Below are 116,341 nucleotides of genomic sequence, written 5' to 3' on the forward strand. Positions count from 1 at the left end.
AATCACAACATCGTGGTACTGGCACATGAATAGACAAATAGCCCGGTGGAATAGAATAGAATAGAAAATGCAGAAATTCACTCAATTATACACGGACATTTTAGTACATGATAAAAGGGCGTGTAAAATCACTAGGGCAAATATGGACATTTAATAAATGATGCTGGAACAACTGAGACATTTGGGGAAAAAATCAATGCAGAGCTACATCACACACCATACACAAAAATAAATTGTAACCGGGCTAGGAATCTAAACATAAAAAATGAAACCATAACAGTCTTGAAGGAAATATGGCAGAACTCTTGTTTAACCTCAGTGTAGGGAAAGCCTTTCTAACTGTGACTCCAGTTCCAGGCTCAATGAAAGAAAACAATGATCAATATGACTACACAAAACATTTTTATATGTATGGCAAACACATCATAAATAAATCAAAAGGAAATTGACAAACTGGGATAAAGGATTTGCAGCCTCCACCACAGGCAAATGAATAATAGCCCAAAGATATATAGAACTCTTACATACCGAAGGACAAAGAGGTCAAATTTCTGCAGGAAAATGTGGAAAAGATGGGACAGATAATTCACAAAAAACATAAAAAACAGTCCTCAAAATATAACAAGTCAAACTTACTCACAGTTGGACAAATGCCTATTAAAACAACGTCAAGATACCACCTCTCAGCTACCACCCTGACAAAGCTCACAAAAGTAGGGCAAAATGTTCTGTTAGTGAAGCTGTGGGGAAACAGTCACTCTTATACATTGCTGGTGGGAACAAAGACCAGTAAGTACAACTGTTCTGGAGAGAAATTTGGAAATACCTAACAGAACTACATACGCACTTAACTTTTGGCCCAACAATCATACTGCTGAAAATATACCTTGAAGATACATTTCCACCAATACAAAAATACATACACCCAAGGTTATTCACTCCAGCATTGTTTGTAATTCCAAAATGTTGAAAACAACTTAAATGCCCCTACATAGGTGAGTGGTTGGATGCGAGTGATACACCCATTTAATGGAGCCCAATGAAGCTGCAAAAAAAGAATGATGATTGGAAAAAGGAATTATTTTATGGAATGCTGTTAAGTGAAAAAGGAAAAGTGCAAAGGAGCATTTTAAAATGCCATCTTTCATTTAACATGCAAGGCAATATAAGAAAACATATACATATCTGTTCACTTGTGCAAAGTAAATAAAGGAAAGATTAAACCAGAAACAGAAGAGGTTGCTCATCTAACTGGGAGTGTGGGAGAGAAGCGGTGAATGGAAACGGAGTAGAAGGGATGTGGAGTGACACTTACCCTGAGTAGATGTTTTTGGTGTAGCCCTGACTCTTTGAGTAACAGTATTAATTCACAAATCCCAAAATTAAATAAACAATTAAAATCAACTAGGATGTGGGGAGGGGGCAAACTCAAATGTACACATGAACAAATTAACCTAATTATATGACAAATGAGTATCTTAACCACACTGAAGAGGTGAGGAAAAAAATAGCTAAGCTAAGAAATCTGGGAAAACAGTACTTAGATTGCATCCTCTGAGGCTTAAGACATAAAGAATTGTACACAAACACAAGGTATTACATCTGCTTCTGACAGGGGTATTGGTTAGCATTTCTGCAACTACTTCATGTATACGTCTGGACTCAACAAACAAGTAAATATTGTAGATAATGAGAGCCATGTCAGAAAAAGAAGTTACAAATAAAGCTAGAATGGATTAAAAGATGAAGTATCATCAGTGAGAGCTCCTGGATTTTAGTATCTATACGTATGGGTAGGTGGAGAAATACGGAAGTGTCTGTAAGCATGAGTATATACATACAATATATTTCCCTCCTTTGTTGATGGAGAGGGAGGACCTAGCAGCAAGGAAGACACACTGACATACAAGTTTCTAAACGTTCTCCTAGAAAAGGAACCAGGGCTCCTTGCAGAAGTGGTTTGATTTCAGGGCCGAGATGGGGAAAAAAACAACATAAGATGAACGTGAACATCTTATGGTGCCAGTAAGGAAACGTACAAAAAAGGAGCAGGTCATGTGGAAAGAGGACAGAACCAACCAAACGGAAACTCGCAAGATCAAAGCTGGAACAATTCAAGAAACTAAATAATGATATAATTTGATTATAAGTCATAGTATAAAATAGTTATTCAGGAGTCGATACTGACTTAAAAATTTGAATAAATTATTTGCTTCAATAATTTGAAATAAATTTTATACAATAATTTTTATAAATATTTTGAAATTTTATGAACAAATAAATGGAGGAGAAAAGGCAGCTCTCAGAATTCCAATGAACACATGTAGCAGGAATGAGGAAACAGAAAGTCATCATTAGGTAATAACTGCTGTAGGCAAATTTCCCTGATGGAGCCTAAAGGTAGTGAATAAAAGCCCGAGAAGAAACAGCATATTTTCAGTCTTAAAGTATTTCGTACATGATATTTATTACTTACAAATGAGAAAACAGTCCATTACAATGGAGCAACAGAGTTGTCACTCCCTTAATCAAGTGATGCAGATGAATATCATTATTACAACATACGGAGACCAGGTATCCCCTGACATGATGCTCGGGAAGGGAACAGAATCACTTTTGCAGTATTGTGGTACAAGACTCAGAATTAAAGCACCATAACATGTATGCCTTGACTTCCTGGGGAAAACCCAGAGGGCCTTGAATGGACGAACCACAGGTTGCCGCCCCTCTTGTGCTCTCAGGGATAAGGTCCCTGGGCAAAAAACCTGCCTTACCATGGACACTGGCCACAGTGCCTGCTGACCCCTGACTGTCAGGGGTCAGGTCCTCACCAGCCCACAGAATTAACAAACCAGCCAGTCACATCCTCCCAAGTGAACCAAGAGTCACTTTGTCCTCTTGTTACTACAGACTGCCCCCCACAGCCCCTGCCTGTCCACTCTCCTCCAGAGCATGACTCCTGTGAGGCTCCACCTGGTGAGTAGTGTCCCCCTCCCCCAGGCTGTGAGGAAATGTTACTGATAAACCGCTGTGGAGAGCATCAGTCCAGTGCCGTGCGTTCAGTCACCCCCATTAGCACTAGGGTGGAAATCCCTCCAGCACCAATGGGGCGAAGGAGGAGGAAAAAACGGGAATTTTTGCCCAAAATGTGTAACATCTATCTAATCATAAGAAAACATCAGACAAACTCAAATTGACAAGACATTCTATAAAATACCTGATTAGTGTGTTCACAAGTGTCCAGGCTGGGAAAGACCTAGAAAGACTGCGCAACTGTCAGCCTGGAGAAGACTGAGGAGAAATGCTGGCCAAACGCAGTGTGGAATCCGGAATGGGATCTGGGAATAGAAAAAGGACATTACTGCGGCAAATGGTGAAATTCAAATAAACTATGTACATTAGTTAATAGTACTGTATCAATGTTAATTTCCCAGTTTTGGTAATTTTCCTATGATTATAAATGTTAACATTAGGGAAATCTGGGTGAGGAGTTTCTGTACTAATTTTTGCAACCTTTCCGTAAGTCTAAATTCCAAAATGAAAAATTAACCCTCCCCAAATCGGTGGTTAAAGGAATGGTTATTCCATAAATGACACTGTTTAATAATAGTTTAACCAAGTGAAATACAGTTAGGAGGATGGATAGTCAAACGGATAAATGCTCACGTCACATCATCCACTAAAAGAACTATTTCAAACAGCTTGAGAGAGCCCATTATAAGAAGTCTAAGTACAGTCATCTCCAAGATGCAGATGAATATTTATTTGTTCTTCAGATGAGAAAAGCATTTTTAAATATAAAAGAAATGAAACACAATAGAAATACACACACACACACACACACACACACACACACACACACACACACACACACACACACATACAATAAAATATTTACAATTGTAAGTCTGAGAGAGCAAAACTAACCGCAAATAAAACTAAGATCCCAAGGAGGAATATAATTTTTTTAATAAGAGAAAGGTTGACGAAGGGATTTTCAAGAAAGAGCACAAAATGATTAACCCTACGAGTAAAGCGAGTCACACGTGAGGACAGACGGATGCACAGCGGTCAAGAGGAGGGTGGAACATCGAGCAATGCAGCTCGATTGCCTTTCGTATTAATGCCTAGATCTTGACCCCAGCTAACTTAATTTAAGCCAACATCCTCGTAACTGATAGAAAGAATACTGTTGTAATTTACCTGATTGGAAGAAGATCGGGAAACACTTGAGGAGTCCAAGACCCGGCAGTCTACCTTCCTCTCCCGAGCTTGCCGCGAACTAGACTTGGCGTCTTACCGGTTCCCTCTAAAAGTTAAACTCGTTGGGGGAGGACCTGGATTGGCGCAGCTCAGGTCAGGTGACCCCACATCAGTCAATCATCTCTGCTCTGGGAGGCGGGGCCTGATTCCTGACCCGCCCAGAGGCCCCGAGTTGAGAGAGGGTTATGCGTGAGAGGGTTCCGCTCAGGCGCCAGCCCCGCCCTCCTACCTTCCCTTGCGGGGAAAGCGAGGCACAGTGCCTCTCCCTATGGCCTGGGACTGCCTGGCCAGCCTTTCTGCCAGAAAGCACAGAGAACTAATGCCCAAATTGCTGGGCTGCGCCTCAGAGGGTGAGAACTTAAAGAACGAGTAGTCACTGGATGACAAAAAGCCCTCAGACATTAGTCCGCCCTGGGGCTATGCTATGTTAAACAAGGGGTCGAGTCTCCACCGAGACAGGAAAAATGGATTCTGGCCTCTGTCCAGTAAAGCCAGCATAAAATTTACATTGGCATTTAGCAAAAGGATCCTAAAGGAGAAGATTTTCACCCTCTAAAAAAAAAAAAACCTGTCCTACCCATCGCAAGCATAAAGGTAATAGAATTTGTTTACAACCCTCTCCCGGACTCCCGACTCCACCCCTTCCCTAATGTTTCCTTTTGTCTTCTGCATTGTTTACCACCTTTTGGAATACAATGTGTTTTATTCATATGTTGTTTTTTAAATTGTCCATCTCCCACGGTGGAAAAATATATATTCCAGGATGGCAAAAATCTTTGTTTATTTGTTCATTAATGTATCCTAAGTGCCTATAGTAATGCCTGGTTCACTGGATACTTGAATATTTGTTAAATGAATTTTTCTCCAGCCACGCAAGCCTCTTTTTCGTTCCTCTAACACTAAGTCATCCAGCATGTTCCCATATCATGTTTTCATGTAAAAGCCTGCTCCTAGATAGCCCTATAACCACCTTAATTCACATCTCTGGTCACCTTATCAGACTAGTCTTTTTTTCATCACACTTAGCATTTGATCACAGCTTTTATTTGTTTCACTTTTCTTTAGTTTTGTTTTTTTCTATTTTCTTCCTTAAACATTTCTTTCTAATACTCTTAATTGCAGGTAAAGAAGTAGTCCCACCAGGACTCTTAATTTTTGCAGTACAACGTCATCTTTCAGTAGATGGGATAATGGCATCAAATATCTTAAGATTAGATCCCTGGCTTTAGGGCTTCACTACTTAGCATCTACATGACCTTGGCCAGGCACATTAACTTTTTCAAGATTTCATCATCCATCTTCAAAATGACAATGACAATTGATGTGACCTCTCAAGTCTCTTGATGGGGCTTCATTCAGAGAATGCATAGAGAGGACTTAGTAGAACACTTGATAGTGTTGACAAATGGATGATTATGATAATTATCATTGACTGTAAGTTATCAGATTGAATGTCTAGAGATCTAGGGTTCTTCCTAATCTCTATTTCTTAAAAATATTTTGTGATTTCCAAGAAGACACCTTAAACCACACTGTGCTTTAAATTGTGCTTCAGTCAAAAGGAATACTGAGCCCTGTCAATACTATTTACCATAAGCAGTTTAAGGACAATATAAGTCTTTAACTCACCATGAACCCAGTATCACTTTTTCAATGGGTAAAGGCCAATTAAAGTGCTTAGGGTGTCCAGAAAAACAATTCTAAAGAACCCCAGGCAAGGAAAGTGCAAATCTTGTTCTCCCTTCCTCAAAGGACAAGACATTAGCCCAACCTAGTGTCAGGTTCTGCCTAGACAATTCCAAATAGAAAATAATTGAGAGGTTGGATCGGAGTGCCATTTGTACAGACAGAAACTGGGCAGGGTGCAATGATACTGCGCTCAGCATCCTTCTCTAGGTGGACTATTGCTTGCTGAAAATCAGAACAGCAGAAACTTTTCAAATGGATAATTTTAAGCTCATTTTTTCCTCTCATATTCCCTAAAAGAATTTTGAAAACAGCCTTCTCATATTTTTAATTTACAAAGGATGTGATTTCTGGTATATCATAGATATACCAGATAGATGTGTTTTATATATTCTTCTAAATTTTGGCATTGCAAGTATAGTTCAATCAATCTATGGAAAATGCTCAGCATATGACTCAGTTGGAAAACTATAGTTCTCACTGAAAAAAATTTTTCATATATGAACAGAATTTCCATTTATAAGTAAAAGTCTGACTTCATTTTTCAATTTCAGTAAATGTATAAATGATACTCTATGACATCTTCTTTCTGAATCCTGAAACTAATATTGGTAGGTGGATAGTAAGACAGTAAGTAAAGTAGAAGAAGCCCATTTTGCTGCCTCAACACTATCATTTCCCAGGATCTATGCAGTTTCAGTCAGAGATACACTATTTTTGAGTTCTATAATTTCCACTTCTTTCTTTCTTATAACTTCCACTTCTTTGTTGAGATTTTCAATTTTTTCATTTAAGAGAATTTGTAGCTGCTTGTTAATTACTTTTAAGATGGTCACTTCAAAATTCTTGTCAGTTAATTCCAACATCATTCACTTCGGTGTTGGCATCTGTACATTGTCTTGTATTATTCGAGGTGTGATTTTCTTGATTCTTGGTATTGTGATCTCTCATATCCTGAGCATTTTGGATACCACATCGTAAGACTCCAGATCCCATTTAATCTTCATTTTTCCATAATTTTTGGGTATAACACAGAGTGGTGTGGATTGTATGTTCAGATTTCTGCTCTGATACCACACTAGCGGAAGTGGATTATTGATCACACTGTGTCCGTGGTAGCTGAACTCCCCCTCCAGCCCTGTGATACCTTTCAAACGAAAGAGAGGCACCAATTCACAACACTTTGTTGCCTCAGAATGAGAGTGTAAGCTCAGTTCCCCCGGGGCCCTTTTGACACCAGGGAAGGATGAAGGGAAGGGCAGACTCCACAACTGGTGGCTGGCTACAGGGCTGGGGCAAGAAGCTTGGCTAGCTTCCCACTGGTCTCTGAGACATCAAGGGAAGGAAGGGAAAAGCTGAGTGCCAAGCAACCCTGCCTCCCACTCCTTGGTTCTGTCTTGATGTTGGGTGGAGGTGGAGGCTCACTTCTCAGTAGGGCCCAGCACACAAAGAGGGTTGAGGGAGAAAGTGGAGTGTTGACTAGTCCCACCTCACACCACCTCATTAGTGCTGGATGGATGTGGAGGTTCAGCTTACCTCTGGGCATCACTGACACCAGAGATGGGGATAAATGGAATGCTTACTAATCCCAATCTTGAACGCCTTGTTCAGAGTCATTGCCGTTGAGTGGAGGTGGAGGCTCAGCTTGCTGCTGGACCCCTCTGACACTACCCTGACAGGTGAATTGGGTGGGTGTCATCTTCTTCAGAGAGGCAGGGTGGAAGATTAGCTCCTCTCCTGGCCTCTAAATCCTCAGGGGTTAGGATGAGGTTTTTCCATTGCAGTTTGGAGACGGGGTGCATTATTACCAAACAGGTTTTCTATATTTAGACTACTCTTTTCATGGTCCTTTGGCCAGAGGAACAGACTTTTCTTAGAGCTTTGTGTCTGTCAGTATTGTTGGTTCTGAGCCGGAGGCTTCTGCAGTGCCCATCTGGGACATTTGGGAGGAATTAAGAAAATTGAGGGGACTCATTCTTGTGTCCTGGTTCCAGTCCCAAGGGCACTAACCAGTTCATCGTCCCCTTTCACCTTTTTGAGTTTCCTTTGCTTGTTTGCTATGCTATATCCAGGGTGTTCTGATGTAGAGATCACTTGGGAGGATTGGGACTACTCAAGCTGGCTGGGAATGGAAGTTTCGAGGACATTGGTCAATTATATTTTTATGACTCTAGTGAGCCTGCCAAGATCTGCTCATCTTTTGATCATCCACTGGTTGGAGAGCCATTGCTTGATAAGAAAATGTAACATCAAGCTTGCTTTTGCAGGGCTTTGCTTCTCCTTGAACTTCCTGATGCCTGAGGTGCTATGACCCATGATGGGCTCTTTCTGAAACGTGACAGGTCAGATTTATTTTCTGTGTATTCGGGTTTCCAAGTATGATATTTATTTAACTAAGTTATATTTATTTTTTAAAAATATGTTTCTCTAAGTAGTTACAGAATACTAGTGGGAACCACTCCGTTTTGCTTATCCAAGTTTTCTCAACAAATGGAAGTCTAAAAGATCTGCTCGGGTTTGCTGATGGAATTCATGAATGAAAACTTCAGCTGCAGGGGAGAGACTGGTAAACTTTTCTTTCAGTTTAGAGACTGGTATCCTAGTTTTGATAACAAGTTTCAAAACTGAAAGCCTGTGAAATCTTCGAAATATGAAAAAGAGTATTAAGCTTCTTTTGTTTAATAAATTCCATGGGTTGGGGAGGTGGGTCATGAAATTCTTGAGTAAAGGGAACAGAATGAAGAGATTATTATTTGAAAACACAGAAAGCTCCTATACAAATAATTTAAAAGACCAAGTATCCATTCTTGGTCATCTCTTTGCAATGATTTTTTTTCCTGTAGAGTTTGTTTGCAAATGCATTTGTGTCTGATTTTGCATTAGACTCCTTCGTCAGGTTGTGAAGCTTAAGCTGTGAGCTCTCTGTGTGTCTTCAGGTCTGTAAATGAAAAGCCTTTCCTCCTAAGTTTGTAAGAGTGTAATATTTCTTTATACTTAGAAGAGTTTAGTAAATTTGATTATTTTCCTAAATTAATCATATCCTAGTCTGTTTGGCTTATTGCATCTCAAAAATGCTTAGATAGCTAGATATTTTTAATAAAAAGAAATACAATAATCCTCAGAGTAGAAGTTGATCTTCTATTACTTTAAATGAGTCGGCATTTCAATATGAGATCAGTATACAAAAATCACTTGTCTTCTACACACTTGCAATGAGCAATCTAAAATGAAATTTAAAAATCATTTCTATTTACAGTTATATCAAAAAAATATACGTATGAGTTAATTTAACAAAAAAAATCACAAAGTCTTCGTCTGAAAACTACAATCTACTGTTGAAAATAATTAAAGATATAAATAAATAGGAAAATACCCCATGATCATGGATCAGAACATTAAATATTAATATGGCAATACTCCCCAAATTGATCTACAGATATAATGCAGTGTCTGTAGGAAACACAGCAGATTGCTTTGTAGAAATTAACAAGCTAATTTAAAAATGCATATGGAATTTCAAGGAAACCAGATTAGTCAAAACAAATTTGAAAACGGACAAAGCAAGAGAACTTACAGTTCTCTATTTCGAAACTTACCACAAAGCAATGGTAATCAAGAGACTGTGATACTGGCACAGGGATATACATAGAGCTCAACAGAACAGAATGGAAAGTCCAGGAACAAAACCATGCATCTTTGGTCAACCAATTTTTAACAATGGTTTCAAGGCCATCCAATGGGAAAAAAGAATAGCTTTCTCTGCTAATGCTGCTGGGACAACTAGAGAGCTACATACAAAAGATTGGAGTTGGAACTTTACCTCACACTATATACAAAAATTAACATGAAATGGATGAAAAAACTAAATGTGAGATCTAAAACCATAAAATTCATAGAAAAAAAAATATAGGGATAAATCTTCATGACCTTGGATTTTGCAAAGGAGTCTTAGATATGACAACAAAAGCATAAGCAAGAACATATACACAGTAGGGACATTATCAAAAGTGAAAACTTTTGTGCTTCAAAGGACACCATCAAGAAAGTGAAAATAAAAAAGAAAGAAAGAAAGGAAAAGAAATATTGACAAAAAAAAAAAAAAGAAAAGAAAGAAAGTGAAAATAGCACCCACAGAATAGTGGGAATTATTGGCAAATCATATATTTGATAGGAGACTTATATCCATAATATGTAGGAACACTTACAACTCAGTAATAAAAAGACAAATAACCCAATTTTTTAAATGGGCAAATGATCTGAATAGACATTTCTCCAAGGAGGGTATTAAAATGAACAATGCGATGCTCAACATCATTAGTCACTGGGGAAATCAAAACCACAAGGAGATTCTACTTCAAACCCAATAAAATAGCTGGAATCAAAAAGTCAGGATGTGGAGAAATCAGGACCCTCATACACTCCTGGTGGGAATGTAAAATGGAGCACCCACTTTGTAAACAGTCTTCAAGTTCCTGAAACAAATAAACAGAGTTACCATACAACCCCATAATTCCACTCTAGGTATATATACAAGAGAAATGAAAATATATGTTCACATGAAAAATTATAGGTGAATATTTATAGCAGCATTATTCAAAATAGCCAAAAGTGGAAACAATCCAATTGTCCATCAACTGACAGAGAGATAAACAAATTGAAGTATATCTACACTATAAAATATTAATCAGAAATAAAAAGGAGTGACTTACCATTTTATCTTACAACAGAGATCAACATTGAAAACAGTATGCCAAGTAAAAGAAGCCAGTCACAAAAAACTATGTATTACATAACTTCATTAACATAAACTGTCTAAAATAGAGAAATCTTATGAAGACAAAGTAGATCATTAGGTGCTTAAAGCTTAAGGGATGGGAGTATAAGGGGTGACAGCTCAAAGGTTAGGTGTTTCTTCTTGAAGTGATGAAAAAATTCTAAAATTGACTATGGTGGTGGTTGCATATTTCTGTGAATAGACTAAAAACAATTGTATAGCTTGGGTAAATTGTGTGATATGTGAATTATACATCAATAAGGCAGTTAAATGCACAAAAGAAATAAAAACAAAAAACACAGATCTATATATTTCACAATTTAAAATATATTTTAAATAGACAATCGAAGTCTATATCTATTAAAAGAAATTGAATCAATAATTAATGAATTTCCAAAACAGAAAGTGTCAAGCGCAGATGGCTTAATAGGTGAATTATACCCACACATTTATGGAAGAAATTGTACTAATTTTCTATAATCTCTTCCAGAAGATAGATGCAGAGAGAGTACTTCTTAACTCATTCTATGAGGCCAACATTACTGCAATACCAAAACCAGAAAATGATGTTACAAAAAAGGAAATCTACAGACCAGTATTTCTCATGAAGATATATGCAAAAATCCTCAAGAAACTATTAGCAAATAGAATCTAACAATGTATAAAAAAAATTATACAGCATGACCACATGGGATTTATTCCCGGTATGCAAGGCAGATTCAACATTTGAAAATCAATTAATGTAATTCCTCACATCAACAGCCTAAGGAAGAAAACTCATGGTTACATTAATGGATGCAGAAGAAGTTTTTGACGAAATCCAACACCTATAAATGATAAAAGCTCTCAGCAAACTGGGAATAGGGAGTAATTTCTTCAATCTAAAGGGCTTGAGGGCAGCTGGGGAGGTCACCAGTGTTAATAAGAGTAATGAACATAGGCACTTACCAGGCATAACAACTTGGGGAAACAATCCCGGATGGCATTGTCCAACACCAAAAAAAAGAAAGAAGTGATTGACCGGTCAGGGTGGTGAAGCCTCTCTCTCTCTCTCTGTCCCTCTGTCTCCTTCCCTCCTGGGTACCTCCCACCTAGACTGCCTTGACTCTCTTCTCCAGGTGCCACAAGAAGCAACAAGGAAGCAAGCTTCCTTCGCCTCCCTTCCTTCCTGCAGGTCCGCACTGAAGGCTCTGGAGAAAAGAGGGAATGGGGTGGGAGCCCAGGGCTTTGCTACCTCCCTGGGGGTCCAGCATTCTGCCAAGACCAGGACACCCCCCAGGGATGGCCCAGGATGCTGAGGCAGGGAGGCCAGTGAGGCAGGGAGGGAAACGGAGGGGGATGAAGACAGAACAGGAGTTAAGGAAGGAGAAGAAAAGATAGAGACATAGGGGCATAGAGACAAGGGAGAGAGAGAAAGCAAAGTGAAGGGAAGGGAAAGAACCTCTCCCGTAAGGGGGTAGGGGTTAGGGAAGAAGAGAGAAGAAAGGGGAGCTGGCTCCCCTGCTGCAGCCCTTTCCTTTACCTGCCCCCGCATGTCCCAGGGGCCCGAGGTAGGGATGGAAACCATGCACATGTTGGGCTGGGGGCCTGCTGGATGCTGGTTGAGTCTGTCACCTGTGTGAGCTCAGTCTGAGCTGAACGTGGGAAACAGAGCAGCCACGGGGGGCAGACCTTCCCCAGAAGGAGTAAAGAGTCAGCTCCCAGCTCAGTGTGGGGCTGAGTGAGGGTCTGTGACCCATTCTTATGATAACCGCCTTCTCTCCTGACGGTCTCTGCACCTGTCTTAGTTGGTTCTTTACCTGAAGAATCATATTTGTCTCAGGCTACCCAAGGCTCCTCTGAAGGACCAGGCAGGATGATGTAACGTGTGTTGGGACAGAGGGGCAAGTGCCCCTGAGAGCCCTGTGCTTCTGTCTCCTCCACCACCTCTGCCCTCTGACTTCCACTCCTACCTAAGGAAGACCTCTGCTCACTGGTGGTGGCCAACTTCTGGCTCTTTGACTCAGGGAACCCTGATTTCTCCCAGGGAGGGCCCAGTTCCTGGCATTTGGCTAGAGAAGTGGATGTCATGATGGCAGCTAAATAGGACCTCAGCCCTTAGCATGGAGAAGGGCTGCCCCCACGTGAGCCTGGGATTGGAGGGGGGGTGCTTTAGGAGCAAGGCAAGGAGCACTACTCTTGGAGGAAAGCTCCATCTCAGCATAGATTAGGAAGGCCTGCCTCAACATTAAACTCCAGCAAAGACTCCAGAACCTCTAGCCCCCATACTGTCAACCTGAGGTACTGATGATGAGTTACTCCATCTTCTTGGCAGGAGTTTCCACCTCTGCATTTAGACAACTCCCCTGGTCCTTCTGCAGTCAGCTTATTTTGTGTTGTCACTTTTCTGAACCTGCCCTTAGATGATTGAAAATATTAACTCCTAGTAATAAAAAGGATAACTTTTATAACCCCCAGCAAAATACCTAGCGTTTCTCCATGAGACTAATACAACTCCTTCTGACCTGCCTCACCTGTATATTCTCTGTACTTTGCCAAGGTACTCACTATGATCTCAAACCACCTCCCTGAGGTTCCATCTTCCCAGCTGTACATCTCTTTGGGGGAATTATTCGTCTCTACATATTAGCATAGATATGGTCTTGATAATGCCATTGGTTCATCGGTAGAATTTCCCTGAGGTAAACCCATAGGCGCAGAGCAGGTATTATGGTAGAGGGTGGAACAGATGGGATAGGGAGCAGATTTATCTCCCCTGCCCTAGATAGTAACCATCACTCTAGCTCTTCTTCCCTAAAAGCTGTCACTCTTGAACTTGGGCAACAACAAACTGTACTGGCTGGGTGGCCTGTCTGACATTGGAAGGCTCCCACAGTCAAGATTCTGAACCTCTCCATAAACGAGGTGATAAGGAGCCAGATCAAAGTTGGGTTGAGAGTGGGCGTAGTGCTCATCAGAGTGATGACAGGATACAGGTGACAGTACCTGTGGGGGAGGGTGGGGACCCAGGGAATTGGAGAGGAGGAAGGAGTCCATGAATGTTAAGAAAGTCTTCTACACACATTTGCTCTTTTGATGCCACCACCATAATAAAGCATTTAATCCAGTTCTAGTATTCCTCAGACTGCCAAGTTGGAGAAAGGAGAAGAATGAAAGAGTTAAATAAGTGGCCATCTATTCTGCTTGTTGATACATTGCAGCCTACTGACTACATAGAAGCCCATGTGGACATCACTCATTGCTGTGTCTCCATCTTGCTCCTGGTAGGATGAAGGATGTATACTAAAACTGTCATGTTCAGACCATGCCATACTTCCCTGGGAAAGCATCCTGGGATTTACTCTTCTTTGAGATCTGATCTGGGAACCATACATCAATTTTCCAAATGCCAGAACAAAGTCCTAGGAAAATATCATGACTAATGAAGCAAAATCACTGATTTTTATGATCTAAAAAAGAGTATTAGACAGTTCTGAAAATGCTGGAAGAGCTCACTGTGGTTTCATTTCCTGGGATATGAGAGATTGGGAGGATCCACAGCCCAGGAGAAAGCAAACACAGTGGGAAGAACTTGGGCTGAGGGTCTAGTCTATGATGTTAGTTTGTACTCTGCCTTTTTCATGTTGGGTCACCTGGAAACATTTGCTTAACATCTCTAACCCTTATCTCCCTTCAATAGTCTAGGTGCATAATAAAATATGCCCTGAATGTTTGGTGCTGTGGTTCAAAGGTCAAAGGTAAATTCCCTGCTTGAAAGAAGAATTAGAAAAATAAAACATAGGTCTGAAGAAAATACAGAGAATGAAACCTGGAAAGACAGAATGATGGACAGCACCAAAAGAGAGTGGGTGAGAGTTAAAGGGGATATGGTGAATAAATCTAATACATGTTTAATTAGAGTCCAAGAAAGAAAGAGAAGAGTGGAGAAGTACTGGAAGAGATCATGTTTGAGAAATATCCAAAAGTAACAAAAGACATCGAATTGTTATAAACACACTAATAAGGGAAAAATACTTAAAGAAAAATATTACTATTAAAAAGATAGGGGGGAGGGTATAGCTCAAGTGGTAGAGCACATGCTTAGCATGCATGAGGTCCTGGGTTCAATCCCCAGTGCCTCCTCCAAGAATAAGTAAATAATAAATAAACCTAATTATCTCCTCCCACCAAAAAATTTTTTTAAAAAGAAAAGGTGAATATATCATAAAGATAAAAGTTTGATTCAATAAGAATATATTAATAAAGCAATTCTAAATTGGTGCACCTTTTATCATAGAAGCCAAAATACACGCAGCAAAAACTGGCAGAAGTAAATGAAGGAATGAACAAATTGACAGTCACAGTGAGGCATTTTAACACAGCTCACTGCACTACAAGTAAAACAGACAGGCAAAAAAAATCAGTTAGATGGGGAAGTTTTAAACAACATGAGTAATAAAATTAATTCAATCAGAATAGAACACTGCACATAACAACTATGGATAAAACATTCCAGAATATGCTTGGCCATAAAGCAAGCCTCAAGAAACTTCAATGGGAGTACTACAATGTACCCTGAAATGTTGCTGTGAGGATTCAGAGGTAATGGTGGGGTCTCTGCCCCTCCCCGACCCAAATACAAATCCCAAGCATTCCAACACTTTCCACCCCAGTGACCCTCCCCACTCTCCAAATCTTTCTCCTGAGACATATCAAAGATAAACAAGGCCAAACACTAGTAAAAGTGATAAGGACAGTGGACAGTAACTATGGAGGGAAGAGAGTCCAGTGTGAACTGAACTCAGATCCGTGAAAAGATGCCTGGAGACTTTTTACAGGTGGGGCTGTACTAAGGGAAAGTCACTGAGCAGCAGTGGCGCGGGGCAGAGGGGCTAGTCCCTGTGATGAGGCCACTTGGATTTGTTAATTGGCACTTACCTGGAAGAGAAACAATCTTCTCATTTTTACGACAGGAGGCAGTGGTGTAAGTTGAAGCAAGGCGCTGACACTTTAGTTAGGCTCTTATGTACCACAGGGACTGGGAACAAAAGTTACCTCCCTGAATGTTTGCACTTCAAAGAGATGGCTCTCACATCCTTGAGGAAACATTTATATCTCAGAGGGAAGATAAAGGATTAGCAAATGCAAGATTTCTAACTGCTCTAAGAGTGGGTATTGACTGGGGCCTATCTGCCTACTACCAAGGTTTAGATGGAGCAAACAGTAAATTCTATTGTTCGCACTCAGCTTTTTCAGGCCTGCATTTAAAGGTGTATGTGGGGGTGGGAGGGAGCTGGGGTTGTCCTAGGGACAGAGCCTTAAGCTGCTAGAAGTCATGGTAGAGTTTGGTCGTCTCTTAGTGCAGAGATTTTGAAGGCTTGGTTATGAGCCTAGAGTTCTGCAGCTCGTAAGTAATCACATGACTTGGGCCTTTCCGCTCTAGCAGAAAGAGGATTTTACAACAGCCATGACCACAGCCACAAAAGGGGAAATTTGTCACATGTCAGCATGACAGGGCTCACTCAGCCTACATCCTCAGAAGAGTGGAAAACAGTCAACCTGAGCCCTTGCACCACCACCATCCATCTAAAGGGGAGTCCTCTGGGTTGAGGTGCTGAGGATCCTACCATCTCACCTGCCCTAGAGGGTCCTAAGGCCGAGACCTCATGGTGACCAGCTCACTCATAGTGTGGTGTGTAGACAGTGACCACGTCTTCACAGGGTGTCTGTGAGAATCTGTGGGATGGAGCCATGAGTTGTTAGAAAATCGAGAGCCAAGATGTCAAAGAAGCCAAGAATAGACCCCAAACTACCTTGTCAGGCCCACATAAGCAAGATGGATCCTCAGAAGTTCCTTCCCCAAGGGCCTAGAGAGGAGATTCCTGGGGGCCAGAGGAGACAGCTCCCAGTGTTTACTGCCCTCTGAGTTTGCCACAAAGACAGAGTCCTTACAAACCCAGCCACACATGCAGAGGCAGTTAGCGAGAGTCAGGAGAGCTGGGTCCCAGGTCCTTGTGGCTATAAATGCAGGGAACTCTGAGGGTCTGCTGTGTGCCAGGCCCTGTGCCTCCTGCTTTATATTCTCTTCCTTCACGTATTCTGATCAGGACTCTGATACGCGAATCACTAGGCCCTTTCCCTCTCTGAAGTTGCTGAGGCTTAGTGAAGTGTAGGAGTTTATAAGGTGTCATTCAGATGCTACATGGAGATGCAGACACTGGGGCTGATCTCTATTGAATGAGCACAACACCAGCATGGATAATTTTAATAAACTCTTACTGCAATATATGGGATTTTTTCTTAAGAAAGTGCATAGTTACAGAAAGATCTGAAAATAGCTGCATGACAGGAAATAAGTTCAGCCCATCCCGGAGAGGGCATACTAGGAACAGATATGGAAAGAATAAAAGAAATAGAAAACAGAGTTTAGTGGTCACTGAAATAAGAGTAGGGGGAAAAAAGTCATGCTTTTTCCTTTAAAAAAATGTGGTCAATGTAGATAGATGCTCCCTGTTGGTCAGAGCCGGAATTGGAACTCTGGAAGTCTCAAAGCAGCTGAATTTGCAAGGGGGAGGGAGTGAGGAAGGGGCTTCGGGCAGAACTGTCCATTTCCTAACAGTAATCTCTTCCTGAGTCTCTTTACCCTAAGAGAAGAAGTCCATTCCCCAGAATGAGCTGAAGAGACATCTGCATGAGAGTTGTAAACATTTTGGGTGATGGAAACGTAAGACAAAAATACACACACACACACACACACACACACAGAGAGATAAACTGTCAAGAGCTGTCAGCTTTTAAAAAAAAAGCATACTGTGAATATTTTTCCAAACCCAAAAATATATGAGAATTTTATTGTTACATTATGTTCGATTGTTTCAACAAATTTGGCTAATTACAAAACACTAAACACTACAAAGGTATATTCAAAAAATGAAATCATTCTGCATTTTCCATCTATATGATTCCATCACCATGATTCACCAATATCCAATGTTAAACAGATTGGTGTCAAATTTCCAGATGCATTTTTCCTTAGGTAATGTGGTTACCTACCTTAAACTACTTTAAAGCACTTAATGTTGGGCCAACTGACGTCCTTCAAAGTCCAATGACCCCCATTCCTAGGCTCTCAGATGCCTGACATTCTTCACTGGGTGTGTTTCCCCTAGCAAACTAATAGCCCCAGGTAATTCCTAACTTTATCAGAGTCAAACCCCACCTCCCTTCACGGACCCTAAACCTCTTACCTCACCTACAACCAATCAGAGACGTGCACAAGCCGATCAGGCATCTTGTGACCCAACCTTATAAAACACCCAACAACCAGCCGTCAGTGCTCACACAGGCACCTCTTGCCTGCGTGGCCCGCTGGTGCCTATGGCAGCACACACCCTAATAAACTCCTTTTTATTCTCATAGTTTACGTTTGGTAAATTCTTTTACCAACCCATGTGTCACCATGTCACTGACTGGTTGCCACATTTAATATGCTTGTATATTATTTTAAAAGTTATAATCACAGAATTTTTCTCAATATTGACTTTTTCACTTATGACATCTCCCAATTTTCTTTTCTTTTAGCTAATGTGGTTTGACACCTTTCCAGAAGTTTACTGGAGAATCATTTTGCATTTTAAGTGAATTATTTGTTGATACTTTCCTCCCCTTCTCTACTGATTAGCAAAAGTCTTCTTTGGTCAAGCATATTAGCATAGTCTGTAATACTGTTTATAAATATTTACTTTTCACACTTTTAACATTTCTTTTGGCAGTACAGAAATTGTTTAAATTTATTCACTGATTTTTTTTAATGTAAAAATTATGCAACTCATGAAAGAAAAAAAAATGAGCAACAGACAGTGTGGCATCAGCTACCAGGACTACTAGGGATTTCTGCATTCAAAGCATTAAGACCTTCAGGAAACAATGGAAAAAACTTAGACCTAATTACACACTTGTGAATAATGGAGATAATAACTGAATGCTTGTTTGGCTTAAAGAAAACACCATAGAAAGTGTCTCTGACTAAAAATAATTCTATGAATGTTAACTTCTTTCTCTCCTTGGAGGTCACACCTTTTCCTGTGCTTCTGCCTGGGCCCCACACCCCATCATACCTTCTGGCTCTATACCCAAGCCTCTAGGTCTGCAACAGGATTTCATCTCCATCATCATCTTCACCACCAAGTGGATGGGTTGTTTATGTACATTGTGGGCATGATATAGATACCAATGGAATTAAAAACTAGCTGTGTGACCCCCTCCCCCCGAAAAGCTTTTAACTCTGTTACAAATTTATTTAGAAAAATTAGGGGTGGGTATAGCTCAGTGGTAGAGTGCATACTTACCATGCATGAGGTCCTGGGTTCAGTCCCCAGTACCTCCATTAAAAAAAGTGTAACTAGATTGCTAGAATGGGAGGCCACCGGGTCTGACTAAACTGACCACAGCTGACATTCAGAGCCTGATAGAAATTTTGGGGGGAGGCCTTCTTCCCTAAGCTAAGAGAGGAAAAGTAAAACATTCCAACATAGGTGAATGAATGTGTCAGTCCTTTGAAGAATGAGGTGGCCACCAAATTATTTGAAGAAACAAACAAAAACTCCTTGTTTTACAAATCTTGTCTTTACAAGATCAGAGGTGTGGCTCCAGAAATAATCCAAAACCCACCAATCTTTTTACCACTCCCCAAACCTCCCTATTTATCCTAAGAGGCTTGTAAGTATTGAGAAAAAAATTTTTTTCTGACCTTAACGGAACAAAGTCATCCTAGGATGAACTTGACTTTCTCCTCTTATGCCTTTAAAAAAAATATTTGTATGTATTCTTTTTCATTATAGGTTATTACAAGATACTGAATATTGTTCTCTGGGCTATACAGTAGAAATTTGTTTGTCTATTTTGTATATAGCAGTTTGTATCTGCTAATCCCTAACTCCTAATTTATCCCTCTCCCACTCCTTTCCCCTTTGGTAATCATAGGTTTGTTGTCTTTGTCTGTAAGTAGGTTTCTCTTTTATGAATAAATTCATTTGTGTCATTTTTTAAGACCCCTTATAATTGATATTATGATATTCATCTCTTTAAAAATTTTTTTCATTGATTTAAAATCATTTTACAATGTTGTGTCAAATTCCAGTGTAGAGCACAATTTTTCAGTCATACATGAACATATATATATTCATTGTCACATTTTTTTCTCTGTGAGCTACCATAAAATCTTGTGTCATCTTTCTCTTTCTGGTTTACTTCACTTAGTATGATAATCTCTAGGTCCATCCATGTTGCTGCAAATGGCATTATTTTATTCTTTTTTATGGGTGAGTAGTATTTCATTATATATATGTATATATTGTATATTTTGTGTGTGTGTATATATATATATACACACACACACACACATATCACATCTTCTTTATCCAGTCATCTGTTGATGGACATTTAGGTTGCTTCCATGTCTTGGCTATTATAAATAGTGCTGCTGTGAACACTGGGGTGCATGTGTCTTTTCAAATTAGAGTATTCTCTGGATATATGCCCAGTAGTGAGATTGCTGGATCATATGGTAACTCTATTTTTAGTTTTTAAAGGAATCTTCGTACTATTTTCTTTAGTGGCTGCATCAATTTACATTCCCACCAACAGTGTAGGAGGATTCACTTTTGTCCACACCCTCCCCAGCATTTATCACTTGTGGACTTTTAAATGTGGACATTCTGACTGGTGTGAGGTAGTGATACCCCCTTATAGTTTTGATTTGCATAGAGAAATGCTCTAATAATTAGTGGTATTGAGCATCTTTTCATATGCTTATTGGCCATCTGTATGTCTGGAGACATACAAATTGGAGAAATGTCTATTTAGGTCTTCTGCCCATTTTTTGATTGGATTGTTTGTATTGTTGTTTTTGCTATTGAGTTGTATGAGCTGTTTGTACATTCTGGAAGTTAAGTCCTTGTCGTCTGCATTGTTTGCAAATATTTTCTCCTAGTCCGTAGATCATACACTACAATCAAGTTGTATTTATCCCAGAGTCACAAAGATGTTTCAACACATGCAAACACCACCACATCAACAAAAGGAAGGACAAAAACTACATGAACATCTCAATAGATGCAGAAAAAATATTTGATGAAATTTAACATCCACTTGTGATAAAGACTCTTACCAAAGTGGGTATAGGAAAACATACATATTTATGACAAACCCGCAGCCAATATAATACTCAACAGTGAAAAGTTGAAAGCCTCCCTGCTAAAATCTGGACTAAGACAAGGATGCCCACTCTCACCACTTCTGTTCAACATAGTATTGAAAGTCCTAGCCGTAACAATCAGACAAGAAAAAGAAATAAAAGAGATCCTTTTGGAAGGGAAGAGGTAAAACTGTCACTATGTGCAGATGCCATACTATATATAGAAAACACTAAAGACTTCACACAAAAACTATTAGAGCTGATAAATGAATTCAGCAAGATAGCAGGTTACAAGATTAACATGCAGAAATCTGTTGCATTTCTTTATACTAACATTAAAATATCAGAAAGGGAAAGTTTAAAAAATCCCTTTTAAAATCACATCAAAAAATAAAATAAAATACTTAGGAATAAACTTGACTGAGGACCGAAAGACTTATACACTGATTACTATAGAACATTGATAAAGGAAATTAAAGATGGTTTTAAAAAGTGGAAAGATAGCTCATGCTCTTGGATCGGAAGAATTAGTATTGTTAAAATGGCTATACTATCCAAAGCAATCTACAGATGTAATGAGACCCCTATCAAATTACCCAGGACATTTTTCACAGAACTAGAACAAATAATCCTAAAATTTTTATGGAATCACAAAAGACCCAGAGCTGCCAAAACAATACTGAGGAAAAACAACAAAGCTGGAGGAATAATGCTCTCAGATTTCAGACAATACTACAGAGCTACAGTAATTAAAACAGCATAGTATTAGCACAAAGACAGACATATGGATCAATGGTATAGAATAGAGAGCCTAGAAATAAACCCACACATCTACGGCCAGTTGATCTTTGACAAGGAGGCAAGAATATACAATGAAGAAAAGACAGCCTCTTCAGCAAGTAGTGCTGGGAAAACTGGACAGCTGCATGTAAATCAGTGAAGCTAGGACGCTCCCTCACCCCAGACACGTGAATAAACTCAAAATAGCTTAAAGACTTAAACATAAGTTAGGACACCATAAATCTCCTAGAAAAGAAAACAGACTAAACATTCTCTGACATAAATCATAGCAATGTTTTCCTAGGTTTCCTAGGCAATAGAAATAAAAGCAAAAATAAACAAATGGGACCTTATTAAATGTGTAAGCTTCTGCACAGCAAAGGAAACCATAAATAAAATGAAAAGATCTCCTATGCCTTTGAGATGCAAATGTGCTACTTGGTCTTCTCCAGGAACTCTTATCTCCATCATGTTTTTAAAAAGCAAATTTCAGGAAAGGGGGTAGGTAATTTGGTACTTGACTTGCGAAGGATAAATAGAAATCTTAAGTGTCTTCTCCGTAAACATTAATGAAAAGGATTTAGCCATCTAGACAGGCGACCTTGATTTGTTTCATCTGCCAGAAACTCAATTTGAATCCAACCTCTTGTAACTAAGGGGTTTTACATTTTTGTATCTGATTCAGGACTGAAATTTTGAATGGGAACTATGAGGTCTCCATGTTTGTTTATGTGTTTGTATGTATCTATATGTGTGTTGTAGATGTGTGGTATTGCCAGAATTTATTTTTAAAAGAGCTCTATTTAATTGGCTTAAAGGAAATTAAGTACTTATATAAATACTTGGAAATATAAAAGAATCTAGCCAGAATGAGTATCAGGTTTATGTGATCTGGGAAATAATCAGTATTGAATTAATATGTGGTATTAAAGTTAGCTTAAGCTCGTGGGTTTGATTAATACTGACATGTCCTTAGAGTCATCAACAATAATACTTTTATTGTAACTAGGTTTACTAGAAATCAAATAAGACCTTATTATTCCTCCTACAAAGTGTGTCAGCAAGAAAAAGAATGGCAAAACTTTTAACTAAATATAATAGAGGTAAATGAGAAGAGCTTTTAGGTACTCTAAGAATATTTCTGTTTTAGGAATGTCTGCTGTAAGGATAGTATCTCCAGATTTTGACAACGTGAAACTAAACTAAGTTAAAATAAAAATTCATTCACTATCCAGGTCATTTCAAATAGGATAAAATACTGGGACATTAATTACTGGGCAGGTCTAAGTTTACCTACCTTTGTCTTCTTAGGAGAGGAAGACTGAAATGTAAGTGTGTCAATCAGGAAATACTGATACGACAAACAGTTTACAATTACTTCTTGGTGTTCACTAGAGATTAAAGCTTCGAGGTTAAAAATGATAAGGGAACATTTCAGTATGCAAGGGAAAGTAAGATGTGTGTTTTCAGCAAAGAAGTTATGGGGAATGAAAATGTATTTTGTTAAAGGAAAAAAGGTGGTTTTGTCCTAGTAATGGTTGTTTCTGAATGGATCAGAAAGTTATGGGAGATATGTGGAGAAGGAACACTGAGAGAGTTTTGTGCATGGTCACGGTTGGCTAAGATAAGATTGAACTTAATTAAGAAGATGAATTTCAAAGGTAAACTGGTACAAAACCTGAATTTGGTTCTCTCCCTAAAGGGACAAAGTTTTCTTAAAATATTGAACTGCTTTTGGTAATAGATTGTGAATTTCTTTGTTTAAATGATCTGTATTTGCTAGTGAGATCTTTTATTGCCACCTTGGCTAAGTGAATGGGTATTGTTTCACAGTGATCTATGATTCTATTTGATCGAGTGTTTTAAAACTTTGATATTTTTGTGGAGAGAAGGGGACTCTTCTACACTGTTGGTGAGAATGTAGTTTGGTGCAGCCATTATGGAAAACAGTATGGAGATTCCTTAAAAAACTAAAACTAGACTTACCATATAACCCAGCAATCCCACTCCTGGGTGTATATCCAGAGGGAACTCTAATTCTAAAAGATACTTGCATCCCAATGTTCATAGTAGCACTATTTACAATAGCCAAGACATGGATATGATCTAAATATCCATCAATAGATGACAGGATAAGAAAGTTGTTGTATATGTATATACATATACATAATGGAATACTACTCAGCCATAAAAAATAATAAAATAATGTCATTTGCAGCAACATGGATGGACCTGGAGATTGTCATACTAAGTGAAGAATGCCAGAAAGATAAAGAAAAATATCGTATCACATCTATGTGGAATATAAAAAAAATGACACAAATGAATGTATTTACAAAACAGAAACAGACTCACAGGCATAGAAAACAAACTTATGGTTACAGGTGGGGAAAGGAGATGGGAAGAAATAATTTGGGAGTTCAAGACTTGTAGATATTAACTACTATATATTAAATAGATAAGTAGGTTCATACTTTGTAGTGCAGGGAACTATATTCTATATCTTGTAGTAACCTACAATGAAAAAGAATATTAAAAGGAATATGTGTATGTACATGTATGACTGAAACATTATGCTGTACATCAGAAATTGACACAACATTGTAAACTGACTATACTATATTTTTTTTAGAAACTGGTATTTTGGACAAACTTTCCAAAGATCAAATTCTAAATGAAGTTCATGTGACCTCTAGTTAAATTTGAGGTTTTTCAAAAGGTCCCTGGAACATCTCAAAATATTTGTTTTCTCTCCATCTCAGAGAGAGTAATATTAAACTAATTAGGTATATTTGGTATGTTAAATTAAAAGTAAAGCATTGTTAAATAAGTGGTGATAAAACTTCTTAGATTGTGTCGTATGGGTAAATGTTATTAATATATGCATTCTAGAAATTATATGGAACTTTTAAAATTCTGGTATGTTTTAGAAAGTGACATCAGTCATAATGTTAGTGTATGTCACAGCTGTAACCACGTTTCTTTTCAATTGTGATGTGATAAAGAAGTCTTTAACCTTGACTTTTTAAATTTTTGTCATTTGTAGACAATTATTATTGTACTCTGATGTTTTTGCACAAATACTTTTCTTCAAGATTCATAGAAAGGATTTTTTGACAAATACAAATTCCTGATAACTTTCAGGTCATACTGCTGAACTGGGTAAGAAATTAAAGAGCTTTAGTGGAAAATCTGATGGCTTCATAAAACTGTTAACAGATTAAGACCACAGATTAGTCACATAGGACTAAGTGAACTTAATGAGTGTAGTTATAATTTTTGGTCTTTGTCTGAAATATTACTGGTTTTTAATCTGTGTTGTACAGATATAAGGAAACCTTCAAATTACACCTCTGTAAATAGAATTGACACATCTTTTCTTTCTACCTGATCCCTCCAGATTTTGGAAACTCTTGGGTTCCCAGCAGCTTTCTTAGGTATATAAAGAAGGCCACCTCCTAACAGGTGCAGGAATCTCAAGGTATTTTGGGGACCTGGAGAAGAGAAGAATTCACCCAAGTCCATCACCCAAATCTATAGATATCACAGTCAGAATGTATGACATGCCCTTCCTGGCCTTTTAAAGTTCAGTCTGAGATTCTTTATATAAACTTCCAGCACAGCCAGTTTAAAGGAATCTATATCACACCGCCCCCCCCACCAACTCTCCAAAATAAGAGACTATATGGCCAATTAATCAGGTATTTGGTAGAAATGAGGATAGTTTTAGGAACAACATTATGTTGTTTCAGTAAATATTAAATTCTAGTTTTGTTAATTGAGGTCTGTATTTACTGGCTAAGACTTCCCAGATAGTTCCTTGAAAAGTTTATTTATTAAAAGGACACTCTACCTTTGTTTCTGAAGTTTAGCACAGTAATCCAACTTTGGATGAAGATCTGATTCTCCATGACCTGCAACTAGATTATTCATATAGGAAAAGACATGAGATGAAAGACTCGTTGCAGCCACATTGGAAGGGACCATGTCAGGCATCTCCTGAATGAACTGCTACTCCTGTTTCTGACATCTGACTTTGACTAAGACCAGCGCTACCAGACCAGGATGAGAAGAAGACATCTGAAGTAGACAGCTGACCCAAGATGCCAGACCAGCCTGCATACTGATTATTTTGCTCATACTTTTGCTTGTGAGCCAAATGTATTTCTTGGGCTCAATCATATGCAAGTTTCAAAAATAAACCCAGTTGCTGGATTTATGACCAATTACCTATGTCCAGTACACCCAGGTTGCCCTGGTGGATTTCACCTCTCCAAGGCTCTGATTGGGTGCTTTAGAAATTTTATTTTAAAAGAAAGAAAGTCCAGCACCATGCAAGCTAACATTACTGCCAATATCACTAAGTCAGATCCTTTTTACACAGCCAATTAATGATGACTGTTTTGGCCATAAATAATCCTTTATATTAGATGTTGAATATTGGGTAGCTCCTAACAGGACCCAGTGGATTTATGGAACAAGTTTATGACCTTGCCTTTCCCCAGGTTGGCTAGGGAGATGCACAGTTGGTTTCCCTTGGGTTCAAGGTCACTTCCAGGCAGCCTTGGAAACAGCCCTTGCCAATCTGTCGATCTGCCTTTAGGGTGGGCATGCTGGTTTCTATCAGTTTTCCAATGGTATGACCATTTGGCCACGATATTTGTTAAATCATTTTATGACCCACGAAGAGTGAAATTTCTTCTCTGAACAACCCTCCTCCCAGTTTACGGGGAATACTAGGAAACTGGTTTGGTTCAGGAGGATTTTGGCTTAAATTTTTGCTGATGACATTGTTGTTCCTGCTACCAATTTAAATTTGTTTGTGGAACTGATACGGTGACAGTTTCTTGCCTTTCATACTGTGTGGCATCTGCTCGTATGAGATTAATGATGTCTAAATGATTTGAAACTATAGATCACCTCTATAGCTCTCTATAAAATAATGGGCATACACAATGCACTTGTGAGGAAAATTGGCTTAAGTTCCTTAGTGGACAACCTAGAATTGGCTGCCAATCCTTGCCTAACATTCTGCTAGTATAGCCCCCAAAAAGAGAGAACCAGACTATTAGGACAAGGCATCGAGGGACATGATGGACACTGAGGCAGACGCAGCCATCCTGGCTTCTAGGGACCAAATATTTGATCACCTAATGCTTTCTATCAAAAGATTAATGGTCCACAGGGGGAAATTATGAAATAAAATTCATATTTTATGGCAAGCCAAGAAAAATTTAAACATGAGAAATTCTTCTCTGCCCTTAGGCTCCCTCTCTCCCCCAGCTGTGCATTGTGTAACTGCATTATGCAGCGACCAGACCTCCCCCGTTGGCAGGGATACCTGCTCAACCATAAAGATGCCACATTCTCCCGGCATCACCAAGACAACTCCTTAAATGATAACATTACTTCTTGATCTTGTAAGGGGTCACATGACCCACCAGGATTGACGCTTAGATCTGGATCATGTAAACTGTCAATAATACGTCATTTGATGTACAGCCCTCTATCTCAAAAAACTTATAAAATTGTGCCTTGATTTCTAACCAGCAGAATAGTTTTCAGAGCTTTCTGAGATGCCCTTCCTGGGTTATAATCCTAAAATTTGGCTCAAATAAAATTTTCCATTTCTATCTTATATTGACTGATTCATTTTTCATCGACAATACATACTGACATCCTCTCTCTCTCTCTTTCTCTCATGCACATATACATACATAGCTTTCTTTACATTAGTGGTCAGTGACCTCCAATTTCTAAATTTTCTTCAATGAAAAATATTATTTAAGAAAATGAAACAAAATTTGCTAAATGCTTTGTTAGAAATTGCTGAAGGAGTAAGTAAAATGAAATTATGATGAAATCTCCTGCTCAGCAATCTCATCTTCTCTATCAAGTCACAGATGAATATCATAAAAAAAAAAAGGTATCACACTGCTGAGAAGGCCAGTGGCTATTATAAGCTTAGGTTCAAAGCAAAGATGATTTTTATTAAGATAATAAAATATTTTATGTAGTCTAGAAATATATAAAACATAAATAAGAAAATAGAAATCATGATCAATCCCTTACTCAACAGTAATTATTATGTGGCTAGTTCCCGAGAAGCCATGGTGTGTAGGGACAAGCCCAGGTACGAACATGGGGAAGGAAACCTGAGGGACAGATATGAAGTCACCAATCTGCTTCTCTGTGGAGAGAACTTGTCAGTTGATCTGCTTCAATCCTTATCAGATCTTTCACAATAGGTACTATTACCATTGTCCTATCTACAAAGAAGATGAAAGATAGAGCCAGTCAGTCACCTGCCACAGGGTATAGTACTAGGAAAATGCAAAGCAAGGACTCAAAATCTGCACTTACCCTAAAGCCCAAGGCACACCTCATGGCTCCTGGCGCCTCCGCTGCGTGAGGATGCTCTGTGACACTGATCAATTCAAAGGTCGGAGTTCTGTGACCTCTAGGTGTTCTTCATTAACTTTTAAACATTGAACCATGTTATTTTCTTAATCACAAACATCTATTAAATTTAAAATGAAACACTTTGCTTCCAAAAAATTAAAAGGAATATAAAAATGTGGGAAGAAAAATTGGCATATATATTACCTGCAAAAGGTTTAATATCCTGGTATAGAAATAACTTTGTAGAAAAATGAAATGATATCAACCTAAAATTCTCATTAAGAGCAACAAAAAGGCCAAATATAGCCATGAAAATCTTCTTAACTACAATCACTATGGAAATCCTAATGCAAAACTTGATATAATATATTAATTAAGTTTTCAAAAGTGGACAGGCTGGGGCAGAAACTATACTAAATTTTAGGTGGAAGGAGTGTTGGGAAATAGGCCCTTCTCGTATACTGTGGGTTTTCACTTGAAATTTTTATAACTTTAAGTTTTACTTGGCAGAATCCATTAAAATTTTAAAGGTTTATATTGTTTGTTTAAAATGTAAAATGTGCGCGTCCAGGAAGCTGATGAGGCCCGGCCCAGTATGAGCCCCTTTGCTATTTCTCCTTATGACCAGTATCCCTGCCCCCATTGTCTCTGCCGCCAAAGCCTGAAGGTTAATATTTTTCCCAATGTGCTGATGAGAAATTCTATGTGAAGGGCCCTGTAAAGAGGCTGACACTCCAACACGTACATACGTCTCTAAACTTGTGTGTCCCTTTTCCCTACAGCCTCTACCTTCACACACCTCCTCCCAGAGCCTCTTCTGAGCTTGGGGCTCACTTCATACCGAGGGTCCTAGTGGGCCTGTAGTCAGTAAATACCACGGCTTTATGGCCTTCTGTGCAGGCTGACTGCTCTGTGCACTCACTGAAACTAAAGCTCCTGTCAGCACCACACTAAGATATTCAGTTCTTGCTTCCCCTATAGACACACAAGCACAGCTGGAGAGACAGGAAACAAGGGACTTCACACTTGGTGATGGTGAAGGTGCATTAATAGTGGTCTGTTGGAGGCCCTTGGTTGTCACACGTTTCAGAGATCACAGCATGCATGGGGTGGTGGGTACTAACGCTCACCTTGTTCCACATGAAGCTATAACTGAGAGTTTGAGGCTCAGGAGAGACGAGTAAGCTAGACAGTTAGACTAGTGACGTAAGGGCCTAGCATTTTAGATAATGATGAGGTTTTAGATGAAGTTTGTTAAAGCTGTTAACATTTCTGTGTGCTCTGCCTTGAATTAGGGGAAGAGTGAGCCATTGGCTTTTCTGCCTGAAGATGCAGTTCCAGTTAATTGTGAGATTGAAGATGACTGCTGCTGGAGACATGTCTTGACAGCAGTATAGTTAAACCTTTTCAGGCAAATCTCTGTCTGAACATTTAGGAAAATATTTAGGAACATGAAACAAATATTAATATTAATTAACAAAACACTGCTCAGACTTTGATTTTGAAATATGTGACCTCTAGACCTGAAATACTGAAACTGACTGCCCTCCTAACATACAGTGCACTACATCTCTGACTCTAGGATATCTCTGGAAGGATATACAAAAATCTGATAATGATTTCCTCTGGGTAGAGGACATGAGACCAGGGTGGGAGAGAAATTGACTTTTCACCATGTCTTTTTTAACCATGTACACATACTACCAATTTACACACACACACACACGTATATATTCCCTAAATGGTAAGCAGAATTGAATGAAGTCATCTTTCCTTGTTTAAGATTAGGATTTCTATCTCTTCCATATGGAGATAGAGAACCAACTCAGAATGTCTAAGAAATAAATTATACCAAATTTTAATTATAAAGTATAAGGCAAAGTTTCATTTCAGTCTAATGTCACTCTATTCATCTAGCTGTGTCAATCACCTGGGATCCACCCTCTAGAAAAATTACCTTCAGTGTAATGGAACTCAAATCCCATCTGTTATCATTCTTGGATTATATAAATCATACTCAGCTCTTTCCATCCCGTGAAATGGTGAAGACATTTTTTCCATCCAGTTGTAATATCCCACAAGTGAATTTCTATTTTCTCCCGTCGATCTCAAACAAGTCCAAATCAAAACTGACTTTCTTCCCTAAGTTCCTAGATTGTTGGTCTGTTGCAGTTGGCCTGAAAATGATAGGATGAATATCTACAATTTCAGAAAACAAGCCCAGATCCTTGTGGACCTAGAACATCTGTCATTTTTGATGCCAACTGAGCTGAAAATCATAACCTGGGAGTTAGAGTCTCAGTCTGCAAGTGGAAAGAAGCATGATGGTTACCCTACCCTTGAATACCCACATCACTTCTGTCAAAAAGAAAGGGGTATTCTAAACCTAAAAATGTGAAAACAGGAGGTTGATTCAGCTATGGAATGGGAACAGAGATGAACTTGATACAAATGTCAGTGACCTAAGGGCTTGGATTTGCTGTCAGTCTCAGATATTCCAAACCTGACCCCCAGGGGAGAGAGAGGGGGCAGTGGGGGGGAATCCTGCTGAGGCTGAGAACTGTCCTCAGCTGAATGCCTGTTAGCAGACAATACAGACTTTCATCCAGTCCCCGGTTTTCATACTGCTTCGTGCCCCACACTAGAACAGGAGGTGGGGACTCTTACTGTTACTGCATCTTTTTAAATTATATGGAAAATTTGGTACTGGAAATGGGGTTCTCTGGCCTCTCTTGATCTCAGTGTATTTCTGACTTCCAGAAGCCCTTACACTTCCAGAACTCATACTCTGGAAAATTCCCCCAAAAGTTTTCATAGCCCTCAAGGAAATGATTTTCCATTGGAGAAAGTAACGCTAGCACCTGATGCTCTGATGCTCAAGCAGAATACTGACGAATGATCAGCCAGTGAAGGGAAAACTGAGGGCTCACTGGCTTCTTACATGGTAGGGTTTAAGCGTTTAACGGAATCTGGATTCAGTTGCAACACAGAAGGAATCGAGGTTTTCTTGCAGCTCAGTTTATTATGAAGGAGGCTGAGCCAGTTGGTGTTTACATGCTTGAACCCTGCAGCCGTGTCTGGGCTTTATTGAGGAAGAGGCTGATCTGCTGGCCACAGGTGATGTCATCCCAGGAACATGCTGAGCCCTCTCCTGGGTCCCTGTTGCCATAGTCGGGGTCCAGCACTATCAGATAGACTCCACTTCTTTCTCTTGCGCTTGAGCTGGAGGGATGATATCTTTCAGGATTTCTTCGTAGTAGGGGCTAAACACCTGCTGATTGTGATGCATCAGATTGACAAACTTCCAACCCAGTTCTGCCAACTCTTCCTTGATGAGAATAAGGCCTCCAGGGAAGTCCAGCAGAGACTCCTGCATACCATGAACCAAACAGCATTTGAGAAAAAAGCGGCTCCGCTGATCTGTGAGCAAGAAAGAGTGAAGCGAGAAAGATCAAAGAGGTTTCAGAAGAAACACACAATGTTCTTGCACTCTCTGTTCACCAAAGTTTAAATTAACTGAGATATTCACTGATCTACCCACTCATTTGGGTAAACCCCATAAATGAGATTTGTTTGTTTGTTTTATTTTGGAGGAGGGAATGCTATCAAGCTCCCAAAGACAATGCATGATCAAAAGATGTAAAGCTAGTAAATTTCTGGCTGTTCATAGTGTTATGTGGCTCTAAGTGAGCTCCTGGCATGCATTTGACTTAAAAAGAGGATCCTAGACATTGTACCTGAAATTCTAAGGACACACATAGCAGCCAGTGCACCAAGTTCAGGATCACAGATCCAAATCAGACTATGCTAAGATGCAAAAGTTAGAAGCAAGGTGGCCAAGTTCACTGCTTCCATTCTAGCACGGAATATGTCCTACAGACTAAGTTAGCATCTATTCCTTGGAGGTGTGTGAGGGTCTATATGGTAACTTAAAACATGGGATAGAGAAGGGGTTTCACACCGTAGGTCTAGGACTATATAGTTAGACAATGACCAGTGATGACTTAGTAGGGTTGGTGGGACAGTATCTCACACCGGTAAGTTATATGTCATAGCTGCAGATCCACCTTAAAACCATACGTTCATTCTTCAAACTGAAAGAGATTCTACTTCAATTCTGCACATTATACATAAGGAAACTAAAACCAAAAGACTTTCCCAGTGATCATGCTTTTCCATTTTTAAATGGCTTCATAACTGACTTCCAGCCAGGGTTAACTCCACTTTCTCATCTTCTACATCCTTGCCACCCCTCCCCACCACCACCACCACCACCACCACCACCACCATGGGACTCTTACCAATAATGCTACGAACACAGTTCTCTTTCTCGGCAATGTTCTGAAGTTGGCCTATAAGAGATGCTGTCTTTTCACTACTCAGGGCAGTGAGGCCCATGTTTTTGAGGCCTTGATGGATTTCATAAGACACTTGTTCACTCACACTCACCATAGCCTCTTCAGGCCTAGAAATGAAGGACAGAAAGCAGAATGGCCCTGGCATAGGGTCAAAGCACAGACAGCCCCATACCAGAGGCCAAGTCCACTCAAAAAAGAGTTCCAGCTCTCCACCACTAGCAGACAGCAGGACTCAGTGTGCAGGTGAAATATCTTCATTGTTACCCTCAAGGTGCCAACTAATTCATACATACAGTACTATACTCCACTTCAAAGAAAACAAGATAAATTGGACGAGGGTTCAGTTCCATCCTTGGATCCACTCAGTACTGTTTAGTCCCATAAACTTTATTCAAATACTTTTTAAAGATTTTCTTAGGCATTTTCCATGGCTGTTTTCCCTACTTCACCAATTAAATTATAGATATATTGAGACCTGAATTTCTAATTCCTCTTTTTACTTTGGTTGTGGTGCCCTGCATGCAGCAAATGATCAATCAGTATTATTGACCAACTGATCAACTTCTGGATATACATACACAAATCCAGTGTCATTCATTTAAGTATATCATAACTCATTTTTAGCAAACATGATAAGAATCATTTGTAGTAAACTAGTTCCACACTCTCCTCCTTGGAAAGAATTTTTGTCTCTATCCCAAGCCATAATACAGTTTATCAAAAGACACCAATGACCTTTGCAGATGGTTTCCAAGGTTCTTTGTGTCATTTGTGTTGAAGAATAAGCAATAATACATTAGCTGCTTATGTCCCCAAAAACCACATACTATTTTCAACTCTCAGAAAGATCTATGGAGCTTACCTGGGGTTAAATTCTTCCATCAGGGCCATGGTTATATATTTTAGTTTATCCAAAAACTTAGGTGTGCTGAATAAAATGTTACCAGAGAAACTTCTGGCCACTAACAAGACTGAGGCCAGTATCGTTAATTGGTTCAACTGGGATTCTATCTCCCGCAGCCGCATTCTGTCCATCAGCAGAGTCTGGTGAGGCAGGGAAGAGCAAATTGTCAGGAGAAGAGGGTTCTAGTGAAGTATTTAATACAAAACAAAAAGGCAACATTCTAACACACATTCCTACCTCGGGAAACTCTTCAATGTCAGAATCCCAGAGAAGAAGGTTCACGTAACCCTCATACAGCACCATGGTGGAACTGGGAAGCTCTGAGTTGTTAGCTGCCCAATTTGGAGATGAACAGGCCATCCTGGAGGATCTGGGAGAGTCAGGAGAACTTGGAGATGGTGTAGTGAGATCTATAGCCGTTTTGATTAGCCATTTTGTGGTGCAATCGAGGAGACCTATGACATACATAGAAGGGAATATTTGAATATCTTCAAACTCCAAGGCTTGAAGACTAAGGCTTGAAGATATATTCTTGGTCAATAAAGAAGTGATTTTGTAGGTCTTTCTGTCTTAGAGAAATGTTTCTTCTTCCTACCCCTTACCCAAGGAAGACAGTTTCTACTCAAAAAATAGAAAATACTCTATCACTGTAAGAAGGCAGACCCAAGGTCAAATTTCCCCTCTTCTGCCCTTAAATTTTAAACATACTGGGCTGCTTGTTGAGGAGTTGCTGGAATTTAGTTCTTTCATACTGGACAGAATGTTCCTGCAGGTAGGGTCGAAGGTTCTGGATAGTATAGTTCACCATGTCCATTTTCATCAGGCCCAGAACATGAAAGATACCCCTGTTACAGGAAGAAATAAAATGTTTACACTCTGAAAGGAAATCTAGTGTGGAGAGGTGGAACCCAAGTAAGGAGTCCTAAAATCACAGTATTTTTGAGTTAAAAGGGGCCTTAAAAACCATAGTTCTACTTCAATTTACAAATAAAGACACTCTACCCAGGGACCCAAGGCCACAGAGTGAGTTGTTGGCAGAGCTAGGAACAGATACATCTTCTGACCTTTTAGTTATCAGTCTAAAGCTCTATCCAGTCTAGTCGCTCTGTCTTCTCAGAAAAATGACCAAAATCTCAACAACTCTCTGTGGGTAGTTAGAATGATGGTGATTGAATTTCTAACTCACTGGGCATACCATTTTATCTCTTTGGGTCTTGGTTCTTCCAGCTGTGAAGCAAGGATAATCCTCATTCTTGTCCCCTCACAGGGTTTGAGTTAGGACACATAGGAGGATGTCTGGGAAAGGGCTGTTTGAAATCTCTAGAAGAAAGAATTACTGTATGCTAATGTCTTAACAGTATCATTTCTTTAGAAGGGTCTAAACTATGTAAAGATCATCAAAAGGGCCCTGAGAGTCTGATCTTGGAATATAACAGCCAATAGTCCAGAGAGGGAAAATGGAGGTATTAGTCAGTTCTTCAGTATAGAAGAGCTAGACAAGTCAGGGGCTTAAACACAGAATCTAGCCCAGAGTTTTCTGGCATTGTGTCTAAGACAGATTTCAGGGACAGTACATTCAGTTTCTCACTTCAGTAACTGCACAGGATCTGTTATGCTCTCTAGTTTTTGCACTGCTTCATCTCGGACTGGTGCACATAGCCGGATCATCAAATTGAGAATGTAGTTAGAGAGATGAGGAACATCCAGGGCCTCATGCTCTGCTTCTTGCTTGAGGAGATCCATGTCCAGGGCTTCTTCAATCTCATTTCTCAGGTAGTTCTGGCGTGGTAATAGCAGCGATAGCAAGATCTGCCCGGAAAAGAAAATCAGTGGAGCCAAATTGTTTAGAATCCCAAACATTCTGTAATGAACAACCCCCTTAAGACAAAGCCATCTCAGTCTTTGTCTTCAGGAGATCCAGAAACTAGGTCTCCAAATTTTTTATAGGGAATATTATTTTCCTCTGTTTAGGGGCCAATTATAATTTAAGGCTTCACTGGGATCAGTAGGAACAGTAGCACCATATTACTTTCTGGACAGAATGAGATAAAGATATGACTGAAAACAAGAGTGTGATAAAAAGAAGTGCACCACCACAAGGTGGCTGAGGCATTCTTTTTTTCAAATTGAAGTATAGTCAGTTTGCAACGTTGTGTTAATTTCTGGTGTACAGCATAGTGATTCAATTTTATACATATATATATGTATAGTATTCTTTTTCATTATAGGCTATTGCAAGATATTGAATATAATTCACTGTGCTATACAGTAGGACCTTGCTGTTTATGTATTTTAGACATAGTAGTTAGTATCTGCTAATCCTGAACTCCCAATTTACTCCCCGCTCTTTCCCGCCTGGTAACCATAAGTTTGTTTTCTGTGTCTGTGGGTCTGAATGAGACATTCTAAATAAAGGATAAAGACATTACTAAATTGTCTTACTTCAGAAGGCAAAGAAACTATTAAGGATCACTTAAAATAACCTTTTGACTCAAAAATATAAGTTCCTTGTTGGCAAGGGCTCTCTTATTCATCTACGTGCTTCTGAAACACATAAAACATAATGGGGGTTCAGTGAAAACCTGTTTCATTAAATGATATACTGTGTTGTTATAGCAAGATCACAACTTTCAAGTTTTATCTCATACAAATACAATGGAAGCTTTTCCATACGATCTACTTAAATAGTGGACATGTTTAGAATATTGGTAGCCATCAGCAATCAAAAGGTATAGGATGCTCAGGAACTTGCTATCCACAAATGGGAGGTTGGTTACTCACCTCCTTAACTTCTTTTAGAAGTTCAAGAGCACAAGTGAAGTCGGGGGGAATACTTGATAGCTGGTCTTCCAGATGGTCCCAAAAAGCATTGTACATCATCTCCATAATCCTGCCTTCAAGACTATAAGAAGATTAAATGAGCAAATTGCTCTTTACCCATAGAACTGATATAGGATCATGATCTCCTAAATCCAAAACAGCATTTAAGATAATGAAGGACCATTACATTGACAGGACAGGAGCTATGTTTAGACTTCAGCAGAGTTGAATAAACTGAGTTTAGTCTCAGATGTAAAGGCATTGGCCAAATTTCCTCAGAAGGATACCTCATGGTTCCAGAGAGGCTCTCTTCCTGCAGTAAGAAGAACCATGAACTAAAGGTTGAGCCCCTGAGTTCTAGCCGAGGTTCTTCATCCATCTAAATGTGTGTGCCTTGGTTTCTGTATCCATAGACTTACATCTTTGAACTAAATGATCTTTTCCTTCAGTCTTAAAAGCCAGTGAAGGATTTTCCTTCTTGATAACACTTGAAAATCTTACATGCACCTCAAACTCAGCAAGCCTAAAATTGAACTCATTATCTTCCCCTCGCAAATCTGTTCCTTATTCATGCAAGCCATAAAGCTTATCCTTTTCCCCACTAAAAAATACAATAGTAATGCATGCTTCTGTTAAAATTTTTACAAGCAATACAAAGATAAATGAAAAAAGTCAAAGTTCCTCCCCCAACACACCAATCCCATTTGTGAGATGTCACCAAATATTATTCATCTAGTGTGTAATAATTACTTCCCCTCATCCTTTTTATGCACTTGGTCACCAAATCCCAGAGATTTTGCTTCCTAAATATCTCTGGAATCCATCCCCATCTGGTCTATTGCAATAGTCTAGTAATTGGCCTTCTTGCCCCAACAAAGTATTACTCCCACAACGCCACATATTCTTGCTAAAACCGATGATTTTTCTAAGATAAAAATCTGACCATAACGACATGCTCATTTAAAGTCCTTTAGAAGCTTCCCATCACCAGCAGGATACCTGGCCTCTAAGACCCTTCATGATCCCATTCTGCTACTTCTCCTACCTTATCGTCAACCTCCTTCTAACACTCTGTTCTTCAACAATAACAAACTACTTATAATGCATATATAATCATCTTCCACCATTCTATGCTTCTGACATGTCACTTCCACTTCAAGGAGAATCCTTTTCCCCCTAGACCATCTGAAAAGCACCTATTCATACAGTGTTACCTTACCAGGAAAGGCTCCCCTGATCCTCCTCAGGCAGCTAAACATGAACATAGAACTCCATATACTAGGTGTGAGAGAATTTATCACTGCACAGGAGCTATCTATTATTTGACTGTTTCTCCTACAGAAGCTTCTTGATGGCAAAACCAGCATGTTACTCATCTATATGTCCCCAGCATTTAACATTTTGCCATCCACCTAGTAAGTAAGTACTCAATAAAGTCTGTTGAATGAGTACCTGACAAGGAGATTTCCCTTGTCAGGAATCCATAACTGTAATTAGTACGATTTTATAAGCCCAAAGGTGAAACCAATCATTGATTATCTATAGATAACAGATAACCCCAAATTCTAATTCAATCTCTTTTCCGGTATACTTTTTTGCATTACTACACTAGAATAAGGCTGTTAATAACAAAACAATGAAAACCAAGCTCTAAATAGTATTACCTCTGCTTCATTTACCCACCCCTCACTTTAATAGACCTTCACTCCCCTCCCTAGTTTTACTTTCTCTGCACCCCAGCCAGTAGAAAAAATAAATCTAACTAAGGCTCCAGAGACACCGAGGAAGATACGAGCAGGTCTGTGTTTTGGTGAAAACCCCCCTCAGTGAAGTTGTGCCCGGCATGGGTACATGTTGGCAAACTAAGAAGTGTGAAGACCGGGAGAAAAACTGATAGAGCAAGGTGCTTATGTAATAGAATCCCTGAAGTGGCAAAATAGAAGCCACTTTTTAAGGTGGCAAATTAGAAATGCTATATACAATATTGTTTCTGACGAAATTTACCCATCTAACTATTAACAAATCATTAGAAGTATTCAATTCATACTTACTGAATGACTCCTATTTATGTATTGTAATATCAATATAATTAATAAGAAGCAGAATAAAGTCTAACGTTAGAGGGACATTATTTATTAGTGGGCTCACAGAATTTTGGGTTCACAGAATTTTTATTAAGCTGATTATGAAGCAAAAATGTTCCCTGACATCACTTATCCCATGAAGAGTTGGCAATACCACTATTAGAAAGGCAATCTTTTCACCCTTACTTGGTCAATCTGTAGATAATTAAAAGAATAATGAACTTCTAGGAGCTACTTCCTTCAAAGCTGTCTGAGAAGATGTGAAATTCACTGTGTTTCATTGCTAACTGGGATACCAAAATTAACATTCTGACAGTAATTGCATTGATTTATTCCCTGTTTAAATATAATTATTCTGCTTTCACTCTATTAAACTAATAATTACACTGATTACTCCTCTGTTTTATTTGTTGGTACCATTTAAGACATACTCAAACATTAACTGTATTAATAAAAATGCTTCAAACCTGATCAAAAGTCATTTGTGCTATGTACCTATGCCAGGAGGAGTAAAATGGAAAAAATAGAAGAGTCTGTACCTGTTGGGAGGTAATACACTCTCTTCCACATAAAAATCTTGATTTACCACGATTTCATGAGCAATGCTAAGCTTAGAAACTTCGTTAACTGTCTCTATCAGATCTGTGACAGAAAGAACTTCATGTTGACTCTCTGGAAAAAGGCATAGCAGTCATCAACAGGGAACTCACACAAAAAGAATTTTTATTTTATTTAGAGATTCACTAAGCCCTGTAAAACCCTCAAATTTAGATTTATCAAACAGATCTTACACAAACTCAATCATTTCAGTATTTAAGGTTTTTCCGAACTCTTTGCTCTTCAACATCTCTGGAAACTCAGAGAGGTCAGACATAAGGAAGTTAGTTTACGAAAAACATTAGCGAAGATGATTTCAAAAACTTTTGCCTGAAGTGTAAAAACAATCAGTAAAATACAGCAAAGGAACGGTGCATAAGTTATGGTTTATAAAATAAACCTTTATCTAAAACTTACTGTTTCTACTATCCTCTTCCTACCTCTGATGAGACAGGGAGAGACATAAAATGAGTCTTCTTACAGATAACACCACAAATCTTACTAGATGGCTCTAAAGCTGAACCGTTCTTAAAACATTGTTCTAAAATCTGGAGATTCCACAGACCAATACAATTTCACACACACAAAAATGAGTGACTGACAGTGATTTGCCAATTTTAATTTTTCCACATATAGGCATTGCGGCAAAAAAGAAAAAAAAACTCACCTTACCATCATCCAAATAATCATTTCATTTAAAAAGTGTATTTTAACATTTCAAAGGGCAAAAAAGAAACGAGTCAAAATACAGCAACCGTTTAAATTGCATCAATTTAACTTTATTTTAAAAGTTCATTTGCAATATCTTTGTTTTATTTCATTCAAGATTAGTAAGAACTTTGTCACACACTAGCACCAGAATTTCTGAACCACTGTTCTGAGTTCATTATGTAATCACCAACCCCCACCAACCCGTCCAACCCCCCCTCCACCACATCCGCAGGTTCCCACATCCATGGGATCAAAGATATTAAAATAAAGAATGCCAGAAAATTCCAAAAGGCAAAACTTGAATTTTTCCCCAATGATATTTACATATCATTTACACTGAATTTTGCATTATAAGTAATCTAGAGATGATTTAAAGTATCCAGGAGGCTGTAAGTAGGTTATATGCAAATACTACGCCATTTTACCTAAGGGACTTCAGCACCAGGACTTTGGTATCCTGAGGGGTGGAGGGTCCCGGAACCAATCTCTCATGGATACAAAGGGATAGCTGTAAAGATTGCTTAATTACAGCTGAGATACACAGTCAGCACACATAGTAGCTATAATTATTAATTGATATACAAAATAAAGCATGCAATAAAACTATTTTCTCACTCACTTTCAATATTGTTCCATAATTTGTTCAGAGAGAACTATTTATAACCAAAATATAAGACTCACATAAAAGAATTCTAAAACTTTCAGCAAGGAGATGATCTACTTATGCATATTTACTTCTCATTTAAAAAGTCTTTCAACAAAAGTTGGTACCACCAATCTACATTTCCTTCCTACCCTAACTAAAAAGCTACATATTTGTTAAAATGTATCTTTTAATCAATTCAGTAAGCCATTTATTTAAGAGACACTATAAACTAATAATTATGCCATTCTGTTTACTGACAGTGACCCTAAATGGCCACTAGACAGACAGACATGATTCAACTTAACAGTATCTTGGCTTCCGACTATTCTTCCCATTTCTGTCTTCAAAAGTTTAGATCAAAGTCACCACATTTGAACAGATCTTCAGATTGATGTTTGGTTAAATTCATTGTAGATTATAGTAAGAGAATTGCAATTTGAGTTCCTATGAGGTTGGACCAATCAAACCAAAACCTCAAATAAATGCCTATCATAAGGCTTGGAAGATACCTCATGCCTCGGTGTATACAGAAAAGCACTATTACAGATCTAAAAAATTTTACCCTATAGCAGTGATAATTCTTATGCCAACAAATGTTGCTGGAAAAGGACAGAACACAATTCCAGCACTAGATAATTAGAATTCTTTCAAATTCATCCTGGATCTACCATTTACAATCTACAAAATCAAAATATAAGAATGCAATCTATTTCCCATGTTTTGAACTAACTTAGACACTCTCAAGTCTTGTCATTATGTCAAACACAAGTCTTTATGTTTCTTGGCCTCTATTTCTACAGCCAAAATATCTTTTAATTTCACTTGCCAATCCGGAGGCCTAGGTCCAATATGTAAAGATTAGAGGGAACAAAAGACAAGGAAAAGAATAATCTAAAAGAGGAGTACCAGAGGGATGAGGCGGGGGAAATGCAAGGTTGCAAAGAGCATTCTATGCTCCTTAAAGGCACTTAAGTCACAAGCTACCTATTCCTTTAACCTAACTGCTTTCAAGCACTACCCAAAGAAGTGATGATAGAATTCTACACGTACCAGGAGAGTGGTCATCTAAACAGAAGCTCTTGTTTTCCTGACTCTGCCCTGGTGTTTTAGGCTTACGGGCTCCACTCTCTGCTTCATTGGGATCATTTTGGAGCACGGTTTTTTCAATCTTGGGCATCTTGATGGTATCTGGAACTGGGGAGAAAAGAAAGAGGCAAGCTGATGGTGGTGTAAAATTTGGCTCTGACCCAGGGATGCGGGGGAGGAGGGCTCTTCAACTGCCACCCTGTGCCATAATGCCTGAACCTGCTGCTCCCAGTTGAGGAAGTTAGGGAGGAGGGCTTCAAGGGGTTCTCTTTGGAACAGCCAGGTTCCACAAACAGCCTTGGGATAAGGAGAATTTGGGACCAGCCAGGCTGCCTTTCCCGAAATCAAAGAAGTTTAGCGTTGGGCAAGCCGAAGAGAAAATCAACGCCCAGAGGTGGACAATGACTTGTCAGAGGGCATACTACACAGTACTGGCTGAGCTGGGAGAGGAAACTTCAACTCCAGCTGTCTTTAATTAGTCTAGAAATAATCCTCTTCCTCCTCAATGTCCACCCCAGACTCGCCTTTGGTTATGAAGAGGGCTGGCAGCTGGATTCAGGCAGCAAGAGACCTCCACGGCCCGCCAAACCCTGGCCCTCACCTCCTTCCAGTTCTCGGCCAGCGGTTGTGTCTGTTAGTGAAGCCCCTCTGCCTCTCCAATCTGGTTCTGGGACATACCATTGGGGACGGGGCAGGAGGGGAGATCAGTCGGAAGGGGTTGGACACAACCATGGAGATGATGAAACCAACCCAAAGTGCACCCCTGCCAATGAGGCCAGGTAGAAGAGTCCAAAACCTGAAAAGAAAGGGTAGCCGGTCTCCCGGGTAGCAGGACGGGTCATGTGCTCAGGATACCATGGGAACCAAAAGAGCAGGAAAGGCAAGCAGCTACGTACCGTTTGGTGACAGAGGCGGGAGGCCGGGATTCTCCATGAGGAGGCTCGGGGCTCATACCGTTCTTTGAAGGCTCGAAGCCCCTTAGGAGGTTGCAATTAATATTCTCAAGTCCTGTTCCTCCCTCACAGGCAAGGAACGGTCCAAAGCTACTAGCTTCTCTCCGCTAGGGAAAAAGAAAACATTTAAATAACTATTTAGGAAGGAAAAGGAGCATTATTTCTTGTTTGTTTCACCTCATGTAGCCTTTGAAATGAAGAACCAACCGGGTTAGGGAAATCCAGAATTCTATTTCGAGGGGTTTTTTTTCTTTAAAGTGAATCCGCCACACAATGTGAAGGAGATAAAGACGCTGTTAAACTTTCATTTTACGTGTGGAAACCAAGCGTCATTTTAAAGGTCTGGCCATGGAAGCTTTGTGGTGAAGGGGCAAGATCATAAGTCTCAGAGGGAGCCTGGGTTTTAGTTTGGTTCTTCCAACTGTTTTCCTGGCATGCTCTTCATTACAATGTAATTGTGAGCCTTGGAGATCATCTAGAACACGAGGGTACTGGAAGAGATGACTCTAAGGGCCCTTGTGTTGCTCATTCTTTACTCCTAGTTTACTTTTTACTCTACTGGCCGGTTACCACAGTGATTTGAGGAGTCCTGGATTGGCTCATTTCCAAATTTTGCAAAAAATATATTTAAAAGACAATCTCTACACTACACTATTCCATCCTGCCTGCTCTTTCATCCTGACTTAATTTTTTAACCCATTAACTTTTTTTTGGCGTGGGTTGGGGGGAGGTAATTAGATTTATTTTTAGAGGAGGTACTGGGGATTGAGCCCAGGACCTTGTGCATGCTAAGCATGCACTCTACTACTTGAGCTATACCCTCCCCTCAACCCACTTTTTTTTTTTGTAAAACAAAACTATAATTTGACCAAATTCTCATCCCAATCCTTGCCTTGTTCGTGTCAATAGTGAAGTGTGGGTATCTTGCACAAGAGTTATAGAGGAAAGGCCCAAGAACATTCCAGTCTAAGCAAACTCCACCCACCCTCTGAATCCAGTAAAGCGGCTGCATAGCTGGAGAGTGTATACTACTAATAAATGCTAAATCTCAATATCTTCCTCATCCTCCCCTTATATTTGCCTTAGTAATATCAACTTTGAAACAAAATGCTGTCACACAACACTCAGAAGAAATGATTAAATATATTTTTCTTGATTTGAACAACAAATTTTACATTCATAAAGCATAAGTTTCACTATACCAGAAACTGATTTCTCTTTTTAAAAATCAGGTTTCTACTTTGTTTCTAAGAAAAACTATTCAGAATTACACCATTTTTTTTCCTCACAAAAATTAGATTGTTTAAAAGACTCTACTCAGTGATGCCTGAAATTCTATTAATACTAAATTTATATAAGTTAAACTGTCTTTTTAAAAACAGAGTATATTTTATAGAGCAGTTTTAGGTTTGCAGCAAAATCCAGCAGAAGGTACAAAAATTTCCCGTATGCCCCTAGCCCCTATTCATGAATAGCTTCCCTCATTATCAACATCACCCACCAGAATGGTACATTTGTTGCAACTTATGAGCCTACATGGACACATCATTATCACCGAGAGTCCATAGTCTACACTAAGGTTCCCTCTTGATGTTGAACATTCTATGGTTTTGGACAAATGTATAATGGCATGTACCCACTATTATAATATCATGTAGAGAAATTTCACAACCCTAAACATCCTCTGTGCTCTGCCTATACATCCCTCCCTTCCACCTAACCTAAAATTTGTCTTTTATTGCCTCCACAGTTTTGTCTTTTCCAAAATGTCATATAATTGGAATTACCAGTAAGTAGTCTTTTCAGATTGGCTTTCACTTAGTAATGTGGATTTAAGTTCCCTCCATTTCTTTCCATGGCTTGATAGCTCATTAAATTTTAGCTCTGAATAATATTCCATTGTCCAGATAGATCACAGTTTATCCCTTCACCTACTGAAAAGCATCATGATTGCTTCCAAGTTTTGGCAATTATGAATAAATCTGCTATAAACATCCATGTGCAGACTTTTGTGTGGGTATTAGTTTTCAACTCCTTTGAGTAAATACCAACGAGTATGATTGAGTATGGTATGAGTATGTTTAGTTTTCAAAGAAACCACCAAACTGTCTTTTAAAGTGGCTGTGCTATTTTACATTCCCACCAGCAATAAATGAGAGTTCCTTTTGCTCCACATCCTCATCAGCATGTGATGTTGTCATTGCTCTGAACTGGCCATTCTAATAGGTGTGTGGTGACATCTCATTGTTTTAGTTTACAGGTATCTCATGACATATGAAGTGGAACATCTTCTGATATGCTTATATGTCATTTGTATATCTTCTTTGGCAAGGAGTCTGTTAAGGTCTTTGGCCAATTTTAAAATCAGATTGTTTGTGATTTCTTTTTGAGTGTTAAAAGACCTTTGTATATTTTAGATAACAGTCTTTTATCTGATATCCATTGCAGGTATTTTCTCTCAGTCTATGGCTTGTCATTTCATTCCCATGACAGTGTCTTTCACAGAGTGGAAATTTTTAATTTTAATGAAGTCCGGCTTATCAGTTCTTTCTTTCATCGATTGTGCCTTTGGTTTTACAACTAAAAAGTCATTGCCAAACTCAAGATTATCTAGATTTTGTCCTATGTTATTTGACAGGAATTTTATAGTTTGCACATTACATTTAGGTCTGTGAGCCATTTGACCTAATTTTTATGAATTGTATAAGGTCGATGTCTGTATTCATTTTTTTTTGCATATGGATGTCCAGTTATTCCAGTACCATTTATTGTGGAGGCTATCTTTTCTCCATTCTATTGCCTTTGCTCCTTTTTCAAAGATCAGTTGACTATATTTATGTAGGTCTATTTCTGGGTTCTCTGTTCCATTCCATTTGTCCAATATTTTGTCAATGTCACACTGTCTAGGTTACTGTAGCTTTATAGTATGTCTTGAAGTTGGGTAGTGTCAATCCTCTCATTTTGTTCTCCTTCAACATTGTGTTGGCTGTTCTGGGCCTTTTGCCTCTCCATATAAACATTAGAATCATTTTGTCAATATACACAAACCAACTTGCTGGTATTTTGATTTGGATTACATTGACTCTATACATTCATTTGGGAAGAACTGACATCCTGATGTACTGAGACTTCCTATCTATAAATATAGACTATCTCTTCCTTAACTTAGTTTTTCATTGATCTCATTCATCAGAGTTTTGTAGTTTTGCTCATATAGATATTGCAATAATTTGCTAGATTTATACCTAATTATTTCATATTTGGGGTACTAATGTAGATGGTATTTTTTTCATTTCAGATTTGACTTGTTCATTGGGGTATATAGGAAATCAGTTGACTCATATGTATTTGTATCCTGCAATCTTGCTATAGTCACTTGTTAATTCCAGGCATTTGTTGATTCCTTCAGATCTTGTACATAGACTATCATGTCATCTGTGAACAAAAAGTTTTATGTCTTCCTCCCAGTCTGTATACTTCAATTTTTCTTGTTTTGTGCGTTAATCAAAGCTTCCAGTACAATGATGAGTGTGCAGCCTTGTCTTGTTCCTTATCTTAGAGGAAAAACTTTCAGCTTTTCACTTTTGAGTATGATGTTAGCTGTGGTCTTATCAAATATGGACTTTATTATGTTGAGGTACATTCTTTCCCTACCTAATTTGTTGAGAGTTTTTATCTTGAAAAGATTTGAACTTTTCAAATGCTTTTTTGGTATCTATTGAGATGGTCATGTGATTTTTATCCTTCATTCTGTTAATGCGGTGTATCATATACTGATTTTTGTATGATGACCCATAGTTTACTCCCCACCCAAGCAGGGCTGTAAGATGGGCTCCATTGCTGGCTGAATTCTCTAGCCAAGCATCCTGGTCAGGTGGGACTAGCAGCCATACTCAGCTGTTGGGTGGGGCTCTGAATTTGCTTCTCTGCCCATAGAAGGGACTCCACAGCCCATGTGGCTCATTGGCTGAGGATCCAAATCAGGCAGAACTGCCAACCAACCTCCCTGGCCAGATGTGGCCACCAGCTCACCTCAGCAGATGGGCAAAACCACTGACTAGGATGTCTGCTTAGGCACCATTGCAAGCAGGAATGCAGTCTGCCTTGATCTGAGTGCTGGTTGTTGAAAGTCCTGCTTCCCTTCTCCATCTCTATCTGTCCCCCAGTGGTTGAGCCCTGAAGATTTTCCCAGTGATCCCTGTGAGGTGAGACCCATGTGAGCTTCCTGGGAAACGTCCAGCAACACTGGAGAAGCTGAATGTCCAACTTTTGATCTTTGTCACAGTGGAGAAACTGTTTCAGTGGATAAACATCCTGGTGTAGTGCTTTACCAGCCTGAGGGATGGGCGGCGTGATCAGAGTGTAACTGCTCCTTATATCCTTCTAATATGCAGTCCTTCTTGGTCTCTGTGGTGCAAGTGAGGTTTCAGCCTCACCCCTGGGTTCTGGAATTTTTACAGTGGTGTCTTGTCTATGGATAATTGCTAGTGGGTCTTCTTATGAGCGGGAATGAAGTCAGGAGTGACATATGTTGCAATCTCGATGACATTATCCCTCCAGAGTCGCAATTAATAAATTGACTCAGGACTTAAATCTCAATGCTTATAGTGGAGTTATTGGGAAAAAAATTCTCCCCCTTGGACAGGCAAGTGATTCTAGTGACTAGAAGAAGATCCTCATATTATATATCTAAGAAAGGCAGGATCAAACTACTCCAGGTGGGCAACCAGTTTTCTCATCTTATGAGTATTCACTTAACAGCTTTCATCCCCTGCCATGTACCTCTCATCTGCTCCCACTCAGTTTAGCACTTAAACTGCCGAGGGTAGAATCAGTACATTAATGAAAAGAATGGTTACTAGATGCAACTGAACAATGGCAGTTATTGTCCACACTGGCTCATCTAAAGATGTTCATGCTTCCCTTTAGGCCCTTTGCAATGGGCCTAATCTTGTGCTGGATTAGTGCACAAATGCAGGGGTTGTTGAATTTATCGTGGATGTACAGAATCTTTCTCAAATTTCCAAATGGCAATACTGGAAGGAGAGCGAATGTGTTGTAGGAAAGAATCAGGATCCAAAGAGATCTGATAATGAGAAAATTTGAGCACATCAGCACCAGGATGGTTCTCCATGCATGTAACTTGGGTCCAAAGGATCTGAGAAGTGTCATAAGAAGTCGTGGAGGTACGGGAGCAGGTACACAGCAGCTGTCTTCAAATACTGGAGCAGGGATCACCCATGCTGTGTGTGTCTCCAGCATACAGTCCTAGGACTATGGGATAGAAGTTACAGGGAGTAAGGCTTGGGCACAGTATACACAGCAGGTCTCTGCAAGGGACTGAATAACTCAACTGGACAATTGTTTCAAGCAAGAGTTAGGTCTTGGTGGCCAACATGGTTACTTTTAAGTCTCTAATCCTCTGGTTACACTGACCTGTGATTTTTTTGTCACCTCACACCTACTGTTTTGCTTGTGGAAGTTTATGCTGTAGCAAAGAAAACAGCCTCCACCTCCTGTGGAGGGTAAGAAAGGGATGGTAACATGATACTCGACATTTCAAATAGGTCCGAACAGCATAATTCCCTTTTTGTGGGAAAAGATATGTACAGACATACCTCATTTTATTGTACTTTGCTTTATTGCACTTTGCAGACAGTGTGCTTTGGGGTTTTTGTTTGTTTGTTTTTCACAAATTGAAAGTTTGTGGCAACCCTGTGTTGAGCAAGTTTATCAGCTCCATTTTTCCAACAGCATATGATCATTTTGTGTCTCTGTGTCACATTTTGGTAATTCTTATAATATTTCAAACCCTCTGCCAGCAAAAAGATTAACTCACTGAAGGCTCAGATAATGGGTAGCATTTTTTTAGCAATGAGGTGGGGTTTTTTTTTTGAGCAAAGGTAGATTTATTCAAAGGGATACATTGAAAGGCAAGAGAAAGGCCACAAGCTGTGGGGGTTGGGTGCTCAGATTAAAAGTAGGTACACACTCCACAGACAGAATGTGGGCCCTCTCTGAAGAGGGAGAGAGAGGGGCCAATAAGATGTTTTTAAATTAGGGTATGTACATTTTTTAGACATAATGCTACTGCACACTTAACAGACTACAGTACAGATGACCTTGAACAATGCAGGAGTTAGGGATGCTGACCCCCTGCACAGTCTGAAATCCACGTATAACTATTGACTCCCCTAAAACTTAACTCCCAGTAGCCTACTGTTTACTGGAAACCTTGCCAATCACATAAACAGTTGATTAACACATTTTCTACGCTACACCTACATATTTTATACATTCATAGCAAATCTTTTTCTTAATTTATTGATATTTCTAAGCTACTTGGTTTATCTGTGTTTTTTCAAGTTATGGCAAATCTCAAAAAATTTTTCCAATATATTTATTGAAAAAATCTGCACAAAATTGGACCCATGCAGTTAAAATCTGTGTCATTCAAGGGTCAACTGTGTAGTGTAAATGTAACTTTTACATGCATTGGGAAACCAAAAAATTTGTGACCCACTTTATTTCACTATTCGCTTTATTGCAGTGGTCTGGAACCAAACCCACAATATCTCTGAGGTATACTTGGATATTAATAGACCACAGTCTAGAAGGTTATACACCCAAATGCCAACACTTCTAATTGGTGGGATTATAAGTGATTGGTTTTTTTATAAATCGAAAGTAATAAAATATTGTATAGAGGCAGGGATTGGGACACTCCCATTTATACGTATGCCTTGTGCTTACCACAAACATCAAAAATGCTTGGTTCATAAGACAGTGGATTCTGTTCAGAAGAACCAGACAAAAGGTTCAGTGCTGCAGGTCATTAGCTGGCATTAGGTATCTGAGTTTATGCTCGATAGATGACGTAATGTGCTTAGCACAATGGGTGTTAGCAAGTGCTTCCTGCCCCCTTCCCGATTCAACCCCAACAGTGGGTGTCTGTCTCCTCTCGTTAAGTTGAAAAACACTTTTCAGAAAACAAGGGAACCCAGTTTAAATCCCAATCCTTACTCACCTTAAAAGATCACTTCAGACCACATTGTTTTCATTTCCTCAACTCCAAGATAAGGGGACTAGTCCACATTACCTCCCCTCCCAAGGTTCTCAAATTCTATGATTCCAACTATGGAAAAAAAGCAAGTCAGGACCCACTGGACCTGGACAGAGAGGAGCCTTTTCCATGTGACTAATCTGATAAAGTGGCTTTCCTTCAACCATTTTGTTTGGCTGAAAAGAGTAGCCTTGTGTACTTTCAGTCCCTAGAAGACCACCAAGAATGGACCACTGCAGGAGTCCAAAATGATTATGTTTATTATTTTATTGCTACATTAGAAATGAAAATAAACTGTGAGAAGCTGCAAATGCATGTCACTTCATGAAGGTTATGGAACAGTAGAGACATCCGGTGTAGAAAGTTACAAGTGACTTATCCTTTAGGGATGCAAGGACTACACACACAAAGGTCATCAGTGGTGAGATTACTGACAGCATCAGCCAGCTGGAATGTTCAAAAATGGAAAGTTTAAAAATGAAAGTAAGGGAACATTGGTTATCTCTGACCTCTTAGCCAGGGATTATGGATGAGAAAACATCAGAAGATGCCTAAAATCTCTACAAACACATAGGTTTACAAAAAACAAGCCTAAAACCAAGACATTCAGGCAATGTTGAAATTTGTTCTTGGGAGGAGATCCCCATTTTATGATGTCTGAACACACTCTTTCTCCTGCTGGATAGCTGGGGAAAAAAACCAAACATAAACAATCATTAAAATGGTATTTTCATAAGATTAAGTTCAGTTTCTTCCAAAAGAGCTCTTTGCCACTCTTTGCCAAGTCATTGAAGGCTACCATACCTGCTTTAAATTTAGAATGCCAAGGCTCTAACCATAAATCCTCGTGTGTGTGTGTGTGTTAACCACCAGAACATTCACTAGAATCTACATCAACTGTGTCTTGTTTTCCTTTTCAGACTTAGAGTTAGGTTGTTGCCATTTTTTCCATAGAATATTCTGAGACTGAAGAGCAAGTGAAGCATTTTCCTCAGATTTATCTATCACTATATAATTAGGAAGTTATACCCTTTCAGACAATTGTGACTAAATTAGGAACTCTCAAATAACACCAACATGATAAAAAAAAAAAAGTGCCCCTCGGTTTTGTGAATATGCTTGGGAGTTTCCCCATCAGGCTGTAACTCTCAAAGACGAAACTGATCCCTTGAGTCTGGGAGCCCCAAGTGCAGAAAGCCAAATCTGCAGATTTTGTGTGGTTCTTCAGGAATGAGATCATGGGCCCAAATTGCTAGATGCAGAAAATTCCAAGTAACCATAAAATGGACAAAACTAAGGTTTTTCTAATGCTAAGTCTAATATTCCAAAATTGGTCGTAATGTGATTTTTTAGTGATTTTTCCATCAAGCAAATAGTTTTTCATCCCCTCATCACTGCTTGTGTCTATCGTGTAAGAACCACTTACATAACCCAAGTAAGATGATGACTATTTGAAATAAATTAAATTAAATTAAATTAAATTAAAAAACAAAAAAAAAAAGAAAAAAAGAAGATGATTGATATTTTTAACTGTTCATTAAATTCAGTGGCTACATAATTATCGCTTACTTTGTGGCAAAATTTACTAGAAGAGTTTATTTACTGAACATATGAATGTTCACCTTTCCTTTTCTCCACTAGAAACCCCCACTCCATGACTTACTTTCCTTTGAGGGGAGGGTATTTTTTTCTTCAGTATTAGTTTTCTTCAGTTTTGACCTGTCAAACTTCTCCACTTCAGACAAGTCTGGCTTATCACTCATCTTGACTAAAAGAAACACTGAAAAAAATTTTAAACCTAACTGACAGAACTATTATCATACTAATGGATCACAGCCAAAAATTCTCACATTTAATATCAACGTGTATTTTATCTGCTGATTTTCAACAAGAAAACAGCACACATTTTAAAAAGTCACGATTTTATCAAAATGCTTTGAATTCCACATAAGTACCCCATTTCCGATAGCCACTGAATCAGGATGCACTAGAAACCAAGATGCTCTAAAACCCAGAGTCAATATGTCTGACTCTTAAAAATCACACTGAAGGTCAAATGTAGGTGACAGAAGCACAAGAGCATATAGAAGTAAAAGGAGACGTAAAGACTGGATTTAACCAGCTAATGAATTTGTAACAGGAAAAAGCACTATTTGAGCACCTTCACTCTGTATTCATTTCATCTGCCCAAAGACAGTAGATTAAGGAGCTGCAATAAGAGAAGGAGGGGATTTAATCTCGTCATAACTAATTACACTTCTCAGTAGCTCCCTGTAGCACTGGTTTGTAAACATTGTAAGAAGGGCCAGCTAATTATGATCAGACTCAGCACTTCAGCAGAAGGGGATAAACCAAATAGAGATAATTTTTATTTCACAACGCTTTATCCTCAAAGGGCGAGGCTGGGAGATGAGGTGCCCAGTGATCATTCCCGATTTGTCCAGAAGAGACAACAGGAGACCCCTGAGACCGGAAAGCGGACCTGGCCCCACCCACCCTGGTGGGGTAAGACATCTAGTGCCCAGACTAGAATAAAGAGGCCCCCAAGCAGCCAGACGTCGCGAATATGCCTCCTTCCCGTCGAGGTTACCCTAAGACCCTCCTGTGATGAGCGATCAGCCGCCAATCTCCAGAGGCGGGGAAACAGCGACTTCAAATAAATAATAAAAGAGATGGGCGCATCAGCCACTTCGTTAGCAGCAATTTGCTTACATTTTTAAATAACTATCATCATTGTCGGGCGCCCAGCCTAACAGCTACAGTGGGGGGAGGGGGAGGAGGGCCAGCCCCAGAGGGCCCGTTTCGGGCGGCCCCAAACTCCTCGTCTTCGCAGCCTCGGACCTGCAGCCACAACGGACCCGTCGCTCTGGGGGCTCCCAACTCGGACCTTCCAGGCACCCACCCGGGAGGACTGCGCATCGCGCGCAGAAGGCGGCGCTGCGAAGACAAAGACGCGGACTCGCCAGGAGTGCAGATTCCAATCGCCAGTCCCAACCCCCCCCCCAATTCCAGAAGGCCCGACACCCCAGCCCCGCGGCCTCTGGGCCCGCCTGTCCCCATAGTCCTCTGGCTCCGGCGGGGCCGCGCGTCCTCACCCGAAGGCTTGAAGACCAGGGACAGGCCGACGGCTGCGCTGAGACTGCTCCGCACGCAGGACGAGGTTAGCCTTCCCGCGCGGAACCCTGAAGTTAAGTTGCGTGGAAGACCCCGCCCGAGTCGTCTCCCATTGGCCAAGGGATCCCAGACCCGCCTCCTCGCCCCTCCCACCGCTTTAGCCTTGCTAGCCTGAGTCCACCTTCTCCGGGATACTCAGGACCTCACCCTTGTAACAGGGTGTTGATAACATCATTCGAGATCCGCCTCCCCAGACCCCACCCAAGCCCTCTCGGATTTGCCCGGGGACCAGTCACTGACCTACCTCCCCTGCCTCTCCCACTACTTTCGCCCTGAGGGCCCACTTCTCTTCCTCCCAAGTATATCACTCCTCCACGATAATAGGGGACTCTGAAATAAACAGGCATATCCTGCCCAGTTACCTTTGAACGTCTGAAGCTCCGAGATCCAAGCTGAAGGCGCGGTAATCAGATACTCTCGGCTTTTTATAGCCAAAGGAACCTAAGTACGCGGTGACCACCAGTGATTTGGTGCTCAGTGTTGTCTGTTCTAATCCTCGGCCAGGTCGTGGAGGAGGGGTGCTCATAGAGAGGATGGGTGGTTCGGGGTCATTCACCCCCACAGCTGGGCATTTCTGTGACAGTGGTGCGCTCCTATGTAAATGTCACATTTTCTAGTTTTACAGCCACTGAACATGATAACAGTCAGTTTGAGGTAATCAGAGGATAATCTACAGAGGCTATTCATCTTTATATCTCCAAACCTGAGCCCTTTGCTTGGCCTACAGTTGACACTTAGATAAATGCCCATCTTTAGATTGAAGTAGTAAATTCATGATACAGTGGAATTTTTGGACAGCAGCACCACCCAGTGTCTATGTTGGGAGAGAAAAGTGAGGATCCAGTGAGACTCCACCTGAAAGAACAAATCTTCAAGGTCATCTTCTGGATATTCACCCAGAACCATGGAGCGTTGAGGTAAAATGGAGATAGGGCTATGTCTTTAGCCTGCACCCCATATTCTCCATATGGCTCACATATGGTGCTAGAAATCCATATAGATCAGCAATCACTCTCTCAAGGATTTCTCAGGCCTTCCCACCTCTCCCCAATCCCTTTTCTATACTCTTGTAGCATGTTGTGCTAACTTCAGAGTTGTATTTGTTTTCTGGAGGAACTTTTAAAACAGAAAGGCATACTTGTTCAACAAAGAATATTCATTGAGTACCTACAACATTCCAGGCATTAAATATAACAAACACCAGTGTTTCCACCACTGAGATTTAGATGTTGTTAATATTTAGGTATATTTACTTTGCTCTTTTATTTTTTTAGGAATAAAAACGTTGCAGAAAAGTTGAGATTTCCTTGACCTTCACTCCATTTCCATTCCCCTCCCACTTCCCCAGAGTTATTCCTGTCCTGAATGTGATATGTAGTTTTCAGCCCATTTTTCTATCATTACAGATTGGTGTGATCTGTTTCCAGGAGCAATATGGAGCATTTTGTGGACCAGTGCTCCAGGTCTGAGACTGAATTTCCACATCACTTGGGGTCGACAGGAAGTCCTCCACACCCACCTCCCCCTCCCTAGCCCAAACTTCAAAGTCTATCTTCAGTCTATCTGCCTCAAATCCCTCAGAACTTATCTAATAATTATGTTTATCCCCATTTGTGCCAGTCACCACAAGAACCCTAAGATCCCCATGACACCCCTAACTCCTACATTCTAATTTTCATAAGGCTATGACCACATTCTCTCTTTAGTTTACTTCTCACACCCCTTCCCTACTCCTAAAATGCAATTTGACCTTAATAATTCTTCTGTATCCTCACTCTCTTCTCTGAATGTGCCCTTCATTGTCTTGTCCTAACAGAAGCCAGGCTCTTCCCTGAGGACTCTATGTCTCCTGAAGTCCAGTCAAGAGGAAGAGATGATTTTTCTCTCCCAGAACCATTGTACCACAGAGCCTGAAGTTCCAGTAAATGTTTTCCATGCTTCTCATTGCTGCCTATAGAACATCCTTCTCCCACATCCCTGAAAACCTCCAGCTTCTGACAGCTATGTCACCAACTAGCCTTCATTGTGATCATCTACCAACTTCACTGTTCCCCTCCTTTATTTCTCAAAGATTTTAGCTCCTGAAACTAGGTCACTCCAAATGGTAGTAGTCCTGTCTTAATTCCTGGTGAGTTCAAGAATGATCATTCTGATACACTGGCTCCTTCAGTTCCTTGAACATTTCTCCTCCATGACATTGACCTTGACCCCGACCCCAACTCAGCTACTCACTCTCATGGCCATATCATAGCCCTTGTCATAGCAATTATGGCAACCCCTCTATAATCTCAATTTCAAACATCCCTTTCTATGACTATCTTCTCCTCTTTTTCCAGATCACTCCCTTTGGTACCCAGTCCCCACTCTCTTTGAGCCTCACCAGAATCTCCAGACCATTGGTCTTACCAGATTTCACCATCTCTCTTTCCTTTATTGTCTTCTCTTTCCTCCTTCCCTAGCTCAAATGTCATGCTCAGTCTTTACAATCACTCATTGTCATATACCCTCCACTCTCCTGCCCCTCTCTCACTTTGTATTGCTTCCCTGGCAAAATCATAACTCTAGCTAAGTCCAAATACACTTCAAAGAACCTGAACCCACACAGGTAAACCTGACTGGAGGAATACACAACCACAAACTTTTGAATTTTGATCTCTCTGCGGACTAGCGGTATGTGGTATGACACTCTCTCGTGATGCTGGACAGCAGCAGAGAGCCGCAGCTCCCAGTCAGCCACCTGATCACGGGGTGAACGACTGATACCAACACACTTCCAATCATTCTGTACCTATTTGAACATTCTGTTTCTCACTTTCAGTACAGTATTCAATAAATGACATGAGATATTAAACACTGTGTTATAAAACAAGTTTTGTGTTAGATGATTTTGCTTAACTGTAGGCTAATTAATGTAAGTGTTTGAGCACGTTTAAGGCAGGCTAGGCTAAACTATGATGTTTGATAGGTTAGGTGTATTTAATGCATTTTTGACTTACAATATTTTCAACTTACAATGGGTTTATCCAGATGTAATCCTATCGTAAATTGAGGAAGATCTATAGATCATTTTCTCTCACAATCTCTCTCTACCATCTCTTGCCCGCTTATCTCCAACATCATCGATGTTGTGCTCTCTACCACGTTGTTTCTGTCAGGATACCTTCATGCTGTTGTTTCTTATCTTCATATAAATACATTCTCATCATTATATATGGATTATTCTATATATATATTCTCTTAATTCCACTTTCCACACTTGCTATCATCCCATTTCTTTACTCCCCTTTGAGGCAAATCTCTTTTACAGATATATGTAATCTACATCACCATGTGTAATATTTGAACATGAATATTTGAAGACATTGTTTGAATCAAGGTTCCTGGTCTAAGACCACATTCCCTTAGGCCTTCTACCTACATCAATCTGGTGTCCAGAGGGAGCCTCACAAAACCTTCTTTTCCTAGCCCCTACCCTCTCTGTGTGCTCTCCACCTCACTCACTCTGCTCCAACTATGGCCTCTTTCCTGTTCCTCAGACAAGTCACACTCACTGCTTCCAAGGGCCTTTTTAATATCTGTTCCACTTTCATGAACATTCATCCCTCAGACATCCACTTGGACTACTTCACCCTTTTGTAATATTTGTCTTATTCACTGTTTCCAAATTTTCTCCTCCTATTCTCATTTGAATACATTCCCATCAGCGCCCCACCTCCACTGCTCCACTGAAATTGCTCTTGTCAAGGTCATGAATAAATTCCACATTGCTCAATCCAGTGGTCAGTTCTTAGTACTTGTCTTACTTGACCTATCAGCAGCACTGGCACAGCCAATGAGCCCCTCCTGCTCAGTTCATTTTCTTCACTTGGCTTCCAGGATCCCACACTCTCCTGGTTTCCTCTGACCTCACTCACTGCTCCTTCTCAGTCCCTATTACTGGCTCCTCCTCTCCTCCCAGACCTCTTAAAATGGGAGTGCCCCTGGGCTCAGTCCTTGTTCTCATTTCTACACTCCCTTGGTTATCTCTTCCAGTCCAATGCTGTAAAACCATTTCTATACTGACAACTCCTAAATTCATGTCTGCAGATCAGATCTGTATCCCAAACTGCAGTCTAATATATCCAATTGCCTACTCAGCACCTCTTCTCAGATGTCTAATGGACATCTCAAACTCAAAATGTCCCAGATTGACTTCCTAATTTTTTCCCCCAAACCTGCTTCTCTTATGGCCATTCCCACCTCAATTGATGGCAGTTCTATCAGTTCATATGCTCAGGGCCAAAATCCTGACATTATCTTGAGTTCTTCCCTTTCTCTCCCACTGCACATTCAATCTATCAAGAAATCATTTTGATTCAACCTCAGAATGTATTCAAAATCCAACCACTTCTCACCATACCCATTGCTACATATAAGATCTAATCCACCATTATCTCTCATCTGATAACTGAAATAGCTTTCTAACAGATCTCTCTATTTTTATCCCTGATCCTCTATGGTACACTCTCTACACAAAAAAATTAAGTGATCATTTAAAAATATAAATCAAATTCTTGTACTTCTCTGCTTAAAATCCTGAAAAGATACCCAGTTCCACTTAGAGTGAGAGCCAAAGTCCCTACAAAAGCCCTACATTTTCCATCTTTCCACTATACCTCTCACCTCCCTACCTGCTCTCTTCCTCACTCACTCTGTCCAGTCTGTATTCTCCTTACTGTTCATCAGACAAGCTAGGCTCACTGTTGCCATAGGGCCTTTGTAATGTCCCTGTGCAAGGAGAGCTCTTTTCCAAGTTATCCATTTATTTAAACTCTTTCACCTCCTTCAAGGCTCATTTCATTGAGGCCCACCTAAACTATGCTATTTAATACTGCAACCTGCCCATCCCTGTCCTACCTGCCTTACCTTGCTCTGCTTTCATCACTAACACACTATACAACTTATTTACTTGCTATGCTTATTGCTTTATTTCAGTCTTCCCCCATGGAATGTAAAGTCCATGAAGGCAAAGCTCTCTGTTTTGTTCACTGATTCCAAGTACCTAGAATTGTGCACAAAATGAAGATCTGTTAAATGAATGATTTTCTCGTGATTTTTGCATCACAATAAATTATATCACATTGTGTGTAATTATCTACAACTTGATTTTTTTCACCCAACATTATGGTTTTTTAGATTTATCCATGTTCATACTGCAACATATGTACATCCATTTTAATTGATATATAGTAGTCCATTATATGAATAGTTTACTTATGCATTTCCATTCTTGTGGACATTTAAGTTGCTTTTTTTCTATTATAAACAATGCTGCAATTAATAGTCTTTTTATAGCTTCCTATTATTCTATAAACATGTTCCCTAGAAGTGAAATTGCTAAATGACAGATTATGTGCATCTTCAACCTCTCCAGACATTGCAAAATAGCTTGCCACAGTAACTGCACAAATTTACACATGTATCAACTGTAGAAAAGTCCCCACTTCCCTCACATTCTTACAAATAAGTATTTTTAGATTTCTTTTTACCAGTCTAATGGGTGAAAATGAGTATCTCTCTAGTATTTGAATCTTCTTTTCCCAGAGTATTTCATGAGATGAGCATCTTTTTATGTTTTCTGGCCATACATATTTCCTCTTCTATGAATTACCTTTTGATATCCTTTACCTGTTTTTCTTTTGTTTGTCCTTTTACTATTGCTTCTGATGGGTGCTTTACATATTCTATATTCTAATTATTGGTCTGTAATATATTTTGCAAAAGTTTTTCTGCATTCCTATTTTGGTGGCTTACAACAAGTAGAACTGGAATAAATCTGAAGGAAAAAATGACTTTTGGTACACATGTAACTCTACTGGTAAAAGCCACGTATAAGAAAGTATCCTTAGTAGGCAGGTTTTCAAAAGGTTTTGTTTAAGTATCATATACATACAGAAAAATAGACGTATCTTAAGTGTACATCTTGATGAATGTGAACAAAATGAAGACACCCACATAATCAGCCTCCAGATCAAGACTGGAAACACCACCAGTCCCCCTAGAAGCCTCTCTTGTGTACCCTTTCAGTGACTGTGACCAAGAATGGTAACCCCTGTTCTGAAAATTAGTTTTGTCTCTTTTGTATTTTAAGTAAATGGAATCATTGAGTACATACTCTTCTGTGTCTGGCTTTTTTTGCTCAACATTAGGTTTATAAGATTCATCCATATTGCTATGTGTGTTGTCATGTGTTCTCCTTTATGTACCGGGTTCCAATGTATGAATATACTACAATTTATTCATTCTGCTGTTGATGGACATTTGGGTTTTCCCATTTGGGGGTATTACAAATAGTGCTGTTATGAGCACACTTATGCCTTTTAATGAATATACATATGCACTTTTCTTGGGCATATACCAAGAGGAGCTGCTGGTCATAGGACATGCATATGCTCCGTTTTAGGAGCCAATTACTGCTTGCCTTTTGACCTTAACTTTGCTTCTTATGTCTTTTACTATATAGTTTTCATGGAATCAAATGTATCAGTCCTCCTTCAAAACTTGTGTTGTTATGTTTTGTTCGGGAAATTCTTCTCTACTCTGAGGACATTATGATTTTTGTCTACACTTTTAACTGGTTTAAATTTGGTTGTGTACTTTAGGTCTCTCTTATATCTGGAATTTATTTTGTATAAGGCGTGGATCTAGATATTTTTAAGGAAGGCCAGTTGTCAATCATATTTATTACATTGTCCATCTTTTCTCCACTCTTTTGCTGTGTCACACTTTTCATAAACCAATTTGCCATATGTGCCTTTTCCAATTTTTGTAATCGATTTGTGAAATTCCACAAAAAAAATGGGCCTGTTAATATTTTGATTGGAATGATTTACGGATTAATTTGAGATGAATTGCTAACTTACTGACATGAAGTCTTCCCATACATAAATACAGTATTGTTGGGAGAGACAGTCCACCATTGGCCCTGAGCATCTCTCCATGTTCTTGCTGAGTGTGCCAACATGCCAGTCCTTGACGACTGTTTACCTGAATCATTTCTTAGGGTCATGTTTGCAGTGGGGAACCGTGAGGGATGAGGAAGTATCTCCCCATAGACAAAGAGCAGGCTTACTTCTACTTTCCATAAAATCAATGGAACCTCCAAACTCATTGTTCCTCTCCTGTAATACAATCCACTGTGTGTGCAGCCATCCATAAGGGTCCTTTACATCATCCCTGTGGGACTTGGGGGGACATTAGGAACAGACAAACCAACATGAAGCTCTGGCTACTGCTTTTGTTGTCAACAATAAAGCCCTTTGTCTCTCACCCAAGATTCTCATATCTTATGCTAAAATCCATTAAAACACTGCAGGCTAATGTCTTAGCTTGTATATAGGTAAAATCCCCAACCCTGTGCAGGTCTTGACAAGTATATTTCTTTACTTTCAGGTATTTTTAAAAATTTCCTTTAGTACAATTTTACACTTTTATGCATAATGGTTTGTTCATCTTTGTTAGCTATCTTCTTAACTGCCTTATAGATTTTGGGGCTACTGTGAATGAGTTATTTTTTCTACTGAATTTTCTAATTGGTTGTTGAATTCTATATCCTTTTTACATGTCACTCGTTTAGCTACTCATATGGAATAATGTAGTGTATCATAAATTAGATAATTCTTGTGACGCTTTCATATAGTACCAGGCACAGAGCATGCATTCAATATATAGTAATTCTTATGAGTGGTAACTCTGTTTCATCCATCCCTCTGGTATTAATTCTCAAGTCAATCAAAACACACTCACTGTATATCCACAATGTGTAATGGATTGTATTAGGTATCATGGAGAACACAAAGATGAATAAGATCCTACCTCTACCCACAGTGACCTGCAGGTAACGGATATAAAATATGTACACAAATAATCATAAGGGAAGGCAGATTCTCTCTGGCCCTCCATAGCATGAGGATGTTGGACCATGGTCACCAAGATTATTTCCAAGTCTAACATTATGATTCTATGACTTCTATGATTGTAAGTGCTACATCAAGGGTACTAAATACCAGGGGAGAGTGGAAAAGAAGTTAAATCTAATTCTACGTGGGATAGTTGGGGATGCCTGCATAGAGGAAATGATATTTGAATTGTGTTATAAGAGATAGGTATCATTTGGTGAGGGAAGAAATGGAATTGCATGCAGAGAGAAAAATAAGAAGAAAAGGAAATGTAGGGCACACTCGGGGAATACCCAGTCGTCCTCTATGGTTGGAACAGCAGGATGCATATTAACTCTGGGATTCCTATAAGATATTTTAGTGGAAATGTCAAGGAAGCAGTTAGATATAGACATTTTGAGCTTTTTTGTGCTCCATCCCACAATTCCTCTCCATTAACATAGTATTTTGTTTAAGGTGAACTGTTCATTTTTTGAAAGCCTGATGAATTGTTGGCATCTTTATCTATAATAGTATATTAATCAATATATAATATATTACATTGACTATGTCAATATGAGGGAGAAACACATATAAATAGACTTCTTAAAACAGATATATATTCTCTCTTAAAACAAAACAGAAGAGCATTACCTATAAGAAACCTATTATGATCCCATTCCTGAGAATTCTCTTTACTGTTAGCAACTTTTAAAAATTCAGCAACTAACAAAAATCCAACAAAAGATATGTTAGACTCTATGTAAAATATTATGAAACTTTGAGAAACATTAAAATTAGAGTCTCAACCATTATTTTTGCTTACATTAAAGTTCAACAGTTACTTTTGCTAAAATTAAAATCTCAACATTAATTTTTGTAGAAAATAAAATCTCAGCATGTATTTTTGTAGATATTGATAAGAACAGTTAAGAAACTCTTGATGAGAACAGAATGAGGTGGGAAGACTTTCCCTATCAGATATCAAGGCTCATTACAAAGCTATAGTAATTAAGGCAATATCATATTGGAAAAAGATTAGACAAACAGACCCGTAGAACAGAACGGAGAAGCCACAAATAGTCCTAAGAACACATGAACACTTGATATTTGACAGAATTGGCAGTGTGAATGAGTGGGGCAAAGAGAGCTTTTTCAACAAATGACATGGGGCAACTGGGTATTTGTAAGGAGAAAAATGAAATTGGACATCTATTCTATCACTCTACACAAAAATTAACTCCAAATATATTAAAGACTTAAGTGTAAAAGGCAAAACTATAGAAAATTTAAATGTTAATATAGGTGAATATTTTCATGATGTTGGGTAGGGAAGGATTTCTTTGAAAAGATACAAAAAAGCACTATGCCTAAAGAAGAAAAGATTGGTAACTTTAGACTATATTATAATTAAGAACTTCTGTTTATTGAAAGAAATCATCAAGAAATGATCAAAAATAAGAGACAAACTGGAGAAAGATATATGCAACATATATAAAGAACAAAGGACTAACGTTAAACTATATAAATAACACCTACAAATTATTTTTTTAAAGGCACACTACCCAACAGAAAAAAAAACTTGCCAAATGTCTTGAATAAATACTTCACAAAATAATAAATCTTAATGTCCAGTAGGCATATGAAAAGATGCTCAACATCATTAGTAATCAGGAAAATCAAATTATGAGAGGCCATTTTACACCCACCAGATTGGCAAAAATTTTGAAGTTTGATAATACCAAATATTGCCAGCAGGTGGAGCAATGGAAACTGTCAGACTCCTAGTAAGAGCGTAAATTGGTAAACAACATTAGGAAAAGTTAGTAATTAGAAAAATTTAGGGGGAGGGTATAGCTCAAGTGGTAGAGCACATGCTTAGCATGCATGAGGTCCTGGGTTCAATCCCTGGTACCTCCTCTAAAAATAAATAAATAGACCTAATTACCAACCCCCCCCCAAAAGAAATTTAAAGAAAAAAATTAAGCATCATCTAGTAACGTTGAAGATGCCCATACCCTATAAACGAGCCATTCCACTCTTAGATAAATATCCTAGAGGTATCTGTATTTATACACTCTACCAAGAATATTCATGGTAGCCCTGTTTTATAACTCATGGTAGCCCTGTTTTGTAACAGTCAAAAATGGGAAAAAATCAGAATGCCCCTCAAAGTTCTCATGGATAATTTGTGGTATATTCATACAACAGTGCATACAAAAATAAAAGGGAAATAACCAAACAGCAGTGAGATACCTCTAATACAGCTATTAGAATGCCCAAAATTTGGAACACTAACATCAAATGCTGACAAGGATGTCGAGCAGCAGGAACTCTCATTCATCGCTGGCGGGAATGCAAAATGGTACAGCCACTTTGGAAGGCAGTTTCGCAGTTTCTTACAAAACTAAACCGTATGCTTTCTATATGGTCCAGCAATTGTGTTCCTTGGTATTTACCCAAAGGAGTTAAAAACATGTCTGCACAAAAACCTACACACAGAGGTTTATAACAGCTTTATTCATAACTACCAAAACTTGGAAGCAACCCAGATGTCCTTCAGTAGGTGAAGGTATAAATAAACTGTGATAAATCCTGATGATGGAATATTATTCAGCACTAAAAAGAAATGAGCTTTCAAGCCACAGAAAGACATGGAACAACCTTATATGCACCTTACTAAGTGAAAAAAGCTGATCTGGAAAGGCTACATACTGTATGACATTCTGGAAAAGGCAAAACTATGAAGATGGTAAAATATAAATGGTTGCCAGAGGTGGGGCAGGGGGATGACTAGGCAGAGCACAGAGGATTTGAAGGGCAGTGAAATTACTCTGTATAATACTATAATGGTGGAAACATGTCCTTATACATTTGTCCAAACCCACAGAATATACAACACTAAGAGTGAACCCTAAGGTAAACTACAGACTTTGGGTGACAATGATGTAGCAATATAATCTCAGCAATCGTAGCAAATGTACCACTCTGGTGGGGGATGTTGATAATGGGGGAGGCTATGTACGTGTGGGAACAGGGGATATATGGGAACTCTCCATAACTTCCTCTCAAATTTGCTGTGAACCTGAAACTTCTCCAGAAAACACTTTTTTGAAGTAAATTTATCACAATTTAGAAAAACAAAATAACTACAACTACCTGCAAAAACATGGATGAATCTCACAAATAATGTGAAGGGAAAGAAGACAGTCACAATTGCAAATACATAAAGTGTATAAAGTTCAAATATCTGTAAAACAAAACTGTGTTGTTTAGGGATGCCTGTATGGAAGATAAACCTATAACGAATGGTAAAGAAATGATATCATAATAGTCAGGATTGGGGTTACCTCTGGGATGGGTGGATGGGTGGAGGAATGTCATCAGTGGGGGCCTTGGGGTGCAGGAGGAGTAGGGTGTGAGGGGCATCAAGGTGTCCCATTTCTGGTCTTGGGTGGTCATTATATGGGCGATAGCTTTATAAATATTCTTTTAACTGGCAGTTCTCTTCTGAATACTTCTCTGTTCCTAGAGAAATAGAAGGTAAGGTCTCCAACTGCGATTGAGGATGGGGGTGGAGTGTTGAAGATTTGAGGAAAAGGAAGATAGTATGAAAGAAACAGAGAGAACACTGGAGAGTGAACAGAATAGAGAAATACAGTATTTTTTACATTATTCTTTTAGGAAAATTTCACCTTTTAAATCAAGCTTTTTGTCTCCTGTATAACATTATTTTATTAACTTCAATATACTATACTATATGCAGTTATTGGAAACATGTAGTTACATTATAATGCTATCTAATGTTTAAAAATAAATGTTGAAAGCAAAATTAAGTCTTAATAAACCATATAATTACAGTAATAGTCATAATACATTACTTATTTATTATTTCACCTTGAGCTTTAGAAAGCTGATGTAGTTTATATTTAGACAAAATTACACGGGGCTTATACAGGGATTTTTATTCTTTTTCTTCAACTTTTATAACAACTAATTTTAGTGTTAAATTTTACATTTTATAAATTTTAAACAGACAGAGGTATTTATTACCTCATTTTATTGATTTCAAGTTTATCCCCTTCTTTCCAGCTTAAAAACCAAAGCCATTAGCTGAGTAATGATTTTTTGTAAACATTTCCTTCATTCTGAGAGCTGGCCTTGAAATATAACTAGCTGTTCTTTGATTTTTTTCTTCCCTTATGCGGATTTATTGCTCCCCATCCTTGAATCCCCAAGCAGAGAGTATTGTCTGTCCCAACCTGTCCAGGTCTGCACGTGGGTACTCATCTGCAGCTGTTCTGGACCAGTCATTTTCTCTTGATCTTGCTGGCAAAGGCTTTCTGATCGCAAATCACCTGGAGCTATGTCTTCAATTGCTGTGCTATTCAGTGAGGAATTCTCACTGCTAAGATATATAAATGACAATTTTGGTTTGGTAAAGAGGTACAAGTGGAGGTCATTGCATGATATAATCCATAAAAGCAAAACTGCAACATATGCCACCTTGGAAATCCTCAAAATTCCAGAGTTGAAACAAATCAGAGAGTTGGGCAATGTGTCTCTGTGAAATTTCAGTTCCAGTTCCAGTGTTGCTAACAGTAAACATCAATAACACAAACTCATCAGATGTGTCAGTTGAAAATCATTGTTTAATTATTGTTGTTATTATCATCAGCATCATTATCATTAGCACACAAAAGTAAACTCACTGATAAAACAAAAAGGACACCCCAAAGGCAGGTGTTTTGATGACAGTGAATCAATAACATTATCTTCATGTACAAGGGACAGCACCCTGAGGATAAAGACCATATCACAGCTTGATAATCAATTCAGTAATTCAGCCAACATTATTGAGCACCTAGGCACCATGGGAGATTTAAAACTGCGTAGAAGAATCCCTGCTTTCAAGGAGTTTTACAGTCTAGTAGGAGGTATTGAAGAACATCAAGAACACAGGATCACATGAGATCAGTGACATAATGGAATCAGTGCTATGTATGAGGGGCTAATGGCGATGGGCATCACAAGACACTAACATCACATTCAGTTGGGGGCCATCAGGAGACGCTCCTTAGAGAAGGTGGCATCTGAGCTGGACTTTGAGGAACTGGAAGGATTTTGCAGACTGGCATGTGGAGAATGGGTACTGCAGGTGGAGAAAATAGTGTGGGTCAAAAAAGCATGGCCATGAAAAAGTTAGTGGCATGCTTGGGGAGAGAACTAATAGTCCAGTTTGGCTGCTGTATGGGATCCATGTAAGTGGGAGTGGTATGGTAAAATGCTACAAGTTTGATGGGGACCATATTTTAAATGGCTCTGAATGACAGGCTAAGATTTCAGATCTTACATTTATGTCCTAGTAACCATATTTATCCCCAACAAGAAAATATGAAATTATTTATGAAGAGATACACTCATTCAAGTTTCGTATTTCTGAGGGAAACTCAAATGTTTCTAGGCAATATTATTATTGCCTTGCTATCAAAAACATCCCAGCATTTAACACCAAGCAATCTACAGAATGTTCTATGCTGCATGCAACTAAACCTCTTCTTTCAAAGTCTATTCTTTCTATCCATCCAGGGACCACACTTCTTCCCACTCCCACCTCCAGCCCCACAAGTTCTTGTGGCACCTGATCAGTTGAGGCAAGTCTAATTTAGGATTTCCAGCCACAACTGCTATCCTGAAACTTCTCAACCCACAGCCTTGAGAAGTGGGAGTGGTGGTGGTAGGAGCAGGGAACAATGTCGTGAAAATGCAGCCATCTGAGAAAGTCTATGAAATCCCCGTCCTACGAGTCAAGCTTAGTTCTCTGAAATTGGAATTCCTGGTCCTCCGTCCAGTTTGGTCCGGCGGCCAACTGGAGGGGCCCCAGAACTCACAGTGCCTAATTAAAGGCATCTTTTAGAATTTCCTCTTATTGTCAAGGAATTCCTTAAAGGAATGACATTCCATCTGGGTTCTGAGTTACTTAAAGGTTTCCTGGGTCTGAGGCCATCGCAGCTGTGGATAGACTGGGGTAAATTTCTCTTTCTAACCAAGGAACCCTGTTGGGCTTTGTCTTTGTCCAACAGGTTGGTAGTTGGGAACTTCTCCAGTGCACTGACAGTTCAAAGATGTTAAGGAATAGCTGTATTAGGTGACCAAGTCAAAGAAGTAAGCTATTTAAACCAACCCAAGAAGGCTTAGAATAACAAAATTGCCAAGGCCACACTTCCTACAGCTAGTCAGTCTTGCAGCTCTTTCCTGGAATGAAACCTCCTCAGCAGGAAGTCATGGATAGCAGTGGTGAGGCCCCATGTCACGCTGGACCTTAGGATGACCAGGGAACCCCCACGGTAGATCAGGAACAGCTTTCGGCCCCGAGTGTCCCACACGTCCTGGACAGAGGCCCACAGACTTGGCATGCTCTGCCAGCCAATATGGGACTGCATATTGGCAACTAGCACGATTAGAGGATACAGAACCAGGCAGGTGATTGTTCCATTGATACTCCCAGACACCAAGGCAGGCACCCAATGGGGCAGGCCTTGCTTTGCCAAGCCCTCCTGGATGGGGTCCTTAAAGGAGAAATACAGAGCACTCCCCAGGCTGTTCCTGAGAAGGACAGGCCAGAAACCTCGATAGTAACCCAGCGACAGCCGCCCCCAGAGCCCGTAAGAGTGGAATTCCTTGAGAATGCTGAAGGTGCTGGGAAAGCGAGCTTGCTTGCGACCATCCTGAAGCACATTTTGCACCCTCTCAAAGGGGCTGAGGGCCACAGCCTCCACCACCCCAGACATGAGCCCTGCAGCCCAGCGGTGTCCCAGGGAGTGTGGCCCAACAGGGGAGAGAGAGCAGAGCAGGCTATCGTAAGTCCCAAACAGCAGAGTCCCTTGCAACGTCTTGGAGAGAAGAGGCGGGTAGATTCCCCGGTAGAAGTATTGAGGGCCTTCATGCCAAAGCTGTCGCACAGCCTCCGACACCGCCACGGCATGGATCTGTTGCCGGAACACAACCTTATAGATAGGAAAGGTCAGAAAAGTAGACATAAAGTTGGAAACGGCCCCGAGGGCATAAGCCTGGGAGGGCCAGCTTTTCTTTCCTGGAGCCTCTGCTCGTGTCCAGTGCTGAAGTTCCTTCCCGGGAGAGTGGTTCTGTTCCCCCATGCTGAAGACACCTGGGTGCTGGGGGAAGAAACTGGCAAGAGTGGAAAAAAGAGGTTAGACTGACCAATCAAATCTGTTGGTGAGCATTTTCATTGCTCAGTTTAGAAACAGAGTCCCAGGAAACTCAGTTCTAAGGAAACAAGCAACTCTTTGGGCCAGTTTCTGAGAAACAGGCACGCTCTTAAGAAAGAATTCATCAAACTTAAATTAACAAAGGCAGTGAGCTCACCGACACAGAAAACAAACTTATGGTTACCAAAGGGGAAAGGGATAAATTAGGAATTTGAGATTACGAGATAGACACTACTATATATAAAACAGATAAACAGCAGGGACCTCTTGTACAGCACAGGGAACTATATGTCCAATATCTTGTAATAACCTATAGTGGAAAAGAATCTGAAAAAGAATATACATGCACACACGAACACACATATATATGTATATATAGCTGAGTCATTTTGCTGTGTACCTGAAACACTGTAAATCAACTATACTTCAATTTAAAAAGTAAAAACAAGGAGGGAGGGTATAGCTCAGTGGTAGAGCACGTGCTTAGCATGCACGAGGTCCTGGGTTCAATCCCCAGTACCTCCATAAAAATAAATAAATAAACCAATAAACCAAATTACCCCCCACCAAGGAAAAAAAAACAGAAAAATAAAAAATAAAAACAAAGGCAGTTAGTTTTTCTGCACAGAGCCACCTCTTCAGTGTTTTTCTGACCCCCCAAATATTCTAATATTCAAAGAAGGTTGAGGATTGAAAAAAATCAAATTTGGGAAGGAGGGCTCCAAAACCTTACTGTATTCAGTCTTCACTACATGAAATTTTGCATTTGATAAACTGCTGAAATAATAAGCTGCTATTCCCTTTCTGAAATGTGGCACTCTCCTGTAGACACAGTACAGCATTCAACAGTTATAGTCCAGTACTTTTCTCTAAAAGTTGGTAGTAAATTTAGGGAGTGGGGAATCTCTTTGCCTCTCTTTTTGTAGATTCCTGACGATGTTGTAGCTGTTTCATGGCAACACCCCGCCCCCCTCTCCTAATTGAGGAACAGAAAGAGTAGCTGTTCCTGGAAGTTTAGCACCAAAAGGCTCTGTACCTGGCAGTTTCCAAGCTTAACCTTGTAGACCTGTAGCTATATAACAGAGCTGGGGTTCTCAATCTACATACTATTGAAATTCTGGGCCAGATAATTCTTTGCCAGAGGTTCCTGCCCTGTGCATCATACAATGTTTAGCAGAACCCTAGCCTCTACTCGCTCAAAACCAGCAGCACAAACTGTGACCTACCCAGCTATGACAAACAAAAATAGCTATAGACATTGCCATATGTCTCCTGGGAGGAGGGTATAATCGTCCCTGGTTCACAACCACTATACTAGAGGGAAGAGACAGTGCAAGGACTCCAAACTCTCCCACCCCAGAATGGTCTGGGAGCAGACAGAGTAGTATGAGAGATGATTGGGGAGCCAGGGAACAGGAAGGAAATTTGGGGTCAAGAAGAAATGAATGCTCATTGCAGATCTGAGAACCTGAGGGAGTTTGTCAGGAAGGGAATAGGGGTGAGAGGACAGGGTGTGCTGCATGGGAGATGGTGTGTGGAGGAGAGAAAGCACAGAGCTTTCTCTGTGTGTGGGTGGCGGGGGAGGGCACGACGACCGGGCAGGGGACTCAGCTAGATTTGCAGGAAGCCTGGTAGGATTCACAGACCCAGAGGTTTCACACAGAACCCTGCGCTGTGTGGTCCCGAGGGGAGAGGGCGGTTGGGGCTCTAATTATGGGAGCAGTTGATGGCCTGTTCAGTAGCGACAACAGGGACACCGGGGTCCCCCGCCCTCCAGGCTGAGGCACTGAGGGAGGGGTAGAAGCCAGGCACTGCAAGAAGCCCACTGCAGCCTTCCCTGGGCTGCCACACCCAGAACCTGCCTTGACTTGCTTCTCCTTCCAGAATCACCCCCATCAGCTCCTCCCTGGCCTCCTGCTCCTGCTCCATCCGTGACTTCACAGTCTGACCTTACAACCCATGCACGCCCTCCAGCCACAGTGTCTGCAGGTGGAGGGGGTGGAGGCTCAGCCTCCTGTGCTCTGCCGTCACTCCTCCTCGACCCCCAGCAGTCCACGGGTGCTTTTAATCTCACCTCCTTAACCCTCAGGGCCAGAAGGCGGCTGGGAGGGCTCCTCTGCCTTGGACCCTTCAGCTGAGAGCTGGCCAGGAGCAAAGGCTCGTGAGGCCCACTCCTGGCATCCCTCTGGGGCACTTTCTGGCCCCTGGCAGCCACCTCTATCTCTCCAGAGTCACAGGAGTCACAGACCCCCAGGGAGGAGGTAGCTCCACTCAGGCCCCCAATGCCACAGGGGATCCCAACATTACCCAGCTCTCCTACCAAAGATTTCTTCCCCAAGTTTTACTTGCACCTGCATAAGGATGAGTGGTGAGGGAAACATTTGTCACCTCTTCTAGTTCAGAGTATAGTAACGTTCCACTTCCTCCCCACATTTTCCTGAGTAACCTATAAACATGTGTTGACTGACTGCATAAGGTAGGCTGACTTAGCAGAAAGAAAACTAGGCTAGAATTTGGCAGATCAGAATTCTAGGTGTCCATTCTATTATCAGTTTCTTGTGTGACCATTAGAAAGACATTGACACCTTGGAGCTTCATGCATCTCAGTTATAAAATGAGCAGACCGGGATGAATGCTCTCTAAGCATCCTCACGCTGTGCATGTGACAGGGGGCTGACCAGGGGGAATTCGGGGCAGTATCTGATAGAGGAATTGTCCATTTCCATCCCTGATTCCTTCTGCCGTTTTTGCCCATGATTTCCCGGGATTAAAAGTGAACAATAATTTAGAAATATTTTACCTTAAATATGGAATTCATCATTTTATAAATCTAATTCTTCCAGTTTTCTGGGGGAGGGGAGTCTACTTTTCTCCCATGTATTTTTCTGTTAAGATGCCAGGCTTTGGGGACAGACAGACCTGAGCCTGGGTCCTGCCTCCACCACTTGCTTGGTTTTGTGACCTTAGGCAAGATGTTTCACTTGGTCTTGGTTTCTTCAGCTACAAAATAGGGACAACAGACCTCCCTCAGAAGGTTGTTGCAAAGATCACAAAATAAAATGAGATAAAGTGGTTGACCATCCACGGCATGGTGGCCTCAATAAACAGTATTTTTTTTTAACAGAGACTTATTTATTTATTTATTTTTAGAGGGGATCCTGGGGACTGAACCCAGAACCTTGTGTATGCTAAGCATGCACTCTACCACTTGAGCTATACCCTCCTCCCCAACCAGTATTTTTTTTTAAAGACACTTCCTGACCTCACCATCTGTCTCCACAGAGCATACGCTCCTGCAGGACTCTCTCAGCGCCAGAGGGAAGTGGTTTGGTGGGACAAATCCTATGTTCACGTGGGAGGCAAGGAAGACCTTTCTCCTGTGAATGCAAAGGTGTTATATACACAATCCTGGACAGACTGGCCTCTTAAAGGTGAATTCCAAAGTAGAGACCACAGAATGAGCCTGGAGTTGGCCTTGAGCACTTATCGCCTGGACCCTATGATAGGTCTCCTATGTTTACAGCCTAGTAAAGTGAGCCCAGGGGATTCCAGACTCCCCTGATCAGTCTAGTCTAGATGGACAACCTGTGTGACCACATCAGTATCTAGCCCCCCATTTATCCATTCATTCTAGGCATCCCTCAGCCAGTCCTTTGATCAGCTCACAAACACGTATTGATCTACGAAATCACTGTGTGTAAGTCACTGCGGAGCTAGAGATGAACAGACTTGGTACCTGCCCACAAGGGTCCGGGAATCTAGTGGAGGAGACAGGTCAATCATGAGCTAAACTCTACTGGAAGGTAGGATAAAGGGTACTCTAATCCAGGTCAGAGCAGAAAGACAAGAGCAATTCATTCCACCTGGGATAGGGAGTGGCCAAAAATTTTTTTTGAGGAGGGACATCTGACTATCCTTTACCAATGAGCAGGCTTCTGTTAGGTGGAGGTGTCAGGGCAAGAGTTCTGGACTGAGGAAGATGCCTAAGGCACAGATGCCTAAAAGCCTGAGTGGTACCCGGCTCTGGACACAGGCCGTGGGAAGGAGACAGAGCTGTTGGCTGACAGAGACTAGCCGAATCAGAAAGAGGGCCCTGTTTATTTTTCCCAGTACAGCGCATTATAGCATAAAGATACAGGCTCTGGAATCAGACAGCCCTGGGTTTGGAGTTCACCATGCCACTTCCTAGCTTTATGATCTTGGCCAAGTCTCCTCAACATTCTGAGCCTCAGTATCCTTACCTGCAAAATGATTGTCATGAAAGTTGCATGAGATGAAGTACATAAAATGCTTAGTGTGGTACCTGGTATACGAGTTGCTCCGTAAGTTATATTAATTGTCTCATTAAAAAAAAGAGAGATCTCTGGAATATAGATAAGATTACCACCACATTCTTCTAAAAGTTGAAATCAGTCTAATGTACTGGGTCAACTGAAGAGTGCATTTTAAATTGCTTATCTGGAAGACAACAGAGAAGATGGGCCTTGGAGTCTGCCAGCCTTGGGCTGGAGTCCCAGTGCCTCCACTTAGAAGGAGTTTGGCCTTATACAAGTTACGTAACCTCCCTGAAACTCAGTTGTCCTAACTGCAAAATGGGATAACAATGTCTGTATCAGTGGCATTGCTGAGAACCTTAAATGAGGTAATCAACAGCAAGTTCCTGGCACAGAGGAGGCAGGCAGTGAAGGGCAGCTATTATTGTTTCAACTAAAAGCTTTATCTCCCTAATCTTCAGGCTTTTAAGATTTTTTTGTTGAAATTGGAAAATGTGCTCACATTACAGCCACGAATTGGAACACACTCCCATACATGAGGCCAGAGATCACAGATGCTCTGTATCTAACTGAAGTCAGCTTAGCATACCCTCCTCCCAGCCTTGCAAAAGAGATCCTGACTTTGTTCTAAGGGCCCAATCCAGGCTCATGTACCCAATCTGTTTCTTTTCACATTTTTTTGTCAGAGCTCTAAGATCTATTCTTTGTCCTGGGTGATCCCAACCCCACCAGGTCCAACTGCAGATCACCTACTTTGGCAATGCAGCCCATTTAAACACAGAACGAGAGTCTGCAAGAGACCCAGGGTCAGATGTCACGATGCTGGGGAGCAGGAGCAAGAGTCTGAAGGAAACCCAAGCGCTACTGCCAGCATCACCCCTGACTGTGTGAGGTGAGCCTTCTTCTCTATTTCCTCCACCCTCCAATCCCCCCGTGGTTCCATCCACAAAAAAGCCCTCAGGCCTCAGATGGAAGGTGCTTCATCTCCAAATTTGAATTGTTTACTCCAGGGAACTCTAGGTATTGAGGTAAGTCAAGAAGAAGGCAGAAAGGAGCAGGTGAAGTACCTTGGCAGGTTGAAGACCTCCCAACAGCTGTCAAAGGGCACAGTGTTCATTTGCTGCCAAGCATCAGGAGTGAAGAACCAGCCCTGCAGGGGGCCTCCCAACCACAATCTATGTAAGGGAAGTAAGATCTGCTCTTCAAGAACCAGAAATCATGGAAAATGGTGCAGATTTCTCTTTCACTGGCTTCACGGTCCATTCACTCTGGACAGCCCTACATGCCGTTTCCATGGAGTTGCTCCTTCTCTGAGGCCAGTGATGCCAAATTCAGCATTTAAGAGGTCCCCTCAAGAGCTCACAGAAGGGCAACCTAGCAACGTGTCCTCAAGCCAGGAAATGAAAGAGCTATCTATATCAGCGGCTGAGGGCTGTCGTTCGGGGGTTAGATCAAATTGTGTTTCGTTTCTCACACTTCTTCCTCAAGCACAAGTTGAAAGAGAAAAACGTTAGGAAGAAAGATTGTAGGGAGGTGGTCCTTAACTATTTCTGGACTCATCTGAAAATTTACAAAGCTATGAACTCCAAAAAATAAAGAGTTCAAATTCTAATCTTTACAAACAATTTCAGGAAAGACCCTAGGTAGGAACCTCCGCTCTTGGAGTTAAATCTCATGACAGATACCTTGTGGACAGTTACATTGGCCACAGACCAATTGACTACTGCCCTCAGCATGATGTGGTGTTTTCAGAAGTGGTTCACAAACTTCTCTACACCTCAAAATTAACTACAGCACTGGTGAAAACTATCAATCACACTCTCCACGCCCAGTCCTAGTAAATCCAAACCCCCCAGAGGTGGGGTTCAGGAATTTGCATCTCTAACAAGTTCTTGAAAATGATTCTGAGGCAGCCAGCCTTGTACCCATACTTTGGTTAATAGCATAGATTCTGGTGTCAGAGAGACTTGGTCCAAATTTTGGCTTCACCTTGTAATTTTAGGCAACTCATTTTATCTCTCTGAGCCTTGTCTCCTTTGGGGTCATAAGCTGTAAAAATGTTTTTTTAAAAAAAGGCAGACAGCTTGTTGTAAAAAAAAAAAAAAGATAAAAGTATCTCAGTTTCCTCTTCTGTACAATGGGTACCATAAAAGTTGCCTACCTCTTCCCCCTCCCCTCTCCCCACTGTCTCCCCACCTCTCCCTCAGCACTACCAAGACACCAAGAAGCTGTTGAAATGGTTCGGGACCGCCCATGTGAAAAATACCCTCTAGGCAACTCAGGAGGATAAATAGTTGGCCTTTGGAGAACAACTGACTTAGGTGTAAAACCGGATACTGATACTTATTTGCTGTATGATATCGCGCAAGACGCCTAACCTCTCTGTGTCTGTTCACTCATTTGTAAAATGGAGATAATATTCCTTGCTCACTAATTCTATGTAGTTCCAAATGGACCTTCCCATCTCCCCTTTGGCTTTGGCTTTTCTCCACTAACCCTCAGTCTGAGAGGAGAGAATAGTGTTTACAAGGGGCAGCCCTTGAAATCAGACATATCGACTTGGGTGTGAGCTCTTAGCTCTGCACTTCCTAACCAGAGTGACTGAGTGCTTAAGTCCCCTCTCTGTTAAAAGGGCATACTGCTCCCTCCTGCACAAGGCTTCTGAGAATAAATGAGATGTCCGCGCAAGTGCATTTGCACGGAGAAAGCGCTCAGTAAATCTTTTTCCCCCTTCCCCCTATACAAAGGTAAGGAACTCTTATTGTTCACTTGATTTCTGTCCCACCTCGTGTTTAAGGCATCCGGTCTCAAAGCGCGGAGGACAGCAGAGGTGGAAGGGGAGAGGAAGAAAGAAAGCAAGGGGGAAGCAGCAAACTCACGGGTAAAATGCAAATCGGCCCGGTCCGTGAGTCCGAGCTGCACTTGACACCGCACCGGCTCCCGCGCTCGTGTGCCGCAGCCCCCGCAGGCCGGCTCCCCCCTTTTTGCTAGCAATGGCCTCGGGCCGGAGGCTGCGCGGGGAGGCCGCCCCCGCGCCCCGCTGATTGGCCGTGCCGCCCCGCTCATCATGCTCTTTTGTCTCAATGGGCAGAGGCTAAAAGAAGCGGCGGCTGCTGGGAGGGCCAGCGGGTGGGCGGGGGCGGCCGCTGCTGCCGTGGGAACCGGGCTGCCTCGACTCTGCTATCCCTTACTGGGCAATCCTTCGAAGCATCTCGGTCTGGCTGCTCCGGGTCTCTTAGCGGCCTAGGAGGCGTCATCCTTTCTCCCTACAGAGCCTCTGAGGCGGCGAGGCGGCATCCACAGCTGTCCACGCCAGAGCATCCGCTGTCCACCAGCGGAGCACAGGTAAAGAAAGGGGGAGCCATTGCCTGGCGTGGAGAGAGGAGGAGGAAGTCCCACCAGGACTGGGTGGCTCCCCACTTGGGGAATCGAGAACTGACAGGCAGGGAAAGGAGCACTCTTGTTGGCCCTGCTGAGCTGAGGGAGGAGGTGGGGTTCCATGGGATGCTGCCTAAAGGGTAGGATTTGCCTGGATTGAGAGGGGGACGTTTCAGGGATGGTGGTGGCAAGGGGCTTGTGGTGGGGTAGAATCGCAATCTGTCTGCCTTGAACCCCCTTTGCATCTCCTGGTCTCTTCCTGGTGAGGAATATGTGGGTCTACGTGTCCAACTCCCATTCCCTTTCTCCACGGCAGGCCATCAAAGCCGAATTTGAACTTGAATTCTGTACGGCTGATTGCGGAGCTGGTAGGCCAACGATTTCCCGGGCTGAGGGCGGGGGATGTAACGGGGGCGTCGCTTTGGCTTGTATTCACAACGTGGGAGAGGAATTTTCCATCAGGCTACGGCGGAGGAGGGGGTGAGGGAGCGGGATGAGGGATGAGGCTGCTTCTGACCCTTCCCTTCCATGCCCTGCCCTCCGCGATGGCCCTGAGGACCGGGATCTGCAACCCGCGTGGACAGGTCGACTTAGCCCCGGAGCAAGCTCTCTCACCGAAGCACCTGTTGCGGAGGCTGAACGGGAAATAAAGGCGCGCACTTATTTCCAAACTCATACAAGAATCTGAGAAATAACGGCGGAAGCTTTGAGAAGGGGTTGTGGTTGAGACCTGAGACCATGAGTTTAATGGAGATCTTATTTACTACCCCAAATTTGTGAGACTTAGACCGTTGCAGTCTATTTTGAAAGCTCAATATCGGCTCCACACACTGACAATTTCACCTAGAATTCTAACAGTTGCCACCTAAGTAACAGGTGGGAGGGAATGGTTGTAGCTCCGACAAGCTCCCTGCTTGCATGGGACACCCACTAGCTCCTGAAGGTTATAATTGCCAGTTTCCTGTAAGGTATTTTCAATGCCAGTTTCCTGCAGTGGGCAAATGGAAAATGTACTGCCGGGTGTTCGGGAAGATAAAGAAAACGACCGCAGACTGATTCCCTGCAGTCAACTATCTTATTGACTTATTCTTTTCTTTTCTTTGCAGTTCCTATTGAGATACAAGAAAGGCAGAGCTCGGGAACGTTGCTTTGGGGGTTTCGCCTGCAGATTAGACTTTTCTAAAAAGCCTGAGCATTTTGTTATATTCAGATAGACGATCATCATCGTCTGTCATGGCTAGCATCATTGCACGTGTGGGTAATAGCCGGTGGCAGAACACATCCTTGCCACCTTGGGCCCATTCCATGTTGAGGTCCCTGGGGAGGAGTCTTGGTCCTTTAAGGGTCAATATGGCCGAAAGAAACGTGAAGTTTTTCTCCGGAAGGGTGGTGCCAGCCCAAGGGGAAGACACCTTTGAAAACTGGCTGATCCAAGTCAGTGGGATCCTGCCAGATTGGAATATGTCTGAGAAGGAAAAGCTCAAGCGCTTGCTGAAAACTCTGAGGGGCCCCGCGCGAGAGGTCATGCGTTTGCTGCAGGCGGCCAACCCCAACCTAAGTGTGGCAGATTTCTTGCGCGCCATGAAATTGGTGTTTGGGGAGTCTAAAAGCAGTGTCACTGCCCATGGGAAATTTTTTAACACTTTGCAGGCACAAGGGGAGAAAGCCTCTCTTTATGTGATCCGTTTAGAGATGCAGCTCCAGAATGCTATTCAGGCAGGGATCATAGCTCAGAAAGATGCAAACCAGACTTGCTTGCACCAGCTTCTTTTAGGGGCTGAACTGAATGCGGACCTGCGCTTTAGGCTGAAGAATTTTCTCAGGATTTATGCAGATGATCCAGAGCATCTTCCCAATTTCCTGGAGTTAATCAAGATGATAAGGGAGGAAGAGGATTGGGATGACACTTTTATGAAACGGAAGCGGCCCAAAAGATCTGAGCTAATCATGGAGAGGACAGCAAGCCCTGTAGCATTTCAGGACCCCCAGCCAAAAGCCATCAGCAGTGCTGATTGCAACGTGATAGAGATAGATGATACCCTCAATGACTCAGATGAGGATGTGATCCTGGTGGACTCTCAGAACCCTCTACTGACATCCATTGGTGACCCTCCCCTTAGAGTCAGGGCCAGACCTCAGGATCACGTACTGGTCATTGATTCCCCAAACAGTTCCCGGGCTCAATCTCCTATCAGCGGTGGTTCTGGGTATAAGAATGATAGTCCTGGGGATATACGGAGAGCCAGAAAGAGAAAATATGCAATCCACTGTTCATATTGTGGTGAAGAGGGCCATTCAAAGGAAACTTGTGATGAGAGCAGCAGGGCCCAGGGGTTTGAGAATCTAATCATTACCCTGCAGGAGCTGACCCATACTGAAGAGGAGAGGTTAAAAAAGGTTCCTGGCAGACACAATGACCTCTCTGAGCCAAAGTAAGGTGCTAGACCAGCCCTAAGTAAACCCATAACTGTATTCAGAGACTGGTGATAGGGAAAACAGGGGTGGTGGGGTGGTGGGGGAGGCTTTGCATGAATTTATCCACAAAGTGGCTTTCTTTGGAGAAGAGGTTATGTATACCAGCAAAGTGGAAAGAATGGCCTGACCTCTGTCCCTGCTCCCTCCTCCATCTGCCTAAGTGTCTATTCTCTTGATGTGTCTGTGTCTATTTCCTTGATGACTTTATTCTTTTTATGGAAGGAGTATAACTCATTGTTAAACCTTCAAAAAGTGAAGGAAAAAACAAAAACTAAAGTACACATTACCTGAAACTGTCCACCCTTGTATAACCAGTCAGTCCTTGGATGAATGTCCTAAATATTTCCCTCTTCTTGTGTACCCAGAAAGATATATGTATAGATAAAAGTGATCAAATATAAGTGCTGTTCTATACTGTGTATATTTTCACCAAATAATATATGTTGTGGATTCCTATGTCAATTAATATATGTAAGCATCAAGTTTAATGTCTCTGTGTGTGATAATACTTTTAGGAGTATAGAAGGAAAATAATTGGAAAACTAAATATAGAAGCTATAAATGGGGGGTCGTACTGTGAAGTGGAGTTTTTATCAACCTCATTTACAGATGAGGAAAATGGAAGCTGAAATAAGTTGACTATCTCCCAGAGTCCCTTATCACAACTGATCTGTCTCCTATGTCACAGAGTCAAATCTGCCCCACTAGTTAACAATGCTTTCTTCCCTAATGCATCTTGAGAACTCTGATGATGAGGACAGGGGTGGGGCAAAAATGGGATATGGGTATTTCAAGGGCTCCATTCTGTTCACTTTAGGAAGCGAAGGCTCTCCCTTGCCTGGGTATATTCCTTAGATTGCTGCTACTGCTCCTTCTGGACAACACCTGAACAAGACTGTCGAACAAGACTGTCCCTTGGGTTGATTCTACCCTCTGCCTCCTTTCCAATTACAGAGAAAGGAGCTATTCATGAGAGTTCAGTATCAGGGGGAGCAGCACAATGCAAACCTCACCCTAGCTACATGCTAGAGGACATCAGAAGCCCAAGGACTCCCAGCTAACTTTCCGTGATCCAAGAAATGGGACTTGCCAACGAAAGATGAGAAGCAATCCAGACGCCAGGGTGTGTGAAAACACAAGGAAATTAGAAAGTCACATACCCCTTTAATTTTTCCCTTAGCAGATGTACTGGGGATTGAACCCAGGACCTTGTGCATGCCAAGCACATGCTCTATCACTGAGCTATACCCCCCACCCCATCCACATACCCTTTTAGAACTGAGGGTATTAATAGGGGAGAGAAAACACAGAAGGACCTTCCTGGACATCTGCTCCTGCTACATCTCATGGCTTCAGATTGGAGGGTGATTAAAAAAAAATGACTGACTTGTGACCTCAGTCTTTGAGGGTCCCATGTTCCTGGTGGGTAAAGAAGTTCCTGTCCTTGTGAGCAGGACAAGGTTGGTAGGGGAATGATTTCATTTATGTCTGTGTGTGGAGTGAAATGAATGAAGACCTGAGGGAGTTTGTCAGGAAGGGAATAGGGGTGAGAGGACAGGGTGTGCTGCATGGGAGATGGTGTGTGGAGGAGAGAAAGCACAGAGCTTTCTCTGTGTGTGGGTGGCGGGGGAGGGCACGACGACCGGGCAGGGGACTCAGCTAGATTTGCAGGAAGCCTGGTAGGATTCACAGACCCAGAGGTTTCACACAGAACCCTGCGCTGTGTGGTCCCGAGGGGAGAGGGCGGTTGGGGCTCTAATTATGGGAGCAGTTGATGGCCTGTTCAGTAGCGACAACAGGGACACCGGGGTCCCCCGCCCTCCAGGCTGAGGCACTGAGGGAGGGGTAGAAGCCAGGCACTGCAAGAAGCCCACTGCAGCCTTCCCTGGGCTGCCACACCCAGAACCTGCCTTGACTTGCTTCTCCTTCCAGAATCACCCCCATCAGCTCCTCCCTGGCCTCCTGCTCCTGCTCCATCCGTGACTTCACAGTCTGACCTTACAACCCATGCACGCCCTCCAGCCACAGTGTCTGCAGGTGGAGGGGGTGGAGGCTCAGCCTCCTGTGCTCTGCCGTCACTCCTCCTCGACCCCCAGCAGTCCACGGGTGCTTTTAATCTCACCTCCTTAACCCTCAGGGCCAGAAGGCGGCTGGGAGGGCTCCTCTGCCTTGGACCCTTCAGCTGAGAGCTGGCCAGGAGCAAAGGCTCGTGAGGCCCACTCCTGGCATCCCTCTGGGGCACTTTCTGGCCCCTGGCAGCCACCTCTATCTCTCCAGAGTCACAGGGGATCCCTCCCCTCCAGGGAGGAGGTAGCTCCACTCAGGCCCCCCATTCCCTGACTCTTGTAGGTTTATAATACTTTAGTCCACTATACCCTTCTCTAAATCTACACTTGGAGGGGATCATTCATTATCTTAGATTATCATTCTTGTTATTAATATCTTAGAATATCATCCCTGGGGGGGGGGAGAGTATAGCTCAATGGTAGAGCATGTGCTTAGTGTGCACGAGGTCCCGGGTTCAATCCGCAGTACCTCCATTATATATATATATATATATATATATAATTACCTCCCCCTCAAAAAACTCCAAAGAATATCATTCCTCTTTCTGCTCTCCTTTTCTCAATTTTTCTCTTAAATACACCACCCTCCTTTTCACTGGAGTTAGCTTGGGGGTTCACAGACCACTGCTTTGAAAACCCATAATTCATCCCTTTTTCTTCCCTCCCCAGCCTCAGCTCTGTTGTATAAACTTGAAATTGTCTAGATTTTTATTTCACCAAAATGACGCGAACCTGATAATTTATTTTAGTTTGTGTGAGACTGGCTTTTCCCTTATTCAGGAAATACATATTTTCCCTATTTGGAAGACGCGGGAGACCTGGGAATTCAGATCAGACTGAGGGAAATAGCCGAAAGAATGCTTTTAGATACTTTTGCATCTAATAGCCTTTATTGAAGGTGATGGGTTTTCTTCCTTCCTCTCTGTCTCCAGTCTCATTAGTCGCTAAGAGATGAAATGGGTCTTTTGCAGGAGAAACTAGCCTTTGAATGACCTTCCTTTGCATTATCTCCCTCCTTCTAGATACGATCTTCCCTTGGTTTCCATGACACCCCTGTCTCTTAGTTTCCCCCTCTGAGATCTTTTTGGTGCCTAGTTCTTAGTCTCCTTTCCTGAATTTTTTTCTCTTCCTCATTGTTCCATCATAATAGTGATAGAAAGATTAAAATCACCACAAATGTGATTCATTGAAAGCTTATTATGCGTCAGGCACCCTCATGCTAAGTAAGCCCTTAAAGTGCAGTATAGCTCTTTAATTCCCAGAAGCAACCTCAGAGGATAGCTATTACTCTTTCTATTTCTAATTTACTATTAATATTAATTTCATTACTATTAATTGTCACATATTCAGATGAGGAAACAGGCTGGAAAGTTAGGAAACGACATAGGGTCATGAAGCTAGTTAGTGGTGGAGCCAGGGATGAGACACCTGGCCGACTGACTCCAAAGCTTGTGCTCCTTACTGCAGTTAGCTCTTGTGCCCCGCACCCTGTGACGCAGGTGCTGTAGCTATCCGCACGTGTCGCGTGAGGAGACTGACGTCTCCGCACATGAAGTGATTAGCTGAGGGTCAGAAGTGCAGGCACCTTGTGTGTCATACACAAGGATGGAATCTTTAAGGAACACTTCTTTGACAGAAAAAAGGCTTTTCCACATTTTCTGTCCCTCCAGGTTGCAGCTGCCTGGCAACCATCCCCTCCCCCTCCTTCAGCTGCATTATCACATTCCATTTCTATGCTTTAGGTGCAAATGCTTGTGAATTTAACATATGCAAAAGGAGAAAGCAGCAGAATTCAGTGGGGAAGAGATGAATTGTTAAATAGTGGTGCTAGGGGGGACTTCATTACCTGATTGGAGAAAAGATCAGTTTATTTTCTCCCATGACATTACATATGAATTCCAGGTCAATTTGAGAAATAAATGTAGATTTTATCCTATCCAAGTGTGTACTAATTTTTAAATATGTTGTTATGAAATGAAGAAAAAGAATCAAATGATCAAAAGCAACTCCTTTTGAAACTGCAAAGAAAATAAAATATTTATTAAATCTCTGTACTGGAGAAGACTTTCTATGGTTAAGAATGATGAAAGAAATTATAAAGCAAAGGCTGTTGCCGAAAGATTGGCCCCCTTCCCTGACGAGCCAAATAACTCAGAGATGGGGTCTTGGAGCTTAGAAAAAAAGAGGCAGCTTTATTACTTTGCTGGGCAAAGGGGACTCACAGCAGGCTAGTGCCTTCAAAACCGTGACCCCACCTTGGGGATGGGGCAGGGTGGTTATACAGCCACAGCTCAAACAATAAAACATCGATAACAATCAACAGAATCATTTTCTCATCAGAAGACTTAGACTGGCATCATGATGCCTCCAGGCGACCAATTCTATAGAGGCTAGCTGTTGTCACTTTTTCTTTATCCTGTAAGCACTCAAGGTGTGGTCTTTTTGGTATTTAGCCTACTTTGTAAGGTTACAGTTCTGTGACCTTCTCCCTGGAAATCGACTCAGAGACCAAGCATGATTATAGCTTTCGATTCCTGGAATAAAGTATAAACAGTAAGATCAATAGCTTTAGTTTTAACAATGGGCCTGGAACTGTGAGTAGCAACTGGTCAGTCAGGTCAGCTGACTGTTTTAAGGGCAAACATAATAAGCAATCCATTAGCCGAAGGGAGGCCATTTTATTAATCCTCCTTCAAGACCAATAACTCAAAAGACAGCATTAACAGAAATAAAAGACAAACAACAAGCTGAGAAATATAGGCAACAAATATGAAAAACATAACAGCAAACTTTTATTGTAGATAGCTAACATTTATTAAGGTCTTTCAAAGTACCAGGCATATTCTAAGAGCTCAACATGGTTTCATTTCATTATCACAGTTAAACCTGAGATAATCCTAATATTATCTTCAGGTTCTAAAACATTCTTACTGAGGGCGAAATAACAGAAAATGCATAAAATATAAGTATACAGCCTAACAAATTATTATAAAGGTTAACCACTATATATAAAAATAGATTAAAAAAACAAGTTTCTTCTGTGTAGCACAGGGAACTAGATTCAATACCTTGTAATTACCTTTAATAAAATAGAATATGAAAATGAATGTATGTATATATGTGTATATATATATATATATATATATGCATGACTCTACATATGAGACATTATGCTGTACACCAGAAATGGGCATATTGTAATTGACTATACTTCAATTAAAAAATTTTTTAATCTAGAAATATTTTTAAAAAGAAAAAATTTTTAAAAAGAGAAGAAAGAGAAAAAAATTGTTATAAAAGCAAACTACTACAAAGATCAAGAAAGAGAGCAAGGCCAGAACTCCTGAAATCCCTGTGAGCCCCTGTGCAATCACAGCCTCTCTCCTCTTCCCTAAAGGAAACCACTCTCATGATAGTTATAGCTATTACTTTCTTGCTTTTCTTTAGAGCGTTGCCACTCAAATATGAATCCCCAACACTGTTGTTCTGTTTTCAAACGTTATATAAATAGAACTACTGATACCAAATGGAACTCGAGTCTGCTTGCCCTCTGCACAGAAAAGTCAATCTCCTGACACTGGGCTGTCGTGAAGGAAAGTACAGTGTTTATTGCAGGGCACCAGGCAAGGAGACTGGGCAGCTCACGCTCAAAAGACCCAAACTCCCCAGTGGCTTTCAGGGTTTAAAGACATTTCAGGTGAGGGCTGCAGCTCACGGACTTTCTTTTGACTGGTTGGTGGTGAGGTAACAGCATGATGTTTAGGGGAGTTTAATCATTAAACTTCTGGTTCCAACCAGTCTGGGGTCTACATGCTTGTGGTTTGCACATGTGACCAATACTTCCAGAGGAGAAATTCCTAGAAGCAGAGCTGCTGAATGAAGGACTATGTTCCACAGGAGCAGGGGGGATAGGTGGCCCATTCTATGACCTACTTTGGTAGCACTGGCTCACATTCAGGGTCCTTCCTCATTTCTTCACGTGCCTGTAATGCTCTTTTAAATTAGAGCTACTATAGACTTTAATATGCCATATTTATTCAACTCTAAGAAATCACCAAATTACCCACATTTTCAAATGATTTAGGGAGTTGCATTTTAACTTTTTTAATGGAACTTTTCAAACACATACAAAGGGATAGAGAATGGTATAGTGAACCCTCGTGTTCCCATCAGCCAGCTTCAAGAATTAATATTTGCATATCTTCATCTGTAATTCCCTATAATTTTTAATGGCATATTTTAAAGCAATTACTAAACATCATATCAAATGATATGATTCATCTGTATCCTATCCATAGTTACTCTCCCCTTTTCCATTCCAAATATTTTTTTATTGGGGAAGAATTCATAGAACATAAAATTTACCACTTCAAGTGTATAATTCAGTGGCATTTAGAATACATTCTTTTTATTCTTGTTTGTGCATTTCTCTTTATTCTGAGTCAGTTTTTCCAGAGGTTCATTTACTAGTCTTTTGGACAAATTTACTTTTGGTTTCTCTGACTTTTCTATTTGTTTTCTACTTCAATGATTTCTACTCTTATCTTTATTGGATCCTCCCTTCTACCTTACCTAAATTATATTGGACATTCGCTGCACTTATTTCCAGTCTTTCACTTTAAATATACACACTTTGCCTTTAAATTTGCTTTCTAGTACTGTTTGTGGTGTATTCCACAAGCTTGGCTGAAAATCAGATTTTTCATCATCATTCAGTTCTACATGTTTTCTTATCCACTTCCAGCAGATGCAGGCACTTCACTGGCTGAAGACCAAGGGCAGAATTTAGCCTCAAGATGGTCACAGGCTTCTGTAAACTTCTAGCTCTACAGTCCCAATCACTATACCTTGACACTTGCTAAATACCACGTCTTGAAGTACTCCACTGAAAAAAGGTTGATCTCACTTGCATTTTGTGGAATGAGACTACATCACCCCCTTCTTTGTTTAGCTACCCTAAATCTTCCTTTTATAAGGACATAACTACCCTTAATAACATATGGATGAAGAAGGTAATCAGAAATTTAGTTTCAAGCTGGACATTTTGCTACACTGTACCAAATAAACCAGGTTCTTCACTCTGGCTTTTGGGAGTTAGCACTGACTGAGCTCTTAAAGCAGTGATCTCCTGATTCCAATACTGCATTTTGTATAAAAGCAGCCAAGCAGGTTGCCTACGGAGGGGTTGGGCAGTTGGATAAAGAGAGGAGGGACATGATTTGGGCATTCTTGAAACCCTGGCTCCTTCCCTTACAACTTATGCATGGTAGTGAACTTCACTGTGCTTCAGCTTCCTCCTTGGTAAACTGGAGTCATAACAGGAAGTCCCTCATAGGGTTGTGGTGAGAATGAAATGTGTGCACATCTGGGAATTTTCTAAGAGGGCCTGGTGCATTTTAACTGCCATGCCACAGAATGCCGTCATAACTGCATCAAATGCTTCTTTCCAAATTTTCCAAACAGGTTTGTAGGTGGATTACCTAAGCCCTCCCTCAGCCTCTTCACAGGGAATTCCATTAAACTCCATAGCCTTAGGTTACTTTACCCATGCAAAGGCGGAGAGAATAAAAATCCTTTCAGAGCTAATCAAATAATTCTTCTCAGAACAGGAACTGTCTTTGCTTAGGAACACACCTGCGAGAATGCTTTATGCTTGTGTGCTTAGGGAGGTGAGTGAGGCTCTCTGGACTTGGATGAGATGGCCTGGGTCTACAGGAAGATAGCAGCAAAACTTCTCTGTACAAGGATAACTGCAGAAGGAACTCTGGAGGATGGGAGCTGCTAAGCTAAGGAGATGAGGGAGCCTAAGGGCCAGGCAGGAGGCTGAATGGAAGAGAAGTTTGAGTGAAACTGCCTTGAGATTTTTTAGTGTAATTTACTGATTGGTTATTTTTTTATTGATTGGCCTTTTAAAAATCATTTTAACATTGTTTAGTGTAGTATATGCTCAATTAAAATGAAACAGTTTTCAAACACAGAAAGGAACAAAGTAAAAGCAAAAGTGAAAGTTACCCCATCTCCCCACAGTCCAGACTGGTATATGTTCTTCCAGATCTGCTTTTACACAAACATATATGTTCCAGTTCTTTTTCTATAAAAGCTGGGTCATAGCAGGCACTTGGCTCTGAGGTTCTCTTTCACGTTGTCTGCTGTGTGGGGATGAACTTCCTCCACTCTCCCGAACCTTCAGCAAGATCCTGCTACCTGCCTTGTGCTGGCAGGTCTTTGGACTAGATCCCTGATTTCTATCACCAGTTTCTCTCAGTGAAAGGAAGAAATTACAGTTTTACCTCCATACATTCATATAGTGATACTGATACAGCCACTGCTTATCATGCCCCTCCTCTGTGCCAGGCAGCCTCCTTGGAGCTTCACTTGAATTCTCTCACATCATTTCCTCGCAACAACCCCATGGAAGTCAGTTACATTATTTTGCATGTGGGTTCACAGATAGGACTTAAGAAGCCCAAAAACTAAAAAGAGGAAAAATAAGGAGGAAAACAAACATGTCAGAGGCAGGACTCAGATCTGTAGTGTCTCCTTAAATCTTCACAATGAACTTATGAGAGAGCTGTCACCACAAAGGAGGCAATTAAGGCTTCGGAGTTCACAGAGCAAGATAAAGCCACTGAAATTCTACCAGTCCTCTCCCTTCGTAGGTGTACCTCTTCCTGTCAAACTGACGAAAGCAAGCAAGCAAAGATCTAAAAGAATGGAGAGACATGCAGTGTTCACTGACTGGAAGCCTCAAAATAGTAAAGATGTCAATTCTCCCCACAGTGATCTCTAGGTTTAAAACAATTAGTATCACAATCCCAGCAAGAATTTTCAGATACATACAAGCTTATTTTAAAATTTGTAAGGAAAAGCAAAGTAACTATGATAGCTAAAACAATTTTGAAAATGAAGAATAAACTGGGGAGAATCACTTTATTCATCAGACATATTATATAGCTACAGTAAATTGAGAAAGTGTGTTATTAGAGGAATGAGAGACACAGATCAGTGGAAACCAAATAAAGAACCCAGAAATAGACCAACACAAATACACCCAACTGATTTTTGACAAAGGTGTAAAAAATTCAATAGAAGAACAGCTTTTTCAAAAAATGGTGCTTGAACAATTGAACATCTACAGGTAAAAAAAATGAACTTCAACTTGAACCTCAAACCAGATACAAAAATTAACTGAAAATGAATCATGGTCTTACGTATAAAATGTAAAACTATGAAACTTTCAGCAGAAAACATAAGAGAAAAATCTTTGGGACCTCAATCTTGTTGAAATTTCTCAGACTAGACACCAAAAAAAATGACATCCATAAAAGAAAAAAACATTATTAATCGGACTTGACCAAAATTAAAAATTCTTGTGCTGTAAGAAGATGAAAAGACAAGCTACAGACTGGGAGATAATATGTGCAAACCACATATCCAACAAAGGATTGGTATCTAGAATGTATAAAGAATTCTCAGATGACCTCAACAGTAAAAAACAAATGATCCAATTAGAGAATGAGCAAAAGACATGAACAGAATCTCACCAAAGAAGATACACAGATGGCAAAGTAACACATGAAAAGATATTCAACGTCATTAGCCATTAGGGGAATGAAAATTAAAACCACAGTAAGCTACCCTTATACACCCATTAGAATGGGTAAATATAAAATAGCAATACCAAATGTTGGCAAAGATGTGGAAAATAGGACGTTTCATACAATGTTGCTGGGAATGTAAAACAATAAGGCTCTGGAAATCATTCTGGTAGTTTCTTATAAAACAAAACAGACATTTATCATATGACCCTACAAGTACACCTTTGGGCATTTATCCCAGAGAAATGAAAACGTGTTCACACAACAACCTGTACATGAATAGTCACAGCAGCTTAATTCATAATGGCAAAGCAGGAAATAATCCAAATGTCCTTCAATTAGTGATTGAATAAACAAATTCTGGTACATCCATCCAGTGGAATACTACTCAGCAATAAATAGGAACAAACTATTGATACACACAGCAGCTAGGCTAGACCTCAAAGGCATTTCATTTAGTAAAAAAAAAAAAAAAAAAAAAGCCAATCCCAAAAGGTTACATATTATAGGGTTCTATTTACATAACATTCTTAAAATGTCAAAACTAGAGAGACTAAGAAGAGATTAATCATTGCCAGGGTATAAGGACAGAATGAAGCAAGGGGCTGAAAACATAAAGGGGTAGCACAAGGGAGAGCACTTTTGAGATAATGAACAGTTTTTATCTTGACGGTGGTGGTGGTGGTTACACAAATCCATACATGGGATAACACTGTATAGAGCTACACACATGAAAATGAATGCATGTAAAAAGTGATGACAACTGAATAAGCTCTGTAGTCTAGTTAACAATATTATACCAATACCAACTTCCTGGACTTGATATTTTACTACAATTATGTAAGATATCACCATTGGAGTAAGCCTGGTGACAGGCAAGTGGGCCTCTAAGCAGCACTTTCGCAACACCCTGTGAGACCAAAAAGGGTTTTTTTTGAAAAGCTACTGTGGGATTCCAGAGTTTCAAAAAGTAGCCTTGGTGAATTTAGTTACGAGAATCATTCTGTGTTAGTTCCTTTTCATGCATAGCTGGAGTCGTTTAAAAATTCCTCCTCCTTTTGGCAAGTTTCACAAACATGTGCTCAAAGGACTATTGCTAGCACTAGTGCTTCTTTTTAAATTCTGACAGCTTTCTTACAATATAGCTTAAAATAAAATTACATGCGCATAGTAAAAACATATTACTACTATTTCTTTGACCCTAAAGAGCTTCTGCTTATGTAGGTTACAGATCTATCAATATTTACTATATTCAAAATCAGAACTGAAAATACCTAAAAATATTTATTAATTCATTAAAAATAACAATAAACCCATTACATGTTAACATAAAGAACATATTTTATTAAAATAACTATATTTTCAAAACAAAAAAATTTTTTTAATGCTTTCTATTTTTGAAAATCTCTTTCATGTCTGCTTTCATAAAAGACAGCTAGATTCTTATATTTGTTTCAGCACTGTGATATAGTTGTAGTTATTTTGGTTGAAGTATATAAAGAAATCCAATCTTATGGAGGTATGTAGTGGGAAAAAGGAGGATTTCCCAGACACTTTGAACTCAGGTGTCAGGCGCCCCCAAGGTCCCCAGACCACACTTGGAGAACCAACATACTGGAGAAACATACTTAATATTTACAAAGGAAATGTTCAGATGACTGAAATTTGTATTAAAATACTCCAAAACACACACACACACACATACACACAAACGTCAATTCTCACTATATATGGTAGTTATGTTCAATAAAATTATCTCGAGCGCTGAATTAGCAAATGCTGAGTCATTGCTTCTAATGGATATACAGGGTGAGGTTCCTGCAAGTCCTGGTCACCGTCTCATCAACCAATCAACATATAACTTGTTTCACTTGTATTTCTGTTTAAAGACATCTTATTTTATATTACTTAAAATAATTATATGCAATATTTCTTTATATTAAAACACTAGCGAGAAGGGTCTAACATTTTCCTGACTCTGGGTAACATGACTGAATTTCCTTGGCTCGCAGCCTCACAACAATGTTGTCTACCGGGCTTTATAAAATTTGGTTGTCATCCTCTGAATCCACAAATTTAGCTACTTTTCCATCTTTCCCATAGCTTCATCACACACAACAGATGTTAGTTTAGCAATTTCTGGAGTGGTGTCACCTATAGATCAGTAAGTTTCCTCTTCCCTTTGCTAGATGCACCCTATTGTTAAATTAATAAATTGAACTCACAGCTAGTATCACTGTAACTCGTACCTGAATGAAGCTTATCTAATGCATGCATTTTCTCTGTAAGACACATCACAGCCTTTTTGCTTTGTCAGCTTCTGAACTCTGTTCACTCCCTTACATTCATTAAGGGATATGGCATCTCAATTAATTTCTTTTCTAAGCCTGTTTTTCCATTATCTTAAGTGATTTCAAGGTCCACATTTTTACTCATACAACATCCAGGCCTCTCATTCCCTTGATCATCTTGTCTCCAATGATCTTCCTCCATGGTCATACCCTAAACTTTATGGTCACCTAGAATTCATTATCCTTGAAACAATGAATTTTAGTCTATTTCTGTCTCTCCAGCTCATTCTCACTCCTATTCCCATTGCACTTACTCTTCAACCTTATAAAGACCTCCTCGATCCCTCCATTTTTCTCCAAGCATGGCTTCCCATTTCCTTGCTTATTTATTCTACATCTTATAATCAATCACTTCAAACTCTCTGACCAATATTCTCATCAAACTTTGCCCTGAAGACATCAGCTTTGAATCCATGCAAGGACTTTTTTTCTATCTTATGTCATGGCTTCTAAGAGCTGATAAAAAATATCACAGGTATAATAATCAGTGCAATCTCATTTTTTTGTGGCTTTCAATCTAATACTGCCTGGAAATCCTCCCACAAAACTTTAGTTACTTTCTGCTCTTATTTCTCACAACAGCTTTTCCAAATCTTTATCACAATCTTCAAGCCTGACACCTATCCCTGTTCCCGACGTTCTTGGTACAGAATAAGCTCTTAGTCAACAGAGGAAAAACAGAAACAAGGATGTGAATTCTAGTCACTTCTCGGTCTGGGTTAAGTGAGTAAGCCAGAGACAGTACCTCAATTAACCAGTTCTTGGGAGATCCATTACTGTCCAGCTAACTTCCATATATTCTCTCAGGCTTAGTCGATCGGAAAACTTTTTAAAGATCCATAGGAAGGCAGACATCTCCTAGTTTAGAGGCTAAAGTGCCCCACTACCCTTACAGTCAAGATCAGCTCTTTCACTGGAGTTTTGGATCTCATCCTTTCCCTTCTCAGAAACCTCATGTACCAGCCATTGCCTCTCTCTTCCACATTTTCAATCCTCTTTCTCCTAGCTCCTTCCCCATCAGCATGTGAACATTCTGAAGTCTCCACCATCTTTTAAAAAATCCTCCCACAATCTTGTGAGACCTTCTAGCTGCCATCTTCCAAGCTTATCAGAAGTACAACACGCATATACAATCTCTATTACCTCAATGCTCAATGTTCCAGTTATACATTGCTGTGCAATAAACCACCCACAAAACCTGGGGCTGAAATCAATAATCATTTTATTATACTCATGATTGGGTGGGTGAGAAATTTGGGCAAGGCTTACTGGACAATTCTTCTGCCCCACATGACATCTACTGGAGTCACTCAGTGGTATCCAGTTGGTGCGAGGTTGATCTGGTAGATCCAACATGGTTTCCTTCACGTCTGGCGCCTGGGAGGGGTATCTGGAATGCTGGGTGCAGCTGGGCTTCTCTCTCTCCCCATGTCGTCTCACCATCTCTCCACGCAGTCTCTCTAGCAGGGAGGTCAGACTTCTTACATGATTGCTCAGGGCTCCAAAAGACCAAGGCAAAAGCTGCACAGCTTCTCATGACCTACCCTCGTAAGTCAGGCAGCATCACTTTCCTGCATTCTATCAGTCAAACCTACTTACAGAGCCTACCAGATTCAAGACTAAGGGACTATACAGAAGTATGATTACTGGGAGGAATGGTTAACAGGAAACACGTGTTAAAAGTCTACCACCCCTGTACACTCCCCAAACTGTACTTTGGCAACACTCTGCCACTCCACTGAAACTGCAATCTCTGAGGTAAAGACCTCTTAGTTGTTAAATCCAATGCATGCTTTTCAGTACTTGCTTTGTTTGCTTTTTCTGCTGAACTGGACCCTACTGACCACCAACCCCTTCGTGAAATTCTCGTCCCTTGGCTTTTGTATACCACATTTCCTTGTCTGCCTTTAATTTTTCTGGCTGTTTCTCAGTTTTCTAAAGGGACTCATTCCTTATGCTCTCCCCTTTAACTACCGGGCTTTGTTATCAATTCTCCTCTCACCCTGAAGATGCTATCTGGCTATATCATCTATACCCATGGCCTCATCTATCACTTACCCACTGGAGATTCCCCAATATATATCTCCATCCGATATCTCTCTCTAGTCCTCCAGACTCATATGTATTCTGACTCCCTCCCACAGGTACCTCAAACATGGTCAAAGATGAATTCATCTTTCCCCTTAAACTTGCTCTTTCTTATATTCTCTATTTTGTACTGACCATCCTTCCAGATGCCCAAGGCAGAAACCTGGAAGTCATCCTTAACTCTACCCTCTAATTCTCCCTCATATACTTTGTCACCAATCCATGACCATTCAACCTGTTAAAAAGCTTTTCAATTTATCCACTCTTCTCCATCCCAGATAGTAGATCTGGCAGAGAACTGGGTAGAGGTTTTGGCCTCTCATTCTGATCTATAAATTGTATAGAAGTTACATTTACTATAATAAACTCTGATAATTTTTTTAAAGCAGAGGTGGCCAGGACATACCAGGATAGGGAATATTTAGAGTGAATCTCCTCATGGGAAGAGGCACTCAGGTTGGTAGCAGTGAGATTCGGCCTGTCCAGAGTGATGTTATTTCAGCTCATGAGAAAGCCAACGCTGGGGCTTATTAAGCTTCTTATACCTCCAAACCCGTCATCCTGAAACTTTATCACATTTAATATGGTTATAAAACTGCCTTTATCAAGCCACATCACTGAGAGGGAACATCTGGATAGAATCCGGGTATAATTTCTTACTACCACACTAGAACATTCTTGCTACAGTGGCCATAGGTTATATAACAGTGACCAGGCAGGTTCTGGCTTCCAGGAAATGACTGAGTAGCTTCTATCCAGCCCACCTTTCCTTCAGATATAACAACGATATACTCTAGACAAACCCTTAAAAAACAACTACCTGAAAGTACTGACAAACAACCTGAAGCAGGCAGAAACTGGAAGAGAACGTACACTTAAAAGATAGGATTAGAACTAGGCGAGATTTCCTATTTTTAAGGCTTTTAGCCACAGAGCAGGCCTCAGTCAGTGACCTGATAGATGAGTACAACAGTCTTTACCAGAAGACACAATTCAGGGTTTCACCAGCTGGAACCTGTGGAGGAACCTTCTTCCCTTCCTCCTACCCGGCATTTTCTGCTTAGAGCGTGGATGTGATGGTTGGAGCTCTACCTTGTACCATGGGGACAAGTGTCATCCTGTGACGATGATAGGCCATTCAACCCTTCAGGGTTTAACATGAAAGTGAAATGAATTTCTTTACTGTTTAATCCACTGTAATTTTGGATGGCTGAGAGCTCACAGCTGAACTGAATCCTAACACATCTGATCAAGGCAAAACAATCTAGAGTTTAAGAGTGGCATACAGTGAAACAGGTTAGAGTGGGCTAGAAACAACCACCTGGACTCGGATCTAGGCTGTGTTATTTACCAGCTCTGCGATCCTCAGCAGATTGCTTTTTCTCTCTGTACCTCAGTTTCCTCAGGCATAAAATGAGATCAATAATGTTATCTACCCACAGATTGGTTGTGAGAACTGCGTGAGATAATTCACATAAGCACTGAGAACAGTGCCTGGCACATGATAAGTGCTCAGTGTTAGCTGTTTTCAATGCCTGCCCATTTTATCTACTAAAGATCCTGTAAGATAGTCTGTACCTTGACAGCCCAAGTGACACTTTATTCCACTCCAAGGAGCCCTGTCTTCAGCCCCATTCCTTCACAGCAACCTCCATGCTGCGTCAGGCTGACCTTTCTAGAGCACCCCGATCTGACCAGGTCACTCCTGCTTGAAACCTCTTGATGACTCCCCATTATCTACAGAATGAAGTCTTAACACCAAGGCCCTTTTGGATGAGGGCCCAACTGGCCTTTCTAGGCTCACCTCCTGCCACTTATCCACCACCAACCACACCCTGGCCGCAGCACTGAACTATTCTCTACCATCCCCTCCTTACCTGCCTCAAGAATGCCAACCACTGGCTTGCCCTCCCTCCTGAACTCTTTCCTCCCTTGGTTTCTGTGGCACCACACTCTCCTGGTTTTCTTCCAATCTCCCGGCTGTTCCTTTTCCATCTTTCTCATGGGCTTCTCATTCTCCACCCCCTTGGTAAGTGTTGGGGTTCCCTCCTTAGTCCACTCCCGGTCTCACTGCATGTCTTCTCCTTGAGTGATGGCATCCCCTGTCAGACTTTCAAGCTCCACCAACACGCTGTGATTCCCTGATCTTCACTCCTGACCTCCCTGCCTGGGCTCTGATCTCACACATCCTAAGGGGGAGTGTCTCCTGAAGATCACATAGACACAACCTTAACATGTCCCTAAACGGGACTCATCTTCTACTCCAAACTCGCTTCTCTTCTTTACTCTGAATCAATTGGTGGCACCACCATCACGGAAAGCAGAAACCTGGAACTCTCCATTTTCTTTTATTCTCTACAACTAAGAAGTTACCAAGACTGCCAAATTCACATCCTCAGTAACTCTCCAGTCCATCTCCTTTCCACACTCATTGCCATTGCGTTAGTTTGGCTCTCACCCTCTTTAGCATGAACTCCACAATAGTCCCTTCTCTGCCTCCAGCCTGTCAAGCCTCCCATCCAAATGATGACGTGCATCACCTCCCTACTGCGATAACCTTATCATGCCACTGCCCTGCTGGAAACTCTTCACTGGTTCCCACAGCCCAGTCAGACAAAATGATTCCTTTCTCCATAGCTGTTAAATACCTACTATGTACCAGGGGCTAGGCTAAGTATTTATTAGGAATGCAATGTTGGCCATGAACTGGCCCCTGCCTTTTAAGGATTTGCCACCTATCTGGGAAGTCAGATGCATAACCACATACTAATAACATAATGTATTAAGTCCTGTGATAGATATATTCACATAGCATTACAGGAGCATACAATGCAGTTCCTTGAAGCAGAGACTTGGGTCTTCCTAATCTTTGTTTCCCCAACATCTGGTACCAGGTCTGATTCAATAGAGAATCATTTTTGAATACTGAACAGATGATCTTCTCTGATCCTCAGTTTTCCTCTATGTAAAATGGCCTACAGCTCAGGAATCAAATGAATTCAATCTAGTCTTTGTTTGAATCCTGATTTGAATTAACCAAATGCAATTAAAAAACTGAGACAACCAGGTAAATTTGAACTCTATGTGTATATTTGATAATGTTAGGGTATTGTTGTTGGTTGGGGTTTTTAAGTGTTATAATGGTACTATGGTGTGTTAAAAGTCCTCATCTTTTAGAAGTATATAAGAAAGTACAGAAAATGAAATTATAAAATGAAAAATTATCTGGGATTTGCCTGAAAATAATCCAGTGGTGTTAGGTGGGGAGTATAGCTGAAACAAGACTGGCCACACATGTTAATAATTGCAGAAGCAAGACGATGGATAAAATAAATGACAAAATTAATCTTAGCATTCTGTGGCAATTCAATGACGTGATTATATAAAATTTCTGATATAGTGCCTGCTGTCTCAAAAAATGTTAGTTTTACTTCACTCACCCTTGTAATTCCATCCAGGGCAGAGCAAGAGAAATAGATCAGTAATGTGGGAGTTAGAAGCCCAACGTTTGAAGAACTGGAAACTCAGTATCGTTTCTCTCCTCTGCTTGGTAAAGACCGAGCGGCTAGAGTGCCAGATGGTTCCCAAGCAGCCTTGAGTAGGAATGGCAGTGCTCCAAGACGAGCAGAACAAAGGGAAAGAAATCACAGCTTCAATTTCTGTGGAGAGGAGAGAAAACTGCGTCAGACATAAACATGAACCCTTGGCTGGAAAGGGCTCATCATTGCCTCTGCTGTTTGACTCCCTGTGCGGTACTGCCACCTGGTGGCTCTCTAGCATTGCTTTTCCTCCTAGTTCCAGGATGCAGTTTGTTCTCATAGTTCCTGACTGCACTGTGGAAATTCTGGAAGGGAACAGTGCCTCTCAAACAAACGTTCCCTGAACTGCTCAGAGTTGAGCATAGCATAGCATAGCATAGCATAGTATATCCTCCATGTCCTGCAAAGGGCCTTGTACTCAGGCTCTCTTGTAGCATCTCTCACTTTATTAGGATTGTTTACCAGTGAGCATTCATTCATTCACCTAACAAACTTACTAGGCATAGGAGACACAGTGGCGAAAAAAATTGAGCATATAAACAGAAAATTAAACATGTAAACAGAGAATTAAAATAGTCACCTCCCCACCCACTATGAAAGTAGTTTGTTGAGCACTTAATATATGTCACGAACTTGTCTAAGTCTTTTATATATACCTGTATTAACTTATTTAACTCTTACAATAATCCTATGTGATAGATATTATTATCCTGCAGAAGTGCAGAAAGGTTAGTTTAGGTAAATTGCCCAAGGTCACAGAGCTAGGAAATATCAGGGCTCAGATTTAAGCCTCTCTTGGGTCCAGAGCCCATGCTCTGGTTTAAAAAATATACTACTGAACCCCCCACTAACTCCAATGCCTGTTTGATGATGGAATAAATAAGAACTGTGGACCTCTGAAACCCAAGGAGAAAGAAAAACTCAGGTAGTAGAATCTCCTAGCAGGAGGTTAAGCTGATCCAGAACTTGGCTCCACCCCTCTGAATCTCACCTAGGTCTGGAGGATTCTCTGTGGGATCCCTGCCTCATTGCAGCCCTGCACCCTCTGCCCCCAAAGTGAGTACTCTCCCTTTAATGTTCTGTCTCAAACATAAACAAAAAACACTCCATATGATTCTACCTAACATGATGCTAGCATTTTCAAGAAGATGCTACCAAAATCTAAAGGTGAACTGAATAGAAATAAACAAAGCAACTGCAGGAAGCATTCAAAAACAATTTCAATTCTGATCATACCTACATGGTTTCTAGCTTTGCACACTTGGTATCTGGATTCATGGCTGGACTCATAGATTAAAAATATGGCTGCCTTAGGGATGTAATGTACAACATGATAAATATACTTAACACTGCTGTATGTTATATACGAAAATCGTTGAGAGTAAATCCTAAGAGTTCTCATCACAAATAAAAGAATCTTTTTCCATTTCTTATTCTGTCCCTATATGAGATAATGCATGTTCACTAAACTTATTGTGATAATCACTTCATGATGTCTGTAAATCAAATCACTGTACTGTACACCTTAAAGTTATACAGTGCTGTACATCAATTATATCTCAAGAAAACCAGCAGAAAAAATATATGGCTGCGTTTTGGTGTGCACTCACTCTGTACAAGGCATTGTAATTTGAACTATTTTTTTTAATTGAAGTATAGTCAGCTACAATATGTCAGTTTCTGGTGTACATCACAATGTCCCAGTCATGCACATACATATATTCGTTTTCATATTCTTTTTCACTAAAGGTTATTACAAGATATTGAATATAGTTCCCTCTGCTATACAGAAAAATTTTTTAAATCTATTTTTATATACAGTTGCTAACATTTGCAAATCTCAACCTCCTAAATTTATCCCTTCCCACTCCCTTTCCCCCGGTAACCATAAGATTGTTCACTATGTCTGCGAATCTGTTTCTGTTTTGTAGATGAGTTCATTAGCGTCCTCTTTTTTCCTTTTTTTCAGATTCCACATATGAGTGGTATACGGTATTTTTCTTTCTCTTTCTGGCTAACTTCACTTAGAATGACAATCTCTAGGTCCTGTATTTTGCACTATTGATGAATTATCCCATTTAATTTCTCACCAAACCTGTGAGGCAGGAAAGTATTACCATTTCACAGATTAAGATAATACAGCCAGAGAGGTTAAGAAAATTGCCCAGAATCATAGAGCTAAAAAGCATATAAGCAGAAAACCTGGGGTTGGAATTTAAGCAATCTGACATCAGAACCTGAATTCTTGACCACTATGATATACTGCCTCCTCCCTTATTATTATTTTTTTATCATTGCCTAGTATCTGGCTTTCTCCCAAGGATTTATTCTTTCTTTTTAAAAATTTATTGAAGTATAGTTGATTTACAACGTTTCAGGTGTACAGCAAAGTGATTCAGTTACACAAATATATATTCTTTTTCAGATTCTTTTCCATTATAGATTATTACAAGATACTGAATATAGTTCCCTGTGCTATACAGTAGGTTCTTGTTTATCTATTTTCTATAAAGTAGTGTGTATCTGTTAATCCCATAATTTATCCCCCCTTTCCCCTTTGGCAACTATAAGTTTGTTTTCTATGTTGGTGAGTCTATTTATGTTTGGTAAATAAGTTCATTTGTACCATTCTTTTAGATTCCACATATAAGTAATATCATATAGTTGTCTTTCTCTGACTTACTTCACTTAATATAATCTCTATCTAGATCTACCCATGTTACTGCAAATGGCATTCATTCTTTTTTATGGCTGAGTAAGTCCATTGTATATATATATTTATACCACATCTTCTTTATCCACTCATCTGTCAGTGGACATTTAGGTTGCTTGCATGTCTTGGCTATTGTAAATAGTGCTGCTATGAACACTGGAGTGCATGTATCTTTTTGAATTAGAGTTTTATCCAGATATATGCCCAGGAGTGGGATTTCTGGATCATCTGTAACTCTATTTTTAGTTTTTTAAGGAATCTCCATTCTGTTCTCCACAGTGGCTGCACCAATTTACATTCCCATCAACAGTGTAGGAGGGTTCCCAGGGATTTATTCTTACAGTGGCTCAGTGAGGGGAATTAATTATAGCAATCTCAGTTGGTTCCATTAAATTTAACTGCTTTCCTACTTATCACCCATTTTCTTCAAGTAACCAACATGCACCCATTCTTGTAAAACCAGATCAAATCCCATGCCTCCTGCAGGAAGCCTTCCTTGATCTCTCCAGCCCACTATTCATTGATTCATTCAACAAATGTTTGTTTCCCTCTTTTTAATATCATTCTCTTCCAAATTCTTTCTAAAGGAAAGGTCCAAGTCCAATAAACTTTCTGGGAAATATAGTAAACAGTAAAGGGGAATTGGTGGCCCATTCCTGGAGAAGTTTGGCTCAAACACATCTCAAGGTTTTCAGGTATTTATAAGCACAGAAGGAAACAGCCTACTAGGAGAAAAAACAACATTATCTCACTGGCTGTCCACAGTTCTCACCCACTGGCCTACTCATGATCACAGCCCAGCCTCAGCTCAGGACAGTCTTTTAAGTCCTGAAGACACAGGAAGAGGCCGTCTTCAGCATTTTCACTATTAGTCCAAATCCTGCCCACTGCTAAGATGCTCTGATCCAAATATCCATACACCAAAATTGTTATTTCATATGGAAATCTAACTGTACCCTAAACAGAATAAAATATATGAGTAGGGGCTTTTGGAATGGTATAGTAAGAACCTAGGAAAATCCACTCCTCCAAAACAACGAGAACACTGGCAAAAGGTGTTAAAAACCAATGTTTTCAGAACTTTGGAAATGATCTAAAAGCTTGCAGACAGTCCAAGGAGCATTTATTCAAGAAAACCACTGAATCTTGCTAAGAACACTGATCTTTGGGGACTTTTAACTTTCCTATTCTCATCACCCTCTCTCCTGCTCAATGGTATCCTTGAAAAATGGTAGCCTTGAAAACCAGCAGCCTTGTACCCACAGTAAATGATGAAAACCAGCTGCTTAACAGTCACGAGAAAGGGCAGAGCAGCTTGGAGCTCCTCAAAAACTCCCATCCCTAGAGCACTGCCACTATTTGATCTGTCTGTCAGCTCCCTGAAAAAAATCCCTTGGCATGGCCTGGAGTTATTTGACACAACTCAAAAGGAAAAATGAGATAATGGGAAAAGCCCTATCTACAGGGTATTTACCAAACACAATTAGTGGCAAGTGTTTAACATCACAGCTGTCTAGGCCACAATACCTGTTAGGGAAAACAAGAGACTGGCCAAAAAGCTTTAAGGAAGATCTGGGGAATGAGATGTCCAAAAAGGTCTTTGAAAAGCTACGACACACTCCTGAGGATCTAAAAGTACACACATGTGGAAGGCTGTAATACATGGAATAACGTGACAAGGTGCTCATCTCTCACCTCTGGCTAACCTTGAAAGTCTGTAAAAACAGGAAGTGAAGGCTAAGGCAGAATTGTGAACTGCTTACCAGAGCACTGACAGTGTACCACAATACACACAGAGCCCCTATGCAAAAGGTGGGAGGGTTATTGGTTTAAGACATTTTAGGAAACCTCTGACCAGTTATCAGCTGACAACTAAGCTACAAGCTTAGTGATGTAACTGGGCAAGACTTCAGTGGCTACACACAATAAGAAACACACACTTTACAGAATTAGTCCAGGGAAGACAATAAACAAATAGCAATAATAAAAACAGCAACAAACCCTGGCAGTGTGAATGTGATTTCGAGTTTCCACATTATTGAAAATGTCCACTTTAAAACAACGAATTATGAGACACACAAAAAAGAAAAAAAGAAAGAATGGCCCAAACAGGAAAACCAGTCAATATTGATTTTTTGACAGTCAAAACTGTCCCTGTAGAAGCTGAGACATTAGACTTACTAGACAAAGGCTTCAAATAACCTATTATAAATATGCTCAAAGAACTAATTAAAGCAAACCATGTGTAAAGACTTAAAGTATGAGAAGGATGCTTCACCATATAGAGAATATCAATAAAGAGACAAAATTATTTAAAAGAACCAAACAAAAATTCTGGAGTTGAAAAATACATCAAACATTTACTAGAGGGGCTCAACGGCAGATTTGAGTTGGCAGAAACTTGTGCAGGGTCATCAAGGCCTACAGGGTGTGGAGCCCAGATTGCAACACAGGCAGTCTTGCTCCAGAGTCTGCACTCTCCATCTGGGCATGCTCCCTTAACTCCTCGGATGGAGAGGTTCTTATAAGTCATGTGATTTAGGACTACGTTGAGGCCAAAGTGGGTTTCCTGTTCTCAATCCCTCCGCCCCAGAGTTGAAATCTTAGAAACTGTACCTTCAGGCACCACAGACAAGGAGACACTTTTCCTATATATATTTGTTCAAGTCACTTTGGCCCTGGGGTGGGAATCAGGAGAAGAAACATTAGAATAAAGTCAAGGAAAAGGTATCTTTTTCATAACCCAATAAGCAAAGGCAAAGAGACAAAAGACTACTATGCCAAAGGGGGAAGAATTCAGGTGGGGGGAGGGAGGCAGGGGATTTCCTTAGTGAGTTTTGAGGTAGGAGTTACCAGGATGATGACCACAGGTCAGTGAGTACAGGGGCTAAAGGGTATGTGGCTTTATCCATCTCATTTCTTGTTTTTCAGTCACACCTATGGCCTCCATTACCTGGGGTCAGCTTCACCGAGAGAGCAGGACCTCTTGGGCAACCCTAGACCCCAGCCACATTGTCCCGTTGTGAGGCCCACAGCAAGCCCAATATAAGGCAGCAATTAGTAATGAGCTCTGCTTTTTTTCCTTTGTATTTTAAAGAAATACTAACTTTCCCAAGAAGGTTTTTACATAAAATGAAGATATTTTTGTGCCCAGCACATCACATTTTTCTTTTATCAGTACACTAAACAAGAGTTCAGTGGGAGCTGCCTCACAGTCCTCAGAATTGCTACCAGGGAGAGACAAGTGGTGTAAGAGAGCAGTGGAAAAACACAAGCACAGAAAAAGCTGGGGGGTTCTGGCTTTGTGTTTCTCCTTTCATGCATCAATATAATGCATGAGATAAGAACCTGTGATAAATAAACAATACCACACCCCCTAAGGTCCCTGTCATTATCATCCTTGTACACAAAAACCTATTTACAACAGGGAAAGATGATGCAGAGGAGAACAGGCGATCTAGGTTTCCAAACAAGTGGCACTGACTTTGGGCCTTGAGTGTTGCAAAAGATTGGGGTATGTGTGAATGGACAGAAATACTTTTCAAGGAAGAATGTATAGAGGGAATAAGCAGAATCAGCAGTAGAAGGATGATCAAGGTTCCTATGGGGGAGTTCAGTGTGGCTGGAACACATTTGAAAGATCCAAACACCAAATTCACATGAATTTTTACAATGAAACAAGAGACTGAGACATTCTGTACTTGGCCCATGACCAGAAGGTCAGCTGGTGGTTGTACTCAACATTTATAACCACTATCTTTGAGTACTCACCAATTACAGAATTCCAACAATAGTCCTAGGACTTCTATTCTAACCTAGAGGTAGAATGAGTTACTCAGCAAGAACTACCCGTGTGTGTAAAATATAGACACATATGGAAGCTTTAAAAGTAAACCAAATTCTGCCAGATTAAAAGAATAAAATTTCTATACACGTCATTGGAAATAATACTGTGTTTTCCTCCAGCTTCATACAATGAGAGGAGAGCAAACGTCCCTTACCTTCTGGTTACTAAGTACAGTTACCAAGGAAGATTAAAGAGCTACCAGTCTTCACAGTTTCAACACTAACACCATCAAAGTGTTTTATGTAAACACCTCAAATAAGGTATACTGAGGCAAGCCTTCATATAACCACAGCAAAGTAGAAGTTATTTTTTAAATAAATAATTCAAGATAATTGACTGAAAAATGATTAGTGGAATTTCCTCAAAGGATTGTTACTATAGGCAACTATAATAGTAAATCTTGTTATTCACTGATTAGTTTGCCGGTGTTAATTAATATTACTACTTGTTTCCTTAGAGAAAACTCCCACATACTTCGGCTAGTTTTAGCAAGATGTTCAGTTAAGAAAACAATCAAATGTCCATCAAAAGGTGAATGGACCTGTTCTGGTATACTCATTAAATGGACTATTAATCAGCAATAAAAAGAAAAGAACTATTCATACTACAACAATACAGATAGATTGAAACCCCACTCTGGGGTTTCTGGGATCAAAGAGCCCAGCAGCAGCAGCAGCAAAACTAAATGCTATGTCATTAGTCTGTTTTTCTTCTAATAAGTACTTGCCTTCCTTGCTCCTTTAATTCCATTCCTTTTATGCTAACCAAAATTTCTACCTCTGGGTTACTATTGCTTTGTGATAAACCAACCAAAACTCAGTAGTGCAAAACAGTCTAGTAAGTGTCGAGGATAAAGGTTAATTCCTTTCCTCATACAGAGCTTCTAGTGCAGTACCCAGCCAGCCCATCAAAATAAGAATCTGAAACCAAGGGCCCAATAAAATCATCCCTTATAGGTAGGATTGTATGTTCTGGTGCCTAGCTGACAACACGTTTTCACCCTGCTGACTTTACTCTCCACTCATGTGTTCCCAACCTCTCCCACGCCCAAACACTACCCAGAAGAGTCATACATCTCAATACCTTCACGACATGATTACACACCCACTTGCGACACTGACGTCATCAATTCTCGCCGACCGGTCCGTCTGTCTGTCAGTTTCCCCTAGTCCTCACCCCCTCTCACTTCCGTTCCCCTGTTCCTGCGCGGCTGGCGGCAGGACGTGCCTACGCCTTCAGCTCAAAACAAGTGCTACAAACCTCCGCCTCATCCTCTCTCTCCGCCGCGGGCCGCGGCCGATGGCTCCTGTCTTGCGGCCTCGGAGAGCAGCTGCGGCGGCACTGGCTAGACCCGAACCCGCCTCTGGCCCCCATTTAGGGTCGGTAATAATAGACACGCGCACTGGATATATCCCAGGCGCCCATGGGGCGACGTACAACGGATATCCCACAATCCTCTTCGTCCCCGTTCGCCCCACCCCCCAATTCTGGCATTAACCCCTTCACGCCTATGTTCCTTGGACTATCGACGCCCCCCTAGCACGTCGACACGCCCCCTGGCACGTCGACACGCCCCCTGGCACGCAGATTGCTTGGTTCGGAGATCCAGGGCACTTATCTGGTAAAAGATGTAAGAGACCAGGCCTATCCTGTTAGTTATAGTTAGCTATTGAATATTTTCTCAACCTTCTTGTAATTTGACTTGTAATCTTACCAAGTCATTTTTAAATAGGAGCTTAACTTACTTGTTAATTAAATTGACAACATAAACAGTTCATAATGATGCCTTTAAACTTCCGGACCAACCCAAACTCTAAATTTTCAGTTTCTGGCTGTTCACCTGTGCCTTTTCTATCATCCATTCCCCATCTCCTTTCGGTTCTTGTCTGATTATTTAACCGCATACCTCGATGGTTAAGGGCACAGACTTTGTAAACCTGACTTTCTGGGTTTGAATCTACACTCTACCAGTATCCAACCGTGGAGTCTTAGGCAAGTGATTTAAGCATGCTATTCCTTGGCTTCCTCATCTGTAGATGGGGATAATATTAGTATCTACCTCTAGAGTTATAGTGAGAATTTTAATTTTTTAATTAAGTATAGTTTATTTACAATGTTGTGTTAGTTTCTGGTGTACAGTATAGTGATTCAGTTTTATATATACATATATATTCTCTTTCATATATTTTTCATTATACGTTATTACAAGATATTGAATATAATTCCCTGTGCTATGCAGAAGAAACTTCTTGTTTATTTTATATATAATAGTTTGTATCTGCTAATCCCAAGCTCCTAATTTATCCCTTCCCCCTTCCTTTCCCCTCTGGTAACCATAAGTTTGTTTTCTACGTCTGTGAGTCTCTTTCTGTTTTGTAAATAAGTTCATATATATATATATTTTTTTAAGATTCCACATATAAGTGATAACATATATTTGTCTGTCTGACTTACTTCACTTAGTATGATAATCTCTATGTCCATCTATGTTGCTACAAATGGTATGATTTCATTCTTTTTATGGCTGAGTAGTATTCTTGTGTGTGTGTGTGTGTGTGTATTCTTTATCTAATCATCTGTTGATGGACATTTAGTTTGCTTCCATGTCTTGGCTATTGTAAATAGTGCTGCTATGAACATTGATGTGCATGTATCTTTTCGAATTAGAGTTTCCTCTGGATATATGCCCAGGAGTGGGATTGCTGTATCATATGGTAAGTCTATTTTTAATCTTTTAAGGAGTCTCTATACTGTTTTCCATGGTGGCTGCACGTTACATTCCCACCAACATTGTAGGAGGGTTCCCTTTTCTCCACACTCACCAGCATTTATTGTTTTTGGAGTGAGAATTCTAAAAGTTTTAAATGCAAGCAGCACCTAGAACATTGCTTACCACAGAGTTAAGCAGTATATTGAAATAGAAATTATAATTATTGACTTTGATGGAGATATCTTCTCAGCTAAGACTTTCTAGCTGATAAATAATAAATGATAATCATGGTTAACACTTGAGCAACTATGGACTAGGTACTATGTTAAGTGCTTTACACCCACTTTTGTTGTTGTTGTTTAATTCTCACAATTATTGGTGGTAGTTATAAGTATTATCCTTCCCTCCCCTCCTCTTTGTGGCTCTAAAGCAGCTGAGAAAATTCAGGCCAGAGAGATAGCAGATAACTCAATAACTTGCCCACGGTCACAGAGCTAGTAACAAATGGAGCCAAGACTTAAACTCAGATATGTCTTGGCCCTTCTCAAAGATCACTGAGAAAACAGCCATAAACTCTTCTTGAATGCTCTTCTTTTCCCTAAGAGTCGCCTCAATACCCATGCAGGTCAGGAAGACTAGGTTCTCTTCAGAGGCAGGTCAGCAGGCAATAAAGCAAGGGTCTCACCCTTGAAGGCTGGCAGCAAAGGAGATGACTAAAATAGCAATAATCATAACGAGGTCAAATACTGTGCCCCACTGTGCTACACAGGCCTCACTACTACCCATACTGCCTAAGGCCACCGGAGATAAAGCTGCAGGATACTTACCTCACCCCATCATTCTGTAAAGCTTGGATATTATCAAAGATTTTGCTTGTTTTAGGACTGCACCAAGAGACTCTTTAATGTACTATTCTGAACCAGCCAAAGTGCTAGTAATTTCCACATTAGCAGTTGGTAGAATCAGGTATTTCTACCGCAGCCCAAGAGCACAGGGAAATCTCCTCTTTTCCAGATAAAAGTAAAAAAGGAATTCCCTCCTTTTCTTCAGAGCCTGCAGTACCCAGGGTCTTCTTATTCTTGCTCCACACCCACCCATTCCCACTTCCTGACTCACTCTCAGGCAGTCCACAATGTTTTTTTTCAGGAGCCAGACTGGTGATGGTAAAGGGACTGGGGGAAGGATAAGAAGGTAAGCGTTTGCTGCAGGTAAAACAAGTCCTGCCTTGTCCCCATCCCTGTACCACTTTTTATTATTATTGAAGTACAATCAGTTTACCATATTGTGTCAATTTCTGGTGTACAGCATGATTTTTCAATCATATACATACATATATTCCTTTTCATATTCTTTTCCATTATAGGTTACTACAAGATATTGAATATAGTTCCCTGTGCTACACAGTATAAACTTGTTTATTTTATATATAGTGTTAGTATCTGCAAATCTCGAACTCCCAATTTATCCCTTCCTACCCCTTCCTCCCTCCCCTGGTAACCATAAGTTTGTTTTCTATGTCTGTGAGTCTGTTTCCATTTTGTAAATAAGTTCGTTTTCCCTGTACCACTTTTATAGCTCCCTGACCTTCTTCACTCCCTCTTGGCACTTCAGAACTCATTACCCTGCACACCCTAGAAAGCCTCTGGGCTTGAATTGCAGAAGAACAAACTTGTCTTTTTTCTTCCCAACTCCCAACAATAGCACACATGTCTGGCCTTGGTCTTCTACTTCAGGTGGCTAAGTTTAAAAAGAAATAGGAGAGATATAGCATGAGAAGGCTTTCAATTTCCCCCTACTACTTCTAGTGTTAAACTATTAGAAAATGTCAGCATAGGGGTAAAGCTGCTAGAAGTCAGGTTCCAGAGGCCAGAAAAGATCGAAATCCTGGTGCACAGCAAAAGTGTTGACAGAGGAAAAACAGGCAGACAAAGGTGTCTCTAGGGCCAGTAGAAATAAACAGAGCAGAGAGGTTGGGTGCAGATGTCAGACACAAACAAGAGACCCTGCCCTTACAGCTGCTTTCACCCTAAACCCCATATCCCCATTCCAGAGACTTCATCTGCCTTGAATTCTCCTAACCAACCAGGTTCTTTCACTGCTGGGCATCTTGCCCTGATCACAGAAGCCGCCACCAGCTGCTACTGCTTAGTGAAGAGAGTAGGTAAGGGGAGAGGATATTCCTAAACCCGATGTTAGAAAGGGAGATGTGTTTCAAGCATCTCATCCCAGTTGTTCTCATAACATAATTTTAGAAACAACGTCATTCGTAGTTTAAGTGTTCAAGTTCTGCAGTGCTTTCTGTGGTGTGTTTCAGTTGTATGTTTCTTAAGGGTGGATCCGGGGTCCTAACACACATATGGCAGTGTTTCTATACTGTAGTGTACACACACTGCTGGTGACCAGTTCAGGCCCCCTTTACAAGGCAGATTGACCCATCCCCCATAAGTTGTGTGTGTTAGCTGCTAACTGCAGCTGCTTCCTTCCCTGGAGGATTGCACTCTGCAGAATAAGAGGTTCAGTACTCTACAACACCCCCACTCCCCACACCCCTGTAACCTGCAGTCAGTGATTGACTGATGATGAAGGTACATAACGCCAGCCACCTTGCCTCCAAAGTGGACCAGTTCTGTGGTGCAGAACCTACCCCAGCACTCCTTGTAAGGCCAGGCTAAGGCTGGTCTCCAGCTGGGTTTTTTTCCCCCTGCCCTATCCTGCTTCCTTCACTCCCCTGCATTTGAGATCGCTCCCTCAATAACTCACATGAAGAACTCCCCCGCCAACCTCAGGCTCTGCTTCAGGCAACCCTCCCTAAGACACATTCTTACCTCATGTTTATCAGAGAACTAAGTAAACAAGGCCCTTTGTAGCCCTCCATTGTAGGCCAAGTAGTCATAACCATCTCTAGGGAAGCCAGGGGTAAGTTAAGATGCAGCTAGATAGGGCCCCTCCAATTAAAGTTGGACATATGACCTAACAAATGAAAATGAGGCCCAGCCTATTCCTAACGTCTCTTGTCATGCTGACACCAACAGACCACATTCTATCAAGTTAGAAATGAAAGTACATTCGTTCATGCTTCATTGTAACTCTTTTTCACTACAGAATATGAAAAAATCTTGTTGAAAAAGCTATGAGACACTTAAAATTTTGGTTCAATTACAATTATTTTGTGATAGATATTCTTGCTCTAATGACTCTTAAATTTGTTTATCATCTGTTGGTTGTTTCATTTCTGTTAACTGTAATCTGTTAGTGAAGATGGCCAAAGATCAAGCCCAAGGTTGGATGCCCAACAAGGATGCTCTGATTAATCTAGAAGTGTTAAAAAAAAAATAGACCAGGCAACTAGTTTGCAAATAATAAAAATATATCCTAACTTAATAATTCTGCTATGATTCAGAAAACATTAGGGGTCATTATTATAAACCTTGATCATAATATTTTAAAATATATAGATATTAGCTGAGAAGTGTTCAGGTTGAAAAGGTGTTCAGGTTTAAAACAATCAGATATTTAAAATTTACATTTGCAAAGATACAAAATCCATAACTTCTGGCATCTTGTTCAGTTTTCCGCCCCAGCATATATATCTTGTAAAGCCACCCATACCAAAACAGTTGACTAAAATCCACTCTTCTGGCTTAAAATAAAAGTGCGAAGACAATTCTTTTCACTGAGATTATCCTCTCAGTTAACTTCCCCCTAAATTAAGATCCAGATATACCTGAAAACCTATTTCTGTGTATATTTGAATGTATTCCTCCAGTATGGCCTCTTGTAATTGGTTCCCTTTTTATTTATTATTTATATTTATTTACATATTATAATTTTTTTGTTATTTAGCAAAATATGTTGGTCATCCCCTCCCTTGGAAAAAAATCAGATTATAGAGTGTCTTTTAAGTGGTTGCTTTTGATTTGGTAACTGAAATAAACATCCTCTTTTTCATAAGAAGAAAATATCATTAATTAAAATTTTATACTGATCTGAGATATATTGGTTGTTTCTGAAAAGTCCTTTCTACATTGGCCAAATAAATCTCAATATTTATAGGTCTTGTGCAGTATTTTAGTTGTGTACAAGATTTTCAATATAACATAGGAAAGAATACTATGCTAACTTGCTTAGCACACACAAATTCTGAAGAGAAGATACTACTTTCCTAACTTATCTGTAATAATGGTTAAATGAAGGTTTGGTAAGAGCAACTGAAGAATAGTGAATTACTCATTAAATTTTTTTTAAGTACTTAAACATTGGAATGAGTAGAATCATACAGGGGAACAATACATCTTATTTCCCTCACAGAAATAAGAAGAAAATTATATGAGAACAGATAGGTAAATTTTATTATAATAAGCCCCTCTGTTGGCATTTCTTAAAATTTTTCTGGCCACTAAACCTTAGGGGTTTCCATGATTATATATTGTAGGCCCCCACCTGAAGGCTCTAGAGAATAAGCCATGGGCTAAACTGATAAACAAGCTATGAAAAATGTCACGTAGCTGGCTGGATAAGAGATGGCCTATTTAATGTATCCAGTATGGACGGCTGGATAGCCAATGACGGGTAAGGTCCTCAGAGGAGGACAACCTAAGACAGGCACAGCCGACTGGATAAGAGATGGCCTACTTAATGAAGTTTTGTGATGAACTTTAAAACAATCTGTCCTTGATCATGTAACATCCTGTGCTTACTGCAGGAGCCTGGGAACTTGGAGCCTGGGAACCTAAATAGCTTAAGATTATTAACATTGTTATAACTTAGATGGTATGTGAGGCATCATGCATGTCCTATATAAACCCTTTTACAAAAATCAATAAACAGAGTAGCCATCAGCTCTCTCCGCATATGGTGTGTATATGTACATGATATCGCGACACCGACATATATGATAAATAAATATGATAATAAAAAAAATTTTCTAAGTCCTTCATCTACCTTTTAACATTCACTAATTTCACCACAGAAATGATATGGGATTTCAGCGTCACTGTTTCATCCAAAATGCCTATCTTTCCCAGCCTAGTAGACAGCTACTCATATTCTAAGGGCCCAGGCCAAATTTCACTCCCTCTGTTAAGCCATTCCCAATCTCCTTTCTCCTAGGCAGAATTCATCTTTTCCTTAAATGTGTATTGATAGGTCTTTATACATACTTCTTTTAGACCTTGCATCTCACTGTATTATAATTATATGTTGTATCAGTTAGCAGTTGTGTTTGGCTGTCATTAAGAAACTAATTATTTTTCTATCACATAAAGGAAATCCAAAGGTAGGCAGTTCAATATTGTTATAGCAGCTCCTTTCATCTTTCTGCTACATTTTCCAAGCTCAAGCTCTGCCTTCCTAACTCACAGTTTCCTCAGTGTAACAATATGGTTGCTGTAGCTACAGCCATCACACAGAAGGAGAATTTTTAACTAAGATGTTCATAGTAGTTTCCATTGTATTCCTCGTTCTAAACAGGCTTAATTATTATTTATAAGAGAATTGCTTGTAATCTCTGAGTTATTGTATATAGAAAAGCATTTTTTAAGGAATGGAGCAGAACAGGTAAAATACAATTCACTTCCCATCCACAGCTGTCTGGCCTAACTTCGATCTGAACTGCCTACGAGCTCTTTAGAAAACTGCAACTATAGCCAAGTAGTGTGTAGGCTGGAAAGACCTTATCTGAGGGTCAGAAACATGGACTCAGGAAAAGGTTATGTAAATCTTTCCTTAAAATATTTCATATGCTTATTCCTATTTCTTTATTTGGTTATCCCTTAAGAGGCATTTTTAACTCATCCCTTTTATTCAGTGAAATTCCTCAGAATGCAATACTGTCATTGTTCAGCCAAGATTCAATCACCATGGGTTATGACTGTGAATCACAATCTAAATTCTATCCCCATGACCACTCTGCTCTCAACTTTTAGTACCTCAAAAAAATGTTAATTTTATGTCTTGAGTCTGTGCTGTTTTTCTTTCATTAATTTCACTAATGCATTAGTTAAAAAATATTTGTATCGCTCCCTCACATGCATGCAGTCCTTGTTACCTCATATAAAGACAGTCAATGCAGAGGAAAACCATGAGTCTCTCCAAGCCCAATCCCAGAAAATGAATATGAAAGGGATACTGCCCTCAATTTTCCAAAAGCAAAGGTTATCTAAAAATAGGAACATGTAAGGATTTTTATTATTCAGTTCTTAGTTTCTCTAACATTTTCTCTTTCAACAGAGTATATAGTTGCCTTTTTAACCCAAAAGCAGCATTAACTGCCTTAGCAAGTCCAGTTATAACTTCAGCAAGTCTAACAACTCCATTTTTGAAGTGCACGTTTAAAACTTTGTTGTTAGAATTAAGGTAACTTCATATTTTCTCTAGATCAGTTATTTGAAACGGAATCATTAAGAGCCAGAAACAGAAATTTGGCCATATTACACTGAAATTGCTAAAATAGGAGACCAAGCACTTAGTAGGGAGTGAAAGAAAGGACAGGATAAACACAGAACAGAAAGGTGATCAGTTGCTATTTGGTTAAATCTAGACCGACCATTCAATAAGAAGTAAATTAATTAACCTTAACTAAGGGTGGGCTGAGAATAACTCTTTCAAAATAAATGGATGCTTTTTATATTAAGTGGGGGGAGATACCTATCTTATACTTTTTTAATACCAAAGAAGAATGCATTTAAACTTAGGAAGCCCCAGAACTAAAATTCACCTAATCTTTCTTCAATCACTTTATAAGAGAGGTAGGAATACCAGAGCAGATTAAGATTAGATTGGTGTAACTTTATATTTTTTGGAATCTTTCATTAATTATAAAACATAATTCTGAAGTAGAAACAAACTATTTTAACAAAACAGGTTTCATCATTTGCACAATAAAGAAAGTGTTTGTTATTTAAACTATGGGTATTTCACATAACTCTCTTTATAGACTATCTGGAAATGGAGAGGTCTTACAGCATAAGAAGAAAAGAAGTTTGAATGTGCTATTTTTCTGAGCCTCTTTTAATAAAGATTACAAGATGACATAAAGTAAAGTTTGTTTCCTAAAGTGTTCAATACAAATCCAATTACTGTTTCCCTATTCAAAAACTTGGGTTTTACCTCAGAACCATACTAGTAAGAAGGTAGTTTGAACTGATACAGATACCACAGAATGAAAATAAAACCAGGATAATTTAAAAAAAGGAAGAGATGCTCAACCTTCACCAGGTTAAATTTGTATGGGTAAATGTTATTAATATAAAAGTTTCAGAAATTGTATGCTATATGGGAAGTTCCTAGAGATTTCTCAGTGCTCTTGGTCTCCACGATGTTTCTATTTATCAGAGTCCTGGTGGTGCTTTGCTTGAGAATATTAGGCAGTAGCAATATAGCATTGTCAATTATGATTTCAGTTATTATTTTAAACCTTTACTTGGCCTTACTTCTTATTAATTTGAATCTAGCATCTTCGAGGCCAGTGGTTTTTAAGTGAAGAGGTGTATCAGACTTAACCTATGGAGCTACATTAAAATATAGAATTTTTGTACCTGATCCAGACTTAACTGATTCTCTTTGGTTGATATTCGTGATACTCTGTCAATATATATTCTTTCCATATGTTTGGTATATTTATGGTATAGAATGTACATTATATCTCTGTATTATTATATGTTGTATCTTACAATTTTTCTTTTATAAAAATTATGTTCATCTCTCTTTTTGTAAATCAGATATAACATTTACTGTCTTTGTTGAAAATAGGCTTAATCATTATCCTTATAGGTACTTCGTCTGAAACTTTGGGAATCAGCTTTATTGTCAGGATTGTCTTTGATATACATTTTGGCCCATTGGTTTGTCATCTAAGAAAAAGGATAATCAGATAATTTAATTCAAGAAGGAAAAAAAGGAGTGGGGGCTCTGACTAGAGAACTGAAACCCTAACTACTTTAGGGGAAGTCTGGATTTCTTTTTCCTCTCCTCAGGCCTCTTAATTTCTTGCTTCATAAAAGGCCTAGAAAGTAGAGCAAATCCTACATGCTGTGGTTCAGAGAATATCAAGTGATTTATAAGGAAAATATAAATTTCTGATGAAAGAAATCAAACATGAACTAAATAAATGAAGAGATGTTCCATGTATATGGACAGGAAGACTCAATATTTTCAAGATGTCAGTTCTTCCCAACTTGATCCATAGATTCAATGTAGTCTCAATCAAAATCCCAACGAATTATTTTTGTGGATATTGACAAACTGATTCTCAAGTTTATATGGAAAGGCAAAAGACCCAGAATAGTTAACACAATATTGAAGAAGAACAAAATCAGAGAACTGACACTACCCAACTTGAAAACCTATTATAAAGCTTCAGTAATCAAACAGTGTGGTATTGGCAAAAGAATAGACAAACAGATAGGTGGAACAGCGTGGAATCCCAATATAGACCCACATAAAATAATCTTTGACAAAGGTGTAAAGACAATACAATGGAGAAAAGATACTCTTTTCAACAAATGGTGCTGGAACAACTTGATATCCACATGCAAAAAAATTAGTCTAGACACAGACTGGATACCCATCCTAAGAATTTCCCAAAAGACCCACCAACTCTTCAATAGAAAGCATCAGCAAAGTTTGCTCCCTAAGATTCTCTGAATTCCTCACCTCAAAACTCTTACCTTGCTGCTTCCACCACTCCTGGACTGTTGTATCATGATTCTTACTTAATCCTAACTGAGTCCCCACACTGAAATCGCCACTTGAAACCAAACTTCTAATTCTTAATGAATTCTATCTTTGCCTTTTCCCTCTGAGACACTGCAAAATCACTGTGGAGTAGATGTTCTCCCTTGCTGTGATAAGTAATACACTCAAGCTTTGTTTTAACAGCAGGTTGTGTTGGTGATACTTGGGGAGCTGATTATAGATAATATATATTATTTAATATGTCTTGATGTAGATGTAGTTAGATACATATACACACATACTTTGCATCCATCAGTCACATGAAAAATTATAATGGTTAGATCATAGATCATTATTGGGTCAAGGTCAATATATTTCTATCCAATAGTAACCAAAATGATAAAGATTGGTTGGCAATTCTCAATCCTGTTCAGTCTCTCCACAACCCTCCTGCAGTCCAACATCTCTCTGGGAGGTAAGTTATGCATCTGGGGAAGGTAGATCACCCCAGGGTTGCCTTCCAGGCGCAGACTCTCAGAGAAGGTAGGGAACTAATACATAAATATTAGAATTATTCCATTCCATTATAATGGAAGGGAGGGACGAATGGGGTAAATGCAGTCAGACTACCCCCAAGGGACAAACCAAGCAAACTGAAGTGGGGCAAGAAGGGAGGATGCACAACAGTCATCAACTCCTAGTGGCTAAGAGCTTGGTAAAGATGTATTAGTACATCATTACCATATATTTAAGTAAACATTACACACACAGTACACATACTCTATGTACTGTTGTCATTATCTGTATCAGTGTTTCTCAGCTAAAAATATATTCAAGGGACCTCTTTTAAAAGAAAAACATTCTCTCATTCCCAATCATTTATGTGAATTCTTTTTATAATATTATTTCTTAAATGTAAACAAACATACAACTTAATATGAACTGTGTTGTTCATAAAGCTCTTAAACAAATTCAACACAAAAATAAACTTAAAAATTATGCACAAACACAAAATAATGTTTATTTAATGTAGCATATGATGTTTGCTGAGACAGAACTGCCCTTAGAAACCCAAACATACTACTGACTGGCCAGCATGTGTTCTTGACTGTCAACGAGCTTGTATGTGTGTCTTGTGAGGATTCTCTTTTCCCATCGCATTCCTCTTTCAAGCTACCAGAAAATCTTCATTTGTATAGTAAGCCATGAAATAGGAGGTTCACCTCATTTATTTTCTCACTGGCTCATGACAATTAAAGTAGTATTACCTTGTCCCAACTAGATTTTAAAAACAGACTCAAGTACGTGACCTAATTATGTGGCATCTGTTATCATTTAGTCATCCGGATACTCCAGAATATGCTTAAAACTGAATGTAAAGGTAAAACACACTTGTAGAAGACTCACAGACTCTGTCATTGGATTCTAGTTTTAAAAAGCATGGAAACAACCTTAATGTCCATCAACAGATGACTGGATAAAGAAGTTATGGTATACTTATACAATGGAATACTACCCAGCCATAAAAAGGATAAAATAATACCATTTGTAGCAACATGCATGGACCTGGAGATTGTCGTTCTAAGTAAAGTAAGCCAGAAAGAGAAAGAAAAATACCATATGATATCACTTATATGTGGAATCTAAAAAAAAAGACAACGAACTTATTTACAAAACAAAAACAGACTCACAGACATAGAGAACAAACTTATGGTTACGGGGGTGGGGAGAGGGGGGAAGGGATAAATTAGGAGTTTGAGATTTACAGATACTAACTAATATATAAAATAAGCAACAATTTCATACTATAAAGCACGGGGAACTATATTCAATATCTTGTAGTAACTTATGGTGAAAAAGAATATGAAAACAAATATATGTTCATGTATGACTGAAGCATTGTGCTGTACACTAGAAGTTGATACAACATTGTAAACTGACTATACTTCAATAAAAATATATATTAAAAACCACTGTCCTGTTATAGTATGTATAAAATATAAGTGTAAATGAGAGTATTTTGTTAGCTTCTTATTAATACTTTCTGGTACTATTAACTGAGTACCTACATTATTATGCAGCACTGGACTCTTGCTTCAGTTGGACCATCAAGTCTCTTGTTTGAGAACTAAGCCATGGCCCATTCGGTTTCCCTAGTCCCAGGCCCCCGAGAATTGGTGCGTAGGGGGCCATAGGTCAGACTATCATAACCCTCACTTCTACGATCTTTAAGTAAAAGAAGACATACGTGTTCAGCAGTAGGGTAAACTGAAGCAAGACAATACATAAATTTTAAAGGAATGGTTAGGAGTTGTTTTCATTATAAGTTGCATCGGTAGGACAAGACACAGAGTTTAAGACTGGGGCTCATGTGACCCTCTTTCTCCTTACCTTCTGCATTCTTTCACCGTTCCCCTCCTTTTTACCTACTTTAGTTCTAAGCTTCTCTCAAGATTCAATGTGATGTTTCTCCATAAACCTAAATATATTTAAATTTTTATTGAGAGATTGTGCCCTTATCATTTTATATGAAAACATGCTTCCTTTTATAAAGTAGTAGTAGGTAGTTTAAAAAATTGTCCCTATTTGGCAAAATAAGTGATTGGCAATCTTGTGTTTTCTCCGACTATTTTTTAAAAATTTACGCATCCGAGATCTGGAACCACTTGTCTAGAAAAACAGAGAAAAGAGGGAAAAGATAGGAAGAAATAACAGTATGTAGCACCTAGTAAGCTGATTTAAGTTGAACAACTTAAGCGTCATAATATATCTTACACGGGAGCATTGACAGGAATACCTAAGTCTCATTTGGGAGTCAGGGAAGGCTTCACAGAGGAGGTAACGTTAGAGCTGGGGCTTTAAGGATTAGCAGGGCAGAAACGGCAGGGCATTCCAAGCAGAATACATAATGCGAGCAAGAGCACAGAGCACAAAAGAGCACTACGTGTCCAGCAACTCTGAGTAGCCCAGTGGCTGTCGCGCAGAGTTCTCCGGCTTAGGTGATCAAGG

General features: G+C 40.2%; 4 protein-coding genes and 1 non-coding gene across 15 annotated transcripts; 2 read left to right on the top strand and 3 right to left on the bottom strand.

The window, feature by feature from the left end:
• Positions 1–27,748: 27,748 nt before the first annotated feature.
• Positions 27,749–41,942, bottom strand: TCP11X2 (t-complex 11 family, X-linked 2). 4 transcript variants are annotated; one of them, XR_010379389.1, is made up of 12 exons: positions 41,887–41,942; positions 41,250–41,393; positions 38,785–38,917; positions 36,123–36,243; positions 34,930–35,150; positions 34,050–34,186; positions 33,579–33,796; positions 33,300–33,481; positions 32,381–32,544; positions 30,037–31,499; positions 28,041–28,155; positions 27,749–27,946 (listed from the first exon to the last, which is right to left on the bottom strand). XR_010379389.1 is itself a non-coding variant. In XM_010991856.3 (10 exons), the coding sequence occupies exons 2-10, from the start codon at positions 41,374–41,376 to the stop codon at positions 31,267–31,269; spliced, it is 1,536 nt and encodes a 511-aa protein (XP_010990158.2). In that variant the 5' UTR covers positions 41,377–41,393; positions 41,887–41,942; the 3' UTR covers positions 29,915–31,266. The 4 variants fall into 4 exon arrangements, 3 of the variants coding, with proteins under 3 accessions (XP_010990158.2, XP_064338913.1, XP_031302300.1); XM_010991856.3 differs by lacking the exons at positions 27,749–27,946; positions 28,041–28,155 and having other exon boundaries at positions 29,915–31,499; XM_064482843.1 differs by lacking the exons at positions 27,749–27,946; positions 28,041–28,155 and having other exon boundaries at positions 29,915–31,499; positions 41,810–41,922.
• A 7,603-nt stretch (positions 41,943–49,545) lies between these two features.
• TMSB15A (thymosin beta 15A) lies at positions 49,546–52,509 on the bottom strand. The gene is made up of 3 exons (XM_010991857.3): positions 52,397–52,509; positions 50,965–51,081; positions 49,546–49,987 (listed from the first exon to the last, which is right to left on the bottom strand). The coding sequence occupies exons 2-3, from the start codon at positions 51,062–51,064 to the stop codon at positions 49,950–49,952; spliced, it is 138 nt and encodes a 45-aa protein (XP_010990159.2). The 5' UTR covers positions 51,065–51,081; positions 52,397–52,509; the 3' UTR covers positions 49,546–49,949.
• A 12,521-nt stretch (positions 52,510–65,030) lies between these two features.
• Positions 65,031–103,573, bottom strand: SLC25A53 (solute carrier family 25 member 53). 7 transcript variants are annotated; one of them, XM_064482845.1, is made up of 3 exons: positions 103,210–103,573; positions 95,291–95,509; positions 65,031–67,579 (listed from the first exon to the last, which is right to left on the bottom strand). In XM_064482845.1, exons 2-3 carry the CDS (start codon positions 95,302–95,304, stop codon positions 66,628–66,630), a joined length of 966 nt encoding a protein of 321 aa, XP_064338915.1. In that variant the 5' UTR covers positions 95,305–95,509; positions 103,210–103,573; the 3' UTR covers positions 65,031–66,627. The 7 variants fall into 7 exon arrangements, 2 of the variants coding, with proteins under 2 accessions (XP_064338915.1, XP_031302246.1); XR_010379391.1 differs by lacking the exon at positions 65,031–67,579 and adding an exon at positions 81,995–82,347; XR_010379390.1 differs by lacking the exon at positions 65,031–67,579 and adding an exon at positions 82,354–86,286 and having other exon boundaries at positions 103,210–103,572.
• TRNAA-AGC (transfer RNA alanine (anticodon AGC)) lies at positions 68,073–68,145 on the top strand. The gene has a single exon. It is a non-coding gene; the product is annotated as a tRNA-Ala (tRNA).
• Positions 75,010–78,243, top strand: ZCCHC18 (zinc finger CCHC-type containing 18). Of its 2 annotated transcripts, XM_064482844.1 has the most exons (4): positions 75,010–75,239; positions 75,589–75,640; positions 75,829–75,924; positions 76,379–78,243. In XM_064482844.1, the coding sequence occupies exon 4, from the start codon at positions 76,506–76,508 to the stop codon at positions 77,706–77,708; it is 1,203 nt and encodes a 400-aa protein (XP_064338914.1). In that variant the 5' UTR covers positions 75,010–75,239; positions 75,589–75,640; positions 75,829–75,924; positions 76,379–76,505; the 3' UTR covers positions 77,709–78,243. The 2 variants fall into 2 exon arrangements, with proteins under 2 accessions (XP_064338914.1, XP_031302245.2); XM_031446385.2 differs by lacking the exon at positions 75,829–75,924.
• Positions 103,574–116,341: the final 12,768 nt, after the last annotated feature.

Source organism: Camelus dromedarius, chromosome X (assembly GCF_036321535.1).
Source record: "Camelus dromedarius isolate mCamDro1 chromosome X, mCamDro1.pat, whole genome shotgun sequence".
Taxonomy (NCBI): Eukaryota; Metazoa; Chordata; class Mammalia; order Artiodactyla; family Camelidae; genus Camelus; species Camelus dromedarius.

Bases quoted from the DNA above. Each gene is read 5' to 3' on its own strand.
- TCP11X2 (XM_010991856.3), bottom strand. From the start codon at position 41,376: ATGCCCAAGATTGAAAAAACCGTGCTCCAAAATGATCCCAATGAAGCA. The intron at 33,797-34,049 runs GTATGTTTAAAA...TGTATGTCATAG, and splicing joins ACTCCTCAACAAGCAGCCCA to GTCTCCTCGATTGCACCACA. The intron at 31,500-32,380 runs GTAAGAGTCCCA...TCTTGCTCACAG, and splicing joins CTGTGTTCGTAGCATTATTG to ATCAGCGGAGCCGCTTTTTT.
- TMSB15A (XM_010991857.3), bottom strand. From the start codon at position 51,064: ATGAGTGATAAGCCAGACTTGTCTGAAGTGGAGAAGTTTGACAGGTCA. The intron at 49,988-50,964 runs GTAAGTCATGGA...TTTTTTCCCCAG, and splicing joins TACCCTCCCCTCAAAGGAAA to CTATCCAGCAGGAGAAAGAG.
- ZCCHC18 (XM_064482844.1), top strand. From the start codon at position 76,506: ATGGCTAGCATCATTGCACGTGTGGGTAATAGCCGGTGGCAGAACACA.